General features: G+C 47.6%; 1 protein-coding gene across 5 annotated transcripts; it reads left to right on the forward strand.

Annotated features, from left to right (window-relative positions):
• Positions 1 to 1,928: 1,928 nt before the first annotated feature.
• On the forward strand, positions 1,929 to 100,351 carry ADCK1 (aarF domain containing kinase 1). Of its 5 annotated transcripts, XM_081145136.1 has the most exons (12): positions 1,969 to 2,038; positions 2,390 to 2,581; positions 7,801 to 7,946; positions 10,171 to 10,254; positions 34,727 to 34,930; positions 60,469 to 60,627; positions 71,390 to 71,548; positions 78,635 to 78,751; positions 90,350 to 90,499; positions 91,608 to 91,805; positions 97,061 to 97,254; positions 98,540 to 100,351. In XM_081145136.1, the coding sequence occupies exons 3-12, from the start codon at positions 7,812 to 7,814 to the stop codon at positions 98,709 to 98,711; spliced, it is 1,572 nt and encodes a 523-aa protein (XP_081001262.1). In that variant the 5' UTR covers positions 1,969 to 2,038; positions 2,390 to 2,581; positions 7,801 to 7,811; the 3' UTR covers positions 98,712 to 100,351. The 5 variants fall into 5 exon arrangements, with proteins under 5 accessions (XP_081001261.1, XP_081001263.1, XP_081001264.1 ...); XM_081145135.1 differs by lacking the exon at positions 2,390 to 2,581 and having other exon boundaries at positions 1,929 to 2,038; XM_081145137.1 differs by lacking the exons at positions 2,390 to 2,581; positions 78,635 to 78,751 and having other exon boundaries at positions 1,939 to 2,038.
• Positions 100,352 to 141,106: the final 40,755 nt, after the last annotated feature.

Here is a 141,106-nt window from a genome sequence, read left to right on the forward strand (position 1 = left end):
AGTCTGGGCTTGACTGCCTTTGTCCTGCTGGGACCTGCTCTGTTCTGGGCAGGCGCACACATAAGCTTCCTGGTTTCTAGCTCATGCTTCCTTCTGCTGCTGCTTCCGTGGATGCAACCCCTGCAGGGTGTTGCTCACCTTTGAAATGCTGCTGGAACCAAATGCGGCTTTCTGGCTTCCCCTATCAGAAGTCTCAGGCTTCTCCCTCCCGCAAATAACACAGTTCCTTTGTTGCTTCTGCTGCAGTGGCCTTTTCTCCTTGCCTTAAGGAAGAATCCTGCTCTTTGGTTTCTCTTGCTTTTCCTCTGGTTGGCTGCTATGTGATACTTTCTCCCTGATGGTCCAATTCCAGGACAAGATATGTATACAGCATCCTGCATGAAACCTCTCTTGGACAGCATTCCAAATACTCAGTACCAACCCCAGGCCTTGCTGCCCCAGAAACACAACTGGGACTCTGGCAGGTTCTGAAATAAGTTGCTTCCCTTTATAGCTTTGCTTGCTCAGTGCATTTTCTACTTAGCTTCTCTGGTCATATCCCATCTCAATTTAAAGCATGTTTCTTAAACATGCCAAGCTCTTTCCTACTGCTGGGTCTTTGCACTTGCTGTTCCCTTTGCTTGGAACACACTTCCTCATCTTCCCCATGGCTGACTTCCTCATCCATCAGGTTAAGCAGCCTCAGAGGGGCCTTGTCTGACTCCTCTGTCCCGTTACTCTTTACCACACCCCCTGCTTCTTTCCTTCACACAGTTTATTACATCATGCAACTATCCTATTATTTCTTTGCTTGTCTATTGTCTGTCTCCTCCTACGCCACCCCGGCCAAATGACACTCTGCAAGGGCCAGGACCTTGCCTGTTTTGTTCACCATATATCCTGAGGAGTTCTTGAGTTTAATGCAGTCCAAATTTATCAGTTTTCTATACAGTTTGGTGTTATGTTGTTTAATAAACACTACCTTGAGATTACAGGATGTTTTCCTTTATTTTTTTCCCCAAAAGTTCTGATTTTGCTTTTTCCCTTTAAAGTCTTTAATCTACCTGGGATTAGGTTTTGTGTTTGGGTGAGTTAGGGACCTAACAGATAACTAGTTGTTTCAGCTCATATACTGAATAGGTTATCTTCCTCCATTGCTCTATAATGCTGGCTCTGTCCTGTCAAGATTCCACACATGGGTGGACCTGTTTCCAGGCTCTCTAGGTTGCTTCATTTCCCTGTCTCTGTCTATCCCTATACTAATACCACATGTCTGAATTTTTATAGTTTTAGAATAAATGGCTATATATGGAAGGGTGAGTCCTTGAAACATGTTTCTCTTCCTCAAGAATATTTTGGCTATGCTTTGCCTTTGTTTTTGCATATAAATTTTAGGTTAGCTTGTGAAGGTCCAGAAAAAGTCCTGTTGGCAATTTAATTGGAATTGCATTGACTCAAAGGTTGGTCACCCCCCCATCTCTGTTTCCCCAGGAAGTAGCTCAAGAGATGTTTGTGGAATGAATGGACGTCTGATGAATGTCTCCGAAGTACAGCTTACGAACAAATATTCGTTAGCTGTCAGTGAATGAATACATGGGGGCCAAAGACAATTAAGATTAATTAACACATTCTTACTATTTAGCAACTGCCAGTCAATTTCTTGCTCACCTACTCGTTCTAATAACACCCTATTTAAAACACACAACCCACAACGCCATCCTCGACGGAATACTTTCCTATTTGGAGACCCTCTTGAAAAACAAGTTTTCAAGAAGACTCCGTGTCCAAGGCCCAGGCAAAGAAACAAAGCCACCTGACAGGTAAAGAGTCTGCGGCTCCCTTGCCTCCCCCAGTTCAGCGGTCCAGCGGGACCCGGGGGGTTCTTAGCCTGGGCTTCCTGCGGCTTAGGGAACCAAGAAGAACTACAAGTCCCGGCAGGCCGCGCGGCGCCCCGGCTCAACCAAACGCAATCCGAGGGTGGAGGAGAGCGACGTTCCCGAGCGCTCCCGTTACCCGGCTGCGGCGGGAGGCCGGGCGCCGCGGCTCGGCCGCCCTCAGGGTGAGTAGGGCGGCCCCTCGGGGGCTGGCGCAGAGCCGGGGCCGCCAGGGTCTCGCGGCTCGTGGAGCGCGGGCGAGCCATGTGGACGCGCCGGGCGCCCACCCCTGTTCAGGCCACTGCAGCCACCTAGCGAGCCCGGAGGAAACCCCAGCCGGTGACCTTGTCACCCGGGGCGCGCGCACGTGGCTCGTGCGATTGGCAGGGCCCCGCCCCCTCCGCGGGGACGCGCCTGCCGGGCTTCCCCGTGGGCTGAAGCGTGCGGGGCCGCTTGGGTGGCGCAGCCTTGCGCGTGGGTGGAGCTGGCGCGGGAGGAGGGCAGCGGGTGGCTCACCCAGACGTCCCCGCCCCCAGGTGATCTGTGAGCTCCGAGGCGCCGGCTGCTGGGGCTGGAGCGTGGCCTGCACCCGAGCGGGGCGACGCAGGAACCCCGGCGCTCCCGCCTGCACCGCGGCGGGCCCCAGAGCGCGCCTCTTTTCAAGCGCGTTGCAGGGCCCTGCGCTTTTGTTTGGGTCGCGCAATAAACGAGTGCCGACGACAGCCCAGGTATGGAGACCAGCCTTTGGAAGACACCTGGTCCAGCTTTCTCCCCAGTTTAAGTGGCATTTACTTTCGACTGACTACAAAGTCGTTCAGTTCAACAAGTATTGATTGGTTCCCTCCATGGTGCTTTGCACTTCTTCGGTGCTCAAGAAGCATTTGCCCAGTTGAAAGTGAATTAGAGTGTATCTGCCGTCACACGTTTTCTTCAAGCATTTTCTGACTGCAGTGGCTCTCAGACTGTAGCGTGCATCACAAGTACCTGGAGGGCTGCTACAACACAATGCAGGACCCCATCCCCAAAGTTGCTGATTCAGTAGTTTTGAGTGGGGAGCAGGAAGTTGCATTCCCTAGAAGATGGGGATGTTGCTGGTTTGGGGACTTATTTTTCAGTTCAATTGTATAGGAAAAAATCCTATGAACTTAAAGCTCCAACCCTTTACAGCTGGTTATGGGCCGTCTGTCCTTTGCCAGTTTAATTTTGTAGTTATAGTAAAAGTGTGCATATTACTTCGTACGCTGTTAATTCCCCCCACATTACCTTATAGACAGATTTTCATGTAGTCTGTGCTTCCTGGATTACATCATATTCTATCTTATTGTGTCATTACTGGCGTGGCTGTTTCGCAACAGCCCTCACAGATGCCTGGTTTGACCTCAGCTGGGAGAGTTTGCATTTCATTTCTTTTTTTAAAAAAAAAAAAATATTAATTTCAGAGAGAGGAAAGGAGAGGGAGAGAGAGAGAGAGAGAACCATCGATGAGAGAGTCATTGATCTGCTGCCGCCTGCACACCCTCGACTGGGGATTGAACCTGCAACCCAGGCATGTGCACTGACCGGAAATCGAACCCGATCTCTTGGATCCTAGGTCACGCTCAACTGCTGAGCCACGCCCAGCCAGGCTCATTTCTTTCTGATATACACATTTTCTTGTCAGACGAAGGACCTGTAAGATAAGAATAGTGCTTGATTCAGGCATCTATTCTCTCCCTCTCCCTTCCTCCCAAATCACTGAATATATCTCCTGGGTTTAGATTTTCATGTCAGAGGGATTCCAGTGACCCACCTCAGGGTCCAGCAAGCCACTTGTTTGCCTTTACCCTGTGCTCTCTTGGTTGGAAAGACATACCTGTATTCAAGTTTAGGCTCCATCACTTACTAGCTTCCCTGCTGAGTTTCTTACTTTTTCTAAAACTCAACTTCCTTATCTGTAGAATAGTGTGCACCTTGGAACATATTGTGCAAGTAGCAAGATGTTAAAGCACTTTACCTTTCCTGTTGGAAGCACATTCACTTAGCTTGCTGCTGGCTCTCGGCACTTGGTTTTCCACTGTCCTCCCTGAGCCCCTCTTTCCCATGAGAATGGAGAATTTCTATTCCTTGCTTGGGTGAAATTTATTTTCCCTGTCTACTCTGGGACCTTGGCATCAGTCAGGGATTCCTTTATTTAATATTGATTCAGCCACCTTCTGGGCATCCAACACTAGGAATGGGAGTGTGGTTACACTGGGACTGCATCACTCTCTGCAGGATAGGGTAGATTGTAAACCTGCTCAGCCCAACTGGATGGTCCCTGGGCATTGATTCAACATCTTTCCAGACTCGAGACTTGAGACACGATGGTACCATCCACCTTGTTTGCTTTTTTTTTTAAAAAAAACATATCTTTATTGATTTCAGAGAGGAAGGGAGAGAGAGATAGAAACATCAGTGATGAGAGAGTCATTGATCGGCTGCCTCCTGCATGCCCCCTGCTGGGGATCGAGCCTGCAACCTGGTGCCCTGACCTTAATCGAACCTTGATCTCTTGGATTCTAGGTCGATGCTCAACCGCTGAGCCACGCCTGGCCAGGCCACCTTGTTTGCTTTTTATCCATGACAGTAACCAGGTTTCCCTGAAAACCTGATTACTTAAAGGGTATTACTGGGTCTTTTCCAGCCTTGGGAGCAGACCAGAAAAAATAATGCTCATTTGTCTAATAGTCTGTCTAGGAAATGGCAGGAGGCTTTGGTCATTTTTATAGGATTAATGGAATTCGAGCCCTAAGTGCCTTTCATCTGTGGCCATCCTCACCTGTGCACCAAGCAGGGTGAGGTGATTCCAGGCTTAGTGTCTCAGAACGTGGCATGGGGAGGGGGCTGGGGATGCATGATAACTGAAAAGGTCTAGCCACGTATTGGCCCATGAACAGTAAGTGCTTGGTTCTCCATTTAGTTCTGTTCAGGGAGTGGATATTTCATTTGACTATCAACTTCCCATTTCTAGAACTTTCCAGCCTTTCCTGTTGCCTCTTATCATCACCCACCGAGGTGTTCCCTATGGTCCAACGAGATGGATTCCATTCATATCATAGATTTGACAGTAACACAGCTTTCCTAACAGTTTCATAGGCTGGAATTGGCTGTTCCTAGTAAGGTGCTTTGGTTGCTCTTGTGACAAGTTGTTGATTTCCAAGGGCTCCAAGCAGCATCTTCTACGTGCCTGGCATTGTTTGGGTACAGTAGAGGGTTAGAAATCATAGTCTTTACCCACAGTGGCTGATGCAGTTAATCTGTGGATGGTGGTAAGAATGTTGGTGAATAGAGGTCCGGGAGAGCCTGCCAAGGAGATCACATGCCACAGAGAGTAGTGCCCAAGCTCTTACTCTACCGTTTACTAGCCAAGCCACCTGGGCCAAATCACTCACCCTCTATGCTTCTCGGTTTCCTCACTTATACCTGGGCTGATAATAGTATTTGTCTCACCTCACTGGGTTGTGTGGAATATCTAATGAGATAATGAGTGAAAAGGACTTTGTAAAGGTTAGTTATAGCTAGTACGATTATCTAATGATTAGGTTTAGGTCTTGGTGGCCTCAGGACCCCTCCCCTTCAAGTGTGTGCTAGTATTAGGGGTAACTCAGGTGAAAGTCAAAAAGGCAAGTAACCGAGAGGGCAGGTGATTCATTAGCAAAGGGTTTAATAATGAAAGGTGTTTTTCATGGACAGAAGTATTTCACAGCTGACAGGGTCTTTTAAAATACCCTGAGGGAAGCAACTCATTTGCATGTTAAAGACTCACTGACGCCTTATGGAAAACTCCAACTCCAGTCTGTTTAGGGCACAGTTTTGCTCCTATATCATCTATTTTATGTTTTTCAATTTCTACCTCTTTTATTACTGAGGACATTTGCATGAAAACCGGGTCTTGGGAGTTGTGTCTACTTCGATACCGCTTCCCCACCCAGAGGTTGACTCAAGGCTAGGGGTGGCCTCATTGCCTATAGGGACAGACATGGGGGTTGGCACACTAGGAGATGGGGTTTAGAGGAGACAAGGGCTGGGAGCTGGTGCTTGGGGTGACTAGAGGAGGATGGCTGGCTGTCCAACTGTCAGCCCTTGGTATGTGATTCTCCCCTGGGGATCTATGTTGTTACTGGCTCTGCACAGGCTCATGGGTATAGTTTGTTCATTCACTGATTCATTCATTCAGTAAATACTTTTGGAGTACCTACTATGAACTGAGCCAAGGTTGGCAAACTATAGCTTGAGTGCCAAATCTGGTCATACCCATTACTTTACATGTCAGCTAGGCTGCTTTTTGCCTTGAGCAGAGTTGAAGAGTTGTGACATTATAGCCTGCAGAGCCAAAAACATTTACTGTATGGCCCTTTACAGAAATAGTTTGTTGACTTCTACTCTAGGCAGGAGAATAGCAAGTATAAAGGCTCTGAGGCCAGAATGTGCCTGGCATGTTTGAGGAATAGCAAGGAGGTCAGTGCCATTGGAGTGAAGTGAGCAAGGGGGAAGGTGGAAAGGGCTGAGACCCTGGAGGGAATTGGGCAGTCAGGTCAGGTAGGACCTTGTAAGTCATGTGAAGGCCTTGGCTTTTCATCTGAGTGAGGTGAGACCCATTGGAGATTTGAGAGCAGAGGAATGCACAGTTGGACTTAAGTTTCCATGCTTTGAGTAGACTGGGAAAAAATTTCACTCACTTATTCAGCCATTCTTATTAGCAGACTTATTTATTAGCAAATTATTCTCTTTGTATCTAGTGGAAGAGGCAGATATAGGACCAGATCGTTAGAGATAAAAACAGTGCATGATAAGACCAGAGAGGAAGGAACAATGAATTCTGAGTGATTGGTTCCCAAAGGCTTCATAGAGGGATTGTGGGGGACTGAGGGTGGATGGATATTTTGGGAGATGAAGCTTGAAAGGTGGATTGGGCTGAGAATGTGGTGGGGGCCTTGAATGGCTTGCTAGAGAATTTGGACTTTTTGGTAGGTGGACGGGAGGTAGGAGTGATAGGAATGTACTTGTGGGCTAGGATGGTGATAACTCCAGTGGCAGAGTGAGGTTAAATGGGATGTGGGAAAGTGTTTGGAATGGGAACGGGTGAGTGGCTTTCCTCTCCTTTATTAATTGTATGAGGTTGTGCCAAAATCTGGCCTCCGAGGTGCTAGTTCTTCTATGTAAGCTCTTCAGCTTCTCAGAGAAGAAATGAAGTTTCATTTACTGAGCACGTTAGGCATTATGTTAAAGCAGCATCTCATTTAATTCTCACAATGACCCTATGAGGTAGGCATTACCAAGAGCTCCCTTTTGTAGATGATTACATGGAGGCTCCAAGATGTTGTGACCTGCTCAAGGTCCCGCAGCTGGTGAGCAGTAGAGCCAGGGCTCTTTCTGGCTCATACTATGTTCTTAACATGGGATTCTCTGCAGGTCCCACAGAGAAGGTCCCTGGATCACCCCTCATGGACGTTCTTATATGGATGATCTTGAAGAAGGAAGATGTGAGAGGTGTCATCTTTCCTCTTACCCTCTTTGATTTTCTTCTCAGGACTTAATACCAGCTGACATTCTAATGTATTATGTCTTTTTGCTTATGATCTGTCATCCCATCTAGAGAGTAAGTGCCACAAGGGCTAGAACTTTGTCTGTTTTGTTTACTTTGTCCCCAGTACCCAGAACAGTGGTTGGCACTGCTGAAGCTAGAATGGCGTTGAGAGTTGACTTGTGTTAGGTACTATGCTAAGCATTTTATATACATGATCTTATTTTATCTCAACAACTTTTAGGTTGGGTATGATTCTGTTTTACAAATGAGGAAACTGAGGTGCAATGGGGTTAAGAAAATGACCCAAGCTCATTGCAATCTATTAAGTGGCAGAGCCTGGATTTGAATCCTGGTCTGTCTGTGAAACTCAACTATTCCTTTTTCTTTACTTTCCTTTTGCAGGGTCTGGGAACATGGCCAGAAGGGCTCTCAAGCTTGCTTCTTGGACCAGCATGGCTCTTGCTGCCTCTGGCTTCTACCTCTATAGTAACAAGTACCTGGACCCTAATGACTTTGGTGCTGTCAGGGTGGGCAGAGCAGTTGCTACGGTAGGTTTTTTCATTTGGGGATGGAGAGGAACTGCAGTATTTCATGCAGGTATTTATGCATGTAGCAGATGGACATGCTGGTCACACATGTGTAGAGATAAATATGTGCCCTTACATGTGCAAAGCTCCCTTTACACAGTTCCCAGGCATGGATATATATCCTCACATACCAGTCGATATTTCTGTATGCACAGCCTTTGCCATCCTGAAGTTAAACAGAGTGCGCTTGCACAGGACCTCTATGTTAAAGGCTTTACATTTTAAGTTCTACATCTTATTTTAGTGACAGACTCAGAGGGCTGCACTCCTCAGCGAATGCCTAGAAAGAAGGCTTTGCAGCTTTGATTAAATTCTATTAGAAAACTTGGTCTCTTTCTCCAGTAAGCTAGTGTGAATGGTACCTGATGCAGGGCTCATACTAAGAGTATCTAGGCCTTGGAGAAGTTTGGGGGATCCCCTTCAATCTCTGGACTGACAGAGAATCTGAGTTGACTACGTGACCATTGATGGTTTTGTCCAGTGGCTGAGGAGCATCATTCTGGTGTGATCGTGTCCTCTGTGGAAAACAGCTACATAATTGTCCCATTTGCTTGTGGGTAGATTGCCGTGTACTATGGGATGAGCTTATTCTTTCTTCCCCCTGGCATAGGTTTATTCTGATGTAGGTATATTCCGATGCACAGTCTGTTTGGATTGTTGTCCAACCATGTTTTTATTGATTTCAGAGAGAGGAAGAGAGAAAGAGATAGAAACATCAGTGATGAGAGAGAGTCATTGATTGGCTGCCTCTTGCACACAAACCCACAACCTGGGCATGTGCCCTGACTGGGAATAGAACCATGACCTCCTGGTTCATAGGTCGATACTCAACCACTGAGCCATGCTGGCTGGGCCCAACTATTTCTTTAATACTTGGTGTCAAATCTTCTTGCTGGCCTGGCTCAGAGGGGAGGCTACTCTGGTGCCTGCCCTCTAGGGAAAGGGGGTCAGAGAATCAAGTCAGAGAATCAGTAGCTAAGCAGGCCGTGGACTATGAAACAATTTCCCTGTTTTCTGATTGCCCTTTTTTGGGGTCTAGCATTGTCTTATATGTTTTGAGGAGTAGAAACAAACTGTCCCACCTAGACACAGCTTTGAAGGAGCTTCTGGCTGAGAAGTGCTCATGTGAATGGCCATGTACTGCTCAAGATGAATCTAAAGCCATGTACTGCTCAAGATGAATGAGTGACTCAGGTGACCACTGCTGTGGGACCTCAGACATAGGAGTGAGCCCTTGGACTGGGAGTCAGGATGAGTGCCAGAGGGGAAGTGGAGTGTGTTGGAACTTTAGGGATTTGAATAGTTGGGCAGAAGGGAGGAAGGTTTTTACCAGTGCTTTATAAATCAGCCACTATAGTGTGCATTCTTTAAAGGATAGGGCCCTGGTCGTCACCATCCTCCTGCATTGATTAGTGACCAGGCCTTGCTGCTGGCTGGCATTCAACAAGTATATGTCAATGGAATAAAGCTTTGGAGTGCAGACAAAGGAACAAAGTCCTTTCACTGTCAGCTTTGTAAGCCCCTTCACTTCTAGGAGCCTCAGTTGCTCAATTCTAAAAGGGAAGGTTTGGGCTAAATAATCCCCACAGTTCCTCAATGCCTGCGATATCTGGGAGCCTGTAATCTGATTTACCGCGATAAGTGGACTTCTGGAGTTTTGGCCAAGGGACTGAGAATTAAAACTTATGCTGTTAGAGCAAACATACATATAAAATCATGTTTATTTGTGATGTAGAGAGATGGAATAAGCTTATCCAACAGCACTCATTCAACTAGTATTTACTGAGCATTTACCTATATGCCCGGAATGGAATGATGTTGAACAGGAAGGACAAGCCCCTGCACCTATAGAGCTGAAATTCTAGCAGAGGGGAGACAGTCCATATACAAGAAAACAAATGAGCAAGGTAGTTTTCTACAGTGGTTTGTTATGATAGACAATTGAGAGTTTCTGGTCGGTGGGGCAACTTTAGATTGGAACTCTGCTTAAATGGCATTTATGCAGAGCTCTGACTGAGAGGAAGAAGCCTGCCAGGCTGAGATTTGGGCCAAAGCATCTTAGGGGTCGGACTGTCTATTCCTCCAGATGTACCTACCTGTGTCAGGGGCCTGCAGCTTCAGTTCTTTGTCAGAGGAATACTATTTGATGTCTGGGCACTAAGCTTTTCCTGTCCTTGGTTCGCAGACAGCTGTCATCAGTTATGACTATCTCACTTCCTTGAGGAGCGTCCCCTATGGCTCAGAGGAGTACGTACAGCTTCGATCCGAGGTAAGGGACCTAAGAGACCCGTCTGAGCCAGGCCAGGACTGCGTAAGTCCTAAAGTGGCTTCAAAGCCAGCAGACTTTCTGTGTGCAGTTGGAGGTGGGTGGGGACAGTGGGGGGATGGAGGATGGGGGTTGGGGAGGAAGGAGGGAAGGACCACCTCCTCATTGGAGGTGCTTCAGTGCCCATAGAGTGGGCTGCTGGCTTCCATCAAGCTGGATCCTGTGGTACCAAGGCTGTGGATCTACAAGGCACTGTCAGGGAGGCTGGGGTGTGTTTCTGGGGAGCGCAAGTGTTTGGGATGACTCAGGAGGGATGAAGATTCTGTCCCTGAGATAACTTAGCTGGCTTCCAAACTGCTTTGTCAGGCAAAACCCTATTGAGAGAGGTTAATTGCTTTTCTGTCCTCTGAAGGCGATGCTGGGGCCTCTTGTAGGCCTCTGAGTGGAGTTGTTGACCCCATGTTCTCCGTCCGCACTTGAAATAGGGTAGTTGGTTTTGATGCTGTGACTAGATATTCCAGAGAGTTGGGGCATCAAGCAAGAGGGCATTTTTGTTGAATGTAAGTTGAGTTTGGGGTCAGATGTACTTTTGGTTCCTCCAGAGAGAGGTCTATGATAGATCTATGTGTCTTTGCTTAGCCCTTCGCCCCATAGAAAATTGCAAGTCATTCTTCCAGACTCAGCTCAACTACCTCCCCTTCTCAGTCATCCTCAGTGGATGGAATAACTCATTTTTAAAATTTTATTTAAACTTTTCATTATGGAAATTTTAGCCATCCATAGGGGTGGAGAGAATAATATAATGAATCCCTGTGGAACTGTCATCCAGCTTCAGAAATTAGCAATATTTTGCCAGCCTTGTCTCATCTACCCCTCCCTTTATTTATTCATTCCTTTGTTTATTTTTTAATTCACTTACTTGTTGTTATTATTTGCTGCAATATTTAAAAATAAATCTCAGGCTTCATATTATTTCATGGGTAAGTACTTCAGTATGTATTTCTAATAGATAAGGACCTTTAAAAAAACTTAACTCTAATACCATGACCATACCTAACAAAATTAACAATAATTCCTTAACAACTTCTAATAGCCCTCATTTAAATCTTCCTTGTTGTCCCAAAAATGTAATTATTTTTGTTTTGTTAATCCTTACCCAAGGATATTTTTCCATTGATTTTTAGAGAGAGTGGAAGGGAGGGAGGGATGGGGAGAGAGAGAGAGAAACACCGATGTGAGAGAGACACATTGATTTGGGGCCCTTGACTGGGAATCAAACCCTCGACCCTTCAATTTGAGGGCCAGTGCTCTAACTGCTGAGCAACACTGGCCAGGGCCCACAAATGTATTTTTAAAGTTAGTTTGTTCAAATATGGATGCAAACATGGCACATATATTGTGTTTGGTTGATGTTTTCTAAATCTTTTCAAATCTATATTTCCCCTCCTTCTTTTCTTTCTTTCTCTCTTTCTTTGAGCTATTTGCTTGTTGAAGAAACCAGATCATTTATCCTGTAGAATTTTCCACATTCAGGATTTGGCTGATTGCATCTTTAAAGTATCATTTAATGGGAAATAGTTTCACATGGTATACACAATTCAAAATATATAATATTTGAACATACAAAATGATTCTCCTATCCCTGTTCCTTAGGAACCCAATTTTCCTGCCTGGAGATGGTCATTATTTTCTGCGTATTATTTCAGAGATAGGTTCCTATTTGAATTTAATCACTCTATCTTCTTTATTCCTGCCACAAATGATAGTTGGTTACATGTCTCTCTCTTTAGACTATAGACTTTGTTCAATCAGGGATTGAGTCTTTCTTTTTGATATCTTCTACCTTTAGCGATGATGCCTAGGACTGAGTTGATTGAATGTATTTCAATGCCAGGCTGCACCCTGCTAGCTCCTTGCCTTGGGAGAGGCCCCAGAAAGACGGTAAGGTTTGGACCCTAGCCGGTTTGGCTCAGTGGCTAGAGCATCGCCTGTGGACTGAGGGGTCCCAGGTTTGATTCTGGCCAAGGGCACGTACCTCGGTTGCAGGCTTGATCCCCAGCCCTGGTCGGGGCATGTGTAGGAGGCAACCAATCGATGTGTCTCTCTCACATTGATGTTTCTCTCTCTTTTTCTCTCTCCCTTACACTCTCTCTGAAATGCAATGGAAAAAATATTCTCAGGTGAGAGTTAAGAAAAAAAAAAGACAGTAAAGTTTGGAATCAGAAGACCTGAGTTTGTGCCTCAGCTTTGGGAAGGTCATTTAACTGTTTCGAGCTGCCATTTTCTTTGTGTGTAGGCTAGAGATAGTTATACCACTTAATACAGATTATTTTGTGAAATATAACTGTAAAGCTGGTATCAAAAATAAGTCAGATGTCTACTAGAAGGTACGCTCTATGAGCACAGGGACTTGGTCTGTATTGTGTTTCTCCATGTCTGAAGCACCTACAACCGTACCCAGGACACAGAATGTCCTGAATAAAGGTATGTTGAATGAATGAATGAATGAATGAATGAATGAATGTTTGTATTGGAAGATCTCAAAGTCCGTGACAGTGCTCCCTTGCTTTTCTCTGTTCTCCTTTGTCCATCTAACTAGTGCAATGGGCCTTGGAACCCACCAGAGTGACATTATGCAGAGAGGTCCAGAGGCAGAACAGGCAGGGGGATGGGTGCCAGGGAGACAGTTACCCTCCATGTGTAAGTCATCTGAAAGGCAGTGGTGCCACAGCTCCTGGAGAAGTTGACAGCTCTGGGGGATGAGTAAGGAAAGTGCAACCTGGCATTTGACAGGAGGACAGCACGTGGTGGTTGTCACCAGGTAACAGGGGTGTAGGCTGGTCCCTGAGTTGTGCTGTGGAAGGAGGAGCTAGCTGGCACTAAAGAGAACCAGTAAATACTGTAAGAGTGTGTTCTTCCATCGGATCACTTATCTGTTCTCGTCCGCGTGACTGATAAAGGAGTGAGCGAAGGGTGAAACATAATTATCTCACCTGTCAAGCCAGCATCCCCAGGTCCCTGAGTATGCCAGAGCCAGGAGACGAGCTTGGCAGGCAGCAACTTGGAGAGGCACTTTCAAGGTTGGTGCTCAGCCCGTTTGGATCTCAGTGACTCAGCTCAGCTTCAGGAGGGGTGGGAGCCAACGTGAAGGAGTGTTTCCTATGGCCGCAGTGGCACTTTGCTAGGTAGCTGAGGGTGTGGGGTGGAGCCCAGGTGCTTTGGAGAATGAGATCCCTGGTGCTCAGGATGCTTATAAACAGAGAAAACGTGTGTGAACTGGCCTGTGCACAGGGCAGAAAGAAGTCATGGTTGATGTGGACATTCAGACAATGGGCTGGAGAATGTAGGACTGCGTTTATTCTGACCCAGAAGTTGGGGTATAGAACTAACATGTTAATTCTACAGCTCAGGAAGCATCCTCATTGAGAAGCAGCATCCAAATTTTCCTTGGAGGGAACCAGTCATGTCTCAGGTACTTGCCATGAGTCTTAAGTGGGGCTCACTGCACCCTGAGCGCCGAGGGTGGGCATGTGACTTAGGCAGGCTCATTCCTCTGTTGTGCTCATGGGACACGAAGAAACAGATGCAGAGGGTTGAGGCTCTGGAGGAGCTGCAACAACCCTCCTTACCATCCAGCGATTTTTATTGTGAGCTACAGAAAAGCAGGTGTGAGAGATAGTGATCAGCAGAAACCATAAAATGCACAAGAACAAGTGGCTTTGTTCTGAGCTATATGCTTAGCATTTTTCCTTAAGGCCATAACTCTCCTGGGGGCAAGCTTCCCAGATGTTAAGGATCTGTTTTCAGTTTCTGGCAGAAATGTTTCCCTCCTTTTCAAGGGGATTTCTGCAATTCTGGAAAGCTTGCTACCCAACTCCTTCAGAGTTTGTTTGTTGTTTGCTCGCCTTTTCCTACACTCTGTGCCAGGCTGGTCAGTGAACATCAGCTCCAGGACTTTTGGGGATGTCTCCTATAGGACACTGTCTTTTCTGCTAGATTAGCTGAGCATGTAGGATGTTGGCTTTGGGCTGCTGGCAGCCATTTTGGCACCATGAGGGGAAAGCCCATCTGTGCATGGAGCCAGTATTGTGGAGAGATGTGTAATTTGAGTCTCTATATCTAGCTAGGCCTGAAGCTAGACTACCACTAGGCTTTTCAGTTATGTATGCCAGGAAACTATCTTTTGATGGTTTGAGTTCAGTTTTCTGCTACTTGCAAACAAATGAATCCTGATACACTGTGGAATCTTGGAGAAACAAGCTGGATCTTGAAGTAGAATCAGGGTTTTGATAGGTCACAGAAGGACCTACCTCTAAGAAAGAAATGAAATTCAGAAACTCCAAGGCCTAAACAGAGTGAGGAGAGGTTTGGAGGGTGCCGGGTAGAATTCGAGCCATGAAGCACCTCTCTCTGTAAAGTGGTGGCAGTGGCCTTTGCTGAGTTTGTAAGGACAGAGATGAGAGGCTTTACTTAATTCAACACTGTGGATTATTTAATCCAGGCAGAGAGGTAACTCAGAAACACAGGAGCCTTGTTGGCTCCTTATCATTTTAATGAACAAGTTAATGATTTCTACTTTCCTTATTTCTACATTTATTAATTGGAATTCTTCTATAACAAAGAGTTGTCCCTTCTCCTTCAGTTTTTTTTTTTTTTTTTTTTAATATATCTTTATTGATTTTAGAGAGAGGAAAGGAGAGGGAGAGAGAGAGATAGAAACATCAATGATGAGATAGTCACTGATCAGCTGCCTCCTGCACGACCCCCGCTGGGGATGGAGCCCGCAACCCGGGCATGTGCCCTGACCAGGAATTGAACCCCGATTGCCTGAATCCTAGGTTGACGCTCAACCGCTGAGCCATGCCCAGCCAGTCTCCTTCAGTTTTTTTATTGAATTATTTTTATCACTATGAACTCGTGGATATTTATGTTATTTTATGAATTACAATCCAAAACTATTATTATTAATTTTATTGCTCAAATTGTTTAAACTGTGGCCGTTGAGAGCTCCTTCAGGCAGTCTCCTGTGTCTTTTTTGGTATGCCCCATCATTTTTTGAACACTATCTTAACTTTTTGGTACCACAAGATGCTCCAGGCTCTCCTTATATTTTCCTTGCCTCAGCCTTGTGATTGATTAATCACATCTCCTTTTATTGGAGAGTGATATTTAGAAATGAAGATGTGGATGCATATTGCTTTGGGGTGTTACTGTTTCTAGGCTCTCCCAAGAGACAGAGCCAGGAAATGCATGTATACTTATTTATGCATACATACATCTATCTACCTATCCATCCATCCACCCACCTATCCATTAAAAACCATGAGTTCATACTGATATCTTTTTAAAACAAGATTTTTTAACTGATTTTTTAGAGAAAGTGGAAGGGAGAGGGACAGAGAGAGAGATATCTGTGTGAGAGCAGAACATCGATTGGCTGCCTCCTGCACGCTCCCTTCTGGGGATCGAGCCCACAACCTGGGCATGTGCCCTGACGGGAAATGAATTGGCAACCTTTTGGTGCATGAGACGATGCCCAACCAACTGAGCCACACCGGCCAGGGCCATACTGATATCTTCAATTTCTATCTAACATCACAGAGTTCATTTAGTCTTCTCCCTTTCCTTACATGTAACTTATTTCTCTGACAGTGAGAAACCTGCCTCTAATTATTTAAAATATATTAACTTATTTGTTCAACCCTAGTATATCCCAGTGTAGTTAAGGTCCCCAAGGCATACAGAAGCAGGGACAGTGGCCTAAGATGGGTGAGCTTGAATTAATTAAGGGGTACTTGAGCTGGGTTTGGAAAGGTGGGTAAGACAAACCTGTAGCACTGGGGACAAGATGATTTTGGTTGATGGGCACAATTTTGGAGATCGTCTGTAAGAAACAGAGTTTAGTTCAGTGTCTGGAGACGAGGGTATGGGTGAGTGAAGGCACATGCTAGCAAATACAGTTAGAGCTAGGTCACAGAGGGACCAGATGCCAAGTTTTATACCATGGGAAGTTCTAGAGCGGAGTTTTATTAAGTCTTAAATGAATGAGAATGCTTAAAGTTACCAGTTACTGAATATTTTTTGAGCTTTTTCTCTGTGTCAGACAGTGAGCAAAAGAGTGTGTGTGTGTTTGTGTGTGTGTGTGAGACAGAGAGAGAGGGAGAGAGAGGTTGAGAGAGAGAGAGAGAGAGAGAAAGAGATTGCATGTGTCTTTTCCTTTCTTAATCAGGGTCCTAATATGGGAGGAGTTTTTGGTTGCTGCTGTGACTGGGAAGCTTTTTAGCAGAATTCAATTTCGTGTTACTGACTAGGTCACTAGGCTCCTGTGGTATTAGATACTTTAGTCAGCTGTATGTGCATGTAATATTCGTTACTATAATACTTAATATTTGAGCTTGAAGAGGGAGTGATTAATGCTCTTTTCTTCTTTGCCCAAGAAGCAGAACTCAGGAGTTGCAGGAGCCTGCCAGGTAGAGATCAAACTGTCAGCCTTATTACTGATAAATGCTGGGCTGGAGCATGTGGCCTGGGTCTATGAGCAAGTGGGCTTGTTGAACTTCTCCCCTGAATTTGATAGACTTACCTATCAGGCATAGACTTGGCAGGACAAGACTCTCAGATGGGGGCCTGCATCCTAGGTCAGGGAGGAGCTGAATGCCAGTGCTCTGCAGGTATGCAGATCTCAAAGGGGGAGGAGAGAGGAAGGAGTGAGCCCACCATGTGGGGCTTTTTCTCCTAAGTCACCAGCTGCAGTTCCTCCTGCCACAAGGAGTGAGGGTGAGGTCAGAAGCATTACACCCCTGATGGGGCTCCCTCCATGTGCTTGCGTGAAACTTAGGGATAGGAGGTTCACCTGCAATATTTACCCTAAGAACGGGAGGTAGTTTTAAATTTGCTGCAAGAACCTTTTGCGCCTACTAAATTCAGCTAGTCTTTACACTTGACCTTGTTTAAGGACACAGGTGCTCAGGCCTTGAGTAGGGGATAGCAATTTCGGCACTACTGAAATCTGCATTTAGAGGGAGGGTCATATGCTGTCAATCTTTAGAGCCATGGCATATGGTAGGGTGTTTGGGGGGAAAATTTATGACCAGTGGATATTGACCAGAGAAGTAGAGTAAGGGGCTAAGGTGGGGTGATGGCTATTTATAATTATTCCATTGAACTTGAGAAAGACATCTTCAGCATCAGCTAGCTCAAGCCTCTAATGCATGGATGTGGAACTGGAGGGCCAGAGGCATGATGTGATTTCTTTAGGCCCCCACAGGTTTGTGGCTGATCACGGACTTGGTCTTGGACTCCCAGGTCTTGCCCAATCTCATGTTCTTTGCATTTTATGCTCAGTTGCCTCTGTTTGCCCTCTTCCAACCTGGGGGAAAGCATCAGGTTGGATCGAAGGGGGAACCAAAGAAGCTTGGGCAGCAGCTCTTGCCAACTGCAGCATCTGGAGTTGTTTCTCCCTCTGGTCTGTACTCCTTGGTGGGAGCTCCAGACTGTGGTGCTACCTGGGGTAGGGGAAGAAGAAGAAGGGCAATAGAGCCTTCTCCCCTGGGATGCCTTTATTCATCTACTCAGTCAACCAAACAGTTAATTCAACAAATATATGGAATTTGCACTCCCCAGTGGCAGGGGGCAAGGGGACGTAGACCCTCTAAGGCATTGGTAGATGCTAGCTCTGTGCTTTGGGAAAGCGTTTCAATTCTTCTGCTATTGAACAACCACCAGTTTGGAGAATAACCGTACTCCCAGCTTAGTGAAGGTCTGGCAATTCAGTCGGCAGTTTAAAGAGCTTTTTGCTCTGGGAGGGGAACTGTAGCAGTATCTGGCTCTTCAGGACTATTCTCTGAAACCTGCGAACTGTCCTAGCCAAGCCAGGACATGTCTCCACCGTTCTTTCATCCATCGTGACCCACATTAATGGAGCCTGCTGTGTGCCAGGCCCTGTGTGAGGCTCAGGCTCAGAGGATAGAAAGGAAAAGAAGATGTGCTCTCTGCCCTCCAGTTGCTCACAGTGTAGCAGGGAGGCGGATGTGAAATCACCAGTTGCGGAAGGGTCGACTTACCTTTATTTCAGCTCTGGCTCCTGACAGCAACGAACTCCCAGCCATGAGGAGCGGGGGCAGGAGCCCTGCACGAGAGGGGCTCCTGTCCCAGCCTGGGGGTGGGGTGCATGCCCAGGGAGGCCTCCTCCGGAGCAGCGGTGTCTGATTGTGTCACGGCTCCTTTGCATGCACAGTGTCATCCCGGGTGGAAGCTTTTCAGTGAGCTTCCGTGCCCTCTGCCCCTCTTTTGCTGCTTTTTGCTGGCGATCATGGAACATTTGCCTGAGCGTTCTGCTCAGAGGAGGAGGGAAATTGAATCCTTGCTCTCTTGGTGACTGGCTTTTTCAGAGTTTGTGATAATTTCTGTGGGAGCATGAGCTGCATTTAATTTGCTCTGGTTGGGTCGTCTCAGGACCAGGCCTCTGGAATAGGGAGAGAGTCTGCAGTGGAATCCAGCACCTCCTTTTTAGTTTTCTCTGCACCCAAACCTCTCTGAGTACTGCATTGCAAACCTGCACAACCTTCTGCAGTGGCCCTGGCCCCAAAGCCTTCTAATTCGGGGAGCGTTCCATGGGAATGGGCTCTCAGACCTTGGTGTGGTCTGGGGAGAGCTCAGGGGGTTCACTCCCATCAGTGGGGACCCTGGAGGAAAATTTGGCTTGACTCCAGCTTCCCTTGGAGGTGGGGCTCACTGTGCAGTGGCTTCTCTGTAGTTCCCAGCAGACCACCCAAAGCCCTTGATTGCTCTAGACTTGCCAGTGACATATGGACCATGGCCAGTGACAGTGTCCCATCTGCCATGTCTGCACACCTCTTGTTTTTTTAAAAACATGTGGAATATATAAGACCTAAGAAAAGGTATAAAAATTAATTTAGTGATTACCCTTGTACTCACTGACCTATTTCAGAAATAACACCTTACCCTTGTAATTGTGCCCCTGGGTACTTCTTCCCCGATTTCAGCCTTCCTCCCACACCAGACACGAGCACAGTCTTGCTCTCATTGTTTATCATTCCCATGCACGTCCTTATAACCAGCCATTCATGTGTTTGTGTGATATTTTTCATTCTGTTGACTCTTTCCCCATTACTTGGTTTTGTTGTAGGAAAAAATATCTGTGAAGTTGCAGATTTGATAAGCTAGCTCTCTCTCTTTTGGGGGTCTAATGCATATGCAAATAGGCATTCTGGGTACCACCCAAAATTACCTTTTGTACCACATTTTTGCACAACGTCACTGGTGCCAGTCACACTGCAAGAAGCACAAGCTGCACCGTCTGTAGTAGACGCCTGGCCGAACTCTGGCCTGCACCCACCATTGCCTCGGCCTCTCTCCTGCTGGTTTTGGCCACTCTCTTTCCAGCTCTTCTCTTCTCTGAGCTTGCCCTACTTATCTCCTGGGGCTGCTTCAGGCTTGAAGCTGCCTGATGGGATGGTGTGTGCTGCTGCTGCTCAGAGGCAATGATGTCTTTCCAAAGGCTACCGCTGAAATGAAACAAGATAAGCCCCTGGGTTTCGGGTGACGGGAAGCCGTTGCTGTGTGCGGGGCGTCTCTCCATCCTGATCAGCGCGAGTATCACATTAGCCAATTCCTCATTTGCTTGCGTCTGCAGTTCCCTTGCCCACACAGGCTGCCTGGACACACAGGGTTGCCTTTCTCCTGCCACAGAGCTGTTCTCCAACTGCCTTGCCACCTGGTTCTTGTACAGTGGGTGGAGGAGGGTAGAGCGCCCTGCGCCCCGGAGGCAGTAGTGCTGAGGTACTGCATTGGCCTGCACCTAATAGGGCAAGAGCTGGAGAAATCCCACACCCTGGCCCAGGCTAACCACAGCTGGGCTTCTCCTTGCTGATTACTTTTCCCACTGGACAGCTCTCAGGCGGTTTCTACCTTTGCTGAGGGTGGAGAGGGAAGTGGGATGGAGCCACATGATGATGGATTCTGGGTGGGCATAACCTGGGACTTCCTTACTACTATGGTGGGTTATAGTACTGGAGTGGCTTACCAAGGACAGTTGTGACATCTGTATCTAGAGGGGAGCATGACAGCTTGCTGGTGGTTTCCAACCTTCAGGCAATTAGAGTCACCTGGGCAGCTTTATAATGTGCAGATTCCTAGACTGTACATTCTAAAGATTTCTTTTCCATGATCCTGGGGTGAGGCTATAGATATCTATATATCTCTATGTATAGATATCTCTCTATCTCTATCTCTCTGTATCTGTATCTGTATCTATCTGTATCTGTATCTAATCTACCTTTCTATAATGTTTTTATTGATTTCAGAGAGAGGAGAGATAGAAACAACAATGATGAGAGAGAATCATGGATCGCTGCCTCCTACACACACCCCCTGCTGGGGATCAAGCCTGCAACCTGGGCATGTGCCCAGACTGGGAATCAAACCACGATCGTCTGGTTTATGGATTGACATTCAACCCCTTAGCCACACTGGCTAGGCAGGAAAACCATATTTTTAATGGCTTTGAATGCTAAGAACAAGTGTTTATGTTGACTGAACACTAAGGGACAGGCTCTATGCTAAGAGCTCTCTATTATCTTCTCTAACTTCATAACCCTATGAGGTAGATACTATTGTTACATATGAAGAAACTGAGGCAGATTGACTGACTTGTCCGAGGGCCCACAGCTAGTAATTAGTGTATCAGTTTCCTGTGATTGGCGTAACAAATTACCACAAATCGGGTGGCCACTGACAACAGAAATTTATTCTCTCACAGTTCTGGAGGGCAGGAGTCCAAAATCAAGGAGCCAACAGGGTCATGCTCCTTCTGGAGGCTGGAGGGAAGGATCCTGCGTTGCCGTGTCTGGCTTCTGGTGGCTCCAGGCACACCTCGTGGCTGCATCACTCCATTCTCTGCCTCCATCTTCTCTTCTCTTTCTTATAAGGACCCTTGTCATTGGATTTAGGGCCCACTCAGCCAGTCCAGGATGAGCTTTTCTCAAGATTCTAAACAAGGTCACAATAATAGGTGCTGCTGAGGTTAGGATATGGACATACGTTTTGGGGTGCCAGCATTCAAGGCACTGCCGGATCTTAGATTCATCCCAAGTGTGGCTCCTGAGCTTGTGCCTTTGACTGCTTGACTTCCTGGCTGTCTCTTCTAGGATGGCTGACCCCCAGGGGGCCAGCAGTTGAGGTGTGGATTTCCTTGCTATATCAGGGAGTTTGAGCCATTTGTCAAGCTTGAGAAATCAGTTTTTTCTGTCACCTCTCTCCCATCCCCTCAGCCCTCTGTCATTTCTCCTGAAGCCCTTTGGACTCCAGAGTTCTCACAGCTCTCTGTGCTCAGGAGGGCAGGCCACAGGGGCTGGGAGGCCAGACTCATGCTGGCTTGGCCGAGCTGCATTTCTCTTGCCTCAGTGGCCACATCTTCAAAATGGGAATTGCTGGAGTAGCAGGTATGAAGGGCAGAGCAAAATATAACTGATAAAGTTGATGGAAGGCTCTCTGCAGCCGTAAGGGTGAGCGAGGCACTTGTTAATAACAGTAATAATCGAATAGCCTGTTCTTGATTACCTTCTTCTTACTATCTTGGCCCCAAGCAGCTATTTCCTAACAAATTAAAATCTACTCAGCTTTCTTTCTGTCCCTGAATGAAACGACCCTCAAAGCTCCTGCCTTTTACAGCAAGCCTTTTTCATAGACTTTTCCTTGTAGAACCGTGAGACATATGTCCAATTAGCAGAATAACTTCACTTAAATGTACAAATAAACTGTTGACTGATAAGGGCGGGACATATGTGAGGCTAATTTAAGGCAATATCGCTTAGGAACTGGGGTACCGCCCCTGCCCCCTTCCTCCCCCCCTCCCCCAGTCTGTCTCCAGGCCTCTCCTTCCCTGCAGCTTCTTGCTGATGGAACAGATTTTCATGCCCCACACACCAGAAGATGAAGAGGGACATCTCTATGCCATGCCCGGTCACAGTGCAGAGTGCCCAAGCCACTCATTCATGTGGTCAGTTGTGTAGCTAATATTTATTGAGCACCTACTATGCGCCAGGCACTGTGTGAGATGCTGAATACACAATGGTCTATTCCTGAGGGGACCAGAGATAACTACCAATCGATGGAACTCAGAACATCCACTCTAGGGGGCAAGGGCGCAGTCTGATTGCTTGCTGCTTTATCCACAACACTTAGAACCGTGCTTGGCACACACCAGGTTCGCTGAGTAATTTTTAGAGGATCAATGAGGTAAGTAAACAAGATATTGTGAGCTCTTGCCGAGTGCCCTAAAAGAGAGGAAACGTGGTCATGGGATAAAAAGTGACTGAAGCTGAGCTGGGGAAGGGCTCTCTGATGGGGGCTTTTCAATTGAAACGGAAAAGTGGTGAAAGAACCAGCAAATGAAGAGCTGGGGGAGACTCCCGTTCCACACCCAGGCCCATGGCCTGAGCAGAGATGATGGGGAAGGGAAGGGAAGCAGGTTGGCTGGATATGTTATCCTGCTTGCGGACTAACATTGGCTTTCTTGTCTGTAACTGCTATTCTAGAAATGCCCTCCCTCTTCCAGCCACAGAGTAACTGTTGAGAATAAATTAATTATGTATCTTCTCAGTGTGTGTGATTAAGGGGCACATGGAGGGAAGGGTTCTCTTTAGTTTTTCTGGCAACTAGGTTCCCAACTGGATGCTTTCCAGACTAAAGATTGTGTGTCCCAGGCTCCTGTGGGCATCTAGATTTGTCTGTGCGGTGGCAGGCTTGCTCACTGGCAAGCAGAGCCACAAGTTGCCAGTAATATTATTAATCTCTTAAAATTTGCTGCATGTGCGCTGTTTGCTGAGGGCTTGCACACTTACATCAGCTCATTTGTTGGGATTTCGGGGATGCTGGAACCACTTTCTTTCCTTAATGCCTCCCTAAATCATTGCTGATGCTTGTAATTCCACCATTAGAGATTAATTCCTTTGGCCTAAAACTTGTTTCCTATTAAAATATAAGTATACTTGGCAGCTGTGTAGCATGTTTTATTCATAAGATTTCTCAGCCATTAGCAGCTGCCCTCCCCAGATGCCCCCTCCTGCACCTTTCTTTTTGGATAGCCTTCTCTGAAACAGAACCTGTATTTGGAACCTATCCCATTCCATAAAATTCTGCTCTCAGTTGCTGTGGCTGGAAAACCAGACAGGTTAAAGAAACTACTGCCAAGGTGACAATGACAGGAAATAATTTCCTATGTTACTACCTCTAGGGAGTATTTGCATTTTAACTGGAATTTTCTGAAAACACAGTGCTTAATGCAAAGGAACTTGCACCTCTTCATTCTGTGGCCTTACCCTTAGATATCTCCTTTATTGGGCCCCCTTATTGAGGCAGAGGTGAGAGAGGGCCCTGGCAGTATCACCTTGAGAATAGATCCAGTTTGTGTAACTCAGGTTGGGCATTGGTTTGGAGTGGTGTTCATTGTGGGTAGCAAAGAAAGTGGAGCTGACCACATGTAACATAATGTCCCTTCTGCAGAAGGAAGATTGGGATGTAAGGACAACTCTAGTTGGAGTGGGTCTGGAATGAAAATGTTGTCTTTAGAACCCCAGTGAACACAGTTGTAGATTGTTAGAGTCAGAAGACACCTTAGAAACAGTCTAACTCTGGGAAAGCAACCATGTTTTGTTTGCCAACTTCAGTCGATAAAGAGTGGTGGTTTTCCTGAAGAGCGGAGAAAAAGCGAGTCCTCACCTGGGCTCGGTGATTGCATGTTGTGGTAAGTTTGTGATGCCTGATGTGTGGTAATATAGGGGAGACATGTATGCCACTTGCTATTCTTGACTCTGCTCAATCTCTCATTCATAAATGAGCCAGCTGAGGTCCAGAAAGCTGGGATAATTTGTTCAGGACTACATAAGTATGGGCAGAATTGGCCCACAATCCAGATCTCTTGTGTCCTGGTTCAGAAACTTTTCTTCTGAAGTATCCAGGTATTCTAAGAAATATTTCACTGTGGTTAAAGAGCACTGTGGTCTTTGAGCCAGTTTCTGGTTTGTGTCCTAGCTTTGCCACCAGTTAGATATGTGCCCTTGGCCAAGTTATTTGATCTTTCTAAGCCATAGTTTCTTCATCTGTAAAATTGGGGATAATAATTGCACCTACCTTATTGGTGGTTATGGAATTAAATGAGATAATACACATATAAAGTGTTCAGATTAGGCTTAATACATAGTAAGTACTTAATAAATGTTAGTAATTTAATTAAAGTATTATATTAAAAAAATTTCTCATCTGAGGACATGGTTTCCTTGATTTTTGAGAGAAAGGAAAAGAGGGGGGCAGGGAGAGAGAGAGAAACATTGATGTGAGAGTGAAACATTGGTTGGTTGCCTCCCAGACTGGGGATTGGACCCGCAACCTGGGTGTGTGCCCTGACAGGGAATTGAACCTGTGACCTTTCAGTGTACAGGATGATGCTCCAACCAACTGAGTCACACCAGCTAGGGCTAACATGTTACATTTTTATGGCATTGTCCTTCTAGATTCTTGCTGGATACGGACATACAACCTTCCCACGGTCACCCCTCTCAGTATCCTTCAGAGTTACCACTCAACACCGGCTTCTCTTTGTTACCTATCGAATGCTCTGGGAACTTCTGGTCTTGAAGTGCTCCTTGCATTTGTAGTTTGGTGATGAAGCCTCACAGTATAATAGCCGCGTGTGAAATGGTGCTGGATCTGTAAATGCCTGCAGTTCTGGGGCAGCTTTGTTGTTACAGTTCACGCTCCACAGAAATTTGTTTTGGTTTGGAGCATGCGATGCAGCCCTGGAGGCCTGGTGTGGCTCCCCAAGGACCAGCGGCCAAAAGGACCTTGCTGGCCATTTTGCCTGGTCTCCCCTCTGATGGGAACATCATTATAGCATCTTCCCCGGTACTGTCACCGATCCCCTAAGCCAGTGCGCACCCCCCGATCTAGTTTAGACACTGGGCATCAATGCCTAGCTGGTGCCAGCCCCATCCCCTTCCTCCCACTTCTCCTGTGGGCTTATGAAGCGGGGCCCAGTCAGAGCCCAGACCCAAAAGCTGTGCTGTGGTCCTCTCCGTGTCTTATTCCAGCTGTGCAGGCCCTTGGTGGTGGTTCCTTTTGGATGACATTGAGGGGGACCCAGGGAAGCCTTGAGAGTCAGGAGGAGTCTGTGACATCCCAGAAGCCTGGCCAAGGGTGAAGGGACTTTGAGTTGACTCCTGCAGGGTGCGTTGTCACCCCTTGCATCATTTGACCTGCTTTCACTTTGAGTCACAGTTTGGTTGCACCCTGGCCATGTCTGGGGTGTGCTTTCCTGCTTTCCATTGTCTGGGCTCAGAGCAGAGCAGATGACCATAGCCCCAGAGCTGCAGCATGGGCAGAGGCCGGTTATTTCCAAGGGAGGCTCAGGTAAAGCAAGGACTGAGGGCCACGCTGGGGTGGAACTCCTGGCTCTGCTGTGCGTTCTGGGATGGTGGGAGGCAGTAGCATCATCTGCGAGAGGCAGAGGTTCAGAGGAGAGGAGAATGGGCCAGCTGGGATTAGAAGAGGGGAGGGGCAGAGGCCTGGGGCCAGGCTGAAGAGGGTTTTGACAGGTAAGGTAAAGGAGTGGTGAGATTGTAGAGCCACCGGTGCAAAGGCTGGGGGGGGGGCAGAGGATGGCACAGGGGGCAACTGATCACTGTGGGGGTTGGGGGGCATAGTGGTGAGTGGGGAGGTAAGAGATGAGGCTGGAGGCGGCCTGCGTTGCATCATGGGGGCCTGCTAGGCCTTGGAAGGAGTTGAATTTCATACCGAAGGCAGTGGGGACTTTTGAAGGGTTATCATTGAAAGCTGTTTCCTTTTCTCACTGTGGCCAGTGTCCTGTCCCTTCCTGACCTGCCTCCTTGGGCTCCACAGGCTTTGGCTTTGTCCAGTGTTTGCAGTGAGAGGCCTCATGCGTCCTGGGCCTCCCTTGCTTCCTTCTTCCAGCAGCTCCCTGATCTCAGTTTGTTTGTGCAACTGGTGCTTTCCAGGCTCCCGTATGTTTATGAATTTGTTCCCGACGTCCGTGCTGTTAGCTGGCTTATTGGAGCAGCTCCTGGGAGGCCAGACATGGCCAGGTGCCATGGCTGCTGTACGGCCCAGCCGTTGGCTATAGCGGAGGCTCAGCTGGGAGTGGGGGCTGTGCGCACGTGGGGGGCAGCCCGGGGGGCGCATAGAGGCACTGGCAGCTTGGATTTTTTCCTCTTAATTCGTGAGGAATGCTTAACAGTGTGTCTGGAGGGGCAGCAGATTTTAGTAGAAAGGGACAGGTTTTGGAATCAGAAGATAATGACTGAAACCCTGTATCTACTTACTGGCTGAGTAACCCTGGCAAGGCCACTAATGGGTTTTGAGCCTAAATTCCTGCATCTGTGCAGTAGGGAGATGATAGTACCCACCTCAGGGCTCTTCCCTGGATCAGGTGAGGTAATGTGTGTGCAAGGTTTCATGCACTGCGAGTAACTGCATTTACTACCAGGGACCATTATCACAGGGTGCGTGACAAACAAGATTTGTCTCCGGCAGCTTATATCGTATGCTGGTACAGTTCATGTAGAAACTAGTGATTATGGAGAAGAGTATGTGAAAATTACAAATCAGGGGCCTATTTATATTTGGATTGTGCTGACAAGTCATTTGGCAACTTAAGTTTGAGCCAAACTTAATATAAAATTATTAACTGAGCTGTTAGTAAAACATAAGATGATAGGAAACATACGTACTTGGGCATTCACAACCTTTATCGTCTATTAACGAAGACATATAAATTGAATGAAGACAGGAATCTTTTGTTTAGAAGACTCAAAGTGGATATTTATATAAAGTGTGTCTAAAATACTAGAATTGTTTTAAAAAATAAACAATTTATATATTCTGGAATTAGATAGTGGTGTCGTCACCCAACTAAGTGAACATAGTAAAACCTATTGAATTGTACACAGTAAGTGGTAAATTTTATGGTATGTGAATTATATCTCAATTTTAAAAATAAAAAATAGCAAAAGCAATAACTATATTATAAAATATTTACCAAAAAATTAGTGAAGAAAAAATTACCTCTCCTTTTACCAATTCAAACAGTATGATTTCAATATACTCTCCTAATCCTTTCCTGTTATATCCATAGTGTTCTATTAATATAATGAACTGGTTTTCTCATTTAACATGTTATCCTTAGTGTTTTTCCATTTTGTTACATAGTGTTCATTTAAAATGACTACTTAATATGCTATTGTGTAACTGTTACATAATTTGCTTAACTATTCTCTTTTTTTCATGTCTTGGATTATTTTCTTAGGAGAAATTTCTAAAGGATAGATTTTATTTATATATGTATGAAAAGAAAGACAAGCCACAGACTGGGAGATTATATTTTAAAATCATTTATCAGGTAAAATACTTCTATATGGAATATTTAAAGAATTCCTACAATGTAATAATAAGAAAACAAACAACTCATTAAAAAATGGACAAATGATTTGGACAGACATTTCACCAAAGAAGAGATAAAGGTGGCAAATAAGCACATGAAAGTCAACTCAACATCATCACTTTTAGGGAAACACAAAGTTAAGCCATAATGAAATAACATTACACATCCATTAGAATGACTAAAATGAAAAAGACTTACTATATAAGCATTGGGAGGCTGTGGAGGAACTCTCGTACTCTGTTGATGGGAATTTAAACTGGCACAGCCACTTCAGAAAACTGTTTAATTTCTTAAAAAGTTAAACATATACCTAGCAGACAATTCAGTCATTATATTCCTAAGTATTTACCCATGAGAAATGAAAGCATATGCACATGAATGCTTATAACAGCTTTATTTGTTCTCCCAAACTGGAAACAACCCAAATGTACATCAGCAGATAAGTGAATACACACTGATACAGTCACACAGTGGGATACTGCTCAGTAAGAAAAAAGAGTAGACTGTTGGTACATGCAACAAGGTAGACCTCCTCAGAAAAACTATATTGCCTGAAAAAGTCTGGTCAAAAAAATGTCTCCCCCATTATTCATAGAATATATATTAGCCTTAAGAAATTTGGAGAATACTGAAAAACCTATAAAGAAGAAAAAATACTCATGTAATCTCACAGCCCAGAGATGCTACTGTTGATATTTCACTGTATTTCCTTTGGGTCTTGAGTTTTTGACTAGAAGAATTAATCAAAGATCCTTCTCTGTTTTGGGATCTGTCACCTTCTCTTTCACTGACTCTTCCTGTGTGTGTGGGGTGTGTATGCATGTGTGCCTGACTCTCTCTTTCCTCTCTGTTCACACTCACCCCTAAACCCCATTGGGAATATTGCCCATTTCTGATGGGGAGCCCCGCTGGTTCAGCCTGACTTAGGTAACTTTTTGTCAAGTTTATGGGCCGAGACCCTTGCTCTTGGGGATTTAGACACAAGTCAAGAATTGCCCTCCTTAGGCCTTTGCTCTATCCCTCCCAATCAATAACTAATCAGCAGTGAGTTGATCTTATTAGCTATTCACTGCCCCCTCCCAAACCCCAAACCAAGCTGGCTAATGAGAATGCTTTTAATTAATGTAAGGCAGATTAAAACTCATTACAGCAAGGTTACTGGTAATGAGATAATCATAAGGCAAGTTATTGAGCTGGGAGTAAAAACAAAGTTGGAGGAGGGGCAGGGAGACCGTGCCAGCTGTTCCTGCCATCTTTTGGCAGGGACGGAAGGGGGAGTGTGGGGGTCTGCAGCGAGGACACCCAGATCAGCCAGTGAAACCAGGTGCTGGGTAAGGGCAGGACTCAGGTGCAGTGAGCAAATGGGTGGTCAGTGTTAGGGTAGTAACAGAAGTAGGGGGATCTTTGGGGGAGAGAACCTGAAATCGGTGTATTTAGGATAGGGCTCTATAGCTATTCTTATGCACGGATGCTTTGCAATTCAGATGACACAGCTTGAAATTAGCTGTTATTTCTGTCTGTTAGATTGTGGTCCAGACTTGTTGGACTGAACAAAGTATAGGGAGTAGATGGGCCTGAAGTTTTTTTTTAAATTTCATTTTTCAAGGAAGATTGATTCCCCCCTCTCTGTCTCTTTCCATTCATGTATTGGGCCCTGATTATATGCTAGGCCCTGTGCTAAGCTCCTTTTTAGGCATTGCTTCATTTGATCAACACAGTTACAATTTTTCTCTGCCTTTTACTGATGAGAAAACTGAGGCTCCCACGTTTAGTAACTTGGCCATGGTTATATGACAAGTAAGTAGCAAAGTAGGATTTGAACCCAGGTCTTGTTGATTCCATAGCCCAGTGCTGTTAATCATTATATTTTGTGATCCCTTCTCATTGTATTCAAGACCAACCCCAGTTTGCATTGGACTTTTATACAGCTGGCGCTTGATTCAATTTCCATGGCCACCCTGGTGCCCACCCTGGTGACCTCTCCAGCACCTGTCAGACCTGGGATTGCTGGGCAGCTACCTTTGCTGCCTGCCATTGGTGATTCTTGTTTCATGGGTGCATGTGCACCTCTAGGTCTACACTGTAAGCTCCTGGCCCATGAGGACCATGGTTATACTTTCTTGCATCCTCACAGTGCTTGCACAGAGAGAAATTCAGTTGGTGCCTGTTCCTGGCACATGGTTGAACAAAGCAGCGATTCACCATTCACTGGCTCTGGGACCTTGGGAATGTCACTGAACCTCTCTGAGATTATTTCTTCATCCTTAAAGACAAACATTAAGATCATTTTACAGAGATATTGTGCAGATTTAAAAACCACCACCACCACCACCACCACCATCTATATATATTTGAGTGTTTACTGTAGGCCAGAAATATACTTAAACAGGAACTAAATCAATTCAAGTGTTGGTGAGCATGTGGAGAGAAGGGAAATCTTGTGCCCTGTTGGTGGGAATGTAAATTGGTGCAACCAGTATGGGAAACAGTGTGGAGTTTCCTCAAAAAATTTAAAATAGAGCTAATGTATGATCCAGCAATTTTACTTCTGAGTATTTATCTAAAGAAAATTAAAACTCTAATTTGAAAAGATGTATATACTCCCATGTTTATTGTAGGATTATTTATAATATCCAAGGTATGGAAACAACCTAAGTATTCATTGATGGATAAATGGTTAAAGAAATTGTGGTACATATACACAATGGAATATTACTCAGCTATAAAAAAGAATGAAATCTTGTCATTTGTACCAACATGGATGGTGAGGGTATTTTGCTAAGTGAAATAAGTCAAATATTGAGAGACAAATACTGTATGATCTCTCTTATGTATAGAATCTAAAAAAACAAAACAAAACCAAGTTTATAGATACAGCTTGGTGATTGCAAGAGGTGGGGGTGGGAGAGGTGGATTGGGAGAAATGGGTGAACTTTTTTTTTAGTTTAAATGAATAATTATTTTAAAAATTTATTTATTTATTATAGTTGTTATTAATTTATAAACCTGAGTTGTCCAATACAGTAGCCACTAGCCACATGTGGTGATTTTAATTTAAATTATTTAAAATTAAATAAAATGAAAAATTCTGTTCCTCAGTCACACTAGCCACATTTCAGGTGCTCAGTGGCCACTATGGCCATGTAGCTGGTAGCCACATATTCGGCAGTGCGGATACAGAACACCTGCGTCATTGCAGAAAGTTTTATTGAACGGAACTGTTATAAACTGACTGTCATTTACCTGTGTGTCCCTCCTGGTGCTTATGCTTGTGTAGTATGAAGGACCAGATTCAAGGGGATGCAGAGGTTGGGAGGTCCTGGAAGCTCTACCTTTCACTGAGCACACTCATGGTCAGGGGAAAGGGTCCTGAGTAGGAGAGAATGCCTGTTTATATTCCCTGCTCCCAGCAGGCTTAGGCTTGTAAGGCACCAAATTAAGTGATGCTGAAAAGGGGGTTTGCACTAGCCAGTATTTTCTTGAAATTCTCAGTGGGACCTGCCCTCTGATCTCAAAGGACAGTGAAGCTGTAGGGGCCACAGCTGGAAGGGACCCTAGAAACCAAGGGCCTGTACTGTGATTCAGCATTGTCTTTTGGCCTTAAAAGAACATTTTAATTTTTTGGTGAGTGGCAGTGTCCCTCACCTCCATGTGACTGTGTGTGTTTAGAAGCTGGTTGAAGGTGACTTTGGGGTCTCTTTAGTTGAAATATGAGTACCAAGTAGATGCTGACTCATTTCCATGGATGATGGTTTTGTGAGTATATGGCCTATCGTCATCATCAATCTACATTATGACACATGCAGGGCTTGCCCTGAGCTACACAGAGCATACAGGGGACACACATGGTTTGTCCTAATGGCTGATGTGCCAAGTATCTGGTGAGTCAGGAGTAGGCTGGCCTTCCTGGGCTTGTGTCACCAGAGAGGCCCACACAGAGCATTACCCAGACACTGTCCTGAAGGTGACCATCACCTTGTGCCAGAGGCACCGTACCGAGGACTGTCTTATGCCATAGGTGAGGGGCAGCAGAGCCCTGGCTCTGTTCCCTGGTGGGAGGGCTTGGCAGGGTGATGCTGATGCTTTCTGAGGGCTGCCAGTGGCAGACAAATGCAGATATGCACTCAGTATAAAGAAAGCGGTGGATCATGTCTTCAACACACACACACATGCACACATACACGCACATGCAAACACATGCACGCACACATACACATGCACACACACAGACACACAAACATGCACACACACAGATGCATGTTATGTTGTTCTCTTGTCCTGAAATGCCCTCCTTTTTTACTCTAATCTATTCAAATGCAGTTTCAGGGCTAACCTTATGTGTAAGTCAGAGTCTAGTCGTGGGAATAGTTTGAATGCGGAAAATTTAATATAAAGGATCATTAACTAGTAAGAGGTAGTTTACTCCTAAAAGGAGTACAGAAATAGCAAACGCACAAAGCAGCTGCTCCCTCCAGGGCCGAGGGGTAGTGGACAAGAACAGAACTGAGGACTCAGCTGAGGGCTTCCCACCCGCAGGCTGAGATACAGGCCGCCGAGTGCCAAGGAGGTGTGGTGGAAGGTGTGGCCCAGGGCAGCCTGCCTGGTGGTGGAGAAATTGGTCAGGTGTGGGCTGTAGCCGGTGTGCAGGGGTGGCCTACGAGATAGAACACTCACTGGAAGGTGAGGGTCTGAGTCAGTCCATAGGAGGAGTGCATCATGTGGTGGAGAAATCTAGTGAGGGTGGCTGTTCTGTGAGGGCCACTGAAGTGAGCACTGCCAAGCCGCTGACCTGCCAGCTGCTGTGCTGCAGACGGCACGTCAGGACCAGCAAGGGAGACTCCTTGCTCTGTTGTGGCTTCCCACTGTCCTTCCAGAACCTGTTGACAAAGCCTAATAGCCACCATCTGACAGAGAAGGCACAGTGTCCAGCTCCAGGATCACAGCACAGGGCACAGAAGGGCGGATTTGGAGCCAAGAGGCCATATGTTCATGATTGGCCCATATCCCGCTCCTCTTGGGAGCTGAGCCTTTCCTCTAATTCCAGTCCTCTTGGGTCTTCCATCCATCAACTCCCACAGTACTCAGTGGATCCCACCACCAGGAATCATTCTCTGTGTGTGAGTGGCTCTGTCAGGTCTCCCCATGTGGTGGAGGGCACAGGACTCAGCCTGCTTTAAGTCCCAGTGAATGCACTGTGGTTGATGTCTTTACTGGGAGAGGATTGTTTTCCAACCCTCTGCCTCCATTTGGCATTGACCCTGGAACAGCTTTGAGCGAGGGCTGAGCATACCTCCTTGAGGGGTGGGGCTGCTGGGTGCCAGGGTGGCCTCATTGGAGTGTCTGGCCGGACCCGGGCTCTGGTCACACTGTGCCTTAGGACTAATGGACTGTGGATACCTTTCTGGCCACCTCATATTTTGCTGATTGTGATCTCTCCTTGGCTGGATTGGAATTGGGAGACAATTGTTTGAGCTGCAAAAAGTCATTTGTTCATAACAGCCTGGACCCTTGTATTGTGAGGATATGCACAGTTCCCTATTTGACCGTATTAACCTTCTTCCTTACTTCCTTAGAACTAGGGCTGGAGCATGGTCTTGGCCAGCCTGCTGACCTTCTGTCATCTGATACTGGCCAGCAAGGTCCCCAGTTCCAAATGCCTAAGAGAATCTGTCCCATCTCCCACAATCCTTTGGTTCCTCTAGGGTGTGCTCTTCCTAGAATTAATTCTCCTCTCCCTACAACCTCCTGTCTGGGAGAAAAGACTCCATGGCTCAGCTTGGGTCAGGTATCCACGTCAAGGCTGGAGGACTATGCCCGGGGGAACAGAGTCATGAACACAGGGTTCCCTGAGAGTGCACAGCGGTGGGGGGCAGAGGTGTCTGCGGAGCCAGCAGTGGGCCGGCCCTCAGGGCCCAAGGACATCCTGCTCTGCCGTGGTGGGAGGGGCAGGTAGACGTCCTGGCTGCTGGGATGGGGAAGTTCAGGGCTGTAGTGTTCTCTTCTTAACTTCTAAAGTAACAGTTTTCTGTATGGTTCACTTGGCAACGAATTATATGGGATTTTTTAACATTTCTTCCAGGTTTGTTGCCTCCAATAAGCACTTACTTATGTCAGCATCTTTCACAGCACTTAAGAGAGGGTGAGTCCATCATAGATGTCCACCCTCTCTGGGTTGACTTCATGGGTGGAAGAGGTACTGGGTTCCCAAGGGGCACTGGACTCCCTTGTCTTCTGTGTGTGCTCATAGCCCCATCCCATCCTACCTCATAGGTTGTAGCTCCAGGACGGCAGGATGCTCAGAACTCCAAGACCCTCAGTTGAGCTGGGGTGATGACTGGGGATGCAGAGCTTGGAAGCAGATGGGGACCAGATGCCCTGTCCTAGACAGCCTTCACAGCTGCTTGCTCCATGTGCCAGGAAGCTTTTTGCTCCAATTAATATGAGACCATTTCAAAAGTTTGCTGAATTGAAAGTGCCATAGGTTTGGAGTGTTTTCTAGACCCTTTAAAAAATATTTATTTGTTGTTTCCTTAAACCATCTGAGTTTCTTATCTCTAAAGATAACAATACCTGCCTTCCTGAGCTGCTGTAAGAATTAAAAAAATTAACGTATATGACCATGTTTTAGAAATTGTAGGCCTCCAAACAGATAGTATTATTAGTATTTCTGAGGGTTGGTTGGCAAATGCATTAACTTGATGTACCCTTGAATGAATCATTAATAGATTGGATTAAAAGCCTTGAACAAACACTCATTTCTGAGGGAGTGGGACGCAGAGCAGGTAAATTTGATGGAAAGAAGGAGATCAGAAGCATCCAGACTGCTCTGGGTACTGAGACTGAAGAACATTGACAGAAAAGGTGAATGAAGGGGTGTGTGTGTGTCTGTCTGTGCGTGCGTACTGGGGTAAATCAGGGTTTTCAAGCAGAGGGGGCAGGGGATCAATGTCCACTGGACAGGGTGCACTCATACCTCTCTGATCCTGGCCTGTTTCCCTGCAGGTGCACCTCCGTTCTGCCAGGCGTCTCTGTGAGCTCTGCTGTGCCAACCGGGGCACCTTCATCAAGGTGGGCCAGCACCTGGCAGCCCTGGACTACCTGTTGCCTCGGGAGTACACGACCACGCTGAAGGTGCTGCACAGCCAGGCCCCGCAGAGCAGCATGCAAGAAGTCCGCCAGGTCATCCGTGAGGACCTGGGCAAAGAGGTACTGCCTCTGCCAGGAGGGCTGGGCCCCGGGACAGTATGCTTCTGAAAAGGCCCTGGCAGAGTTCTTGCTGCCAGGGGCTGGGGACCCACCACTAGTGTGGAACACACTTCGTGCAGCTTTCAGTGCTCAGATCAAAGAGGGCAGAAGGAACCTCAGAGTCCCTCAGTATAACATATTAGTTGAACCATATGAAAGAGTTGATATTCTACTGTTTTTGACCTGCAACCTAATATGATTCATATGGTTCAACCTAATAATATCTATCAACTATTGAGGATTTCCCATGGGACAACTGTGCTGTATTCCATGCATTATCTCACTTAATCCTCACACAAACATATAACCCTATTTTGCAAATGAGGGATGGAGGCTTATGTGCTTAGGTAAAATGTCCAAGGGCACTGTAGTAGGTGATTCCAGTATACTGCTCTATGATCCTGTCAGTAAGATGTCCAAATCATTCATTGCATTGACTTCCGGGACATCTCTAGCAGGAAGTCATTAGCTTCTGCTTGATTACCTCCAGTGAAAAGAAGCTCATTCTCTCATCTGCTGCCCAAGGTGGTCTCTTCTTTTGTTAGTTGTCTTTAATTATAAAAGTGCTTCTTCCTAAGGGCTAAAACCTGCCTCCTCAAACCTCACTTTTCTGGTCTTTATTCTGACACTTAGAGCAACAGAGAAAGGGGCAAAGGGCCCTTCTGTTCATAGTCCTGGTCACACTCTTTTGGATTAATGCTAGTACCTGTAGTATGTGTGGAGCCTGAAGTGGGCACAGTGACCTGGACCCTTTCTGACCTATTCTGGAGATAGAGAGGGGCTTGAACAGCTGTCTGCAGGTTGCTGAGCTGTGGGTCAGGCCCAGCCCTACAAATTGTGCTATAATTTGTGGGTACTTTAGAGGTCTCTACTAAAAAAAACTTCCTCTTCCCCCCTCACCTATTACTCTCTTTGAAATTCTCCTCTTTCATAGAGAATCCTTTGGGTCTTCTAGAATTTTTCCTGAGCAAAATAATCTGAAAGTCAAGCCTTGACCAGCTAATACCTTTCTTAAGATTAATTTACAGCCTTTGATGCCTCCCATTTGCCCAAGAATAAAATCCTTAGCAGGCCTTTTCAGGTCCAACCCATCCACTTACAAGTTGCCTATCTCTTTCACGACTATATCTGGATGGGGGATAGTGGTTTTAGAGTTTGGGCTGTGGAGCCAGGGACATGGACCATGTACAAATTATTTATCCTGCTCCTCACTTTCCTAATCTGCAAAATGGGGCATAGTATCCACCTCATAGGGTTGTTGTGAGGATTAGAAGTGATAATGAATATAAAGTACTTTAGTGCAGTCCCTACCTGGAGCAAAAGCTCAAAAAATACTAGCTACTACTCTGATCCACTGTGTACCCTTAGCCCTCAGTGCCTGTGCATGATATTCTTTCTGCCTGCAGTGTCTTACCCCATTCTCTCCCTGTCAAGGGAGTCCTTGTGTTTCTAGACCATTCATCCACCTATCCATCCATCTACCAAATGCCAGGCATAGTGCTGGGTATCCAGGCCCAACCCCAGCTCTCCTGTGAAGTCTTCTGTGACCCTCTGCACAACTTTGCTTCCTCTACTTGTGCATCTTGTGGCTTGGTTAGTTATGTCTAGGTGGTTCCACTGCAAGTACTAAAGTCTTTGGGAATGAAGATCATGATGGTCAGTCTACCCTGTATCTACAGCACAGAACAGTATCAGGTGTATAGTAGGTGCCAGTGTTTGTTTAATGAACCAATGGATGAACGAGTGACAGCTTCCTCAGGCTATTCAGGGTAGAGTGGAGAGGAGGGGCAGAGGCTTCATGAAGACCAGTTGATCCCTTTCTTGATCTGCATGGAGTTGGCCCTGGCTATTTGTCCCTTAATGTAGAGCTGGTATTAGGTGCCCAGCATCCAGCCAAAGATCCTTTTGGCCTGGAGGGGGCCTGGATCACACAGGATGGGGAGCATAGAAACCTTTGTGGATTTCTTTTCTACTGAGGAACATCTCCTCCAAAATGAGGGAGATTGAGCAAAGGTGAATCCCAATTTAGGGCTGGTGTCAGGAGCAGGCTGCAGGCTGGGAGGAGCAGGGTTAGGATGGAGGGACCCCAGGCAGAGGGGACAGGATTGGCATAGCAGAGGCCTGTGCATAGCCTTGCTTCTTGCCAAGACTATTGACTTCCTGCTTCCTATAGCACGAATGTCACCCCCAAATTAAAACTAAATAAATCACTGTAATAACAGTGTGAAGTGCATCATTGCTGGCATGTGGCAGCTCAGTGGGGGCGGCTGCAAGGGAGCAAAGCCAGCAGATTAACCCTTGGAGGCCGACTTGTCTGTGGAGAGCTGGAGGAGGGAGACTAGAGCAGGTCAGTGGCTCTCTCCAAGTGCAGCGAGATGAGAAGTTCGGGGTGTCTGCAGTCATGGTGGGCCTACCCAGCTGGCCAAAGGATGTTTGGGATTGGAAGATTTCACCTGCATCTTCAGGGCCTCTTCTGTAGGCCGCCCTGGCCAAGTAGTCCTGAGCATGGTGGTCTGTGGCTCCTGCCCCACAGGTTGTCTTGAGCCCTCTGAGAAAGAGAGGCTGATGTCAAGGTCATGGTTCTGTGGGGGCGTCCCTCATAGCTGGGACACTCAGAAACCTATGGTTTCTTACCCCGGCCCCCACAGGCACACAATCAAAGTCTTCCCTCCCTGTTCCTCCTCTTCCCTCCTGGGAAGATGGCATTTGTTCCCCGGTGACACACTTTCTGTCTGTGGGTGGAGGGAGGGGAAAGGGGCTGTGCGGGGAGCAGGGTAGGTGGGTGTGGGGGTGGAGGGCGGGGGAAAGTCATTCACTTTGCACTTCCCTCCTCCTCTGGTCCTTCCCTTGACACTTCTGGGGGAGCAGCTCTCCCCCGCAGGAAAATGTTTGTGCGGCCCCACTGATCCTGGGCTCCATGCCTGCCCTGGGACCCTCAGCGGGAAGCTGTTTTGCCCCTGGTTTCAGGAGGGCTGTTAAAGGAAGCTGCTCTCGCATGTTACCACCATCTTCTTTCTAGATCTGAGTCCTTGGATGAGTTCAGATTACCTGGAACTCAAAGACTGCATAGCTGACCCTAAATCTCAGACTGAAAAGAGAAAGGGTGGCTAGAGAGGAGCTCAAGGCTGGTGTGTTCCAGCCTGTGCTGGCTGGTTATATCTATGTCTTTTAGGGACCCTTCCCATTAGCAAAGGCCTTAGAGCAGGGATGGGGAAACTTTTTCCTGCCGAGGGCCATTTGGATATTTACAACATCATTTGCAGGCCATACAAAATTATCAGCTTAAGAATTAGCTATGGGAAAAGCTCCTAGACTTATTGAATTTCGAGTCACTCCTGCGGTTGCCTTGGCAGGGCCAGACCAAATGATTTTGCAGGCCGTATATGGTCCACGGGCCAGATATTCCTCACCCCTGCCTTAGAGGGTCACTAGAGTTCTCAGACCAATCCTTGTCCCAGGTGGATAGGGCTGGCCCTGAGAGTTGTCCCCAGCATGGGAATAGGGGATGAGAGTGAGGTTACAGCTCTTCTGGACCCCGTGATTTACATTCAGTTCTGGATCAGCCCAAATCCCTGGACTGCAGCCAGTGCCATTGGTGTAGAGGTGAGGACAAGTGAAGGGATACCACCCTGGCATAGGGATTGGCCTAGGCAGGAAGTGTGTAACCGGCGGACTGGGAACACATGGCTAAGGGAGGGGCATATGGGCTATAGCAAGACCTCAGATTTTCTGATTCCCGGGCTAGTGCTTTGTGTTCTATGTAACAAAGCTTCTGTTTGGTGGAAATCAGTTTTCTATGTGTTTGCGTGTCTGTGTCTTAGAAGTTTCTCAGCTAGTGTTACCAGAAAGAATCTTACTTATTTCCTTTTATTTGGAATGTTAGGCTTAAGTTCTGAAGGACAGGTTCCGGGAAGCAACCAGGAGCCTGAACTCTAGGAGGTGGGGTCATTTCTGCTGCCTCAATAGTGACCTGGGTCTGAAGTGGGTTGGGGATGGTCTCAGGCTTGGTACCCTGACTGCCCTTGGGGCTGTGGGCCCAGGTGTGGTGCTGACCTTGGCCAGCAGATGGCGCCTGAGCCTGAGAATCAGGGAGGGGTGTTTAAGACAGGGCCCTTTCCTGATGAGGGGAGCCCTGACAGGTGGGTGAGACTCAGGTTCTTTCTACTCCTGGGCATGGTCCATGTTGTGGAAGGAGCCCAGGCTGACACCTCTGCACCCTCTATGGGACAGACAACAGGCCTAAGCCATGTGGGATTAATGGTTAATGAGATGGGCTAAGCAAGGGTGCAGGCACTGGAAAGGACAGTGCATGGTGAATGGTCTTGCTGACTAGAATTTGGGGTTTGGGTTGATGAATAGTAGAGCTGAGGTTGCACAATTGGAGCTGACGTCACAATATGAAGGGTCTTTGAATGTTCTTTTCATAACAGGAGCCCAAGGGAGAGGAGGACTTGGAGAAGGATCTGAACAAAGTAGGATGGAATGGGGACAGATTTAGTAATATGAGAGATGAGGTCATCGTTTACTGGTGGGGAAGGTGGAGGTGGGAGGTTTGTGGTTTGGTAGAGAGCTTGGGGATAGGAGTTACAGTGGGATTTAGGAAGAAATGATAGAATTGTCAGCAGCACTGGTACAAGTATCTTTGGTCATGGACACACACATACAGCTGTGTTTCCTTCCTCCCTCCCCAACACATACAGAAAGTCCAGTCTCATACAATGTATTTTAGTAAATGATTCAGTTTTGTTTGTTGTTCTGGAATATAGTTATATCAGATAAGGTTCTGTCCAGCTCTGAAATTCTATGAAAAACCTAAGGAAATGAGGTCAGCTATTGATGTGGAACACAGAAATATCTTTGTTAGGGGCACTGCTTGTACTGGTGGTGGGATATCAGGATTTGACTTGTGTGCTCTGAAACATGTTTAATTCGTCTTTTCCCCTTGAGCTCCCATGGGGTGGGGATCTAGACTTGACCTTGTTTTGTACCTTCCCATAGTACCCAAGGACAGTGCTGGGTGTTGCAGGTGCTCAGTGTTCTTGATGCACCATTTGACCGAGTGGCTATGAAAATGCAGAAAAGAACTATTATGCTTCAGATTGGAGAATACACACCCCATTGTTTTATATGATCCTACAGGTCAGGTGGAGGCTGACATTTTCATCTTGTTTCAGTCAAGGTATAAGCAAAAGTTTATAAAAGAAAAAAAGAAGCTCTTCTCCCAAGAACACCTATTATTTATCAAGCTTGGGGGGGTGGCAGAGAAAAGGCAGTCTCAGTGTCAGGACCAGCAGGAGCAAAGGTGGAAGGTGGAGGTGTGGCAGGAGACCACCTGGTCTGTGCAAGGGGTTCCTGGTGGTGGGAGCACTGGGTGGGGGAAGTGCAGAGACAGGAGCAGGGGCTTTTGTGGAGGGGGCGGGGGACAGGGTGGTGGGTATAGATAGTGAATGGTGAACTCTGGGATGACCCTTATTATCTCTGTGGGTCTGCATTATAGGACCTCTGCTGGGGAACGCGGTGAGAGCTAGGAAAAGGCGTCCCCTCTGGGCATCCTTTCCTTTGGGCTGTGGCAGCTCTACCAGGGAAACAGAACCAACAGGATATGTGCATGTGTGTGTGTGTGTGTGTGTGTGTGTGTGTGTGTGATAAATAAGCAAAGAGAGAGATTGACTGATTTTAAGGAATTGGCTTATGCACTTATGAAGGCTGGCAAGTCAAAAATCTTCAGAGTGGGCCATCAGACTGGAGATCCAAGAAGAGCTAATGTTGCAGTTCAAGTCCAAAGGCTGTCTGCTGGCAGAATTTCCTCTTGCTCTGGGAGGTCAGTCTTGTTCTATTTGGATATTCAACTGATTGGATGAAGCCCACCCACATTATGGAGGGCAATCTGCTTTTCTCAAAGCCCACGGATTTAAATGTAAATCTTATCCAAAAACACTTAAAAAAAAAAAACAAAAACCTTTATTGATTTCAGAGAGAGGAAAGGAGAGGGATAGAGAGATAGAAACATCAATGATGAGAGAGTCACTGATCGGCTGTCTCCTGCATGCCCCCGAGTGGGGATCGAGCCCGCAACCCCGGCATGTGCCCTGACCAGGAATCGAACCCCGATCGCCTGAGTCCTGGGTCGACGCTCAACCGCTGAGCCACGCTTGGCCTGACCAAAAACACTCTTTTTTTTTTTTTTTAATTTAATTTTTTCTATTTTTTTAAATATATCTTTATTGATTTCAGAGAGAGGAAAGGAGAGGGAGAGAGAGAGATAGAAACATCAATGATGAGAGAGCCATTGATCGGCTGCAGCCCACAACCCAGGCATGTGCCCTGATCGCCTGGATCCTAGGTCGACGCTCAACTGCTGAGCCACGCCCGGCTGGGCCAAAAACACTCTTATAGAAACATCAGAATAATGTTTGATTAAATATCTGGGCACCATCACCCAGCCAAATTCATACATAAAATTAACCCCCATGGTTTCCCGCATGGCCTGCAGTCAGGACTACACATTCGTATCCTTGGTCCTGCTTCCACATGACATTCAAGTTTCATACTGAGCTTCTGAAGTGGGCAGGAGCCAGACTGCCTGTTGGTTTGTTAGCTTTGTGGCCTTGGGAATGTTTCTTATCTTCTGCCTCTCGGCTTCCTCATCTGTAAGATTGGGATAACCACCTGCCACATAGGCCTGCTGTAGGGATGAAATGAATTAGTGAATGTGGAGCACATAGAACAGGCACGGAGCAAATGGCCAGCAAACAGTAGCCCATTATTTCTGTTATGCTGGATGCTTTTTCTGTGTGAGGAGCTAAGGTTCTGAGAGACTATACACAGTAGAGTTGAGTCTTTGACCAGGTTTTCTGATACCTAGTTTGGTTCTCTGTCCCAGATACTACTGTTCTGCCAGGAGAATCTTCCTTTCTCTTTCCCCTCCCTGATTGGTACCCAGCGTTCCATCCAGTGGCCAGCCCCTTTCCTTCCACTGTTAGAAATCTCCCACAGGCTGCCTTGGGAACCTGCCCCTAGGCTTCTGGACTGCCCCCCCCCCACTCCCCATGATCCTCACCAAAAACACTCTTATAGAAACATCGGGGGCTGCTGGCAGCTCATCCAAGCAGTTTTGACATCTGTTGTTTCCAGAGGCCCATCAGCAGCACCTGCTTTGTGTTCTTGGTCTCCAAGGCTGACTCCATGGAGGAGAGGGGTGGAGGTGGAGCCCTGTGTTTTGTTCAGGACCCACCCAGCCTTTCTTACTTGCAGGATGGCAGCTGCTCTCAGGTTCCCTTGTCCTGAGTGTGGGGCGTAGGCAGGGACGAACATGCCCTGGATTAGACTAGGACTAGGGAAGTGCTTAGGGCAGAGGGGGTAGAGGGCCCCTTCTGCTCCCAGGGCCAGTTCCACCTGTGGGGCTGTGGCTGGAAGAAAACTTTCCCTCCCCTAGTGACACGTGCCTCCATGTTCTCAGTCCTTGCTGCCTTCTTTCCAGTGCTGATCCCACTGCTTCCGTCCTTCTCTTATTTACTCACAATTTATTGAGCTCTCTTCTGGGCCAGGTACTCTGCCAGCCCCGGGGGGTCCCCATTCTCACACACTGGCAGGGGTCTGATTGAGACTGGCTCACTTTTCTCACCCCTGGGCTGCCCCACTGGCCCGGGGCTGAGGACCACTTCGAGGGCTTTAGCCGTCTATGGGTTTGCTTCCTTTGGTTCTTAGCACAACCTTTGTTTGTTCTGATGCCTGGTTTCTTTGTCTCCCAAGACTGTCCCCGACAAGGCTCCATGTGAGTGTTCTGGGAACAGGAGGAGCTGGTGGCCACAAAGCTGTGTGTGGGGAGGATTGGGGACGGGGAGAGAGATAACCCTCCCTCCTGACAGCCTCATTCGACCTTCCCAGCAGCTCTTAATAAAAAATACATTTATATTAAAAACATAATGAAGAATAAAAAAACATTTTCTCCCCAATAATGCCAAACATCAAAAGGAGATTTTTATCAATTATGAGAGAGCGATTTTCGCCATAAATGGTAATTTAACGAGTGGGAGATGGGTGGTGGGAAGCATTAATGTCAGCCGGACGGATGGTGTAGCCATTAGTTGCTGAGGAGGCTGAGGAGGCGTGGTGGCACTTGTTCCTCCCCAGGCCCGCCTGGCTCCTACCCCGCCCCCCAGCACTGCCCTCCCTCAGGCCCTGCACCCTCTCTCTGCCTTGTGGGACTCCTGCTCCAGTCTCTGAGTCACCTTCAGTCTGATATTCTGTAGCTTCTAGACAAATCCTACACAGCTCAGGGAGTGTCCACATTGTGCCTATGGACTAGAGACCCAGAGGGCAACTCTGGAGCTGCTCCCGCTTTCTTTGCAGCCTCATGCCTTCTCTACGTGTCGCTCAGCTCCACCCTGGCTGAGCAGGGCTTCAATCCATTAACCTGCATTTGCACCCAGGCCTGGCCTCTCATGTCCCTACTCTGCTCATCAGACTCTCACTTATTAAGCTCCAGGACTAACAATAAAAACAACAACAACACACACACACTCTGCCAGGTGTCGGGCCCTGTTTAAAGTTTCACATAAAGTTTCAACTCCCTAAAATCCTCTGCAATAGGCACTATTACTTATCTTACAAATGGGAAACTGAGGGACAGTTTCTGGTGACATTGTCCCCCCTGGTCCCTCATGTACCCCAGGCAGGAATAACGGCTCTTTTGTGTCCCCGGGTACTTCTGTCCCCTGCTGCAGCTCTCATGCAGTTATTTATGGCACTGAGGTTGGGTGCTTCCCTATCTTGAATCCCCCATGGTCCTAGTGTGGGCTGTGCATGTGGTAGATGTTAGTAGATGTGGCAGAGTTCAATTGATGAGCTGCTTTGAATGCCCCTGTCCCCTCACAGCCTTCCCTGACCTCCAGGCCAGATGGGACTGAGAATCCAGAGCGCTTGGCTTGACCCAGGGGAGATCCTATTGCTGCAGCCTGGTTTCCTGGTCATCTCAATGCTTGATTTATGTTCTCAGGATGGCAGATCTCTCCCACTCATCCTGGGGTTCCCTCAGAGCACTGCACAGGGCCCAACACACAGAAGGTGCTCAGTAATGGATTGTTACATGTACTGACGCAGGACATCACGGCTTTATGGGGCCTGGAGTCCTCAGTCTGCCTCTGCCTTGGTTCCATCGTTCTCTGGGGCATTCTGTAGGAGCCTGTGGAGGGCAGTATGGGGACATGTCCGGGGCTGTCTAAATTATGGGCTCAGGGCAAGGGCAGGGTCTGGCTTCCAGAAGGAGCAAAGGCTAATTTCTGAGGCGGTATTGCATAAAGGTTAATAAAATACACTTTGGAGTCAGGGAGCCTTGCACCAACCCCAAATGCTACCATATTCTAGCTGTGTTATCAGTTCTTTCTGAGCCTTAGTTCCCTCAGCTCTAAACAAGCATGATTATAGAACCCTCACATCAATAGGGGTGTGATGAGGAGGGAAAGATAGAACTCATCGAAAGTACAGTGCCTGGCGGACAGCAAATCTCAGTAACTGTAAGAATGGGAACCTCAGATTATATCCTGGTGCCTGGAGCTTCCCAGGGTTTGACAGACACTAGGTCTTTCTGTTCAGTCTTTGTTGTTCAGTGGCAAGTGCTTTAGACTGGCCAGTGTGAAGTCAAATCAGCTAATATTGTGTGTGTGTGTCTGTGCACATGTGTGTTGCTCAAGAGAACCAGTAATCATGGGTTGGAAGGGTTTAGAAATCATCTTGTCCCACCTCTGTGTTTCACAGGCGAGGAAACTGAGGCTCAGAGAGAGGAAGTAACTTGCCCAGTGTGGCACAGCTGGGTGGTGGTAGAAGCAGGACTAGAACCCCGGTCTCCTGACTCCCAATCCAGTGCTCGTCCTCCTGGACCATTCTGTCCAGGGCTGGAAGCTTAGGGCCTGGGGTGAGAGGGCCAGCACCCAGGAATGAGGCTGGTTTTGCTGTCGGAGAAACCCAAAGGGCCTCTAGCAGCTCTCACCCTATGTGAGACTTCATGGTGTCCTGTGGATTATGAGGAAGCCGTAATTTCCGGAAGATAGGATTCTAGGGTGTTTTTTGTACCTTCCTGCCAGCCCTCCCACTTGCCTGTGTTGAGGTGACTATATCCTCGTGCTTACCACCTCACCTTCAATCCACAGACTGTGCTTGGGGTGCTCCCCCTCTTTGGGATCTGACCTGCAGGGTGGTGCCCAAACCCTCTGCTCAGTTGCTGTGCCTGGCTGTTCTGTGGCAAAAGGGCCTTGACTCCTGGTGGCCCCACTCACTGACTGGGGTGGTTGGCCCACCACTTGCTTTGCTCACTCAGAAAGTGAGCAGCTGATATGTTCTGACCTCTGCACCAGCGCTGTGGGGGACATAGAGGATGTTAAAGCCACGTCCCCCCCACCCTCCCTCCCAAGCCAGGCAGACAGAACAATACAGAGGGAGTGATCAGAGGACAATTGAGCCCTCGGCTGTGGGGCCAGTGCTGGGAAGTTCAGGCGAAGTTAGAAGAGAGTTCTTGGAGGAGGTGGGTCTTGAGCTGGCCCTTGAAGTCTGAGTAAGATTTAAGGAGTGGAAGTATGAGGGCTGAGCAGTGTGGTGGCAAGTGCCTGAGAGCAGGCCAGTGGGGCTGGTATGGCAGGGGACTTGGGTTGAGGGTGTATGAGTTTCCTAGGGTTATTGCAACAAAATACCATAAACTGAGAAGCTTAAACAACAGAAATCTATGGCCACCAGAAATTAGGAAGAGGTGAGGAAGGTTCTTCCCCAGGCCTTCAGAGGAAATGCAGGCTTCCGACACCTTGATTCCAGACTTCTAACCCCCAGAACCATGAGACAATAATTTCTGACGTTTGAAGCCACCCAGTGTGTGGTATTTTGTTATGGCAGCCCTGGGAAACACATACAGATGTCCATTCTCAGACCAATGTAAGGAGATGGGACCCCTCTCATTTGGACCCCGAGGTTAGAGTTGGGAGGGGGTGGGAAGCCACAAGGCAGAAAAAGATACAGAGATGGGTAAGGCGGAAAAACCATCCATGTTCATGTCAGTGGATAATGCTATGGTTTCTGTTTATTTGGTACTTGCTTGTAGTACACATTGCTGGATGTTTTACAGATATTGTTTCTAACTCTTACAATAATTCTGCAGGGTTGGGAGATTTTGCCATCCCAGTTTTCCACGTGAGGAAGCAGAGGCCCTGAGAGGTTAAGTAACAGCCAAAGTCACGCAGCTAAAAGAAGCAGAACCAGTTCTGAGCTCTGTTGCCTAAGTCCCTGCCCCTTCTGCTAGGCAGCTGCTAACCCTGAGCTGGGGCTGGTCTCTGGAGGACAAATGCATGACTATAGGCAGTGGGCCTTGATGTGTAGGCTTTAGGGAGTCACCAGGCTCCAGGTCTAACGAGTAGTGTTAAGTCAAATTGGCTATTCGTGTGTGTGTGTGTTCCTGTGTGTGTGTCCGTGTACAGGCCCCCGTGACTGAGGAAGAGACATTTTGTGCAGAGTCAGCTAACAGTGTGGGATGGTTAGAGGTGCCCAGGGCAGGAGCCATGGGAGGAGCCTCTCCATCCTCACATCTGGCAAATGGAGCCCTTTATAGCTGTCTCCCAGAGCTGGGGCAGGGCCAATTCTTTTCCCTTCTCCATCCCTCTGGAGCTCAGAGCAAGTGTTCCAGGTTGGGCAGTGAGCCAAGAGGCCACAAACCAAAGGACAAATGGCACAGCCACTGCTCTTGAAGGAGCTGCCCCGACAGCTGACCCCACACCCTCTGGGACTGCCAGAGGGCCGCAGGTCCTCATCTTCTCTTGGCCTTCCTTCCCCTCCCCAGGGAGAGGGGAGTGGGTCTCCTGCCGGCTGCTCTGGGCTGGGATTGGCAGTGTGGGCAGGTGGATGTGACTGCAGTGGTTTCTGATGCCTTCTTCCTGTCTCCGTGTGAGCCAGAGGACTGTCTCCTGGGAGGGCTGGAGTAGAAGGAGTCCCAGGTCCTGCCCCGTCTTACAGTGGACATGGTTACCAACCTGGAGTGTTCATGGCGGGAGAAGTGCTCATCCTAGCTGGGCTGTCCCAGAAGACGGCTCCAAGATAAGGGTTCCAGGGAAAGTGGTTCTGTGGGAAGTTCAGGTGCTGCCAGTGGGGAACTGGGAACGTGGTCCAGGGGAGGGAAGGCAGCCAGTGACCGCACTCAAACCAGCTGCCACACTGGGCGGGTGACGGGAAGATGGTGCCTAGTCCACTCCCTCCCCTTCAGCCCTGGGCACGCCCTGGACCTGTGTTGCCTGAGAGCCAGTCAGATGATGGCAGAGGAGGTGCTCTTAGAAGTGTGGATTGCTGGGCTCTTCTCCATCTCACCTCCGGAAAAGGTGCTGCCCCTTGGGTGGTGGGCGCAGGCTGAGGCTGGTGATGAGGGCGAAGGTGGTCTGCTCTCCTGTGTAGCTTAGAGCTGCACCCTTCTCCAGGGACGATCCCCCTCTCCTTCCAAAGCTCATGCTTGCCATTTACCTGATGCAGCAGAGGGAGGCAGGCCCTCCACGTCGGCCTGATTTATGTTCATCGTTGAAACAATAATGTTTAATCTGGAAAGGGCTAATCAATTTTTTATGCTGATTATGAATAGGCCAGCTGTGCCTGCTTCTTTATTCATGGAGCTTCGGGAACAAGCTGACATCCCAGGCCAGGCTCCCTTGGTGGTTTCTGCCTTGGGAGCTCCTGCGTCAAGGAGAGCCCCTCACTGGCCTTGCCTGTGCCGCTTTGGAGGCGACTCCTGGTGTGTGTACATGTGTGTGAGCATGCGTTTATCACCAAGGAGGGTAAGCTGACACCAAGTGGAGAACCAGATCTGAGTGTGCGTGTATGCGTGTGCACACATGTGTACGGAGGATGGTTGGGATGGGCTGGGGCACAGTTAGGGGACTGTAGGGCAGAAGGTGAGAGTTATAGGATTGTAGAGTTAGGAAGGCTGTCAGGGGTCAGGTGCTCCAACACCCTCCTGTTACAAGTGAGGAATTAAGACTCTGAAGAGGCTGGTTGGTGGCAGAGGTGGGACTAGCACTCCTGTCCCCTCACTCAGAGGGCAGGGCTTTTTCCACAATAGTGTGAATAGGGCGAGAGAGGCAGAGGAAGGTACTGTGTGGGCTGCTGTACTCATGGCACACTCTGACACCTCTGAGGAGCCTGTATCTTAGGCATAGAATGCGCTATAGATGTAACAAAAGAGGTCAAGACCAGATGAGAAAGTCATGTGAGGTTTGGGCTACAGCTTTTGGGAATCACAAGTAGGGCTGCACAGAGGGAATTAGGGTTTCCTGGAGGAGAAACCTGAGCAGGGCCGGAGGGCTGTGAACAGGAGAAGCAGCAGAAAGGACGGAGAGGGCAGATGGAGTGCCCGAGCTGACAAGGGGAGGCAGGACCGAGGATGCCATCGCTGGTAAGCGTCACCTCAGGGAGGTGCCTGAACCTGGATGGAGACCAGAGGGGCCTGTCCTCCTGGGCCTGAGGCTGGAAGCATGGAGACAGGTTGTCCCATGGCTTGGCTGCCCCACAGGCAGGGGCTCCTGGGTGTTTGGATCCTCTGCAGCCTTTCCCCCTTCTGGGACTTTGCCAGTCACTTGTTTATTCATGTGTTGGCTCAGCAGATGTTTACTGAGCTTCTGTTGTGCGGGGCCTCAGGGGTTACGTGGGTGAGCAAGCTGCCATCATGGTGCTTATGATCTAGTTGGAGGGGAATGGCAGATGCTGCACAAGTGATCAGAACAATAAAAATTTAATGACACTTGTGATAAATGCGATGAGGGAAAAGTATAGGGTGCTTTGAGTTTGGGGTGGCCCGAGTGGCCTTTCTGAGGAAGTGGTGGCTAAGCTGAGACCAGGGGATAGTTGAGGGAGGGGAGGGTAGAAGAGAGAATAGAGAATTCAGAGGCCTCAGGGTGGGAAGGAGCCTGGATCTGTCCAGGGACAGAAAGGGGGTAGTGGTGGCAGGACAGAGAGACACTGAAAGATGAGGCTGGAGAGGGGTATCGGTCATGTTCAGGAGATGCAGGTTGGCAGCCACTGATGGCTCCACTCGGAGAACAGCATGTGCAGCCTGCAGTGGCTTATACGGGGAACAGGTGGAACCAGGAGGCAAATGATGAGGCTTTGTGGTCGTCCAGGCAAGAGGTGATGGTGGCTCAGATGAGGAGTGGATGGATGTATTTTGGAGAGGGTTGAGGGAGAGGGAGGTGCCACAACTGACTTTCAGGATTCTGGCATGAATGGTGGGGGACAACTTCAGAAATGACCACAGCACTAAAGAGACAGTAGGGGTGAGTGTGTTAGCAGGTCATCCCGCTAGCAGTTTGGGGAAGGATTTCCCCCTCCCAGATATTAAAAAAAGTCATCAAGCATTCTGATCTAATGAGAGCACCGTGAGTGTGAGTGTGTGTGTGTGTGTGTGTGTGTCTGTGTGTCCGTGTCCCTGTAACCAGGTTTGGAGAAGGAGAGGCTGTTGCTTTAACAGCTGGAGCAGCTCCTGTGAATCACCAGTGTCATCATCACTGTGGTGAGAGGTCTCTCGTGGGGCCCCCTGCTCTTCTGTCTTTGGTGTGTGAACTGAGGACTGTTGGTTCTGTGTGAGGGTTACGAGGAAACTGGGCTCCCTGGGGAACAGACACTGGGGAAGAGGTCATTACAGCCAAGCAGGTTTTAGGATTTGACCTGGGGGCTGGGAAAGAATAATATGTAAGAGGCAGCCCTCTTGCCCTGGGAGGAAAAACAGGGACTGGTGCTAGGTCATCACCTAGCACAGGAGAACCGGAAGCCGTGATGTGCCCTCCTGGTGCCACATCTTGGGGCTCACACTTGTCCTCTGTTCCCCACATGGCATCCCCTTGTCTTGTTCCTGAGCATTCTAGTCTCACCACTGCCCTGGGAAATACAGCAAAAACATAAAAACGGATGTATACTAAGAGTGTTACTGTAATGATCTACATCAGCGGTCAGCAAACATTTTCTGTAAAGGGCCCTCATTAGGTTCCTGTTGCTGCTGTTACAAATTACCACAAATTTAGTGGCTTGAAATGATACACATTTGTTATCTTCCTATTCTGTGGGTCAGAAGTTCAAAAATTCAGGTGTTGGCTGGGCTGGGTTCCTTCTAGATGCTCTAGGGGAGAATCTCTTTCCTTGCCTTTTCTAGCTTCTAGAGGCCTCCTGCATTTCTTAGCTTGTGGCCCCTCCTTCATCTGCAAAGCCAGTAGTGTAATCTTTAAATCTCTCCCTCCCTCTCTTCTTCCCCCCTCTGTCCCTCCTTCCCCCCCCCTCTCTCATCCTTTGACCTCTGCTTCCTTTGTCACATCTCTGCTCTGACCTTCCTGCCTCCCTGTGATAAGGACTCTGTGATTACGTGAGGCCCACATGCTAATTCAGGATACTCCATTTCAGGAGCCTTACCTCAGTCATACCTTTGGGCTTAAGGATGTGGATGTTTTTGTGGGGCGGGGGGGCGGGGGTGGTGGTGGCCATTTTTCTGCCTACCACAGGGCAAGACAGTAAATATTTTAGGTTTTGCAGACCACACATTCTGTCACAACTGCTGAACAATGCCATTGCAGGGTGAGAGCAGGTACAGATGTGTGATGAGTGAGCATGCTGTGCCCCAATAAAACTTCCTTCATGGACATGGAAACTGAATTTCATATAATTTTCACATGTCACAAAATACTATTCTTTTTATATTTTTCAAACACTGAAAAATGCGAAAAAGCATTCTTAGCTCATGGACTGTACAAAAAAAGGCGGTAGCCTGGATTTGGCCCCTGGGCTATAGATGCATGATGTCTTTTAACATTTGCAACGCCCCTACCAAGTGGGTGTTGCTATTAGAGAAATAGTTTGACACATGGCTGGACGTTGGCAGGCAGGGCCGCTGGCACTGGAGCTGGTGTTCTTGACCGCTGCTCCTCTGTGCTGGCTCGAGCCAGTAGGGTGTGTGCTTTCCCCCAAATGTGGGTATTGTCTTCCCAGTAGACCCAGGAAGTCTGGGTTTACCAACCTTGAAAATCCCTGCGCCCTGCTGTTATCACATGCAAAGCGAACCTGGAAGACTTCTTACCGAGAGAAACCTGTATAGTTTGGTACCTGAACTCTCTCATTTGGGGCTCCGAGACATGGAGACGTAGCCTAGGCTCATTTGCTGTGTCGCATCTTGTCACCTCCTGGGAGCAAAGGAAGTCTGTCCTGATGGCAGATGCTGCCGCCACAAGCAAAGGATGCTTATGCCTTATTTTCTATGTTTTTAGGTGTGGGAACATCTGGGGGTTGTTGGAAAAAGGTCTTTGGGGTTTTGTGAGGGTGAGCTCATCAGGTTTGAGAATTCTTGGGCCTCACAAGAAATGGATGTGAGCCCCTGTGGCCAGGCTTTCTCCCCGTGGGCAGAGCTATGGGCGAGGAACTCTCCCCTGGGGAGAGACCTGGGGAGCCCGAGTTGTCCTGGGATCTGGGTTGGGAGTTGCTGGCCATCTTCCTTCTGACACTCTCCTGTCACTGTATCTTACTCCTTTAATTTACGGTTCACACAAGCTGTTCCCTCTGCCTGGATGGCCTGTCCTTCATTCCTTCAGCTAGGTACCTGGCTCCTCATCCTGTCGATCTCAGTCTTTGACGCCTCCTCAGAGAAGCCCTCCCTGCCCAGGTTTAACCCTCTGAACACAGGTTCTTAACGGTACCAGCTACCTCTCCCTTCATAGTTCTCATCAGCGTTGGCCATTTTATGTTTATTTCTGGTCACTGGATTAATTCCTGTCTCCCCACCAGACTTCAGGTTCCAGTAGTGACTTCAGAGGGGGGTGGCTGCATCCAATTTGGACTCGCTCCCCATCGAGTCCGCAGTAGACCAGCACAGTGCCCTGCACGTATTATGCACTCAGTAAACATTTGGCAGAGGAATAAACAAATGACCTTTAGAAAAGATGTTCCTCTCTCTGAAATGGGGGCAATTCTAGCTCCTCTACCTAACCTTAAGAGGAAGTTGAGGGTCACATAAGAGCACTTTGAGGGCATCGAACACGCATATATAAAGAATCATCCGTGGGTGAACATTCAGTTCCTGCAGAGCAAAGATACGCTGACATCCCTCGTACCAACCCAAGCTCAAGTGTGAGGTGGCAGGTCCTTGCATGAGCAGGCTGGCGTGGAGGGCATGGAGCTCAGCCTGCCCGATCCTGAGGTCTGAGTCCTGGCACCACCTATCCCTCGGCCCTGGGATGGGGTGTGAGCACTCGGCCCCTAGTCACTTCATGGCTCCAAGGACGGCTCCTGACCTCTGAACTCTGATCACTCAGGGGATATCTGCCTGGGCTGCCCTGGCTGTGGGGGTCCCTAGCCTCACACTGCACTGTGGGGGATCTCTGGTGGCTTCTACCCCAGAGATCTCTGTCACAGGCAGAGACATAGACAACGTCACCCTTTGAGGCTGTATAAGTTATTAAGATGAGGAATGTTGAAAGATTAGATTTATGACAGCCAACGGTGGATTATGAAGAATAATTTATCAAATGTCAGTGCCCGCAGCCTACAATTTACAGAAGGTTTGCTTAAGCTGAGGACTGCCCCCTCCCCCACCTCTAATGAATGACAGATCTAATGGATGGCTTCCCAGGCTGGCCGGCCACACGGGGTGTTTATCTGCTTTTTATTAATCATTATTATCACAACATTTCCATAGAGTCCCTCCCCACAGCTCTCAATGTGCCCGGCTCCAGGGAGGCTCCTTTGGCACCTCGAAGGAACTGTAGCCACTTCTGGGAGGTGTATTAACTACCCTGGATCAGCTGAAAGGCCAAGTTCCCTCACCAAGAATAGGTTAGGGAAAATAGAACCTCACCTCCGTTTGTTCTTTAGAAATAGCACTAATTATGTGTCAGGATGCAATGCTGAGCAAAAGAGAAGTCGGTAGTCTAGAAGGGAAGAGGGAGATTGAGCAAATATAAACCGAGGCAAAGTGCAGGTGTGTACTTGTTCTTGAGGGTACGTGAACTCTGGGGATGTACGCAGGGAGGCCTCCTTGAGGAGGTGACAGTTGAGTAGTGATTTGAAGGATGAGTAGGAGTTACCTGAATGAGGAGGAGGGAGGGGAAACTTCTGGGCAGAGGGGACAGCATGTGCAAAGGTCCTGCGGTGGTCAGGAAGGGAGCATGCTGGCGGTAGGAAGAGGCAGAGAGAGCTGGGGTCAGAGGGAGGAGATGGGGCAGGAGAGGAAGGCAGGGTCAGACCCTGTGTGTTGAGTTAAGGATTTTGGCCCCTGGGAAGTTGGTGAAGTGGTTTAAGCAGAGAGAAGTGACATGATAAGGTTATGTTTGGAAAACTCACCTTAGCTATATGTGGATTAGAGGAGAAAGCAGTACAAGCGGGCAGGTCATTTAGGAGGCTAGTACAGTCTCTGGGTAAATGAGGATGGTGGCTTCTACTCACTGACAGGACAGAGCCGAGAGCCTAGAATAGCTGACTCTGTCCAATGCTCTTTTCCTGGTACCTCTCTGCTTTCTTCATGAGGCATTAGATGGGGCACCACTACTGCTAGTTATTGGGTTGTTCTATAGGCTGTACTCAAGACACTCTATGAGGCTGGTACTAAAACTCCCATTGTACAGAAGAGAAAGCTGAGGTAGAGAGGGTTATATAACTGCCTGCACTGGTACTCCTTGGAGCCAGAATTTCAGCCTGGGCGTTTGACCCAGAGCTTGCATCCGAGTCACTGTGCCGTAATGCCTCTCAGGTCCTATGTCCTGGTTAGTGGTGGCCTGCAGCCATCTGAGGGTGTGGCTGCTCCTGGCTTCTTGTTTTGCCTTTTGTCAGCTGCTTGTCATCATCCTGTGGGAGGATAGAAGCTTGGTCTGACCTGTGATGCCCTTGCAGAGCCAGGTGGACAGCTAGGTCCTGTACCTGGAAGATCTTTAGCAAATTGGTAAGAACTGAGCATTATGCTGGCGTCCTTGCAGGAATTCAGATAGGAACACTGTTCGGTGATTTCTGGGGTTGACCCTTGTCAAAAAGGCCTCAGATTCTGCCACTGGCCCTTCATTCTTTCTTCCCAGCTTGGCATTAGCAATGCCTCATAACTCTGCAGAATTGACAGCTTGATCTTTCTGAACCTCAGAATGAACACAATTCTGTGGAAGACGGTCTGTGTGCCCTCCAAGTGTTACTGTTATTACTTTTATTGTGGGATGCTGGGGGTGGGGGTATTCCCACCCTGAGGCAGGGCAGCTATTGAGTAGGGAGAGGGAGAGACACTTGGATGCCTGTTCTCTCCCTGGATCCCCCAGGTCTACATGGTGATATTGGAGGTATCCTCTTCTTACCTGGCCAGAAATCCCCTCCAGGGTTGGGCGAAATAGCCCTGGTCAGGGGGCACTGTCTCCAGCAGGCCCTAATACAATGCAGGTGTGTTTTTCAGAGGCTGTTGACTTCTGTTGGATTGAGGTCTCCTCATGGTCAGAGACTGTGTCTGTTTTGTTGGTTCATGTACCAGCATGGTTTCTGTCATGTGATATTTTCTAGTCTGTAGTAAATACACAGTGGGGCACAGTAGGTCTACAGTTGTTTGTATGGAAAAGAATACAATAATTAATAAATAACAATACAAGAATAAACTGTTTTGAGTACTCAACTGTAAACCTACTTTTGCCCCACCCTGTATTTGTTGACTGGCTGAAGCTAAGGATTGGCACATTGGTTTCATTTCATATATTCACTCTGGTCACTTGGTAGTGGCTGCCTGGAGCATTGTGTTGAGTGAGGTTCTGAGGCATCGTCTGGGCCCAGCAGAAAGGAATGCTGTTATTGTGAGGTCTGGCATGGGTGTGTTTGGAGTGTATTAATTAGCTATTGCTGCATAACAAATGACCCCCAAACAGCCTCTTAAAACAACAGACATTTGGTCTCTTAGTTTGTGTGGGTCAGGAGTTTGGGAGTGGCTCCCTGGATGGTTTGGTTCTGCCTCAGAATCTCTCCTGAGGTTGCAGTGAGGGCGTTGGCTGAGGTGGTGTCATCTGAAGGCCTGAGTGGGGAAGGAGGAGCTGTTTCCAAGGTGGCTCACAGTTGGCAGGCGGCCTTGGTTCCTGACCACCTGGAACTCTCCACAGCTGCCTGAGTGTCCTCCTGCCATGGCAGTTGGCTTCCCCTGGAGCAAGCAATCTGAGAGAGAGCAAGGAGGACAGTCTCGGAAGTCAGACACTATCACTTCCTCCATATGCTGTTGGTTAGGAGTGGGTCATTAAGTGCAGCTCACACTCAAAGGGAGGGAAATAGGCTCCACCTCTCAAAGGTAGGAGTATTTAAAAATGTGTGAACATATTTTAAAACCACCAGAGGGGGAATGAAAGCTCACATGCCACCCATTTGCTGTCACTGTCAGGTATTACCTTGGAAAGTACAAGAATGACCCTGAACAGGTGGGATATAAGCTAGGCATGTTTAAGAGGGAGAAGAAGGAATTGCAGCAAAATGGGGTATCAGTTGCTAGGGTGGCTGAGATATAGGGGCGCCTGAGAAATGGTCCTGAGAGGAGGTGATGAGTTTTAAGCAGAGGCACATGAAAGGTGATGGTGGGTTTTCCTCCAAAGCAGATGGCAGTGCTTTGCAGAGCCCTAGTTAGCTGGAGCTATCTCGTCTGCCTCAGTTGGAGTTGGGGTATGGGGTAGGGTCGAGCCATTCTATTAGCACAGGGACTCACCTCCCTCCCCATCAATCTGCAGTAGATTGCCGCAGCCAAGCGTGAGATGGGCCATTTCAAGACCTGGAAAGCCAGATGTTCTTTGCTGATGCTGCCATGCCCCTGCCTCAGGTGCCCTGGGCAGTCTCCCCAGCTCCTACGTGGGAGTGGCCTGGCCTTGGCATCTAGGCCTGGACTTGCCTGCTTTGAGCAGGCTACTGTTTTCTTCTGGAGTCAGCCAGTCCAGGGTTTGTTAGAGTCATTAGCATTACCTTACAGTGATGCAGTTTCTGAACCCAGAATAGGTGTGATATCTATGAGGACGAGGACAACAGGATGGAATATGTGAAATTAGGCCATCTTGGAAAACCCAGGACATCTCCCATTTTGTAAGTGGTGAGTCAGGCCCCACAGGGACTTGAGGCTGGCTGGGCTCGAGTGAAACTCCCAGGAGTCACACTGTGGCTTCTCCGGAAGGTCCTGACTTTCTGTCACCTTATTTTGGGCAGAATGTGGACCCTGGCCAGTGTTTGGCTGCTCAGTATGGCATTTTGGAAATGTCGCCCAGTAACCTGGCTTCGTGGGAATCTGCATGGCTGGTTTTTCTGGATTCTCTCACTCTGCCCTGTACTGGGGTCTAATGTCAGGTAGTCTCCGGATTCCCGGACCCCAGCCGAAACTAGCCTGCTGAAGTCTTAACCTGAGCCCCTGTCTTCTAAGCCCCCGGAGGATGACACATTTCTTCCTGCCCCTCTGATGTGTTCTGCTCTTAAAAAAACCCCCTACCCCCATCCTTAAAAAATCAGACCATACAAAGCTAGAGAAACTTTTTTCCTGATTATTTTTCCTTTTTTTAGACAAGGACATTGATATATTTGAATCATGGGCCGACAGTAATTAAAAAGCACATAACTAGTCATTTTAAAATGCAGTTGTTTTACTTAATTGATTTTGCCGCCAGACCCAGAGGGGGGGAAGAAAAAAGGAACAGGGGTGTGGGGGGAGAAAGCCTTAGAAGGGGAGACAGGTTTCTGTAAGTGACTGGAGGCAACCCAGTGCCTGCTTGAATGTAATTGCTGCCCATGCTGCAGTTTGTTTCTGCTAATGGTTTTCCACTGAAAGGGCTGGGGGATCAGGCCTGACTGGAGGGGGGTTGTGTTTATTTCAGCTGCGTGAGGGGTGGAATTCTGCTTTCAGGACAGGGTCTGCTTTTCCTTACTATCTATCAGCTTAAAGTACTTCCATTGAACACTCTGAATCAAGGTTCCATTTAGAGATACTTTATTCATATTTAATTACAGGCTGTAGCACCAATCTTTAATTACCTTTTTTATAAGCCATCTCGGAACATCCACTAGCAATCATTTATTGTGTGTGTGTGTGTGTGTGTGTGTGTGTGTGTGTGTAAGCACAGGAGCATATGGGCATGTGACTTGCTCTCTGAGGGGGAAGGGATGGCTGCTGGGGCACTGGGAGGTGGTGGGCAGGCCCAGTGGGGTGGGATATCTGCCTGACAGGCATCCTCACTTCCCTTGCCTCTCTTCTGCTTCTATTGGTCAGACTGGGAATTTGGACAAGTCCTCAGAGCTGGGCCTTGTTCAGGGTGCTGAGTTGGCAGCTGGACCCCCTCCATCCCCTGGTGGGAGCAGGGAATTATGGGAGGCCCCTCTCATCCCCTGGGGATATGGCAGACCAGGCTTCCTCTTACCCTGGAGATTGGGATGCTTGCCTCGGCCCTTTTCTTTCTTCACCTCCCCTTGGAGTGCTTTTGGCAGCCGTTTTTGCCACATAGCCTTAGCAATGCCATGTCACTCTTTGGTTGCAATGACTCTGCAGTGTCCCTTCAATGACACTGATTTGAAGACTGGTTGTCCTTTTCAGAGAATGAGCCAGTGTTCCCAGGGAGTGAGGTCAGATCACTCCCAAGTCCCTTTGCAGTGGGGAGTTTGGGCCATTCTAACTGTCTGGGAGGTGAGGGTCCTAGTTCGCAGCTCTGCTCCAGAAAGTGTTCTTGGTGCTCCTTCAGGCACTACAGAGGATTTCCAAAGGAACTAATGTTTTTTAAAAAAATATATCTTTATTGATTTCAGAGAGAGGAAAGGAGAGGGAGAGAGAGAGACAGAACGTCAATGATGAGAGAGTCATCGATCAGCTGTCTCCTGAACGCCCCAGACTGGGGATCGAGGCCGCAACCTGGGCATGTGCCCTAGCCGGGAATTGAACCCTGATCGCCTGGATTTTAGGTCGACGCTCAACCACTGAGCCACGCCCGGCTGGGCAAAGGAACTAATGTTGATCTCATTATGTAACTGCTGGGAATGTTGCTGAAGTTCTACCTCTTCTATTCCTGGATCCCTGTCCCAGCAAGAGGGTGGAGAGAGGATGGAACTCACACTTACTGAGCTCCTTGGGGATGCCGGGCACCATGCCTGTGTTTCTTTAATTTATACCAGCTGGGGCTGAGAACACACCGTATCAATTAGAGCCCCTTCAGTTGTTTGTGACAGAAAAACCCCTCAAACTGACTTAAGCAATTAAAGAAATTATAGGGTGGGCATTCAGGCATGGCCAGATCAAGGGGCTCAACCATTGTGATTAGGATTCACTCTCCTTGTCTCTTGGCTTTGCTTTTCTCTCTGTTGCTACTGTGTGACCCCTGGCATCTCTAGGCTTCAAGTTCAATTTTAGCAGAAAGAAAGAATCCCTTCTCCTACAATTCAAGCAAAAGTAAAATAATTGAATCTGATTAGACCAGTTGGGTCATGTGTCTATCTCAGAACCAATCAGTGTGGCCCAAGGTATTAAAGGAGTCTGGCCAGGTCTGGGTCTTATACCCACCCTGGACTAACAGACGGAGTTCATCTAGGTAAACCCCACACATGATATGTGCTTTTATTTAAATTAAAAAAAAAATTGATTTGGGGGGGGGGAGAGAAAGCGATTTGTTATTCCACTTATTTATGCATTCATTGGTTGATTCTTACATGTGCTCTGACTAGGGCTCAAACCCATAACCTCGGTGTAACAGGACAACTCTCTAACCAACTGAGCTGCCCGGCCAGGGCTGATATGTACTTTTACATTTGATGCTTTTGGATTAGTAGGAGTGTGGGAGCAGGAAGCCCCAGCCATTTCAAAGGAAAGAAAGAGTTCATCCAATTCTTCTCCAAATCTTTGTTTGTCACCAACTAGTTGCAGCCCTGTTCTTGGTTCAAGGAATTCAGCAGCGAACAAGATGGACACAAGTTCCTACCCACTGGGAGCTGATATTCTAATGAGGCGATATGGGTGGTGGTCCTTGCATTCTCTTACTCCAAGGTCTGGGATAGAGTCTCCTGCAGGGAAATGCTGGGTGATTCGGGGTGGGTGATGTGGGATATGGCCCTCAGGGAGCCTAGGACTCGCACAGGACGGAGAAAGATGGGTTCATGGTTGGGAAGAAGGGGGAGGGGGGGCACTGGGAGGGGTACAGATAAGGACCCAATGAGGAAGAGGGGGGCAGGGAAGCCAGTCTGTACCCATCTCTCATGACAGTGAGCATAGGCCCCTCCCATGTTGCCTGGACCTTTGGCCTCCGAAGGATGTTGATAAATGGGATGGAGTTTAGTGAAAGCTAAAGGAATGGTGACAGGGCTGGAGGGAGTGATTTATGAGACAAGATTAGCAAAGTGATGGTGCAGCCTAGCAAGTGGGGATGGGATGGTGGCTGTGGGTCATGCAACTGCTGAAGTCCAGGGAGAGGAGAGGGGCTGAGGGCCTGGGTGTTTGCTGCAGAAGGGGGAAAAGGGAGGTAGGGGCACGGACTGAATAGGCCTTGGCCTGCAATGTGTGAAAAGGAGGGGAGGCGTGTGGTGATCCACATACACATTTGTGAGGTGTGTGTGTGTGTGTGTGTATGTGTGTGTGTGAATGTGATGTCTGGACTTTCCAGAATTGTGAGGCTATCCGGGGACTTCAAGAAACAGAGGGGATGAGAATTTTAGCCTTGGCCGATCTTGCAAAAGGCTTTTGGGGGCCTCCTTCCCATCTGGTAGGATATTTATATCTGGACCATGTAGGTGTGACCACTCAAGCCAGAAAGACTTTTTCCCAGGAAAATCGTTATGGCATTTCTAAGCGGGAAGGAGGGAAGGCGAGAGGGAAGAGATGGAAGAATAAGGGTATACATTCCATTTCATAGAGAAAGCGAGGCACAGGAAGGGCAAGAGCCTTTGGTGGCATTGCAGGTGAGGACCAAGTGCAAGGCTTGGGCCTGCAGCCTGGGATCTCTGCCAGGAGGCTGGGCTGAGAGTGAGCTCAGGAACCATGTTGAGGTTGCTGCTCAGGCAGGAACAGGAGGTGGTGGTTGGGTTGGCAGCCTTCAGCCAGGGCTCCTTGAGCTCTCCAGGTTGGTGGGGTTGGAGATCTTCCATCTGACCCGTCTTGGGCTGCCCTGGTCCCAGGTTCTGTTAACTTGTGATTATATCCATATGTGAGAGCCTTGGAGGCACAACGGTGGATAATTTAATGGGTGGATTATGCATAGTTCTGAACATTCTAGGTAGCACTTCTTTGGCCTTAAATGGAGGTGCTCAGGGCACCTTTGCACACCTATGAGAACACACCCTCCACATGTGTTTTCTGTCTCCCTCCTTCCATATGCCTGGTGTTAATCTCTGTGGCAGCAAAGGGCCCAGGCCAGGAGCTGGGCTGGTGTACAACTGATAGAGCAGAAAATCTGTCGTGGGGGCATCGATGGCACGGGCTCTGGCCCATCCTCCTGGCCCCTCTCACTGAATTGAGTCATCTTCATTGCTCTGTCCTCTCTCTCTACTCTTGACAGATCCATGAGTTGTTTGTGAGCTTTGATGACACCCCTATGGGAGCTGCTTCCCTGGCCCAGGTCCATAAGGCTGTGCTGCGTGATGGGCGGACGGTGGCTGTGAAGGTCCAGCACCCAAAGGTGCAGACACAGAGCTCGAAGGACATTCTCCTGATGGAGGTGAGAACCTTCCCCTTTCACCCACCTTCCTCCTAAGTCTGTGTTTCCCCACGATCCAGGCAGTGCCAGGGAAACTGGTTCAAAGCTGGTGGGTAGATGTGTCCCTTTGAGCAGCAGGATGGCAGAGAGGAGCTTGAGACCACAACGAAGAAGGTGTCATGACAGTGCTGTGACCATAGGACCCCATGGCTGGGGTGGTCAGTTCTTCTTGATAGGTTCCTGGGAACTGCATGTGGAGGTCTCAGAACACACTAGACAGCTACGGGGGCCAAGGGGACCTCTGGAGGATGCTGTAGAAATGAGAACAACCAAAGGTGATTTCCTTGGGGGTACAAAAGTTACATCTTAATTTGTTAAATTATAACAAAAGAGAGCATGTGGTCAACCAAGGGATATAAAAATGACAGGCAGGTCACAAAGAAACACTGATGCAGATTGCATATGTGCTTGTCTGATGTGTTTTGAATGAACTGACTTGCATGCCTCAAAATGGCCCTGGGAAAAAGCTCTAGTGGAGACTGTATCTCTGAACTTTTCTAGCTCCGTGCCTGGAGCAAGGGAGGGAGGGTGAGCCAGCCACTGCTTGGGCAGTAGCCAGCACCCTCCACGAGAGGTCAGCAGTTCGTTTAACCTGCCAGTGTGCCCCTCTCCTTCCTTTTCTCTTTCCCTTTCCTTTGCTCCCTTTCCCCATTTTGGACTCTTAGTTTATTCTTTCAACTCACTCTGACTAAATTTAACACACTCATTGAGGGTCTCTTCTGCATCAGGTGAATGAGCAGCATCTTCATCCCCGGGGAGCTTCTTGTGTAGTGGAGGAACAGGTCTCTACATAGACAGGCACACGTGGAGACATGAGTTCTGTCCGAGGGGTGCTTGTGAGGCACCGGGGGCACTGTGCCTGGACTGATGAGGGTGTCGAGGGGGCTTCACGGAGGAGTCCATGAGGTGGCCAGACAGGGGAAGGACAGCCCTGCCTGTGGGAAGGCCCCAGGTCTTAGAGGAACAGGTTGGAGAACTTTGCTGAGTCTGATGGTGTGAGTTGGGAGTGGTAGCAGGTGAGGTGCTGGGAAGGTAGGCCTTGTGGCAGGCCTTGTATTCCAGGCTTAGGCATCAAGTGGTATATGTAATATATATGTGTTCACTGTGGAACTGATCTGATCTGATTGCATTAGAATAAAAATCTGTTGGCAGTCCAGAGGATGTATCTGAAAGAAGAAAGACTAGCTAGGGAGACTAATTGAGGGGCTGCTATAACAGTCTGAGAGAGAGATAATGACGTGAACCAAATCAGTGTAGGGGGGGGTGGAGAAGAGGGGTGGGTTCAAGGGGTGGAATCACTGGACTCTGAGACCAGCTTTACAGGGAGTATGAATGAGAAGGAGGAGACTAAAGTAAATCATGGGTTTCTGGCTTAAATGATTAAGTTTGGATGTCTAACCATGTGTGTCAGTCTGAGTCTAGCTGGGGAAAAAAGAAATTGCTCTAGGTATTTCAGAGGGAATTTGAAACAGAAAATGGGGCTCACAGGAGATGGAATTGCCGAGAAACCAAATGGGTTGGTGAGACAATTGCCAACAATAGGAAGCTACTCTCAAGATGGAGAGGCAAAGAGAACAGGTGGTTCTCTGGAGCCCAGGAGCTGGGGCTCCCTGGTGGAAGCTGGGACCATGGAGAGCTGGCCTGATGGGAGGTGGATCTCAGGTAGGGCCTGTCACCTGGAAGCTGGAGCCACAGATGCTGTTTGAGGTAACAGGTTCTTACCTCCTCCTATCCCCCAGTGTAACACCTATGTGGCCCATTGGCCAAATTTAGCTGGAAGCCAGTTGGCAAGGGAGCCAGGGAAATGTAGTTTTTTATGAGAGTAAGAGGGTTGGATTGGATTTCACTTTCAGAGCAAAGTGAAATGGTGATGGAGCAACCATGTTGGGTAAGAGACTGCTGTCAGGAGTTTTGGATCGGGAAAGTTCTGTCCATCTGCAGTTCAGGCTGCAAATACAGATTCAGGATTTATCAGCAAGGCGACTTGCGGGAGCTGAATCCGGGGGAGTAGTTGAGATCACTTAGAAAAGTTATGTAGCGTGAAAAAAAGGCAGGGAAACTCTGAGGAGCATCATCATTCAAGGGGAATGCCGAGGACAAGTTTCCAAGGGAACTAAGAAGATGTGTTCCAAGTTGGCTGGCAAGTGGGTGCTGGCTGTTGGCGGGGAGCTCAGCCAGGGCTGTGGGCCACAGTCTCAGGTCCCCTCCATGTCAGCTGCTCCATGGCTGTGTGGGCTTCCTCACAGCATGGCTGCCGAGTTCTTGGAGCGAGTGTCCTGAGAGAATAAGGCTGAAAGTATGTCACAGTTTCATGACCTTGCCTTGGCCGTCATGAAGGTTACTCCCTCCTCACTCTGTTAAGAGCAGGAGCCATGAAGGCCCCCTTCGGTAAAGGGGTGGGGAAATGGACTCTACTTCTGGATGGGGGCGTGGCGAGGCTCTAGAAGAGCAATAGAATGGGAGGTATCGTTGCAGCCGTTTTGGAAAATACAGTCTGCCGGAAGTACTCAGTGTCATCAGAGGGGGTATAAAGTGAGTAAAGCTCTAAGAAGGGTGTTTTGGATTTGGTGATTTAGAGCCCTTGGGTGGAGCAAGGAGAGCAGGTGAAGAAGCATTGCGGCCGCAGGGAACGGAGACAGCTAATGCAGAACACTCCTCTCACGTTTAGCCATCCATGTTGGGGGGCGTGAGGGTAGAGGTTAGTGCAGAGCGCAGGATTAGAGGTTGGTCAGGAAGACATGGGGATGGCAGCAGCAGAGCAGGGGAATTGGAGGTTCAGGAGAGGAAGTAACTGATAGATCTGGTCCAGGAGGAGACTCAAGGCATTGGCTGCAGGGAATCAGGTGGAAACACTAGCCTTTGTTTTGAGCCTGGCGGAAAGTGGTCAGGCTGGGTCAAGATGAATGTGTGGGGCAGACGGGGAAGGTGGGCAGCTGGGCTGTACCAGCCTGATAGCCTCTATTTTTTCTCTGGAGTAGGAGGCAAGACCATCTGCTGAGAAAGAGGGGGTAGGAGGTGGCTTTGGAGGCTCGAGTGGGGGCGAAGGTTTGGAATAGCTGCTGTGTGCATTGGAAAAGAGAGCAGTGTTGCTGAGTGGCCCTGGAAATCCACCTGGAAACCTGAGTTTTCTGGAGCACCTGTAAGTGGCTAGGGAATGGCCATTGCTGGGAGGGAACCGGGAGTCTTCGAGGATCCCTCAGTGTCCTGAGACCCAGCAGCCACTCCTGCATCAGGTGGGAACTGCCTCTGGCCAGCAGTGTTGTCAGGACCCACTTGGGCTGGAGGGCAGCTGACACTGTTTTCTCTTCTCAGAGCCTTGCTGGCTCCCTAAATAATGGTGGCTGTAGGGTCAATAGCAATAATAGCAGTAATAAAGACTTGGCACCTTCTGGAGATGAGCATCAGATGCTTTTCTTGGGAAGTGCAGCCTAGTGGCCATGTACAGAATACAAAGTGGCTCCTTCACAGTCACTGAGGCAGTGCTGGGACTGGGATCACAAGGCAGATCAGAGACCTGTACGCAGAGCCTTCACTAGAGATCTAAGCTGCAAACGAGGCCCGAGGTCATCACCTCCATGGACCTTCAGTATTAACAACAGCACCAGATGGCACTGCCTTCTCACTGGGCTCGTCTCTGGTGGAAAATATTCTACCTGGGTCACCCTTCTCTGCTCTGAAGCTAAGAAGAGCCTGACTGGGAAGCTCATTTTATTTTCTATTTGAAATTAGTGTGTGTTTTTCTTCCTGAGTCCAGACCTAAAATGGCACCTCGGTTTTAGGGATGACAACCCCAGAATGGTGCTCAGGGATGCTTGGCAGGAGAAGAACCATTTCTAGAGGGTATTAATGGCCTCCCTTAGCCATCAGAAACTTGGAGACCAAGGGAGGCCGACCACTGTTCTGCAGAGCAGGCATCGTGCACGCTCATCTTTTCCCACTGCCTACTGTTGTTCATCTCTCCAACCCTGGGGTTGATCACAGCATGATCTTGAGAGGAGGACTATCTGATCGAAGTAATTCATTCTAAGGAGAGAGTGACTAATAGGCTTAACCTCTGGATATTTGCAGTTTAAGAAGTGAGCTTATAAATCCAAACACATATCTGCCAGAGAGTCTGTAGGAGCAAGACTTTTGAGAGTGAGGAGGTAGGGACTACTGCTGGTGTCAGGATGTCGTTGGCTGCAGGTATCAGGAAATCCAACTAAAAGTGGGGTAAATAATAGTAACCTATATTATCTCACATTTCAAGACTTCTGGTGGTAGTGTCAACTTTTCCAGCGTTGACGAATCCAGCACTTTTTGTGATTTTTAAGGACCTAGGTTCCTTTTGTCATCCACTCTGCCATCCCGGATTGTCCTTCCAAGGTAATGCTCTTCATGGTCCCAAAACAGCTGCAGCAGTCCTGCTATTACTAGTAGATGACATCTAGATTCCAAAGAGGTCCTATGTCTTTTCTCATACTTCTTATCAAAAAGGAGCCCTTCAGTAGAATCCCCTTCATTTCTCACGGACCAGAAGTAGGCACATGCCCCGGCCTAAATCAGTCCTGGCGAGAGAAATGAGACCACTCTGACTGGCTCACTGACCAGTCATGACTCACCCTCTCAGGCTGAGGCCTACCTTCCTTGAAGGACACGAAAGATGCACATATATATTTTTTCTTTATTGTCGAAAGTATTACCGATGTCCCCTTCCCCCCCATTGATCCACCTCCACCCAGCATCCACCCCTGTCCCCCCATGGTCTTCGCCACACTATTGTCTGTCTCCATATGTCATGTATATGCACATATTTGAGGCTCTGTTAGCCAGGATAGTGGGGGAATGGCTTTTGTGTTGGCATTCAATAGCATGTGCCACTCTCGTGTTTTGTGTCTCTTGTGAACCTGGCAAGGGGAAGGGGGACAGACTCTGGGATAGACCGTTGAATGGTGGCAGAGAAATGAAGGCAGACTCTCAGTAAATGGTGTTTGATGAACCGGATGGTATTGGTGACTTTGTACAAAAGAGAAAGGCACAGCCAAGGGTGTTTTTCAGCTTTGTCATTGTCACCTGATATTGTCCCTTTAATAGCTGGGGCAACTCTACTTCTAGATGCACGGCCAGTGACTCTTATTGATTTGAGTGGCTGTCCAGAGCCAGACTAATTGGGCCCAGAGATTGGAGCAATGATTCAGCAGGAAGGGGTGAACTGACAAGGCAGAGTCCATCCGTCTGCTGACAGACTGGCTTTGTAGCGGTTCCTGCCTGCTCACAATAGCAGGAGCTCAGCTGACTGGATGCACTGCTGTTCTCACTGTTTGAGAGCAGGTAGGACTCAGATGACCTGGGAGCCGGGGTAAGATCACAATCCCCAGGTCCCAATAGTGACACCACCCTGTTATCTCTCAAGATTCTGAGTTTAGCCCTAGCTGGTTTGGCTCAGTGGCTAGAGCGTCAGCCCAAGGACTGAAGGGTCCTGGGTTCGATTCTGGCCAAGGGCACGTACCTCGGTTGCAGGCTCGATCCCCAGCCCCAGTTGGCGCACATGAAAGAGGTAACCAATCAATGTGTTTCTCTCACATCAATGTCTCTCTCTCCCTTCCACTTACTCTGAAAAGCAACGGAAAAAAATATCCTTGGGTGTGGGTTAAAAAACAAGAATTCTGAGTTTGATGCTGTTCTATCACCTCCCAAAGGCTCTGTAACTCATAGCCAGGTACCCTGCCCTTGGTGTCCCGCCTGTCCCCAGGGTGCTCTGCAATGTTGGGATGGGACTCTGGTCTGAGCACCAGAATCTGACCCACCATTTGATGTCACCCAGCCCGTCCCAAAGGTCTCTAAAAATAAAGACCCGTGACAGTCATGTTTCTGACTTTTTTGGAACAACATTTTCAGTGTGTGCTGTCTGTCATTTTGTTTCTTTTCTGAATGTGTTGATTGAACAGTGGGTGGCTAGGTAATGTTTATGTTTGGCACGGAATCCAACAGTTGATTTTATTTTTAAAGATATGTATATATATATTTAAAAACCCAGAGGTGTAGACAACCCCATGGAAACTTCTCTTCACCCTGTAATTCTGTTTTCTAAAAAGTGTGCTCTTTAACAGCGTATCAGAACAAAGATAAGCCCGTGAACAGCAAGTTATTTACATCGTTCCGAATTGATTTTTGATCGTAGTCAAACATCCGTTTCTACCTGTTTGGATCTGCGCAGGTGTTCTATGTCATGTGCTGTTTCCCTTAGAACATTATTTCTTTTATAATGTGTAATAACTTGATAACAGTAACTCGCATTTCAGCTGCATGTGACAGTTTACAAAGCTCTTTTTATGCCTTATCTCAGGCTTCCTATTGTATCGTCCTGTATTGTATTGCCTGAGACAGGGCTGCACAAAGAATGAAGCAAAAAACCCCCCAAAAGCCAACCAACCAAAAAATCCCCACCTGCATCCAAGTCCTGCATTTAAAATTACAAGTACATGACCTTGAGAAGTGCTTTAACATCCTGGAACCGGTTTTCTTTTTTGTGAAATTGGCAAGAGAAATGAAATGAGAACATGTATATAAAACGCTTTGTTAGCATAGTGCCTGGCATGTAGTAGGTACTAAATAAAGATAATTTCCCCCCACTTTTTTTTGCTGTTATAAATAGCAATCAAGTTTTCAAGCTTTTATGTGACTCTTAATTTTTCTGTTATATTTCTTTGTGGCCCACAATTGAATTTTCCTCCTGTGAGGCAGTGACCCTGTAGGAAAAGAATTTCATTATTTTACCTTGAAGGAAGTATTAATTGTTGAGTATACCTTGATTGATTTGTAAGGTTCCAAATCAAGTAGAAAATTCTCAGGCATTCCAAAACTGTGGTTCCCCCAAATTCAGAGATAATCCCTTTTCCCATCAAAACCTCAGAAATAGAAAAACTTAATCCATTTGGATAACATACCTGTGAACATATAATTATCTCTTGGGAGAGGACAAACCCTTTGAAAAGCTCATTTGTTCATTCATTTATTCATTCAGTCACTTATTCATGTGACCACTCAATAAACATCTGCCAAGTATTGAGTATGTGCTAGACACTGGTGAAAATATTGGCTGTTGGAGGAATTTTATGGAGAAGATACATTTCAGAAGAAAAATCAAAAAGTCAAATTGATAACAGCACCTGTTTTATTTCAGTTGATTGCATCTGTTGTCAAAAAAGAAAAACGTAAGTGAATCTACTTAGGGCAGACTCTTAAGAAGGGAAATGAATGAAAATAGAAGGTGAAACTTGAGTTTTATTTTATTTTACTCAGCCAAGAAAAGTCTAAGATGGCAGCAGCCCAAACCATTTTAGACTTGGACCAGACAATGCTTAATCTGACCCTTCTCCCCAACCCCTGAATTATGTGCAAAATTATGTGAGCATGTACACTTTCTGGACTTCATTGCTGACACCAAATTTTCAAATTGGTGACTTCCTATAACAGGGGTGGTGTCCTCCTAGGAAGCTAAGAACCACTGATTTCCATTCAAACGAACCTTCATTTTATTTTATTATTTATTTATTTTTTAATCTTTTATTGATTTCAGAGAGAGGAAGGGGGAGGGAGAGAGATAGAAACACCAATGATGAGAGTTGTCATTGATCAGCTGCCTCCTGCATGCCCCCTACTGGGGACCAAGCCTGTAGCCTGGGCATGTGCCCTGATTGGGAATCAAATTGATCTCCTGGATCCTAGGTCGATGCTCAACTGCTGAGCCTGCCCCACCAGGTGAAACAGACCTTCATTTTAAAGTAACCAAGGGAGCCTTGGCCAGTGTGGATCAGTTGGTTGAGCGTCACCCCATGCCCGGGTTGTGGGCTCAGTCCCCAGTAGGGGGTGGGCAGGAGGCCCCCGATTGATGTTTCTCTCACATTGATGTCTTACTCTCTCTCTTTCCCTCTCTCTTCCTCTCTCTCTCAAATCAACAAAACATATTAAAATAAAATAAAAAAGTAACCAAGGGAGTACTTCACTCACCATCCAGAGAATGTTTTAGAAACTGTTGAATGAGTACTGTGCAGTTTTTGGGTTATTAATTATTTTACTAATTAGTTATTAGCAATATCAGTCAATAAAATCTTTCACTGCTTTTATGATTAATGACATTAGGTATTAATAATAACCAATAGTACTAGTAATAACTAATTATGTAATTGATTAGTAACAGGAAAATCTTTAAAGTGCCTATCAGTGCTGTTTGGATATTAATGATAATTAAAAATTTTACAAATAACAGTGATCATACAGTAAATGATAGGATTTATTGTTTGCCCGGAAGCCTCATTCCCAGGTGTAGACCCCACTAGGTTGCCTGTAACTCCCTCCGTAGACCCATGTCTGACCCAGAGTCATTACCTAGGAGGCGATCAGTAAACATTGAATGAACAAATGACTGAGCCTCATTGTGGCTCCTTCCCTTGTTCCTGCTGGGTGAGAACCTCTGGAATTTACATTGGAGCCAAAGTCCAAAGAGGTTTCTTGCCTGAACTCAGAGCCCAGAGAAGAATCCAGGTGCCTCAGGTGATGTGTGTGGCCCTGCCCAGGCCTGCGCGGGTGCCTCTGCTTCCTGTGTGCCAGCTCTGCTTCCCCTTTGGCGGCAGCTCAGGGCCTTCTGAGGGCATGGTGACGAGATGCGATGCCTGGAGGCTGCTGTGCCCAGGTGTCTCCGTCTGGGCCTGGCTGTTGCCACCACTGCCTTCTAGGTTCATGTGACACAAACAGAAACAAAACATAAACGAAATCGATTATCATAAGGTCACAGGTCCAGCCTGTGAAAGACTAGACAAGACTTAAAAGAAATTAGACTGCAGCTGAATGTAATTAAAAAGAGTTGTGAGAGAAATTGAATATAATAACCCTGTGTGATGATTCTTTTAGACCGGTGTTAGGTACATAGCCTAGGACTTATGTTTAAAAACAAAACCATAAATGCTTTGTAGTTAATGGCTCTGCCTTAGCTTTATTTCTTTTGTACCGCTTGTGACTTACACAGTGTTGGGCGTAATATTTTTTATATAGACCAGGACAAAAGGGAGCATGAGCCAAGGCTCATAGGTGGAGCTCAATAAATCCTTCTGGATAGACTGGATGGTGTGTTGGTCTGCTGGGGCTGCCATAGCAAAATACCATTGACTAGGTGGCTTAAACTGGGACATTTATTTCTCACAGTTCTTGAGGCTGGAAGTCCATGATCAAGGTGCCGGATGATTCAGTTCCTGGTGTGGACTTGCTTCCTGGCTTGTAGATAGCTGCCCTCTTTCTGTGTCCTTACATGGCAGAGAGAGAGTGAGCTTTGGTCTCTCTCTACGTACAAGAACACTAGTCCATCTTAGAGCCCCCACCTTCATGACCTCACCTAAACCTAATTAGCCCCCAACGGCCTCCTGTCCAAACACCATCACACTGGGGTTAGGGCTTCAACACATGAATTTGGAGGGGTAGGGGGACACAAGCATTTAGTCCGTAACAGTCAGGGATGGTAACCCCGGGCCCACGGCTCCTTAGTTGTTGTTCATTGTCTGTCTGTTCCAGCCAGGGGTGAAGATGGGTATTCTCAGAGAACTTGGGCTAGAACCTATACCAAGAATTACTGGGAGGATTGGTCAGCACTCTCCCCAGGCCCGACCTTGAACCCTAACAGGAGGGCTTATTGGAGGGCCAGAGAGTTGCCTGTTGTGTTTCCCTCCTGGAATGCTGGAATATCTCCCACGTCCCAGGTGTCAACCTTGCTTACCCACTGCAGAGATATTGTCTGTGAACTTGTGAGACTGTCTCAGATCCAGAGCTCCAGTGGTGAGGTAGCCTCAGAACTGAGTCCCTGTCCATGGAGGGGCCCGGGTGTGCTCTGCAGATGCCACTGGACTCCTGTTCCCTGCCAGTGACATTTAATTTCACTTCATTAAACTGACAACTGAAATTCCAGACAAGTCTTCTAAAACTCCCTTCTTCATCCTATCCTCACTCAAAAATCCATAGTGGGGCCAAATTGTCAAAATCCAAGCTTTTCATCCAAGTGGTCAAATCCCTTATCTCTTACTCCTCTTGTCTTATCCAACCTTGTTTCCTTATTCCAGTTAAAACTTTATCACAAAATAGTTTAGATGTACAAAAAGCATAGACAGTAACATTATAAATGCTCAGGTACCAACCACTCTGTTTAAGACATAAATAAAAACGCAGTGACAGGGTGGCAGCGCACTCCAGCCCTTTGTAAGCGGGACCATGAAGTCTGGGGCAGCAAAGGCAGCAATTCAGCCACATGCTTCAGAGCAAGGGTGTGGGGGCTGGGTGGACCCAAGGGGAATTCTGTTTCTGCCCTTCCTTGCTGGGCAAATTCAGAAAAATCATATAACCTCTCAGAGCCTCAAATTCCTCATCTGTGAAATGGAGAGATGATAAGAGTGTATACCGTGTACCTCCCAGAGTTGTGAAGAGGAAGTGGAGAAGCTTAGTAAAGTGCTGAGCCAGTGCTGGGCATGAGGGGAGCGCTCAGCAAATGATGGTTTTTGTTACTGCGGGCGGCTGTTGGCTTTTTATCATCTTGGATTTGGACTATAGCAATGGGCCCCAGGGGAGCAGTTTTCCCACCCACCCTTACGCTATTACTCTAGGGGAGACCTGGTGAACTGTCAACATTTAGACCCAGGCAGGAGGGCAGGGTGCCTAGGTGGGGTGCCATGAGCTGACTGATGGCATGTCTGGCGGATTTCAGGTGCTCGTCCTGGCTGTCAAGCAGCTGTTTCCAGAGTTTGAGTTCATGTGGTTGGTGGATGAAGCTAAGAAGAACCTGCCTTTGGAGCTGGATTTCCTTAATGAAGGGAGGAACGCGGAGAAAGTGGCCCAAATGCTCAAGCACTTTGACTTCTTAAAGGTAGGAGGGGCAGAGCAATGAGGACATCATGGTCTGGTGGGAGAGTACAGGAGAGGACTGGCCCTGGCCCCTAGCATCCCCCCTGGCAGGACATGAGTGGAGACATCGTTCTGTGTGATGCACAGTAAAGTCCTTGAAGGCAACATTACAAAGAAATACCAAATGTTATTGTTGACCTGTCAGTCACTCAAACAGATGTTTATTGAATTATCTACAGTTTCAAGACACTGAATGCTACCCTAGGGCCTGTGAGCTGTGGTCTCTGCCTCTATGAAACATGGGTTGATAGTGATGATGATGATGATGATGAAAAATGGGGTTATGGTGCTGCTGATGGTGGTGGTGGTGGTGGTAGTGGGGATGGTGATGGTGATGATGATGATAGTTAATGCTCCTGCACTCTGGCACTGTTCCTAACACTTTATGTATATTAAATTAGCTCATTTACTGTACAGTCAGTTCCGCTATAACACAATGTATGTGTTCTTAGAAATACCCACAGTATGTAAAATCACACAACATAAACCACAGGCTTATGGGGAAAAGAGATTATGCTTAAAACACTAAAAAACATGACCAGGGACACGGAGAATAAAAGAATATAGGAACCTAATAAAACCGGTAGCATAGCCCGGCCGGGCGTGGCTCAGCGGTTAGAGCATTGACCTAGGATCCAGGAGATCGAGGTTCAATTCCTGGTCAGGGCACATGCCCAGGTTGCAGGCTCGATCCCCAATGACTCTCTCATCATTGATGTTTCTGTCTGTCTCTCCCTCTCCTTTCCTCTCTCTGAAGTCAATAAAGATATATTTTAAAAAAACACACACAAAAAAACCCAAACAAAAACGGTAGCATAGTTTCACACATGTTAAATAGCTATGAAATACCTAAGACCACAGTTCAGCCACATGCATCAGAGCAAGAGCCTTCCTGCTTCACCTTGACACCTGCTTGGGAAGTGCACATCAGAAGAGTTGCCACTTGTGAGCCATTGCCAGGTGGTGGAAGGAGGGCCATCTGAAACCGGAAGGAAAGTTGTGGCACTAGGTGTGGGTGGGTGTGACACAGATCATATGTGGTGTCATTTGAGGTATGCGTGTCTTGTATATTCCTATGTGGTGCTGCCCCGCCAGGTGCAGCTTTTTGTGTTCACGTGGTATCTCTCGTGGATGATAGTGCCCATAAACAAATGCAAAATTCGTACTATGATCAGACTGTTCCCTGATATGTCACTAGCATTGGAACAGATTTGTGTTTTCAAGCATTAGAGTAGAACTGCCTGTATAATAGAAGACACTTACTGTGGGAAACATAGCAGACAGTTCAAAGTTGCGGCTTTGTGAGAGGCCCTGCTGGTAAGTGCTCCAGAGATTCAGAAGAAGGGACTCCTGCGGTTGGTCAGGGCCGGAAGGTGCTGCTGAGGAGTTGGCACTGGAGCTGGTCCTTGAGGACTGTCCTGATGTTCTTCACAGGGCACATAGGGGTTGGATTGAGATGTGCATCAACATTGCTATTCTAAAGCATTTTATCCTTAGCAGAGTTTGGATCCATTTACCCAGGGCCACCTCTTCATGGGGCAGGGGGTGGGACCCTGTGGTAGTCTATATAGAGAGGTTGACTTTTAACTCTCAGAAGAGATCAACCCTTCTCTCTTAACCCAGGAGGCCTGGAGAATGTGAGAGGGGATGTCACAAAGCCCTTAGGAGCTTTTCCAGAGCTGTCAGGCAACACCCCTCTTGGAGAGGGTATCTCAGGACATTGAATGGGTCTCTTGCTCGGGACTATGGTGCTCATGTGGCTTGGGAGACATCATGAGAAATGGAGGTAGTGTTTATACTTCTGCTTTCTGGATTGATTAACAGAGGTGGGAGACTAGGGGTGTGTCTACACTGGCTACCTAAGAATCAAAAAGTCTGGCTCATGGGAGGAAAAGCCACAGCTGTGGTATAGCATCTTGACACATTGGTTTAGGTGGAAGGCATAGCCACTGGCAAAGTTGAGCCCTTTGAGTTGGGAGTCAGGTCTGTCTGGATATCCCAAGTGTGCTTGACTGGCTTCTTCTCAGCTGCCACCATGGACATGGACACACAGACCCTCTTGTGTCTGTAAATCCAGACGTGCAGACTAGCTCTGGTAACGCTGCCCCAGTCTTGACGTTGAAATCACCAGTTCAGTGAAAACTTGGCTCTCTCAGACAGGTAATAATATTAACTAACTAGCATGATGCTGTGGAGTCTAAAATAGGCTTTCACTTACATATTCCATTTCTTTCACTCCTTTATTCCACATTGATTGAGCATATCCGGATTCCGTTGCTAGGAGCTGAGGCATGTATAGGTGAGTAAGAGATGGTTGGCTCCTGCCTGGGTAAACTTCCCATCTAGTGGGGGACAGACACACAAATGTGTTGTTATAGTACAGGTTGGTCATGCGATGACAGAGACTGACTTATCCATGTTTCTGTGGATGGCCAGGAGGACGTACTTAATTCCACCCTGGATATGGAGCTCAGAGGGGCCTCCCAAGAAGTGTTGGTTTTACAAGGGGGTAGGCAGTATTTACTGAATGTTTCTTTTGACTGCACTGAGCACTATGCAGGCACGATGGCATTGAATCCTCCGTCAACCGTCATTCCATGCTGCAGACAGCAGTCAGAGTGGGGGTGCTCGGGCTGCAACCCAGCTTTTCTGACTTCAACTCTGGTACTCGGCTGAGGACATTCTGTTGCCTCTTACCCGGCAGGGGTGCTCTTCAGAGCTAGAACTATGAGGCAGACAAACAGAACCATCTCCTCCTCTGTTCCCATGGAAACAGCAAAATTGTCCCCTGGCTGGGGCCAACTAGCATCTGCCAGACCAAGACATGTAATAATAATAATAACACACATTTTTGAAACGAGGATGCCAAATGGATAAATAATTAACGTATAGATTTGACCCGCTGCTTCTAAAACCTGCACACCCATTCCTAAGACAACGGTAGCATCAAGGCTTTTGAGTAATTAATTTTGCCTAAACAAATAACAAGTGGGAAGCGAATTTTGAGCGCTGCAAACCCAGTTCAGCTCTTAAAACTGGAGATAGATTGCTTTTGCACACTGGCACCCCATCACAACATCTGTGCGTAATTAAGCCTCAGCCAAGAATTTACCTCTCCGTGCGCGAGGCATCTTCCAGTGGGGTGTAATAACCTCAGCCCCATGCTATAAATCTCTGAGCCTTAGACAAGGACCGAATGCAAATGTGATGTTGGGGAGACAGGGGGTGTGAGGAGGCAGCCAGGCTGAACGGTCAAGACCAGGGCGTTTGTGGATTTGCATCGGAGTGTGTGCTGGGGGAAGGACAGGACAAACAGGGAGGTCTGTGACTGACCTGGGGGACACTTAGCACAAGTAGGAGGGAGAAGCCTTATAACCACAGGATTTGGGACTGGAAGAGATGGGAGTGTGTAGCTTTACACATGGGGGTGGGGATGGGAGGTGGTGTCATCCCCTTGAGTAGGGCCACTCCACGGTTTCTTTTCTTTTTTAAAAAATTTTTATTGAATTTATTGGGGGTGACATTGGTTCATAAAATTATATAGGTTTCAGGGGTACAATTCTGTAATACATCCTCTGTATACTGCATTGTGTGTTCACCATCCCAAGTCCATGGTTTCCCAGCACGAGGTCAGGAGCCTGGGCCTCTCCAGGCTGTGGAAAAACCTTGTGCATGCTTTTGGAGAAGTGCCATCGCTTCCTAAGAATCTCAAAGACTAAGAACCAGTGATGTACAATAATTAATATTAGTTATGATTTTTACATGCTTATGCTGTGTTAGACAATTTTTAAAGTGCATTAGATGTGTTTAAACTTTACTCCTTTAACAGCCCCACAAGGGAGATGCCAGTATTAGCCCCATGTCACCAATGGGAAAACTGGGCCTCAGAGAGAAGGAACCATTTGTCCAAGGTCACACAGCTTCCTGGGAAAGGGCAGAGGCAGGCTCTGAATGGAGGCAGCCAGCTCCAGAGCCTTCGTGTTAAACCACTGTGCTCTTCTGCCAGTGTAGTAGTTTGTGGGGAAGATCTGAATTATGCTGAACTGTCTGTACCATGAACTCTGAGTTCTGGTTGTGTATCAGAACCACATGTGAAACTGTGTGGCTGTCACATGGCAGCTGAGGCCTGTCTGGCAGCTACTAGGCGAGTGCTTCCCTGTTAAGCACCAGGACTCCACAGGTGCTACTAGGAAGGATGGAGTGTTGCTTCCATAGTAATTGTCATCACCCTCTTACAGGTAGGGAAACTGGCTTTCAGAAAGGTGATAAAACATAACCATGGTCACACAGCTTGGAGGAGACACAGCAGGGCTCTGGCTGGATAGTCTGCTCTGAGTCTGTGCTCTGATCTGCTGGGTGTGGGTGGTGTGGGCTGTGGCCCTGCCCCAAACAAGCCAGGCCTTGCTTCACAGTGTTCTGACCAAAACACAGGAAAAGAGCAGAAGCCAGGCTGTGAGACAGGCCCAGGGTCTTTAGCTGGAACTTTCCATAGTTTGGGCTCTCTTTCTTGGGGTCAGGACTGGCCCCAGTGTGGGAGCAGATAGAGGCCACAGGAGCGGGACCTCTGCTTTGTGACAAGGAGACCCTGGACTCAGAGGTCCCAGTCGCCAGGGCTTGACCCTGCCTGTGGGGTCAGCAGGTACCCTGGTCATGAGCCTCCCAGGGTTTAGTTTTATTGGGGCTGGGACAGTAGTTCTTCTTGTTACCACTTTAAAATTTGTGTCTTTCATCTTTCCTGTCCTTGATAGAAGAAGCAGGGGAAGGATTGGTGGTGCTACATGGGTGTTTGGGTGAAGTGAATTTCACCTCACACCCTAAACCTCCTGCCCACATGGTGATTTAGGGGCAAGTCCCCAGGTCAAGCCAAGCTTCTCCTAAGTGAGCAGGGAACAGTTTTGCATTTTGCAGTCATTTCCATGGTACATCCCTCCAGGGGCAATGTCCTCGCTGAGCTCCCATTACAAATGCCTCAATCTCCCAGGTTTGATATCTCTGTCACCCCAGATCTAAGCAGCTGAAGCAAGGGGCACATTCTGCTGTGAGACTGGGATGGTTGCATTTGGGAGGAGGTGTGGGAAAGGTGGTGGAGGGGGAGTCCCAGCACACCCATGACCCTGGTTGACAAGCCTGGAAAGTCTCCAGCCTTTGGATTTCTCTTTCCATCAGTAATTCTTTCATGGCTGTTTCCACGTTGCCCCAGGTAGTCAGATGGGGGTCTGACTATCTGTCTGCAGAGCTCCAGGTGCCTACTGCCAAGCTTCCATTCCAGATGCACCAAGGGAAGAACTGAACCCCAAAACATGTCTCTTGCACTTGGAAGCCATGAACAACAACAGCAGACTTTCACTTATATTTTTAAAGATACCTTTTGAAAAATGCCAAGCAAAACTGAATTTTAAGTTCAAAGTAACAGAGAGTCACGGATTTCTCTCTTGGCCCAGATTTTCAAATGGCAAAAGCTGCAGGAAAGTAGCAAACCAGAATGACACTTTGATTGCCATTGAAACCTTTGTTCCAGGGAGCCCAGAGCATTATACTTGTATATGGCCCCAGTTATGCTCAAAGCTCCTTATTGAGATGGGCAGGAACAGTCTCCTTTCTAATGAGAACTGAGGCATAGAGGAGGTCAGGGGCCAGACTAAGTCACAACAGTTATTAGAAGAACTAGGACCAGGGAGCAGGTTTTTTGACGTCAGGGCTGTTATCTTACTGCTAGATGAGTTTGGGGGTCAGGATGAGGGAAAGTCCTTATTCCCCCAAACACTTGAATTAGCTGCCCTTGTTTCTTTATTTGTAAGTAGAAATAAACCATCAAGTAGTTGGGGAGACATGGCGTGTTGCTCTCTGGTAATTCCTCCTTCCTAGCTGTGGTGGGACTGCTGGGTGTCACTCACTCACATGGCAGCCCAGCAGTCCTTGGTGCAGTCCAATCTTTCACCTATTCTTGGGGAAATCTTTTCTCCTTTTGGCTATTGGGTATTCTCAGAGTCAGAGGGGGTTGGAGAGCGTATCATTTGGGAATGCATTTGTCTACAGGTAACTGACAGCCCTACTTAGAGGGTCTTAAACAAAAAGGATTTATTTTCCTTGCATAGCAGGAAGGCTCACAGAAGTTGACTGCTGATCGTCTTAGTGGTTTAACTATATCAGGGCTGGCATCGCTGATTTTCTTGACCTTTTCCTCATGTTGCAAGATGGCTGCTGCAGCTCCATGTATCACATTCACTTTAAGGTAGGAAGAGAAATGTAGGAAGAGAAATGTAAGAAGAGTTGCATCATCTACAAACACCCCTTTTCTTATCTAGAAAATAAAAACCTTTCCACACCCCCTAGCAGACCTCCACTATGTCTCATAAGCCAGAACTGTGCCACATGGTCAAACTATTGCAAGGCAGGCCGGGAAAGTATTTAGTTTCTCCTGTTTCTGGGAAAGAGGAGGTTTGGGAATAGGTGTTGGGTTAGGACCCAGCATTGTTTGCCACAGGGTCTTATAGGAAATGGGCATGAGAAAACTCATGACTTCCTGATCGAAATATTTATCATCCAGTAAACATCCATTCATTCATCCATTTATACATTCACACATAGGTACAATACACCAATTACTCAGGTGTAGAAACTGAGGCAGAGGGTTGAGATTCTTGTCAGGAGCCTGAAATGGGCCTGGTGGGAGAGGGAAATAGCTTTTAACACCAACTCTTGCTCAGGTATGAGAGGTTCCACACATTTTCCCCTAAGTCCCAATTTTAGTTTTGGCTTTTAGTTGTGGCTGGAAGGCACCAAGGAGAGCAGGGAAGCCATTCTCTGTTCCCCAGCATGAGTTGTCTCTAGAGGAGGTGGCCGGGGGCATGGCTGGTGGGCAGCCTGCCCTTCTCTCTTGTCCTGCCTCCCTCTTTCCCACTTGTCACTGTTGAGGTCCCTCTCAGGCCTTCTCTCCTGTTCCTGGGAGGAGTGTCTGCTGTTGTCTGGCTCGCTGTGCCTCTTGGTGGCCTTTGTCACCCAGCTCCCAGTCCCCCAGACTGTTCTCACTTGCCCTTTCCTGTTCCAGGTCCCCCAAATCTACTGGGATTTGTCCACCAAGCGGGTCCTTCTGATGGAGTTTTTGGATGGTGGGCAGGTCAACGACAGAGACTACATGGAGAGGAACAAGATTGATGTCAACGAGGTGAGGTTGAGAGCTCATGGCTGCTGTGTTAGGGACACGTGTTTGGTTGGGGCTGCCCAGGAAGGGCAGGTGTGTGAAGGTGAGGTCTCACTGCCCTGAAATGGGGCTTGTTGTCTGAAGCATTGTAAAATCTGAGTACAGAGCATCCTTCCAAGTCATTTGTTACAGCCCTCTCCCCTGTCCCCTAAAGCTAGGGTTGCAGCACGCAGAGGGATGCAGGCACTGAGCCCCTCCTTACAGCTCCTTCTGGACAGGTGACTGCCACCTGTCTTCTTGTACCATCCAAGCTCCACAGGCTGAGTGGCCACAGACAACAACAGTGAGAAATTCATGTGACTTAGTCCTTCTGCCTCTTGGGGCCTGGACACAACCCTCTCCCCCTCCCCGCCCTCCGTTCTCCCTGAGCCTCTCCAGATCTCAAGGTATCAGGCCAAAAGGGGACGGCAGTGGCCAGCTGTTTCCACTTCAGGAAGAAAGGGGCTTCTGTTCCCACACGTTGGTCTCAGGGAAAGCTGGCTAGTGTGGTGGGACCTGTACTACATTTTCTTCTTATCACCATAGGGTCCCACAGTTAGGGGTGGATTTATACTTTTCAACAACACTCATCATTTTTACAGTCCCTGCGGTGTCCTAGGTGTGGAGGTTTGGAGGGGAACCAGACACAATTCCCTTCCTTAAGGAGTTTGATACACAACCATTGGGCTTTCCTGGAAGAGTCTGCTTGGAGACAAAGGATGAGAAAACCACTGTTCCAATTCAGCCCTCCCCTTTACAGATAGGGAGAAAAGTTCAGAGAGAGCGAGCAAATATCTTTCCTGAGGCCACAGGCCAGTAGCATACCGCGGGGCCTCTGCCCCTGCTGCCCCTGCTGTCGGCTTCTAGGGCTAGTCAGGGAGGGTGGGCAGAGCGGCCTGCTTGCCCATCTTGCCCCCTGTTGGTTGGGGTAGGGGTACATCCTGCATCTAGTTAGGAGTCCTTTGCCCACTAGGACTCTTGAGGACAAAGTCTTTGGATCCAGTGGAAAAAGGGAAGGGGTCACCTTTGGCTTTTTCTGAACAGCCGTAAAGGGAAGCAGGGGCTCTGCTTGCTGATTGGGAAGGATCCCAGAGGCCTCACTCGGTCCCCCCCGTCACCTCACTCCCAGGTTACTGGCATTTAGTTACTGCCAGCTGCAGTGGGATTTTCATTCAGGCAGCACCCCCAAATCTATTAATCTCTTTAGATCCAGTGAGCTTAGGGCTGTAACGGCATTTAACCAGAGGCAGTTTGGATTTCAAAGACAAGTACAAACAGAGATGTGCTCTGGTGTAGATGCTTGCTTGTGGCTGAGCGAGGTGCCTGGGAAGAGGGGACAGCTGGGCTGGAGGTGGCCGGTGGGAGCTGAGGCAGGGTGGTGCCCTGGGGGTCTAATCTCATCCGCTCCTGTCTCTGCCATGCAGACCAGGCCAGTGTTCTGTGCAGAGCGGAACCTCTGTTGACATACTGTAAATCTGTGGGTTGGTAAATAAGCCAGCCTCATGCCCTCGGTTGGCTTCTGTGAGGCAGGGCTGGCGTAGAGTGTTGGTTTTCTGTTTTCTGTGGACATGCCTAGTTGGGCAAGCTGATATCGGAGTGATTAGGGAAAAACAATAACAAACAATAATTATTATATGCTACTAATATGTGCCAAGCATGTGACACATATAATCTTTGCTCCTTACCTCTGTCATGCTAAGGATATATTGTTAACCCCATTTACAAATGAGAAAGCTAAAGCTCAGAGAGCTTAAACCATTTGCCCACCCTCACACAGCTAGCAGAAGCAGAGCCGGGATTAGAACCCAGGTCTATATGACTTCGGAGTCCTTACTTGTCTCCCTTCTCCATCTCCCTCCCAAGGGCTTGCCTTGGACTGCAGTGGAATCTGGGCCACTGGGTTGACGGCCACATCAGAGTACTGACCGAGAAACCACGGGCTACGCAGGCGCTATCTGACTGCAACCCTTCTCTCTCTAGCTTACACCAAGGGTTGTTTTGTCCATTTCATACGGACGTTGTTCCAAGTGACAGAGATGCGAGGACTGAGTTAGTGCACAAGCTGTGTTAGCACAGCGCCTGGCGTGTGGTTAGGGCTCCAGATTGGCAGCTGGTTCATTATTGTTGTTTCCATGATCATTGCCATTGTTGGGCTCTGTTCATTCCTCCTTTAGTTCCTTGTACAGTGAGTGTTGATTGACTCCTTGGCTCCCTGGGCCAGGCCCTTTCTGCCCTGGAACCTTAGGAGGGAGGTCTTATTGTCTCCATTGTGCAGAGGAAGAATCAGAGATCAGACCTAACTTATGTAAGGCCCCAGATCGTAATGGTACACCTCAGTGAGTTTTCATGTGGATATAGCACGTAATCACTAGCCAGGGAGAAATTCAGTTTCCAGCCCCTGGCAGGCTCCCTCATACCCTCTCCCAGACCATACCCTCACCCTGACGTCTGTCACCATAGACCACTTTTGTTCACTACTGAACATCATGTAAATGGAATCATACAGGCTAGTCTTTTGGGTCTGTCATCTTTGTTGTCAGTCTGCTGTGGGTCTTTTTTGGAAGCTCTGTTCTCTTCCTTTGGCCTATGGGTCTACCCTTATGATACTGTCTTAATTCCTTAGGGATTCCTAGGGAGTCAATTCCCTAATTCCTTATCCCCTGCCCCTGGCTTCTAGTGTACGTATGACCCAGGAAGCTCTTTGTAATCCGAGATGATATCATTAAATACTTTCACAGAAGCCCCCAGCTGGACAGGAGGCTGTGGGCCATGGGCTTCTACTGTGTTGTGGTGGACCACTGGTGATGTTGGGAGTAGACCAGCAATACGCCCTACTTTGTAGAAATCAGTCTGTTATGTCTCTTACCAATCAATATCAAAGCCACAGGCTTCATGGAAGACTGGTGGTGGTGGTGGTGTGTGTGTATGTGTGTGTGTGCACACACGCAGTATGAAAGACTCCATATTACTGAAAGTTTCTTTCAGGTTTCTGAGATTCTAAAGTCCTCCTAGGACTGTGGGACTCAGAGAATGATCCCTGGAATGACTTTTCCTCCTGAAGACAGCCTGCCTATATGTGTACCTTGAGGAGGGAAATATAAGGGACAGATAGGAGTGACAAGGGCCAAATCCTGGGGGGTAGGGTGGTTAATGGCATCTTGACTGTTATAAGCTGGTGACTCAGCAGGAAGGTGGGGCTCAGCAGGGAGAGGCTCTAGAAGGAATCTTGAGGTGGGTGAGGGGGCTCCAGACCCTTCCAACTACTTGTTGAGTCACTCCCAGTGCATTTTGAAGAGGCCCTCCCACCCTGCAGCATCCCAGCCCCACTGGGCCTAGCATGTGAGGACCTCAAGACCAGTTTAAGTAACCCGTTCCCAATAGGCGTGGGTAGGGAAATGCCAGGCTAGGCAGCAGGAGACCTGAGTTCAAACTCCAGCTCTGCCAGTGGCTCACTGTGTGACCTTGGACAAATCACTCTCTCTCTCTGGGCTTCAATTTTCTTATTGAGGGTTTTGTATTAGCTGGACTCTAAGGGTACCTCCTGCTTGGGTATTTGAGAGAGCAGTGATTGTCAGCTTGCTGGGAGCTAGGACTTGAGCCATCCATTTCAGAATCACTGGGAGGCTTATTTAACAATGCAGATCCCTGGGCCCACCCCAAATTTACTAATTAGAATCTTGGGTGGGAAGGTTTGAAGAATCTGCATTTTAACAAACTCCCCAGGTGGGTTCAGATACTCAATGAAGTTCAGGAACCACCTACCACAAGGCCAGAGGGCCTGGGCACCTGGGATGTTTTGCACTTCCAGGCACAAGGCAACTCTGCCTAGGTGCCTTCACCTGCCAGAGAACGCAGAGCTGTGGGGAGCCAGCAGCCTGCAGGGGCCCTTGTTTGCTTGTATCTCTGAGCCCAGCAGCAGATATTACTGAGGGCCTCACTCGATGATCATATTTGCCAGTGACTTTAAGAGCTGGTGACAGTGACTGCCATTGATTTCATTAAAAGTAAAGGTCGGGCAGGAGTGCGTTCCCAGGCTGGATGGAGCCTCCTCAAGCCACAGGACCACTATTGATTGTAAGCCCTTTATCGAAGGTTAATTGGATTTCAGTGAGTATGTATTTAAGACCCAGCCGGGGCTGAGGCCCAATTGAATTTGCGTGAAATTAGCCAAGAGAAAGGTGACAGAGTCTCAAGTTTTGGGTTGGCAGGATGAGGCCTGGAGGCCTGGTGGGTGGACATCTGCAGTCTGTGCAGGATGGGGGTGGGCACAGGAATGGGGGTTTCCAGAGACTCCAGCCTGTCTGTTTTGGAGGCCTGGGAGCCAGCTGGGGAAGAGGGCAGGGGCTCCCACTGGTCACTGTGTGGATTTGGATTCAGTTCTCTGTCCTCGGATGGCCCTCCTGGTATGTGGTGTGGCCTCCAGAGCCTGTCGTCTTCTCCCTCCTTTCAGGGTCAGAAGGGGAGCTAGGGGTTTAGCTCTTACTTTGAAAGTCTTTCCACTAATCCTCCTTCTTTAGGCTCCTGACTCCCGTTTTCGGAGGTGCCAGGGCCCTCAATTGCGGCCTCTGTGGTCTGAGTCCCTTATCTGTACAGGGCTGTTGTGCAGACTTCACAAGCTCTGTAAAAAATAAAAAGTCATTTATAATTCATGGGGTTATTATTCACAGGGGTGTGTCTCCCTCCATAGAAGCTTTGAGACTCTTCTTTGCTCCCCTCCTGTTCACCTACCTCTGTTGTCTGAGTGACGGTTTTCAGTTGAGTAAATGGTGACTTCCCTTCCCCATCTCCTTAGAGTTTCCCCTTGTCCCCTCAGACCACCATTGCCTACTGACTGGGCCTCTCTGGCTCTGTAGAGGGAGTTGCTCAGGGACCAGGGAAGAGAAGCTGCAGAGGCACCCAGACCCTAGTTACTGAGATCACTAGAAAGAAGACACCGCACGTCATCCTCCCCTCCGTAACTTCTTGGACCAAATCTTGAGAGGCTCAGGGATACTGGAGGGGTCCAGGGCATCAGACGAGTTCCTGGAAATTCATTTCCCCAGTAGCAGAGGTGTCAGCAGTGGGGACCAGCATCCCTCTGGACTCGACCTTCCTGGATTTGGTGCTGCCTCTGCTACTTGCCAGCCGTGCCGCCTTGTTGGAGCTACTCACCCTCTGGAAGCTCCAGCCTCTTGTCGAGTGGGTACAACAGTAACCTGGGGGTCTGTTTGGCGATTGAAACACCGCGTAGTTGGCACAGTGTCCACAGTATCCACTCAACACGCAATTACACTGGAATTCCGGCCCTCGGCCCACTCTGTGGTGCTACAGAAAATACCTGCCAGAAGAAGGGGAAACAGGTTGGGAAGAACCCCTTTCCCGCGTATCACATTGGCCCAGGTCAGGTGGAAGATGTGGAAGTATTTCTTTGGAGTGAGCTGTTGCCGGAGGCTGGGAATGTCACATGTGAACAGCTGTTGGTCTCTTCCAATAGTCATGGCCCTTTGGACCTGTTCCCAGTCCCTCCGGTAGCCATAGCGCTTTGAGTCTCTCAGGTGACATCCCTGTTCAAGGCTAATCTAGAGGGACTTTCACTAAGTACCCAGAAGCTCCAAGATTAGAGTAATCCTCCGTTTCCTGTAGTTAACCCGGCACCTCTCCTTCCTTCCAACACTGCGTGAGGTTGAAGAGGTTCCCAGTGCCTCCGCATTCAGGATGTCCCAGATCGACCACTCCATGAATAGATGTGGCCTTGTGCTGGGCGGCAGCAAGTAAGTGGAGGCTTATATGTCCCAGGGGTGGTTCCCGGGGGAAACGTGGGGGTGGAGAGAGGAAAATACTTTAGGCCATGGTCTCTCCTTTCATGTTGTTCTGCCGGAAGAAGCCTGGGAAGAAACCGGGCGGATAGGCGGAGAGTTTGAATTATTAACTTCCTTATACTTAATACCAGGCTACTTGTGTGATTATTAATATCCTGCAACACCACCCTCTTGTTTCTTTCAGAGATGTTGGCCTTGCTTCCATGACACTCCCCGAGAACATAAGTAGACTTACCCTTGGGGGTGGGAATAAATTAATCCATGCAATTATAGAATAATTGAAGTACTTTCAGCCAATTCAAGTTTTAAGAAAAATCTAAAAATAACTCCTTGATTTACATATTATTTACTAAATTAATTCTTTACTCACACTTCTTATAGATTCCTGGCTCCCCCCCCCCCCCCCCCACACTTACTGTTAGAGAATAAAGGCCTTGTGTAATTACTGAAATCACTTAACATGAGTGGCACATCCTTTTCACGTGGAACAATTAAAAGACTTGTTGCTAACTTTTTCTCTAAAAATTGCTGTACTATGGCTTTAATTAGCAGTGTGTTTTTGGTAAGACAAACAGCCCTGGATTTCTCTGAGACTCTTCTCCAAATGGAATGACTTCTTGGATGCTGTGGGGACCTTCGGAGGTTTTTGGTGCTGCCCCGGCCTCCAGGCAGGAGCTTCCCTGTGAGTGGAAGGCAGGATGGCCTGGTGATTGAGAGCTTGTTTTCTGGAGTCAGGCCACCTGGGTTTGAATCCTGGTTTTACTAACTGCTGGCCAGGGGACCAAGCTTTTCCCCCTTTGGAATTTTGCTTCTGTTACCTGTCTACTGCAGAAGGTGGCTGGGAGTCCATGTCAAGTGCCTGGCACAGAATGTTAGTGTTACTACCCTAGAGAGGTGTCACGTCCTGTCTTTATGCAGATACCGTCATTAACAGGGCAAGGGGAAGCCTTAGAGGAATAGAGTAGACATTTTCTCAAAGAAGGCATACTCATGGCCAACAGGTACATGAAAAGGTACTCAACATCACTAATCAAGGAAATGAAAATCAAAACCACAATGCAAGATCACCACATACCTGTTAGAGTGGCTGTTATAAAAAAGACAGGAGATAACAAGTGTTGGTGAGGATCTGGAGAAAAGGGAACCCTTGTACACTGTTCGGTGGGAATGTCAATTGGTATAGCCACTATGGAAAACAGTATGGAGGTTCCTCAAAAAACTAAAACTAGAACTACCATGTGATCCTGTGATTCTACTGTATATGTATGTAAAGGAAATGAAATCAATATCTTGAAGAGACATCTGGACCCTTAGGTGCATTACAGCATTATTTTCAATGGTTCTTAATCACGAGACATAGCTAAAGTATTATGGAAGGGGCAGGAGAGAGGGCTGTGTGCCCAGTGATGGCCTTAGTTGTCTCCTGGGACCCTTGATGTCTTTGTGAGTTGGAGGGGGCTGGCTGCCCTTTTCTGGGCAAATTTGTTCCCAGAGGCTGTTTAGTACAACTGTGACAGATGTAAAGAAAAATTACCCACAATTTAGAAATAAGGTCAAGAATGTCCGTGTGTTTTTAAAAGTAATTTTGAGTGTCGTGGTCCACTGAAGGATTCTTTAATATTTAGGGGAATGTACTTTTGTTAGACTTTGCCATTGAAGAATTAATTACTGGCTCAGGCTGAAGTTATATGTCAACTGGTAGATCTTATCCTGTAGAGATGCAAATAATTTCTGCCCAGTAGAAAAGATAACCCCAGCGGTTCTGATTGCCCTGTAGGACAGTAACCAGTTTTGTATCTAACTCACGAGGCTCAGGCTCTTATTCCTTTTTAAATACCCGTGAACACCTGGTCCCTCAAAATTCTCTTTGAACCACTCTGCCTTCATATTTGGTTCTTTGTTGACGAGTTAAATAATCTTCAACATGGGTTCATTCTATAGTTGTACGAGGGTCATGTTTTTAATGTTCTGAAAATTCACTTTGATGGTGATAATGGGTATATCTTTTTCCAAGTTTAAAATAATAAGTTACCCCATTACAAACTAACATGTTGGTGTGTCTTACAGTGTAGTGCAGTGATTTTCAGCTGCTGAGCCACAATAATTTTTAAAATGTGCAATACCTGACTACTTAGTTAGGGACACTGACCTCTTTTCCCTGAGATTGTCAAAAAAATGACAACAGCCAACACAACAATAGCAGTTCTGTGTGAATGCCCTGACTTGAGCCATAAATATATAGATCATATAATAGAGTTGTATCTTATTGGTCCTGTCACATAATAAGGTTGCATCTGATTGGTAAGTTTCTGGTACCAGAAATCCTTATATGCAAGTATAGGCACCTCAATTTTTGAAAAAGTAACTTTGGAGCAAAAAAGGTAGGTAATTACTAAAATTAGTTTTTTTGTAAATCAACCAAACTTATACCTAATTTTTTGTCAGATCAACCACAGAATTTTAGTATTTAGTTCATGAGTGCCATGAGATGAAAAAAGTTGAAAATCGCTGGTGTATAAAATGCTTTCCCACACACGATCACATTTTGACCTCGACTCTTGTGGTTTCCCTGTGAGGAAGAGGAACAGATAGGGTTAGTCCCACTTGACAGCTTACTTAGACCCAGATTGAGGAGGGAGGCGACTTGTCCCCCTGGTCACCCTCACCCTAAGTGGCAATACCAGGATGGCTCCAGAGTGAAGCTGGGTGCACAGTCTGGTTCTCCCTCCTGTCTCTGCCAAGCATGCCTGCCTATCTTGGTGAAATCTGGTTAAATGAACATCAAGAGCAGCCCCTAAATGGAGGCACCCAGGTAGGGGTAGACAGATGGGGTGTTGGAATGGGGAGGGCCGCTCCAGGGCTTTGCTTGTGTGTGTATGAGCTACAATGGGCAGCACCCTTGCTTCCTCTGGCAGCAGCAGCTCACTCTCATGGGCAAGGACTCCCCCATCTTGAGCCCCCAGACCCTCGGGGGCTGTCTTTCAGTGTAGTAATAGGGGGCTCAGAGCGATTAGCAATATTTCAGAAAGCTTAAGGGAGATCGTACATCTCCCCATGACAGGCCTGCCCAGACTAAATGAAATGTCATTTTTCTGCTTTTGGCTGGAATTCCGTCAGCTCAGTCTGGCTACACTGCTTATCTTGGGCTGATCAAGATCCCTGATTGGACCTTATATACGTCCTTGGCAAATAAAAATGAATTATTACTTAATAAATGCAATTGGTTTGGCAAATGCAGCCTTTCAGAGATGGCTCCATGGAGTTCCAAAGCACCTAATGAAAGGGGTCCTCAGGGGCACAGAGGTGGGAACTTGCTGGCTCTCCCAGGACCAGCTCTGGCTGGGGCCCCTTTTCCCAGGTAACCGAAAGTGGTATATCAGCCTGAGCCTGAGAACTTGACACGGGGCCAAGTCCTGATCCAGATGCCAACAGATACTGAGTACTAGGCACTCATTTCACCCAAGGAAAACGTCAGGAGCTGGAGAGCTGGCGTGGTGGCAGGACACAGTGTGACACAGGATAAGTGTCAGGACTTTAGACAACCTCTTTAATTCTGGTTTCTTCATTTCTTAAAAAGATGCAATGGCACCTAGTCTGCCGCCCTCCCAGAAGTGTTACGAGGAATCAGTAACAACAGGGGCACCAGTGGGAGGTCCCTAGGTTCCAAGCACTGTAATATTCTTGTTTACCCCTACGGTAGCCCCTTACAGTGGCACTGCTTTTATTTCCATTTTACTGAAGCTGAGAGTATAAGCAGCTTGTTTAAAGTCAGAGTCCAGTTGAGGAGTGCAGAGGTTAGTGGGAGTCAGTATAGAGTAATGGTTAGAGAAGGCCGTGGGGTCGCACCTGGTTTCAATCCCAGCTCTACCCCTTTCTAGCCAAGTAGCTCTGGGGAAGTTAAACCTCCATGCTTCTCAGTTCTTGATCTGTAAAATGGAGATCACAGTTGTACCTACTTTTAGGGTGTTTAATAAGGATAACAGCTATTGTTACTAAAGTAGGGTTATTCTTGATTTATTTTGGGCCCAATTACAATTGATTCAGAGGAGATCAGTGAGGTTAGGATGAGCATTAGAGGCAGGAAACACGGCATCTCAAAAAAACAACAGAGACAAAGGTCTCATTTATGTTGAAGGTAGAGTCCTACATTTACGTTTGGCCTGTTACAGGCAAGTGGGTACATAATAGAGCCAGTCTTTGTATGTAAATCACACCTCAATAAAGCTCGTGCCATGAAAGTAAAGTACAACATTCTATGAGTGTTTAGCAGGAGGACCTCATCTAGTCTGGGAGGTCAGGGAAGGTTTCCTTAGGGAGGTGATACTGAGCTGGGATAGGAAGAAAGAGAGGAGTGAGCCAGGTGAAGGGGAGATGGAAGGATGTTCCTGGTAGAGGGGAATATCATGTGCAAAGGCCCTGAGGTAGGAAGGCACTGGGATCATTGGAGAAGAGAAAGAAAGCAAATATGGTTAGAGTGTCAGTGTGCAGGATGAGACCAGGGAGGTAGTCTGGACTTGTTCATGCAAGACTTTGCAGGCCAAGGAAAGCAGTTGAGTACTTTTTTTTTTTTTAAAGAATACTTTATTGATTTTTTAGAGAGAAAATGAAACATCAATGTGAGAGCAGAACATTGATTGGCTGCTTTCTGCACACCCCCTACCAGGGATTAAGCCCACAACCTGGGCATATGCCCTGACCAGGAATTGAACCAGCAACCTTTTGGTGCATGAGACGATGCCCAACCGAGCCACACTGGCCAGGGCAAAGCAGTTGAGTTTTTTATCTTAAGATCCTGATTCTATGTTCCCCACCTGATGAGCCCAGCTCCTCTCCTCTGGCTGGGATATGTTTGTTAGTGACCATGAGGTCCAGCTGAGACTGAGAGGAATGCCAAGAGCAGAGTGTCCTGGGGTGTCAGCTTTCTGGGTTGAGCATCTCTTTGTCCATGGAAATCCTTAGGCAGACCATCTGTGGGCCCAGGTCTGGCTCTATTCAGCAGCTGTTTCCTAGCTGGGAAGAGGCTTTTAGCTTTAATAAAAAGGGAGTAGAGATAAGAAGACCGCCTCGGCAGAGAAAGCAGCAGTGACAGGATGATTTAAACGGCCTCTCCAGTGTCATTTCTTCTGTGCAGACATCATAAATCAGATTAGCACTGGGCTCTGACGGGGAGGGGTGTAGGGAAAGGGGCCTGCAGGGAGAGGGGAGAAGCGCTCGTGACTCTGGATCCTCTTGGGACTGGCCTGGAGCTGGTGGTGTCCCCTATTCCTGGTCCTCAGTCCCGTAGCCTTACTCTTTGCAGGAGGGGCAGGTGGACTGACTCCTTCAACCCAGCCTTCCAGTCCATATTCAACTTTGGGGAAAAATGAAGAGGGACTGATAAGAGAAATAGGGAAGAGGAAAATCGGGAGGAGTGAGGGGCGGTGTGGGAGGTGGGTGTTACAGCCATCAGAAAAACTAGGAGCAGTGGTTCTACTCTGCTATGTATTAAAATCACCATGGGAACGTAAAATAAAATACTGATGTCTGGGTACCACCCCCAGCATTTCTGGGTTCCAGGTGATTCGGATGTGCGGCTAAAGTCAGAAAGAACTGGATGAGGACCCAGCTTCTAGCGTAAACTCAAGAGCTTTGCAACGTCAAGCCATCACTTTTACCAGGACCGCTCAGACCCACTTCGTCCCTCTGGCCTTCCTCTTGAAAGTGACCAGACTGAGGGACTAGAGTAGACACCTCTGAGACAGGTGTTAATGTGGATCAACTCCCACCCGATGCCCTTCTCTTCCAGATCTCGCGCCACCTGGGCAAGATGTACAGTGAGATGATCTTTGTCAATGGCTTCGTGCACTGCGACCCCCACCCAGGCAATGTGCTGGTGCGGAAGAGCCCGGACACAGGAAGGGTAGAGATTGTCCTGTTGGACCACGGGCTCTACCAGGTAGGAGAGGCCTCTCCCACCTGACCAGCCCCCAGGTCTAGTCCCGCCTGGGCTTAGAGCCCACTGAACTCCCCGATGGGCCACAGATGCAAATCAGTCATACACTCTCCGAGCCTTAGCTTCCTCCTCGGTGAGGGGAAGTTGGGAAGCCTCCTTTATGGGCTGCTGTAAGGAGTACATGGGAATGTGTCCCCATATGTGAAAGTGCTTTGTCAGCTATAAAACAGCCTGGCTTCCCAGGGAAGTCCAGGCCAGCCCAGACCAGACCCTGGGTTGTGAGCTGGTACTTGACAGGGAGGGGTAATTCAGCCCCAGCAACAAGGTGTTGTATAGTAGGAAGGGGGGCTGGGAACTGATGGGGGCTCTGTCCTCTAGACTTGGGATGCAGAGCTGGTTCAGATGAGCCACAAGTTCCACCTAGAAATTGGGAAGTTCACTGCCCATTCTGGGATCCAGGGCCTGGTTTGATTCTAGGAGATAGACAGATCGCCCTTGGGGAGGTTTTTCCCTATGGTCTCCTATTCCTTCCCTCAGGGTCCTAATTCCACATCCCAAAACTTTGGCCCCCTTTGAAAGGCACAGTGATGCTGGGTATGTTAGTAAGGTAGGTCAGCTGCTGTCACATGTAACCCCTGAACGAATTATGCCCAGGCACAGCAGAGGTCTAATGCTCACTCGTGTGCCAGTCCTGGATGGGTGATAGAGGCCAAAGGCAGGGCTGACTGAGGCTCTGCCTCCCAGGCCTCCCTCGGGGTGGTCTCGCCATCTGCAGCCAGAGGCGTAAGGGCTCAGAGGAGCATGCATGGGCCAAGCCTGGGAGTGGAGCTCCTGCCACATTCTGTTGGTCCGAGCTCAGGCAGAGGGCCACAGCTAACGAGGAGGGGGCGGGGAATATGATTTTGGTGGGCACTTGGTAATTTCTGCCACTTGTGACTGAGGCTGGCCAATTAGTAGCTTTGAACTTGGACTGAACTTCAAGGGGGAAGCAGACGTTGTGCAGGAGCCACGGTCTTCATCCATCCCCCTTCACAGTGGTCACTCAGCCAGGGACTAGGTCTGTGATAGGGAGAGGAGGCTCAGGTCCGGCCGTGGTCGCCCCCTGCTGCAGGTACTCACGGAGGAGTTCCGCCTGGATTACTGCCACCTCTGGCAGTCGCTGATCTGGACTGATATGAAGAGGGTGAAGAAGTATTGCCAGCGCCTGGGAGCTGGCGATTTCTACCCCCTGCTTGCCTGCATGCTGACGGCCCGCTCGTGGAACTCAGTCAACAGGGGCATCAGCCAAGCTCCAGTCACTGCCACTGAGGTAGGTGCCCCGTCCTGGCTCTGCTCTCTCCTGAATTCAAGGGGCAGGACCAGGGATGGCCTTTGGTCCCCTTCCTATCCAGGGTCTGAGGCTCTGTCTGGTGGGCTGTGGGAGTGGGCGTGGGCGATGGGCAGAATTGGATATACACTGGATGAGAAGGAGGGAGGGAGGGGAAGCAGGGTCCCTGGATGGGAGAAGGGAAAGGGAGCGATATCCCGCTCCTGGCCTTATCCACCTGCAGCACAAACAGGTCGCGTTAACCATGTGATCAGACTTCTGTGGCTTTCACTCCAACCTGCTCGCACAAGATTTCAGGATTCCATAAAGTTCTCCCCCATGACTCTGGGAATCCCCAGGGACTGTCTCATAAATAAATAAGTCCGCCGTCTCTTCATCGGTGCCGTCTCCCATTGTGTAGTTCCTCTGGGGCACCCTACAGGGGAGAGTGCTTCAGTTCTCATGCGGTGTTGCTTGTCCCATTGCCTTATGGAGTTTTTAGTGAAGCAGCTTTTTGGTCTTTCTTTGTAGTTCATTTCTTCATCGGATCTAGACAACAGTCCCATGGTGTCTGGGCTGAGACCAGTCCTAGTAGCATCTCCTCCCGGTACTCATTCCCACCTCTGCCCCACCACAGGGACTTACGCGGCGGCTCGTACTTCCTCGCTCAGAGCTCCCTCCCTCCCTGGCTTCTCGATCCATCCGGTAGTGGACTTCTGTCTTCCCAGTCTGTCACGTTGCCAGACTCATGCAGGCTTGCCTGTATCTATGTGGGGATAGGTTTGGGCTCACCACAAGGGACAGGGTCCTGCTTGTGCAGTTAGAAAGACCTGGGTTCTAGTTCCAGCATCTGCTCTTCCTGGTGGCATGACCTTGGATGGTTCTTGTCACTTCTTTGAGCCTCAGTGGGAGGGAGGGTCCCCTGTAAGAATGGCTGGATCCAGAGCATCAGACGATGTCACCAAAGAGGCCACCTATTGCTGTCTCTTGGTTCTGCTTTCCTTCAAGTTGACATCATCCCCTAGCATGCTTGGTGGCAAAGATGGCCACCAGCTGCCCCAGGCCTACACAGCTTTAAGCTTGTCACCTCAGAGGAAGAGAGACAGTCTCCCTCCTTGGTTGACTAGGGATGGTAATTTCTGCTTTACTAATAATGCAGGGAAAGTGCCTCTCTGTAGCTCCTGAAGTTCATTCATTGAACAAACATTTGTTTTTGAGGGACCCTGGACTAGGTGCTGAGCATCCAGTGATGAGCAAACAGTCCTTCTTTGTAATTTGCACTGTGGTTGAGGGAGACAAACAGCCAACAAGTGAACAAACAGGTAAATGGGATAATTGCAGATTGGAGGTATCAGGGAGGAAACAAGCTTGTGATGGAGGTGCTGTAAATTGGGTGCTCAGAGAAGAGATCTCTGCGGAGATGACATTTAAGCTGAGGCCTGAAGGACAAGAGAGGAACCAGCCACAGGAAGAGCTTGGAGAAGGAATTCCCGGCAGAGGGCACACACTGTGCTTGGGCTGGGGAAGGGAGAGTTTGGTGTGGTCTGGGGTATGGTGAGTGGATGGTGGAATGAGAAGAATTTGGAGCACCGGGCAGAGAGAGCATCACTCAGGGCCCATGAGCCACGGGAAAAAAGTTCGGATTAATTCTCAGGGCAAAGCAAAGTCTTTGGCAGGTTTTAAGCAGAAGGACATGCTCAGACTTGCTATTTTAAGTATCTCTGTGGAGTGGGGCAAGATGAGCAGTGGGCTGATTAGTTAGGAGGCTGGGGCAGAACACCACTTGGAGAGGTGCCACGGGCTCAGACTAGACTAATGGCAGTGGAGGTGGAGAGAAGCAGATGGAGCCAAGATGCATTTTGGACTAAGACTGAGAGGCGTTTCTGTCAGCTTGGATGGAAAAAGGATGAAAAGTGGCTTCACAGCTCTTTGGGGTGAATTATAGGGTGGGGAGGGTGGTGCTACCTCCTGACACAGGGAAGATTTTGGGAAGGATGTATTTGGGGTGGGGGTGTTAATTCTCTTGAGCTTTCAGATAGAGGTATTATGGGCAGTTAAGAAGAGGCCCAAGCTCGAGATGCAAATTTAGGTGGGAATCCTCTGCCTATAGATGGTATTTAAAGCCACAGGAATGGACAAGATTACATGGCACAAGTAGGTATTCAATAAACGATATATTTTTATTGACTAAGTTTGAATTTTATTTTTGCATTTTCATTCATAAGGACCCAGCATAAATGGTACAGTAATGGTCTGCTTGGGTTGCCATGATAGAATACCGCCAACTGGCTGTCTTAACAACAGAAATTTATTTTGTCACAGTTCTGGAGCTCAAAGTCCAATATCAGGGTATCATCAGGGTTGATTTCTGGTGAGGGATCTCTTCCTGCTTGTAGATGGCTGCCTTCTCACTGTGTCCCCACATGGCCTTTCTGTTGTGTGTACACACTCCTGGTATCTCTTCCTCTTCTTGAAAGGACATCAGACCTATCGAATTAGGGCCCCTCTTATGCATTCACTTAACTTGAATTACCTCCTTAAAGGCCCTGTCTCTAAGCAGTCACATTGGAGTTAGAGCTTCAGCTTAGGGATTTGGTGGTGGTGGTGGTGGGGGGGGCATAATTCAGTCCATAGCACCGGCCTAGGAAGCTCTCCTCACACCTTTGCCAAAAGTGATCCCTTAATACTTGGGTCACTCATGTGAACTCTTTGAGTAGATGGCGAGTACCTGGAGGGCAGGCATCCTGTCTGGTACGTCTTTTTATAAGGTCTCTGCAGTTCTGGGACCAGGTCTAGTAGAGAGGCGTTTGTGTAGGTTCTGGAGACGTGTCTCCATTTGCTCACTTTGGACAAAAACCCAGGTGGGGAATAAACGTAGCCACTCCAGGCCAGCCCAGTCTCTGAGGTGTAGGGACTCAGTTTTCTGAGTCCTAGTCTTACTTAGAATTAGGGGAACCTCCAACATTGTATCAAGGAGGATGTTTTCCCAACTATAAGTGGCTTAAACAAATAGGAATTTGCTCTCTCTGTGACAAGCAGCCTGGAGGCAGGTGGGTCCAGGTTGGTTGATTGAGCAGGTCAACAATCTCAGGGCTCTGGGCGGACTCCTCTGCGATTCTCTTGGTTTCCTCTCATGATTCCAGGATGACTGCAGCAGGTCCAAGCTTTACGTCTTTATCCCAAGGTGTTCAGAGGTGGGAATGAGGGCTATTCTGACATACTGCTTCTTATGAGAAGGAAAACTTTCCCAGAAGTCCCCCCAAAGACTGCTCCTCCTGTCTCATTAGCCAGAATCATGTCATATGTCCATGCCTAAACCAGTCACTTGGCAGGGGCATTGAGCTCAAGGCCAATATTGGCTGAGATCAGTCAATGATCTGGGGCTAGGGAGGGGCTCTGTCTCCCTGAAGAGCAGGGCCCCAAGGGGTGAAATGAACAAAAATGGGGTTCTTTTCACAACGGAGAATTGGGAGATGGCTGTGGGACAGGCACCCAGTGGGGCCCACTGCAGACACTCACCATCAGGGTGTGTCCAAACTTGAAGGCCATGATGCCCCCTGCAAGGTAGTCTGGGTGGGCCAGGTGCTGTTCCTTTGGCCTGAGAAGGGCTGTCATCTGGCCAGTCCCTGCCTTGCTGAGAGGAGGGAGATCCCTCTGGTGAGTGGGGCTTTGATGAGGCCTTAGCCCTCAAGGGGTGCCCTGCAGCTGTGGTGGGAGGCGGCAGGCAGGCAGACAGACAGCCTCTTGGTGTCTGGCTTCCCGTTGCGATGTTCCAGTCTGATAGCTCCTGCCTGAGGGACATTGCGAGTTTCACAGCTACTCGGTTATCAGCAGTGCACACGTGTTCCTGAAAGGGCAGTGAGTTCTGCTTCTGCTGCAGAAAGCAGCCAGGCGGTGAGGCTTTTGGCAGCACTGCTGGGCCCTTGTGACTTTGGTTGGCACAGAGCCCCTCCCCGTGCCTTATCTCTGATGGCCCTCTTGGTACTTCTGGGATGTGGGCACATAGTATATTAGCAGTTCCAACTTTTAGGTGAGGGCACTGGCTTGGAAAAGATGAAAGGACTTGCCCAGGCTCAAACAGTCCGCTGTGAGGGGAGAGGCAGTATAGCCTGGTGGTGAGGGCGTGGGCTCGCGAGCTGGACTGCCCGAGTTTGAATCCACACTCACTACTTACTTGCTGTGGACCTTGGGCCAGTTACTTCATTTCTCAGTGTCTCAGTTTCCCCCTCTCAAAGGGGGTAGTGGACTCGCCTGATCAGGTTGTTGTGAGGATTGAGGGAGTTAATACATTCGAACATTTTCAAAGTGCCCAGCTTACTTGGTGAATGCACAGTACGTGTTGGCTGTTGTTGGCTATTGTCATTGTCATCATTATTGTTTCTCTGGAGGTCAAGGAGAGATCAGCACCTCACTATCATACTCAGGACTTTGGTAGGGGGCACTTATCTGCCCAGGGCCATGCAGAGCTCAGGGAGGGGGAAGAGAACAGGGAAGGGTGGGAAGCCAGACTCCACTCTTACTCACCAGAATGGGGCAAGGGCTTGGGAGCCCGGCATCAGGACCTTGGGCCCTGGAAGAGCTGAGACTGGCTCCAGAGTGGAGGACAGTGATCGGCATGGCTGTGTGGGTGGCAGGGGCTCTGGCTGGGGTGCAGAGTCAGGCAAGGCATGGGCACGACGTTGGAGCTGGATTGGAGTCAGGAACTCAGACCTGTGAACTGCACCAGCCTGAGCTTGGCTGAGGGATGGGGGACATGACTAAGTGGGTACAAGCTTCCAGGGCTGCTTCTGGGCCTGGCCTGAAGTTGGTGGCCAGTGAAGAAGCGTTGTAGAGTCACTCACGGGTGGAACCCTGGGCTCCGAGGCTGGTGAACTCCATTCTCATCAAGTCGTTGGTGAGGAGGTAGATTTCCTGCCCCAGTCGGTACTGGTTTGGAGGCTTGGGGAATGGGTATTGGTGACCTTGGCTGTGGGGAGTTGGGACAGCAAGGCAGCAGAAATGCATCTGGCCCCTTTGATGTGCTCCTGCACTGGGTCCAGTGCTTGGCCAAAATTGGGGTGAGAAGTCCAATCCAGGTTTGTCAAGGCTCCTGTGCTAAGCTTCCCTTTGTGGAGGGTTTCTAGTGGTACCAAGGCAGCTGTGCTCGAAGCTTCCTCTTGGAGCTTCCTTGCAGCCCCTCAGGTCACAGGCTTGGATACCCACCATTTTGGGCTCCACTTCCCACACCAACCATTGCTGTGTCTCTGTTGCTGCTTTAGGACTCAGAGATCCGCAACAATGCAGCCACCTACCTCCCCCAGATCAGCCAGCTCCTCAACCAAGTCCCACGCCAGATGTTGCTCATCTTCAAGACCAACGACCTGCTGCGAGGCATTGAGGCTACCCTGGGCACCCGTGCCAGCGCCAGCTCCTTCCTCAACATGTCGCGTTGCTGCATCAGGGCGCTGGCTGCGTGAGTGTGGGCTCTACTCCCCTCCAGCTCCTTCGCCTGCCCCAGCGTCCCAATCTCCAGATCTTCCTGCAGGAAGTTAGGGGCTGGGAACAATTCCAGCTACCTGGCTGATGCCTCGGGAGTGTTTTGGGCGGTCTTTCCAGAGAGCCACCTGCACTTGGTAAATGGTGGATTCTGGGACCTCACCCTCTTGGTCAAGCTTTTCACATGATTCTTACCCTTGGTAAAATTTGAAATGTCTTCTGAAAGTCTCAGTCCCACCCAGGTGTCCCCTGGGCTTGGGATCAGGATGTCCTGATGCACATCCCATCTTGGTCTGGTTCTGGGATCTGTCTCCCGGGATTGGCCAGGCAGCAAGGCCAGTGTTTTTCCCCCTACAGGTGTGGCTTTGACTCAGGAAAGTGTCACCAGCAGGCTCTAGGTCCTCTCCAGGATCTCATATCTTTTTAGGTGCCTCATCACCCTTGTGGTATTGATGAGGAAGGGAAAGATACTTCCTCGTGGAGGTAGCGGCAGGGGAGCTAGAGTTCTAGGCCCTTCTACCTGAGGGTGGAAGTATGTGGGAAGGCCTGTGCTATGGCTGAGTGTTCTCACCTGAGATAGGAAGCCTAAACTGTGGTCAGCTCCCAGCCCATCCATCCTAGGCAGGGAATGGGTCACTTTAGCCAACTCTTTGGTGAAGGGAGAGTTGACCACATATATCATATACCTACTATCGAATATCAAATTAGATTATAGCAAAATAGACTGATACAGAAAGGGCTGAACATGGTTCATTTTTCCTTCAAGGGTTCAGGAAACAAAGTTGTGCATGGTCATCATCAGAAATACCAAGTTTCATCATGTCCTTCTGTTGGTGCAGAGGGATTGAGCTGGGCTGCATCCATAATGGCCTCAGCCTCCTGGGACCACCCAACCAGGTTTCCAAGTGACTCTTACCTTCAGAAAGTTTGGGAAAGCTTCTGTATTTGAGTTTGGGGGATTCTGGTTTGATAAATATTAACTATACTTTTGGAAAAATGGAAGCAGTGAAACATTGTACCCAGTGGGTCCACTAGGCCTTTGGTGTCCTTGCTTACCCCACTTACCTGGAAAACTCCTTGGAATAGTTGAGCTCCTCTGGTCCCTGATTGGGCCATGGTGTGAGCACACACCCAGGCTTTGTCGACGGGGGCAGGGAGCTGGGGAGTGGGCAGTGCCACTGTGTCCCGTTTTTCTAAGTGATCCTGCATGTTTCTTGCTTCTTTATCTCTTGTTTCCTCCTCTCTTCTTGCCCCTCCTGCAGGCACAAGAAGAAGAACACCCGCTCATTCTTCCGGAGGACCCAGATCTCCTTCAGCGAGGCCTTCAGCTTGGGGCAGATCAGCCTTCACGCACTCATTCTGCGTGTGAAGTCGCTGCGGCTGGCTGGCTGGGTCCTGGCCCTGCTTTGCTGGCTGTCGCCTGCCCCACACTGAGTGGGCTTTGTATCCCCTTCCCTCTTTTGGTGCGACTCTGTGGTGGACAAGGGGTCTTTTCACTCATGCTTTAGTCATGTCTCCACCAGTTGCCCTATTTCTGCCACATGCTGGCCTGGAGACCCATGGTCACTGTCCGTGGCACCATTGGACCCAGCCTCTGGAATTCCTGCCTCACACTGTAGCCCCTGTCTCTGGGCCACAAGCTGACCCATGCAGTAGGTTTCTCTCCTTATCCAGGGAGATGGCATACAGTCTGCCCTCCGACTTCTGGCATGTGCCATCGGGTTGGATGTCCCTCCACTTCCGCTAGCCCTCCCTTTGTCAGCATGGACCATGGATTCCACTGAGGGCACATTTAACTTGTAGGAAGTTTGATTTTGTTGGCGGGGAGCATGGCCTCTGAGCTTGCTGGAGACAAGTTCCCTGTCCTTGCCCTGTCACTCCTCACAGGGGAGTGGCTTGGCCTCCGAGGCAGGCTGTGCAGCAGCCATGGGTTCAGGTGTCGTGGGGACCCCTGTGGTATTTTACGTACTGTGTTTCAATAAAACCCCTCAGAATTGCAGGGCAGGTCTTGCTCGGTGGGAATTTTATTCTAGGTTGGGAGTGAGTCAGGAGGCAGGAGCGGACCTGGACACCGCACGCTGCTGTGTTCTGCTTGGCTTCTTGCCTCTGCATTCCTCCAGCCTGCCCCTGTGGGGCCACTTCCTGCTTCTTGTAGGTTTCTCTCATCTTCTAAGACTTAGACCTTGGTTGCAGTTGCCCAAAGACCAAGGCCAGGAACTCAGAGGCTCAGCTGGAACCTCAGACTTTGGTTCCCCTAGGTTCTCACTTTCTTCCCTGTGACCTGGCACCTGCCTTGTTCTACTAACTGCTTCCTGACCTAGCCCTTTGGTTCATCATTCCATGCCCTCTGTCCTGGAGACTGTAGTCTGAACCTCACTTACCATGGGTAGAGTTCCACTCTGAAACTCCTTGTCACCTGTCTAGACACTCTGCTTCACCTATTGCCTGCAGCCAGCTGCCCCTCTCCCAGCATGACCATCTGCTCCTGTTTCTGGGACATCCCAGACTCCTGCTTTGATGGCTGTGCCTGTGTGGTCTCCAGGTGCTATTGGGTTGGATGTCCTCCTACTTCCGTTATAATTCTTCCTGTGTCAGGATGGACCATGAACCCCAGAGAGGGCACATTCAACTTGTAGGAAGTTTGATTTTGTTGGAGGGGAGCATGCTGGAGCTTGCTGGAGACAGGTTCCCTCTCCTTGCCCTGTCACTCCCGAGGTGTCACACCCAGATTTGGTAGCTCCTAGCTCTCACTGAGCACCCTTGCTCACAGTCAATAGTTGTATGAGTCTCTCTGATCTTACTTCACCCCATTCATGGGGCAGAAAACCCCCAGATTTGAGACTTATTTTCTGTTCTCATGATTCATAATACAAGCAGATTTTCCACTGACCAGAGATGATTCACAATCCCTTTCTTTCCTGAAAGAATTAATTGTTCTTAGTGACCAGTTGGATGTACTTAGGGGCCTGAGAGAATAATTTGTAAGATCTGTTACTAATCACGAGGATGCTTACTGGATATTATATTTTATGGTGTCTTTTATAGCCACTGAAGTAAATATAAATGTCCTTTTGGTTCAAGGTAATGGTTATTTGCTTTTCATTTTTGGTTTAATGTTGGTTTCCTGCTGGCCTGGGATGTAAAACATCAGCATGTTGCCAGTGGGCCCAGCACCCAGAACAGATATCCAGGGAGAGTAGAGAGGCTGGCAGAGTTTGGGGTACAGGGCAGTTGAAAATAGAGAGGAGTAGGCTGATGATTGTTGAGTACTTTCCACGTATGAGAGAACACGCTAGGCTCTTTGTAAATAAGTTCTATCATTGAATTGTCCCATCAGCTCTTTAAGGAAGAGGGATCATTAGCCTCATCCCCAGAGATGGGAACTGAGGCTCAGAGAGGTTCAATTTGCCTGAAGTCACACAGCTGCTAAGTGGTGGTTCATGCTTTGTTTTGAATATGTTTTTATTGATTTCAGAGAGAGGAAGGGAGAAGGAGAGATAGAAACATCAATGATGAAAGTCATTGATCAGCTGCCTCCTGCACGCCCACTACTGGGGATCAAGCCTGCATCCCAGGCGTGTACCCTGACTGGGAATCGAACCCTGATCTTCTGGTTCATGGGTTGATGCTCAACCACTGAGCCATGCTGACCAGGCTATGCTTTGTTTTTTATCCCACAGTGCTGTAGATGTAGATTGCACTTGCTTCTTGGGCTGTCACATGTGCCTGTATTGGGTCTCAAACACCCTGATTTTGGAGGAAATTGGATTTTCAGTGGAGGTGGGGGAGTGGATGGGTAAGCGAGGCATAAAGTCCTGGAAAATGAGGACTGAGACCAGCATGTTCCCCAGAGCCTAAGACAGGATGGATCTGGGCTACTGCCCTCCATAATGCAAATCTGACACTGACCCTCAGAGTTAGTGCAGACCTCATAGCTTAAGGACATGGTTCCTCATGAGACTCAAGCTGCAGGTTTGGGGGTCCCCAGGCCACCTGCAGTTCTGACCAACTGACTACAAATTTGGAGGCTCCCCAACCCCTTCAGATTTAATAATTTGTTAAAATGACTCACAGAACTCACGAAGTCACTATATATGTGATAACAGTTTTATTATAAAGCATACACATCAGCATCAGCCAAATGAAAAGACACATAGCTGGGGTCTGGGAGGGTCCTGAGTGCAGAGCTTCCCTGCCCTCTCCTGTGGACTCAGGACACAGCACCCTTTCAGCACAGCAGCATGTGCACTGAGCCTCAGTGTTTAGGGTTTTTGTCAGGGGTTCATTACACAGGCAGGGTTGATTGAATCATTGACCACATGGCTGAACTCAACCTCCAGCCCCCTTCTCTCCCCAGACAGATGGGGCTGATATCAGCCAGTTCTGAGTCATCTAGTACAAACTCCGGGGTGATCGAAGGGGCATAGCGTGAATATCAAAGATACTCCCATTGCTGGGAAATTCCAAGGAGTGAGAGGTTCTCTCCCAGCCACCAGGGACAAAGACCAGATTCTTTATTAGATGCAATCACTCTGGTGTCTTTTCGTCCTGTGCACTTCGCCTGAGCCTTCTGCTTGGCCTGGTGGAGCCACCTCTGGAGCCAGAGCCCAAGGAGCTCTCCCCTGCTGTGTACTCTTCTGTTCAGGGAGAGCTCGGTGAGCTTCTACATGGGGCCTTTGCCCTGCTCCCTCCTCTGTCCTGTGGGACTCGCCATGAATTGATTTGGGTTTGGTGCTCTGCAGTCAAGTCCGGCTACTTTTTTCTCCCATCAGTGACAATGTGTCAGGAAGGCACTGCCAGCTTACTTTGAAGTGTTTCTCTTTCAACACTCAGTCAGTTTAGGCGTTGGCTTCTTTCATTTGGGCAGCGTGGCTCCTTGTCTTCCTTGTCTCAGATGGAGGAGAGAGGGATTCTCATGCCATGGCCCATTTGGTGGAGAGCCCCTCAGATGTGTGCCCAGCTCATAGTAAGTGCAGATGTCCTGGCTTGTAGCAAGTGCTCAGTAAACAGGCAAGTATTTGGAAGCTTGGATTACTTTATTTTCAGGGATGTTGAAATCTCTGTATTAAAGAAACTGCATGTGTCGCTCACCCTCCATGAGGAATGCTGTCTTGTTTGATTGTCAGGTTAATTTCCTCAGTGCTGGAGCCCACTCCCAGGATCAGAGGTGGTCATTTGCAGCATCACAGGCTGCCTAGGGCCTCCTGCCACAGCTGCAGGGCTCTGAGAATGTGGGCATCTGATGACATCTCAAAAAACCAAAGTGGCTCCGAGAGGCACCTGAGCAGTTCCTCAGGGGCAGGACTGGTTGAGAGGTATAGCATCACCCTCAGTGTCAGCAAATGTGAGGAGTTAAATGGAGCCATGTGGAGTGACTTGGGGCTTAAGTGGTCTTAAGGTTATAGGCATGAGGAGCTAGGGACCAAGTTGGGAACTTGGTGATTGGGCAATTCTTAATAGAATGAACAAAGCCACAGACAGTGGTGTGTTCCTCGCAGCCTGGGCTGCTGGAGTGGTGGTGTTTGTTGGGCTGGATTGGGAGCGCCTATATTTAACAAAAGGCCTTGAATGCCAGGTGAATGGGTGCCACTGCTACAGGTAACCGGCCAAAGGAGAACCGTGGAAGGCTCAGCCCCTTAAGCCTTACTTACATCTGCAAACATTTTGATAAAAGCCCATTTGTTCAAAAGGCAATGCCTTCACCCCCTTTCCTTCCTCTCTCCCACCTGCTTCCTTCCTGAAGTAAAGCCTGGCTTGGCTTTCTCTCTGTAGGAAGGACGGGGTCAGCCCTCAGCAGAGCAAATATTAAGCCTTAGGCCGTAGCTGTGATGCCCGTCCTCCTGTGGCAAGTGCCTCCCGGCCTGGTTTCCCTGGAGGCCGCCTCGGCTCCCGCCAGCAGCTAGCTTCCGTCCTGGCCAGGTCACTGTGCCCTTGGACAGCACTGCCCAGGGCACAGAACACTGCTCGGTTCTGCCTTGGGCTTAATAGTTGCAGAGTTCCTCTGATGTTCCTTCGTTCCTATTTTCTTCCTTCCCAGGTATGGAGGGAAGACCAGGCTACTGCAGTGGTGCAGTGATGGGATCCAGCCCCCCACTGCTGTCCTTTCAGCTTCCATCTCTTCATCTCTCCCTGCACTTTCCTTCCAGAGCCGTGCTTCTCAGACTCTCACGTGTAAACGAATAACCTGTGCTCTTGTTAAAACACAGATTCTGATTTAGTGGGTTTGGGTGGGGCTGAGAGTCTGTGTTTCTAACAAGCTCTCAGGGGATGTGGATGCTGCTGGTCCGAGGACCACACTTTGAGTTGCAAGGATCTATATCAGCGGTTGTAAAGGTGTGGTTCCAGGACTGGCAGCATCAGCATAACCTGGGAGCTTGTTGGAGATGCAAATTCTTAGACCCCCCACTCCAGACCTGCTGAATAGAAACTCTGGGCTCCACCCCAGAGTTTTCAACACCCAATTGGTGCTCAGCCCTACCTGCACACTGGGATCACCAGGAAAGCTTCAAATGCCCAAGAGTCTGATTTATAGTACTTCTCAGCGGTTTCACTTTCCACAGGTTCAGCTACCCGTGGTCAATCTTGGTTGACTATCTTAAATGGAAAATTCCAAAAATAAACAATTCATAAGTTTTAAGATGTGCATCATTCTGCGCAGTATGATGAAATCTTGAGTCTTCCTCTGTCGCGTGAGGGATGTGAATCATCCCTTTTCCAGCATATCCATGCTGTAGCTGCCATCTGCCCTTAGTCACTTAGTAGCATTCTCGGTTATCAGACTGGTTATTAGAGAGACGGAGAGGGAGAGATAGAAGAGAGCAAGCCACATTCACATAATTTTTATTGAAGCATATTGTTATAATCGTTCTATTTTATTATTGTTGTTCAGCTCTTACTGTGCCTAATTTATAAATCAGTTTTATCGTAGCTATGTAGGTATAGGAAAAAACATCATGTATTCCGGGATTGGTACTATTTGCTGTTTCAGGCTTCCACTGGGGGTCTTGGAATGTAAGGGGGAACTATGACTTGGTTGGAATATTGATCCCATCAAGGATACCATGTTGCATTCAGTTGTCATGTCTCCTTAGTCTCCTGCGCTCTGTGGTAATTCCTCAGACTTCCCTTGTTTTTCATGACCTTGGAAGACCATAACCCTGAAAGACCATGACCTCTGGAAGAGTACTGGTCAGGCATTCTGTTGAATGCCTCCCAGGTTTGGTTTGTCTTGATGTTTTCTTGTGGTTAGACTGGGGTTGGGGAGGATACCACAGAGGTGAAGCATCCCTCATATCATTTCATATTCAGGAAACATGATACTGACATGACTTCCTTTTTGTTCTTCAAAGCTCCCCAGCAGGGGCCGGGATCCCCGCGTTGGGCTCACACACTCCCAGCTGTCTTCTGGAGAAGGAAGACATGCAGTTCATGAACTCTGCCATGCCCTCTTTGTGATTAAGGAGGCCTGGCTACTTCCAAATGAAAAGGCTCCCAGGAAACTGCAAAATGCAGATATGCAAACACAAGTTAAAAAAAATGACAGGGTAATGTAGTTTCCATGTTTACATTCACCACAGATTAACTCTGTAAGCACACACACAGATGTACTGACAAATGGATGCAATATCAGGAGCCTGAGCATCCCCCAAAGGACAGGCCTGGACTAGGATTTCATTCTACAGGTGTATGTGTAGTTCTAGAAATGGAACTCACCAGTGGCGGGTTGCGTGGAGCCTTCTAGTCGGACACTGCTGAGTGGTGGGCATGGTGCCCTTTGCACCAGCCTGAGCTGGTAGCCCCCTCCCAGTACCCAGAGAGGCGAGTCAGAGTCCCATCGGAAGTGGTGATCCACCATTTCAAGCCATGATCCCAACCATGAAAGATGGGAATGGTCTCTGGCCTTTCTCTAGGTGGGTAATAATGGAGAGGGAAGGTCTGAGGGACGGAGTGCCAGGTGCATGGATTTCCTCTTTTCCGGGCTCACACTGGGTGGGACATGAAGTCCTTCCAGGCTCCCCAGGCTGGTGAATTAGAGACAGAGGGGCTCTGGCTGTTTCCTGCCTTCTTGGAACTGCCAGGACTGTGTGTAGTTGGTGGTGGTGGTGGGGTCTCCTTCCCTGGCCCCTGGGGGCTTGCTCCGTTTTGTGCCAAATGTAAGCATATGCACATCAGAGTATCTGCAAACATGGAGGCAGGCAGGACAGTGTAGTACTTAAGGGTCTGGGCTCTAGATTTGGCCTGAGTTCAAGTCTTGTTGTCCTCAGCATTTTGTATAATCTTGGGCAAGTAACCCAATGTCTCTGGGCCTCGGTTCCTCATTTGAAAAGTGGGGAAAATGGTACCTACTTCATAGGGTCATTTGGGGGGATTAAGTTAGATAATATATGCAATGTACCTATAGAAGAGCTTGGACAAGAGAAACCATGATAAGTGTTTGATAAATGTTTAATTTTTTTTTTTTTTAGCCCCATGGCAGACATATTTCTAACCCCCTTAACTCTTGCCTGTCCTCTACTTGACAGTCTGAAAAAGTGGTCTTGCTTTCTCAGCCTCCCTTGTAGCCAGGGGTGGCTTATGGTATGAGAGATGAAGGGGAATCTTATGGAGGACTTCTGGAAAGTTTTTCTTTAGAAATTGATATGGATATAGTTTGGAGGTGTGGCCCTTCTTCCTTCTAGCAGGGGAGGTTGATGAGTGGTTTTGGATGTGTGAAAGTATAGCAGCCACTTTATGATATTGAGGCAATAAGCACAACTTCATGTTTTATTTGGGTACCTAACATTCCTGGATGTTAGGGCAGTCCCCCTCCCAGGCATTTATGGGTGTGAAATAAAGTTTATTACTCATATAGTTACTAGCAAAAGGATTTTCCAAGGAGAGGGTCTCAGATTTGGTCCGGAGTGAAACATGAATGAGGTATGGGCTTGGGCATGGCTCTGGTTTTTATTATGGTTGAGGTTGGTACTGAGATGAGGGCTCCTGTGAGTGGGCCAGGGTTTTCATGGTTTGAACTTCTCCATTAGCACCAAGGGAGATAGCACTTGGACTTTCCTCCCTTGCCGAGGGATGGGGCAAAAGGAAAAGGGCAGGGACAGGGCTTGAAAGCTGTCAGCTTTCAACATCAAAAATGGAGTCAGACTCTCTCACCCATGAAAATCCACACGCTGGAAATAGAAAATGGAAGGAGCCTAGGAATGAGCCCCATGCTGAGTGGTGAGTATGGCCATAGGCTATTTGCGAGAGGTGACATGATAAAGATTTGTTAAAGAAATGAATGTGAACGGATGCTTTTAGGGCGTGGGGAGGCTTTCTTCTGAGTGTTCTTCAATCAAATGCTCCCTACACATGGCTGGGAGGTGGTGGTCAAGAACCCCATGTTCATCACAGTTATCCTTATTGAGTGGCTTAAAACAACACAAATTTGTTATTTTACAGTTCTGGAGGCCAGAAGTCCTAGAATCAAGGTGTCAGACTGCATCCCTTCTGCAAGCTCTAGAGGAGAATCCACTTCCTTACCTTTTCCAGTTTTGAAAGGCTGCCTGCATTCCTTGGCTCATGGCTGCATCACTCCTACCTCTGCCTCCTTTGTCACATCTCTTATTCCGGCAAGATATATTCAAGGTCCTAATTATAATCGTTATGTACTGTGTCATCTTGATCCCTTAACTAAGGGTGCATAGATTTCAGATGGAAAATGGTAGGTATTAATTGTTGAGTTTTGTATGATGTATTTTATAAATTAGGGACCTTGAGAAAGGATGATGGTTATATGCAATATGCTAGGTTTGCCAATGATTGGTATATAACACATGCTCAACTTGTGTACTGCATGATTGAGATTCTGAGATGAGGTTCTAGTACTACCATTTGTAGCAAAACAACTTCTCTCATGCTTGAACTGTGTCAACCATTAGGAAGGAGACATTTGCCTCAAATTTTAAACAAGGAAACCAATGCAATGAAATGGACTGTTATTGGTAAAACTAATGAGCTTTGACTTGGGAAAGTAGATTGGATTTGTCTGGGGTTCTAAAACAGGTATGGCAAATATCTCTCTGGCATGGGGCTGCCACCTTCTACTATGGCCAATGCAAGCTCCACAAAGTGATCACTGCATCCTTTTGGGTTGAGCTGGGATATGGCTCCAGAATCCTTAACACAGCATACTAGTCAACTGCTACTGAATGAGCAGAGTTGGCATGTAATGTCCAATTGCTAATACTGCTCTCAAAATAGGATCCTTTCTTTACTTTGGATAGTTTCAGAACTCTCATTAATGAACACAGAAGGACAAATTAGCTAACTTCTCCCACAATGACAGAACATTCCTAAATTTCTGGTGATGGGGAGGAGACATCTTGGGCTCACTTGGGCAGATTGATTTAAAGGCATTGTGATGTCATTCCCTAGCTTAGAGGACTTCATGGACACTGTATGGCCCACTTTCTTTTGTAGGGAGTTTGAACTTCTGGGGTGTGGGGTACCATCCTGAATCTGTGTATTGGAACAAAAGGCATTCTAGGTAAGAGCCTGATCTCTGACAGTGTTGACTGTGGGAAGCTGTAACAAGAGGTAGGAGGGATCCTGGCGTGGGGTGTCCAGAGACCTATGGGAGACTTAGGGCAAATCTCTTCCTTCCCACCCTATGATTTCTCACCTGCAAAGTAAGGAGTTTGGGTTAAATCAGTAGTTCTCAGTGGAGTGCTACTATCCACAGGCATTTCATAGAAATGTGTGGGGACATTTTTGATTCTCAGGATGACTGGGAGGTTGCCACTGGCACCCAGTGGGTGGCACCAGGGATGCTAGATGTCTTTCTATAGGCAGCACAGCTTCATTCAACAAAGTAATTTCTTGTGACCTGTGTGATTTCCAAATGCCCCACAGGATATTTGTGTGATAAAAATCCTGTTTATAATGAACTGAATTGACAATCCTGTTTGACATGTAAAGGCAAAGCATTTTTGCATGGGTTAAAAACCCATTGAATTTTCCAGGAAAGCAATTACCATGAGAGTTGAGGGATGATTTGTTTTCCCAGGAATTATTGTTTACCATTTTGGAAAAGCATGTAACCGATGGCAGTGAAGAACTTGCATTTGAATGGCCAGTGCAACCCACCTGTATAAGTGTGACTTTTAAAAATTAAACTATGTAGGTAGATTATGGTTTCTATGGATTTCATTTCAGGATGGTAAGGGGCAATATGAAATATTTGTTGTAAAAGGGTATGTTAGGTCTGATTGGGCTAAAAACCACTGGTCTAACTATTCTCCAGAGCCCTGGCTGGGTGGCTCAGTTGGTTCGAGCATTGTCCTATACATCAAAAGGTTGTGGGTTCCATTTCTGGTCAGGGCGCATATCTAGGTTGCAGGTTCCATCCCTGTTGGGGTGTGTACGGGAGGCAACCAATTGGTGTTTCTCTCTCACGTTGATATTCCCCCCGCCTTCCTTTCTCCCTCCCTAAAAATCAATGAAAACATATCCTCTGTTGAGGATTAAAAAAAAAAAAGATTCTCCACAGGTCCTTCTTTTGCTCTAACACCATCTGAGTCTGTGAGAGTAGAAAGGAGATTCATGTGGCATGAAGAGCAGCAGTTGAAATGGATCGAGGCAAATCAATGTCCCCAAATTGAGCAGAGCCGCTGCTGAGAGTATCCACTGCTGCACAGCCCTAGTCCTGTGGTGAAGTCTTTGATTTTGGACTCTGTGTCCAAATGGGAGTCAGGATCAGAACCCCCTAGTTAGGCAGCCGTGTGAATCTTCTACTGTTGGCGAGGGATCCAACTCAATGTGCACCTACTGTATATGGAAGCTTTACTCATAGCTCCTTTCCTTCTACCTCTAACCCTTCCTCCTGCCCCGTTTTCATGGTGTAATTTTAGTAGAATTAAAGTTGAACAGACCCCAATTATATAATTAATTACTTTCAGCTTCAATTACAGTCACTAATTGATCTAAGCCTGCTAGCACAACACTTTCATTATTGGGCACACAATTATTGAGCGCCTACTTTGTGCTGGGAATTTAGTAGGAAATGGTCAATTTCTCCCAAGGAGGGAGGGTGGGCATGGTTAGTGTTTGTAGTTGTTAGGGATTTGGTGGGGGAAGTGGCAGGCGAGTAAGCCCCGTTGGCCTTCTAGTTCACCTATGAATGTACGCTCAAAATCTCACCTGACCACACTCTGGGATCGGGCAGGCTGGTTTTGGCACCAGATGTCCCACGTTATACTCTAGGTCTCGCTGGTTTTCTCTTTCTTTGGCTGTCGAATAATAATTAGTTTAGAAATTAATAGATACAAGGAACACCTGCCATGTAAGGTGCTCTCAATCACCTCACTGGTCTTGCTACTCCTAACCCTCTCTCAAGGCTCTTTCCTTTCTCTCTGTAATCAAAGGCCTTGCCACGCAAACCTGAATATGCACTCTTGTTAAATGAAGAGTCCGATTCTGCAGGTCTGGTGGGGCCTGGGATTCTGCATTTTCAACAAGCCCCCTGGCGTCACTGCTGCTGCGTGGTCTACAGACCACACTTTGAGGAGCAAGGTGCCAGGGCCACTAGATTACCTTTCAGGCACTGTCATTCCTGTTATTCAAGAGCTAGCTTTCGGAACTGCCCAGCCAGCGTTCCCCTAGAGCGGGACAATTACTGCTCAATTGCATTGCGGTTGCCTCCTCCCTGTCCTCCCCTGTTCTTTTATAGGGCAAGGTGTGCGTTTTCTTACTTCTCCTGGTAGTGGTTGTATTAAGTAGCTCACCAAGTGAGTTTAGATAGAGTAGTGAAGGTGACATGTCCCTGAGGTTGGTTAAGCATTTGTGATTTATTCACGTAGTACTTCCTGTCCACCTAGGATAAGCTGGGTCCTAACAAAGAAAGAAAAATGAATGAGACAAAGGTAAACAAAGATACATTCCCTGTGGTGGGAAGGGCAGGCATGCACATCGGGGCGTGGGCTACAGTGTGACCAGCACCCTGTGTGGAGTAACCTTCCCCTCTCTGTTCCAGGGAGGCTAAGGACCAGCAGAGCCCTCGAGTCAGGGTGATCATATGTCCACTTTCCCAGGGATGCGGGCAGGATGCGGGTCCCCTGGGGAGCTTGAACCAGGGAGCCCCGTGGGAGCCGGCAGCTGAAATGAAAGGACCCGACTCCCAGAGCTGCTGCACCTCAGCCCCCGGCCCGTCTGCCTCTGCCTTTGCCTTGTCCCCCGCAGCTCCTCAGCTTCCAGTAACCTGGAGTAGCTGCTGGGCAATCAAAGGAAGGAGGTGTTGGCAATTGGGCTGTTTCTCAGGGGAAGAGCTGTAATCACATCTATTGTCATCGCAGTGGGTCTGATGACAGCTCATCAGGCTGAGAATCACGGAGGTGGGACCCCCTTCTCCTCCAGCCTGCTCCTTCCCGCTCATACCCTGCGGCACAGAGCTTTCCCGGGCGTGCACCTCGGCCGCCGCCTCCCCTCTGTTCTGACTCTCACAGTGGAGGCCTCGTCAGGAAGGCCAGGCACCAACCCGAGTCAGACTCAGCCCACTCAGCCAGGAGGGAGGGGTTTCCTCACAGTCATGTCTCCCCCCTCCCCTGAGTTCTGGAGTTTCTGTGGGGCCAGGGCATCCAGAGGGGCCATCGTGCCCTTGATGCGGTCCAGCCATGCGGGCGTCCACTGGGCTGGACTGGTCCTCGGTCAGTTTGAGCTGCTGCTTACCTTTCCTGGAGAGGGTCACCCAGTCTGCCTGGGTGATGACCCTCCTTTCCTCTCCACTTCCACCCTGTCAGGGAGGGCAGCTTTGTCGTGACTTCTGTGAGCAGCAATCACAGGAAAGCAGTTCCTGAACCGTGCTGGGACACGGGGAAGCTCCGAGGCTGTAAACCTAGAGACCATTCTTTTCTGGGACCTTGGCATCAGCCCAGAGGCGGCTCTATCTAGGAAATGGTCACAGGTGTCCTCTGACGTCACAGCCCTCTGGACTCCTGAGAGGGTTCAGGGCTCCTTCTCTGGGACCCAGTGATGCCTCAGCTTTCATAGTTTCTGCCTGACTCTCTCCCCTCCCACCAGCCTGGAATTTTTTTTTTCAGTTGGGGTTGGGCTGGGGAAGTGGTGGAAAGTGTAGGGGGAAGAGGGAGTCTTGCACTTATTGCTAATGTTTTCTCCCAAACCTTTAAGTTTTGAGTCTACTCCTTTCCCTGAAGGAAGATCCAAATAGTTGGCTTTTTGAAATCAAAAGTCAGTAAGTGCTCAGTAAATACTTGATGAATGGATGATAGTCCATATTTTCAATTACAATCCAAAAATAATGGGGTCATATTTTAAGTTCCTCTCTCTCTCTCTATCTCTTCCCCCCCTCCCGCATGCACACTCACACACATACACACACACACCGAGGCGCACCTCATTTTTAAACAGAATTCAACAGGCTTTAAGCAGACATAGAGTGTATACTAGTTTCCTATTTCTGTCTAACAAATCACCACAAACATAGTGACTTAGAGTGGCACACATTCCTCTCCCACTGGGTGAGCCAGGAGCCCCACACCTTACTGGGCCCTCTGCGCAGGGTCTTACAGGCTGCGAGCGAGCTGAGCAGTGCCAGCCTGGCTGTGTTCCTGGGGTCCTCTTCAGAGCGCACTCAGGTTGTTGGCAGAACTTAGCTCCTTGCTGTCACAGGATCAAGGCCCTCAGCTTTTGAAGGCTGTCCCTCGCCACAGGTCATTAATGAAACAGCTGTTTTGCTTCTTCAAGGCCAGCAGGAGAGTGTCTCTATTCTCAAGAAGGACCCAGTCCCTCTTTTAAGGGCTTACCTGATTAAGCCGGGCCCACCTAGAATAATCTTCATTTTAGTTAACTCCAAATCAGTGATTGCTACAAAATCCTTCCACCTCTGTCTGGTGACATAACCAAGTCACAAGGTGACATCTCATCGTATTCGGTCTCACCCACATTTAAAGGGAGGGAATTATAGAAGATTGTGTGTATGTGTATGTGTGTGTTTAGGAGGGTGGTGGAAATCTTGGGGGCCATCTTAGAATTCATCCTATCACAGAATGTGTTTTCTATGTGTCTATTTTAGCCTGGTAGGTATTTTTTACAAACAGAAACTACAAAGTATGTTTCTATATTAGAGTTGATACAAACTCAGAGAAGGCAGGGGCCTGGTTGAGGGCAGTCCCTGACTACAGCGCCATCAAGCCAACGACAATGGTAGTTCCTATATGCCAGTCCGTTGCAGTACTTCACATCCATTATTTTGTCTAATTATCACAACTGCTGTGTTTTACAGAGGAGAGCTGGAATACGAACCTGCACATTTCAATTCTGGCTGCTCTCTTAACTTGTGTCCTAAATAGAATTTAGAAAAATATGCAGGGTCGAACAGTTGCATGATAAATGATTTAAAATGCTGGTCGCAATGGTAGTGGGCTCTCTCTTTTTTTCTCTCTCCCCTGCTCTCCCCCATTCCCGCCCTCCCACTCTCTGACATTAAATGCTTGGTTACTCAATGCCACAGTTACAGGATGTTAAGTAACCCTCCCTTTTTTCCAAGACAGACAAAATGGAAGAGAACATCAGGAAGAAGGCTTCTCGAAGTCTCAGGTGTGTAGCTGTTATACCGGATGAGTTCAGTACTATTACTGTTCCTCATTTACAGACAACTAAGTGAGTAGAGAAGCTTTAAGAATTTGCACAGGGCTATTTGGCAAAGCTGGGCTGAGAAGCTGGCTTTAGGCTTCGAGTTTTCACTACTGCACTATAACTGCCTTGATAAGCGCTGATTAAAACTGTCCCAAAGCAGTAGAGGATCCCATCTCTGGTGCCGTCCCCGTCTCACTAAGAAGTATAGGAAGAGCAGACTCAGAGTGCAGCCAGGTGGCCTTCTGAGGGGCTGAAACGCCTTAGCGGAAATAGCTGCAGAGGGAGGCCCAGAAGGCGTGGGTTCTCATCCTGCCTTTGCCACTAGCTTCAGGAGCCTTGGACTAGTTGCTGCCCACTCTGACCATCCCCTTCCTTGTTGTGCAGAGAGGAAGCTGGCCCCCACAACCTCACAAGTCCCTTCCGCCTTGGAAATTCAAGTCTGCAACCCTGCACCACCTCTATCAGCACGGGAGATTAGCACGTACCGTAGATCGCATTTCCGTTACACCAGGTTCAAGGCGCTGGGGAAAAATCAACAAATACCTGGTGCCCACTAGACAGACTTTTTCTGATGCTTACTAGGAGCTAGAGACTTGGAAAAGGAGAGTTATGGAGAGCACTGGTCACCGACGTCCCTATAGGTTGGCGCATTTCTTCCTCCTGCCGTCTCTCCCTTGTTCCTTCTGCCCTGAGCCAGCATTCAGCTGTTCGGGTCTCTGTCTGGTGGAGTGACCCAAGTCTTCCTTCCCAAATGGTGTGACCTCTTGGTGGTCCTGCCTATATTAGATTACTGTGGTTTTCTACCAACGTTTAAAATGGTACCAGTAGGCATTCTCTGGGTCGTAGACATATGCTTGTCAGGGCCCCACTGTGTAGCATCAGTCTTATTTTCCTTTAACAATCAGAACTTCTTTGGGAGGTTCTAGAAGGAACGTAGACTGCCGACACTGCGATTTTAGCCTGGTGATATCCTGAGCTGAGAACCTTGCAAGCCATGCCTGACTTTTGACCTACAGAACTGTGAGCTAATAAGTAGGTGTTGCTTTAAGCTGCCCAGGTCGTAGTAATTTGTTGCACAGCAATAGAAAACTAATACACATTCAGCGATCAGAAAGCTACAGAAACCCAGCGTTCTAAATTAGTATCATTAATAGTGGGACAACTACATATTATGGGCATGCAGATGTGATATGAAATTCAAGAGGAAGTTTACAGCATCGCTTTAAAGTATTTTGACCAGTCATGTTAATCTGAATGAGACCAAGCTGTTAGGTTACGTGACTGTTTGCATTTGTCAAAACACATAAAACTGGAAAGTAAGAAGGATGGCATTTACTATACATAAATTATACTTCAATAAATCTGGCTTAAAAGAAACACGCTTGTAGATCTATCTCATTTTGCAGGAAATACTAGGGATAATTAAATGACAGCATAAGGAAATAGACATATTTAGAATGTGGGACAGTCTACATGATAGCTGACCTGATCTCTTCAAAGAGTCAATGTCATGAGGGTGGACTGTCCTAAATAAGACAAGACTCACGAGACATTATAAACAAATTAATTGCATGAAACTCACTAGATCCTGATTTCAAAGAAATGGCTCTAAAATACATTTTTAGGACAATTGTAGAAATTTAAATAGGAAGCAAGTTTTAGGTGATATTAAGGAATTACTGCTATTATTGTTAGGTATATGATATTGGTACTATTGTTAACTGGAGAACTATCCCTACTCGGTGGAGATACATGTTGAAGTATTTATGGGTGAAGTGTCAGGATGTTTAAAATTTACTATGGAATGGTTCAGTTCTGAGGCAAAAAATGGCACAATTTTTAATGATGGCTGAAACTAGGTGGATGGTATTTGGGTGTTCATTGCACTCTTTTCTTTCATGCATGTTTGAAATTAGGATTGAAATGACATGGAAGCAATCAAACAAAAAACAGGAGAAAGCAGCTGCTGACTCACATAGCTGCCCTGCACTGCCCATAGCCCCAAAGTGGGTGAGGGACTGGAGAATATGGAGCCCAGGGGCCTCTGCAACTGCCACGGGCAAAGAAGCAGGGCTGCCGCCTCTCTTCTACCTTCCCAGTCTTGTTTGTTTGCTTGACCAGGCCGTATCCAGAACCCTGCTGGCCAGGGGCACTATACCACGCAGGTACTGGAGTTAAGCCTCAGAGCCACTCCCTTGCACAGGCATCTCCCAAGGCCCTGGGAGGGTCCTAGCAGTGTGTTCACATGGTCATGTGCTCTCGTAACCATCTTTGCAGAAGTAAGATGTTTCAATTGCAGATTGTTAAGGCTGCTGTCTAAATCTACTCTGATTTTCTGTGTGTCACACTTTCCCTGTGTTGGATGGTATTGGGATGGCCATGGAAATTTTGGGGATCCAGCTAAAAGAGAAAGTTGGACTGGGGATGCATTTAGTTGGTGTTTAGCAGGATGTGCTTCTGTGGTTTGCAGTCATTCGCTAGTTGTCCTGTTGCAGGAATGGCTCCCATAAATACTCTCCACTGCTCACTGTGTCAGCTCCGCTGGCTTTGTTGTACCGAGGTGCAGGGCCAGAGGTCATAGCACAATGCGATCGTGTCCTGTGCCCAGCATGAGAAATATTTAGTAGTGGAGGAGAAAAAAGATTAAAATGTACAGAGCCAGAAGCTGGTCTAAATAATGTTCTTCCACTTACCAGATGTATAAAATTATAAGTGGAAAATTTGGTACTCACTGATGCCTGGTAAAATGGGAGCTTTCTCCCATCAGAAAAATGCTTAATAACTTAGTTTATACCTTTATAAACACACCAAATACTTTTCTGATGGGCATTATGAATTCATGGAGTTGACCAGAATCCCTTTATTTATAGGGCAAAACCTGTAGTAGTACTACAAATAGTATGTCTCACATGTTTTATGCATATCCACTATCAACAATAAAAATAAATTTTAATGAGCCATCTGAAGGAAAAATTCAATAATCTTTTTATTCTTCAAAAAATATATAAATCTTGTTCTATGAAAAATGATCAAAGATCATATAGCCCCCAAAAGTAGGGGAAAAAATCTATTATAAATACGTTGGGCAATTGAATAATTATATTATTTTTCTCAGATTTTGTGATGTTTGTATTTCAGCATTTAAAAATTTATACTGTATTATGATTTTTTTCTCATTCTAAATAGGTATTTGTAATTTTGTGTTATCTTAAAGAAGGCCTCCACAATTGTATCAGCTTTGGACAGAGGATGGCAGAGCCAAAGATAGAATTCTCTTCCCTCCTGATACTTGGAAGCCCATGGCGCTCTGGATGGCCTGCCTTTAGTCTCCTTTTATTTGAGGGAGAAATAAATCTCTATCTTTTTTACATGACTTATTTTGGCTTTTCTGTTATGAGCAACCAAACAGAATTTTAACAGATATGGCTTTTCACTCAACAGTTCCACTTCCAGGAATTTGTCCTACAGGTATTCTGGCACATATGCAGAATGACTATGGGCAGAGTCATTAATTGCAGCAAAGGATGGCAAACAATCTATATGTCCATCAGTGGGAGGCTGGTTGAATAAATTATGCATATCCGTACAGTGAAATAGTAAGCATCGGATATTAGGAGGAAGCTCGTCGTAGCAGTATAGAATTATCTCTGAGCTATATTGTTAATAGAGAAAAGGAAGCTCAGAACAGTGTGATACTGCGCTCTTCTTTGTGTAAATATATTTATATAACTATATATAAATATATATATTTATTTAATTCCTCGACTAAGTGGCTGAGAACAGGAAAGAGGAATGTGTTCCTTATGTATAATCATGTGAACTTTAATCTACAGGGTGGGACAAAAGTAGATTTACAGTTGTGAGTACATAAAACACAGAGTTTATTCTTGTATTATTATTTATTATTTTGCATACGAACAACTGTAAACCTACTTTTGCCCCACCCTGTATTTAAAAAAAAAAATTAAAATAAAAACTAGAAAACATTCTTATATTTAATACCTGTGTAACAAAATATTATTATTTTAAAAAAACCTCTTTTCAGATAAATACATAAATTTTAAGAAATCCCTTGTCACCCATAAGTAGAGATGCCATATACCTGGCTTGCCCAGGATGGTCCCAGTTTATGTCTCTTGTTCTGGTGTAATTATCACTATTCCCTCATTTCACTCTCAATGGTGTCCTGGTTTGGGCGATAAACTCTCTGGTCAACCCACCCACAAAGTGCATCCTAGCCCATAAGAAGTTCAGCCCAGCCTGTGATGAAACTGAACCCACTTCTTTGGCTGATGACCAGATGAAGTAGGTGATTTGAGTTAGGGGCCTTGAGTGAAGAAACATGTTTGTTTTTAATAATAAGTGAATGTCAGTGAGGCGGGCAATGATTACACCACTTTAGGTAATGGAGAGTGGAACAGACTGGAGGTATGCTAGCCTCACTCTCCTATCTCATGCCAAGGCTGGGGCATTGCTCACTGGGAGGAATGGTGGATGAACCACTGTGATATTTATCTGATGATTTCTCTCATTTTGCTGTATAATTACATGCACATATATCATGACTCAACTCTGTAGAACTTACCACGTTGTCTTTGCCTCTACCTCCTGAATTGTGAGCTCTTTGGGGGCAAGGACCATGTCTGATTTCTCCCTGTGTGCCCGCACACAGTCAAACTCTCTAAATGTTTGTTGAATGAATGAATGAACTCTGTGGAGAAATACACTGATATCTAGTGCTCTCTTCTCCACAGATTCTGGTTGTCAGTCTTGAAGACTGTAATCTTTATGAAGGCAGGAACTAGATTTCCTTGAATCAACACTGGAACCCCAAAGGAGAGCACAGATATATAGTAGGTACTAATACATACCAGTTTGATGAATGGAGGAATGATTCAGTTTTTGCATCAGTGACCTGAGGATCAGTTTCTTATATTGATTATTACCATTAGTTATGGACTGTTATGGACTGAATGTGCTCATTCCCCCCCCCCTCCAGCCCTCCCCACCATGCCCTGCAAAAAAAATTTATATGTTGAATCCCCAATCCCCAATGTGTTGGTATTTAGAGAGAGGTAGGTAATTAGGATTAGATTAGGTCATGAGGATAGGGCCCTCATGACAGGATTGGTGGCCTTATAAGAAGAGGGAGCTTACACACACCAAGGAAAGGCCATGTGGGGAACATAGTGAGAAGGTGGCCAGCTACAAGGCAGGAAGAGAGCTCTCAACAGGAACCCAGTCTGCTGGCACCTTGATCTTGGATTTCCCAGACTCTAGAACTGTAAGAAATAAATTTCTGTTGTTTCAGCCACCCAGTCTATGGCATTTTGTATGGCAGAGTAAGACAAGTGGCCTACCTGGCCCTGGCATGGGGTGGGAGAGTTCTCCCATGCTGGTGAAGGAGGAGTTCATGGAGGAGGCAGGGTGTGGAGACCTTCTTGAATGAAGACAGGAAGCACCTTGCAGGCTGTCAGCACTTCCTATGTGTCTTGGCAAAGCGCCCTCCTGTGCCTGTAGTTTCTTCAGAGCATTTCTCCCAGCTGTTGCCTTCATGATGGATGATGTTCCCCTGCCAGGGAATATGTCCTCCGGGGATGCTCAGGTACCGATAAAATCTAAAAAAAAAATCAGGTGGGAGAAAGTAAAGTGAAATAATAATTGGTAAATGCCACAATTACTAAGAATACACCCGTGCTAATGATTAACTTGGGTTGTGCCGTGTTTGAAATGTGTTGTGAGTTATGCAGTTACCATTGAACCAGCTGTCACACCATCCTGTCTTCTCCTCGGGAACACATATCAAATTCAAGTGGCTGTGATGTTATTTTAGGGGAGATACGGAATCTACTCTAGTTTTCCAAAAAGTAGCTAATTCACAAATTTTAGTATTCTCACTATTAACAGGAACAAATTACACTTCTCACTATTAATAGGAACTATTAATTACCTTACAGCGGATTGAGACACTCTAAGGTAGAGAACCAACTATTCCTCTGTTTTACTGTTGTCTCCTCCATCCACTTAAAACGGTAAATGCCCTTGAAGGGTAACATGTCACTCTTGACCCACTTGTCTACATGATGGGGTGGTGTCAGGTGTGAGATGGAGTTGCGTGTGTGTGTGTGTGTGTAGAGAGAGTTGGGGGGGAATTGGGGTAGGGCTGCTAAACGGGGGTGGGTGGAGAAAGGGGGCTGAGTGCTTCAAAGCCTCACAATTTTTGCTTTGGGCCCCACAACAAGGCTCAGAGGCAGGCATGGGGTCATATGAGGGTGGCGATTCTGTGTCATAGGTGGCAGTAGTCACCACTTCTTACCTGCATATCATTAGGCCTTATAGTCCTTTGATAACTGATTGGCTCCAGGACACCATCTTCTGAAGGGACATCGTGCCTGGCCCACACTTGGCCTCCTTTTTGCTGTCTGGAACCCAGCTGATCTCTGGGAAAGAGTGGGTGTTTTGTTGTAGGAGCTTGGGGTTGGATGCATCAGGCTTGAATTCCAGGTCTAAACCATTAGCTGCAAGGGTTTGGGCAAGTCCTTGGACCTTGCTAAACCTCAGTTTCTTCATAAGTAAATGGGATTGGTAAATAAAAGTTCCCACCTCATAGAATTGTTGTATTAAAACCAACATCGTGTTTAACATGGGTCTGAGCACATAATAAATGTGAGCTCTTATTTTCTCCATATGTTGGCTCATTTTTCTGACGACCAGGTATAAAAAGACTTTGGTTGGGACACTTCCCAGTCGTCATTGACAGTCTGTCATTTGGCTTGGGATGAGTTGATCTCCAGGACAAAAAACAAAACGAGTGGGCGGATCCTAGTATGGTACAGTTTCAATCAGGGAGGCTTGTCTTTCTTGTCTGCGTGACATCTGGGATGCACAGAGCATCCTGTGGGCGCTGAGCTTCTCTGAGTCCTGGACATGCAGAAATAAGGCAGAAGAGGTTGTTGACATCCAAAGCCTGAGCTCTAGAAAATGGGTGTCTGGGTGGTCTCCACAGAGCAGTCGTTTGGTGAAAGAAAGGAACATGGGCGTGTCAGGCTACAAGGAGACAGGCGTAATCAGCCAACAAATCTGATTACTGATACACAGCCTGAAGTCCCCTCTTCTAGAACAATGAGCTGAGCCCAGGAAGCTGTGTCTCCCTCCTGGAACAGGCCAGCCTGAGGCTCTGATTTTACCAATGAGCAAGGAGCTTGGCATTTGGAGGCTTGTCACTAATCACAGGACCTTCTCTAGGCCAGGGTGCCTCTCTGGGTGTTGGTTTTCTCATCTGTAAAGTGAGAGGATAGATGGTCTCTGAGACTGTTTTAGATTCTTTCCTCATATGCATCTTTTCTGTAGACATCTTTGCCGGAAGCATTTTTTGCCACAATTTTGCTATATGACTAATTGGCTGTAAGACAATTTTGACATAAAAAAGATAAAATCTTGAAAAGTTAAAGAGCCACATTAAAAAGGACATAACAATATTAAAAAGACTTTATTATGAAATCCAAAATATTTAAATATGCTTAAAATGTGCAGAGATCCAAGGCAATATTGCGCAAATAGCTGACTTTGAATTGTGGATCGATCCTAAGCACCTGTCTTCGTTCCGTGGGTAATGTGGGCTCACACCTGCGCCCTCAGAGGGGGCCCTCGGCCTCTCCTTCTGCTCCCGTTGTGGTTTGTTTCAGAATAACCAACTCTGAGGGCAGATCACCATCGTCTGGAAGGAATGCTGACTACTTTAAGACCACCACCATGGTACAGATTGGTAGTTACAGAATAGGCCTGGGGGTGTAGAGTACAGCAAAGGGAGTGTAGTCAATAATGTAATAACTTTATATGGTGCCAGGTGGGTACTGGAAATATCAGGGGAACACTTTGTAAAGTATATGATTGTCTGAGCACTAGTACACATGAAACTAGTACAAAATAATATTGAATGTAAGAAAGAAAACACCACAACCATGTCTGTTGGTCATGGTATAGACCATTATGAGGGCTAGCTCTGATTTATGTATAATACAAAAACGGGACTATGAGAACTTCAATGGAGAAATGAAACGAAGCAAACACCGCCCCTCTCAAATGTCAACCAGTTATTTTATCTTTTTTTTTTTTTACAGCAAAATTGCCTTATGGCCAATTAGTTATGGGATGAAAATGTTTGTGGCAAAAATGCTTCCAGCAAAGATGCTGCTGTGAAAATACTGGACATGCCCTGGCCCTGAGATACCGTCCATCCCTGACCCTCTGGTTGGAAGATTGTGAAGGAGACTGAAATGGTTAGTTTTTGGTGGCTTGCCGCTTCTGCATCTCACTGTTTCTCCCCCTTGCCACTGCTCCGGGCTCCAGGCTCCAGGCTCCAGGACATTCTTGCTGCTACGGGATGGTTTAGGACTCCAAAACGGTCACCTCGGTCACCAGTACTGGCTATGGTGAAATTTTGCTCCTTATTTGCCTATCCCTGTCCATCCAGGAGGCCGAGTTTCTCCTTTCTCCTCTTAGATTTCACTCATGACAGTGGTGCCATTAATTAGACCATTCATTCATTTATTCACTCATTCACTAGGTACCAGGCACGGTACTTGGGGCAGAGGGTGCAGAGAGAGAAATGGACATTGTCTTGTGCTTGTGGAGTGAGCATGATGGTGGAGGAGACATCTGATGACGGGTGTAATGAGAAAGGAACTGGCCTGGTGAGGGCAGTTATTGGGGGGGAGGGGCTAAGAGAGAAGGAGGGTGGGGCAGGCAAGATCTCTTTGAGGACCAGACTTTTGAGCTGAGACTTAACTGGTAAGTAGGAGGGAGACCAAAGAAGCATTTGTGTGTGTGGTGGGAGGGGCTGTGGGATTGGGGTGTCGGCTCCATGAGGGCAAGGAATTTTGACTCTGGTTTGCAGCTGTATCCCAATGCCTCAGATGAGCAGTTGTTAAATGAAAGAATAAATTGAGTCACACAGGTAAAGTCCCCGTGGCATGAATGAAGCTGAAAGCAAGCCAGTGTCCCTGCTGTTTTCAGAAGCTCACAGCAGCAAGAGTTGAGGTCAGGGAATTGGTTAGGAGGCTCCCCTAGTTTGGATTCTCCCAAAAGCAGATGCTGAGACCACGATCTGGGTGCAGGTAGTTTTTATTTGGGAAGCACAGTGAGGGAACGGGGGAACTGAGAAGAAAACAGAGAAAAGCCAATAAATAAGGCAAGGGCTAATGAATGGGGGGAGATTGAATCCCACTGGGGACTTCTGAGTAATCTTGTGGAACATGCCTGAGCATTGTCCTCCCCAGGGGTGGGTACAGGGTATTGATCTATGACTCTTGCTCTCATGGTTGAGAGGTGACCCTGGGAGCATTAAATCCCTACCACTTCTGGACTGCCCTGCTCTGGGTCAAGAAAGCCCTTAGGCAGAGGACCACTTGGGTGGGAAGGGGCCATCTTCTCAGCAACCCCTCACCACAGCTGCAGGTGAACTCAGAGGAGGCTAGAGGGTCTGGGCTGGGCATCAGCAGGGTCTGCTGCAGAGGGCCTGCAGGGCTCCAAACGAGAGAACTGTGGGTTTGCTTACTGTGGTGGCATTGGCTGTGGAAGGTGATCAGCAGTAGTCAGAGCTCTTCCTCTCTCTCTCTCTCCCTCCTCTCTCCTCGTTCATTCCACAAGTATGTATTGCTGGGGTCTGGCCTCCTGAGAGGCGGACTCGGAGCTGAGCTCATGGAGCAGGCTGTTGAAGGAGTGTCCTGGCACCCACACCTGTGGAAAGGAGAAGACAGATGCAGAACTGGGCAAAGGGAGAACCACTGACAGATTCAGCCATCCCCACAGGGTGCTCCAGAGCTAGATCTGCTCTTCACAGTTGTCCTGGGTGGGGCCTGGTGCTGGACCTCCATCAGTCCAAGTATGTGCGCCGGCCTGGGAAGGGCTGTGAGGCTTCGGGCAGGCAGCTCTGTCCAGCTGAGGCAGTTGCTATCACAGACTCCACCACGGTTATTAAGTCTTTTGCATGTCAGGTACTCTTGTAGGTGCTGGGAGTGGAGCAGTGAATGGGGTGAGAAGGTGGGGGAGAGAGCAAACACCAGGCAGTGAGAAGTGCTGTGCAGGAGAACAAATGGGGTTAGCTGAATGGTGGCTAGGCCGGGAAGACGAGGGTCAGGTGGAAGTGAGGGGAACTTGGAAGAAAAAGCAACCTGACCATGACAATTTGGTGGTGGGCAGTCACTCCTTGCACTGGACGCCCGCCCCAGGAGCTGTGATCTGTCCCATCTCTTGGCCATAATTCCCCGCCTCTGTGCAAGAGGTAGGGGCAGCCCCCCTCTGAGGGCAGCCTTGGGACCCTCTGCTTTCTTGTTGGCAGGCAACCCAGGGTTTTAGGAGCTGGAGGTTGGCATGTCTTCCTGCTGGTGCTGTCACTTTCCACCCAGAACAGCTGGCACAGCCTCGGGCCTGATCATTAACTCAGGGAGGGGTGGTGGGTTGGCAGAGCCGGGCTGGGTCCAAGCCAGGGCCAACACTGTGTTTGTGTGTCTGCTCTCGCTGGCTCAGGCAGTCTGCTGGCCTGCCTCACCTGGGCTGGTGCCTTTAGGGGCCCGATCGTGACGCCCCCTATTGGGGGAGAGGGGTGGGAGGCATCCCCAGCCAGGCCCAGGCTCTGCCTGCTGCCTTCCCCTATTCCAGTTCCTTGTTTTTACAAAGGAAGGTTGAGTGTCCCAGCCGCTGGGGAGTGTGGCTGTGGCTGGGGAGTATGACCTCGAGGTCACAGATCATTACTGCGGGAAGGCAGCTTAGCCTTGGCCTGGGCAAGGGCATGGTGATGGCAGCCTGGTGGGTGAGGGGCCAGGAAAGAGCCCAGGCCACCTGTGGTCCTCGGGCACAAGTCTCCGAGATAGCCTTGGGGCTCCTGGTAGTTGAGGGTGCAAGTCTAGGGGATGTGCTGCTGGGGATCCCCTGGCCTGAGGGCGCCTGAGGCCCTGAGAGTGGAGCTCCGCCCTGGGCTGGGCAGTGGTGAATTTAGCATCAAAACAAAACACACCCAACATTGAATTAATTGGTGACTGGCCTCTCTGTTTCTGACACTCGTTGGCTTGCTGGTGGATGCAGAAATGAAGTGTTATGAGGGCTGGATGAAGACCTCTGGAAGCCCCAGCACTTGTCCGCAACATGAAATGAAAACCTTACTGACTCCTAACAGTGTACGGAAGGCAAAGACAGTTCTCACTTTTGGTGGTGGGCTGGGTGGGAGTGGGGCGCTGTTTTGCTGCTGCCTCTAGCCGAGCTCCTAAACAACCCTGGGGGGAGGGGTTCCTCCTCTTTCCCCTTCCCTGGCTTCCGTGGGGCTGGGCCGGCAGAGGCCCCTGGGACTTTTTAGGGTTGCAGCAATTACCAAATAAAAGTACAGGATGTCCAATTAAATTTGAATTTCAGATAAATGAACATTTTTTTTAAGGACAAGTATGTCTTATGCATTTTTGGAAACATAAATACATATATTAAAATAATTCATTATCTGAAGTTCAATAAATTTGAATAATACACAGAACATACTTATCCTACACAGTTATTTATCTGAAATTCACATTTACCTGGCATTCTGGATTTTATCTGCAACATGGCTTGAGAGCCATGTCTCCTTTGGCACATGTCTCCAGGGAGTGGAAAGGGTGGCAGAGCACTCAGGCCCTTTGCATCTCCCCACACCCCACTCTCAACATTGTGCCTCCTCCCAGAGCTGCTTCTGAGTCCAGGTTCCTGTTCAAAGGTGGGTGGTGGGTGTGGAATTAGGAACCAAAAGACCTGGGCTCTGAGTCCCTGTGTTGACATATTTTTTCTTTTTTGCAATGCAAGTGTCTGACTTAAACTTTGATTGCTGAGGCATCCACTTCAAATAGGCATCCACTTCAGAGATGGCTATTTGGAATAAACACATTGCCCGTCATTGGGCTAAACAGTCAGGCAGCCTTTCCCCACTGAGGCTCCTTATTAAAAATATCTTGGTTGATTATGATAACTGATCCTTTGGTCTACTTGTTTTCTCTTTCCCTATTTTAAATTCCTGCTCTTATGTTTGAAATTCACCAATAAAGAGTGAGCTCTGGGAAAACCTAGGCCCCCACCTTGATAAAGGCAGACCCTTAGGCCAATTACATGCAAGCTTGCTCTCCCCACCACTCCCCTCCCTGTCCCTCCCAGACCGTCCCTCTCCTCCCTCTCACTCCTGGCCCCTCGCCTGCCAGTTTGCCATCAGGTTGCTGTGTAGCAGGGAGAACCTTACCCCATTTGTGAGGAGCAAAGAGTAATGGTGAAGAGAGCTCATGGCAAGAGAAGGGAGGTGATAGAGGAGGTCTGAAGAGCTCCTGGCACCTAGTGGGTGTTCACGGGGGACGCCAGCTCCTTAGTGGTTTGCTCTGCGTCCTTTCCTTTGGGAAACTCTCATGCCCCCACACTTATGTTTTGGGTTAGACTGTTAACCTTGGAGCTCTGCCCACCTCTGCCCAGCCATGGGCATAAGACCCAAGCTGGGGCTTATGAGTCATTCTCATCGACCAAGAGTATGGATGGTGGGGAGAGAGTGGCAGGCTCCCTTCCCTGGCTTCAGCGGCTGTGTGAGTGAGGTAAGCCTGGAACTGCTTGGGCCCTCTTGGTTGCCACATGGAGAGAACCTTCCTGAAAATGGAGCAAACTCAAGGAAAAGCAAAAGAGAAACAGCAGAACTCAGTGACATAATTTGAGCTCCTAGATGCGGCCATACCTAAAGCCAGCCCTACCTTGGATTTCCCACTTATTTTTACCAATAAACTCCCCCTTTCAATTATTCCAATTTGATTGGATTTCTATTGATTGCAGTTGACAGAGTTGTGGCAAATATAGTATCTAATAAGTGTGGCAGCACTTCAGGATGATATGTTAGATCCTTTCTACTCTAAAGTGGTCCAAGGACCAGCAGCATGGGCATTCCCTGGGAACCTGTTAGAAATGCAGAATCTCAGCCCATCTTAGACCTATTAAATCAGAATCTGCTTTATCCCAGACTGATTAAATCAGAATCTCTGGGGTGGACCCTGGCATTGACATTTTTAAAAGATCCCCAGGTGATAACAACGTACAACCAAAACAGAGAACCACTGCTCTGGTGTGATTTGCTCAGTGGGAGCTAAAAAGTCTCATGTTTTGTGATTTAGCTTAGAGCGGAAGCCTTTTTCTGTGGAAGGCACAGCAAGGGGACTCCTTAGTAGTGCTGAGGATCCCTCAGGAATGAAGTGGGAGCTGCCCTGTTGGGCAAAGGTACAGACTGGTCTGTGTCCCACAGACAGAACCCACAGGCACCACAAGGGTTACCTGACCAAATCCTGGAATACTTTCTTTTCCATCACAATGTCTTCTTTCTCCTGAATTCATAACCCAGGACTCCATGAAAATCTCTCAAGCTTTCAAAAACTCAAGTCTCTCCGACACAGGGACTTGAACACAACTCAAATCCCAACTGAACCCAATTATTATTATTATTGTTATTATTATTTTATTGATTTTAGAGAGAGAGGAAGGGAGAGGGAGAGACACAAACATCAACATTGACTGGCCACCACCTGCATGCCCCCTACTGGGGACTGAGCCCACAACTGAGGCATATGCTCTGACTGGGAATTGAACTGGTCACCTCTTGGTACATGGGCCGATGCTCAGCCATTGAGCCACACACTCTGGGCATCCAAATATTATTTTATTGAACCATGAACTACCCCCAAAATATGTTGTGAGTTTTCATTTTCCTTCTAAAAATCATCATTGTGGTGAATCATTTCACTCTGGAACGAACCCAGATGCTTTGTAAAACCAGTTGACTGGAAGAAAATGGGGTTATCAAAGTATTCTTGAAATTGAACCTGAGCAAAATCGGAGACGTTGCTCTGACTGGTCGCTGTGGGAATTTGGCTTGTGGTCTCATGTTTCCAGTGGCTGGGCAGATGCTGTGTTCTCCCACCTTCCCATCTCTCACTGAGGAGGACCTCGCCAGGACCCATGGGGCACCTGTGGCCAGTTATGGATAGGTCGCGGTGGCCTCGGTAAGATGTTAGCAGGTGGCTGCAGTCCGTGTGTATAGAAAAATGAAGAAGATGGAGGTATCCTCTCAGGGAGAGGGATGGGCAGGGAGTTTCTGAGGCTGCTTTGTGTTTGTTCTTTATGGTTTTAACTGCCACAGGAACCCTTTCCTGCCTAGGGCTCTGCTTGGGAGCAGGGAGAAGTGGGGAGGGGTTGGGAGAGAGCTGGAAGCTAGCCTTTCCCTGCGCACCCGTAGTCAGCAGCTCATTAGGGATTCTAATCAGGCAGAAATATTTCCCGTCAGCTCATTACAGACTCTAACAAGGTCCCAGCTCCAGGTCGTGGCTGCTTTGCTCCTGCTGGGGATAGCGATGAGCAGTTGTTGGAGCCTTTGGTAACTCATTTGTTACAACATGCGGTTTACAGCAGCAGGAGAGCTTTGGGGTAGAGGAGGAGAGAGCAGGGGAAGAGATGGAGGGAGAGGCCCTATTGCAGAGGACAGGAGGCAGAAATGCCTGGTGCTTCAGGGAAGCCAGGCCCACGCCCTAATGGGCACCTAGAACCTTCTGGGAATCTAGAGTCGGCTCTGTGTGAGGTGTAGACCAACTCCAATTGTGTGTGGAAGCAGGTGGCTTCATGACCGTTTGCTGGCTGCGGACAAATTTTTTTATCCTATGGCGATAGACCTCAGGACCTCTGCTTTGCATGCTTGCATGGCCCCAGAGGCTAATCTTTGCACTTACTCAGTGATTTGAAAAATATTTGCCTGCTATCGTTTTCTAACTCAAAAACTATCAATGTTCCTACTTCCCATTGTCTTACCTCTGAGTGACTTTATTGTGTATTAAGGCCCTCCACAAAACAACCCAAAAACTAACTGTATTGCAAGTACTTCTCCCATCTGAAACCCTCTATTTGAAACTCTGAAGGTCCTGGTCTCTTTAATGTCTCATAGAAATAGTTGTTTCTACTCTTTTCCTGATTGTTCTGTGCATTCACTAACGCTTAACCAAAGCATTGCATCTTCTGCAAGTAAATCCTTTCATGGTCATGCTAACTTCCACTGGGTGCCTGCAGCGTGGCTTAAAACAGGATCAATACAACCTGTGGGCTAAATCTGACTCACCCCCTATTTTTGTAAATGAAGTTTCATTGGAACGCAGACATGTTCATATACTTACTATCTATGGCTGCTTTTGCCCCACAACAGAAGAGTTGTATGGTTGCAGCAGAGACCACATGACTCTTAAAATCTAAAATATTTACTAATTCTTCTAAAAAGCCTTTCCAGATTCTTTTTCTCTACCCCTCCCTGTCTACCCTGCACACTTCCCATCTTTTCCTGCTCTGAACTTCCATCACATTTTATCTGTTTGTTTCTTGTGATGTTTCCTCTTTGTCAACATTTAAATAGTCATCTGTGTGCCTGCCTGTTTTGTGTAGCCCTCTGGTCTGTAATCTCTTTGTGGATAGAATCTCTTCAGATCCATCTCTGCAGCCCCTCAACTCCTAGCACAAAAGTTGAGTAAGCGGGGAAAGAACCTTGTTAGTTGCAGAGTCTGCCATGGCTCCTGAATGACCTCCTGGGGTTTCTAGGAGAGAGAGTCACCAGCTTCTGGAAGTTCTGTGCAGGGTATGACATCATGAAGAGCTGTGTTGCCTGGGAACAAAAACTAAACAATCCTGCCCTTAAGTTGGGGGCCAGATCCTGCTTTCTTATTAGTGAGGTCACTGTGCCATAAAGGGAGGGGTGCCCTGCACCTCTGTGGGTGAGTTATGGGATGCCGTTGACCTGTTCATTTCCAACCCTCCCTTCTCTAACACCAGCCCTTTCTATAGATTCCAGGTGTAAGCCCATCAATTCTATGGCGATATCTGAGTAAAAGAAAAGCTTCCTGTCTTTTAGTCCCTGTTATACAACAAGGGACTGAAATTGTGGTAGGCAGAATAATGGCCCCCAAAGGTGTCCAGGTCCTAACCCCCCGGAATGGTGACTGTGTTTCTTTACAATGCAAATAGGAGTTTGAAGATATGATTAAGGTTAAGGACTTTGAGGTTATCTTGGCTGTCTGATTGGGTCCGCTGTAATCACCCGAGTCCTTAAAAGCAAAATGGGAGGTCAGAGAGCTGTGACTCGAGACGGACTCAATCCATTGTTGTTGGCTCCAGAGGTGGAGGAAGGGACCGTGAGCTAAGGAGTAAGGGCAGCCTCTAGAATCTTCAAAGGCAAGAAACAGCCGTTTCCCTAGAGCTGCCGGAAGGGAAGGCAGTCCTCACAGACCCGCGTCAGACTTCTTACCTCTAGAACAGTCAGATGATGAATTTGTGTTAAGACAATACATTTGTGGTCATTTGTTAAGATAGCAGCAGAAAACTAGCACATATTGCCCGCCCCCTCCCCCTCATTTTAGTCTGAAATGGCTGACCCTGCCACTCACTGACTAAATTGTTCAGTGACTCAGAGAGGCGTAGTGGGGAGGTGGAGGCCTGATGGGCATTTGCTCATCCATTTCAGAAGAAAAGTGGTGTTCTCCAGAGTCCTAGAGCTGGGCTGGCTGCCTTGGAAATCAGGTTGACCTTGGTCTTAAGAATAAGTTAAACTGGGCAAATGTGCATGGCTTTTTGCTGGCAGTCTATGTGGGGAAGGGATGGACTGGCCTTATGGGTTTTTATTGTTATTGTTGCATATGTATAGTGTACAAATCTCAGGTATTTGGCACCAGCTGGTAGAACTCTGGTCCTCAGAGAATCAGGAACCGTAAAGTTCAGGGCCTGGGGTGATTTCCCCTGGGCATTGCATTGTTTACTAAAACATAATACCATGTAAACAACCCGCCCTCCCCAAACCTCACTGACTTACAACAATAGCCACTTTCATTGCTCACAGGTTTATGGATCAGTTGGCCAGCTCTGCTGATCTGGGCTGGGCTCAGCTGGGCTTGCTTATGCATCTGTGGTCAGTTGGTAGGTTGGTTGGGGGCTGATTAGTCTCAGATGACCTCAGCTGGGGAGACTCAGCTCTTCTCTGAGTGCTATTTCATCTTCCAGAAGGCTAGGTGATCTTGTTTTCATGATGGGTGGATGGAAGGAGGGGAGCGGGGGTGGGGTGGGGTGGGGGGGAGGTAGGCACTCCTCTTGATGCCTAGGCTTGGAACTGATATGCCATCACTCCTGCTGCTGCATTCTATTGGTCAGAGTAAGTTACAAGGCAGCCTAGATGCAAAGAACAAACAGTAAGAGAGACCAAGAGACTCAACCCTTGATGGGAAGCACTACCAAGTCACATTGCACATGATATGGGAAGGATGGTGAATTAGGGCCATTTTTGCAGTCAATCTGCCACAGACTCTGGGAAGAAAAAATGTCTTTTATCCAAAATAGCTCCTGAAGGCTGACATGAATGAGGCCCCTTCCCACATCTGGCTTTTCTCCTGGCTGTGGGAGCCATCAGATCCTCCTGATGCTTTTCCCTCTCCACTACCTGCTCCCCTACCCCCCAACCACAGTTCTTCCTATGACTGGCCAGCCTACAGCCCCTCCTTCCTCTGTCTCTCTGCTTCAGGCCTGAGGGATGTCGTGAGCGACCGGCTGGCTTGATGAATGCTGCTCATGTAAACCCTCCCCTGGCCTCTGCAGCAGCAGCAGCGTGAAATGAACTTGCTAATACTCTGAGAGCCACAGACCTTTCCTCTTCCCCCAGCACGACGCGTCCAATCGATCTGGCTGGGTGAGCCACGACAAACCCCGCAGAAAAAAGCATCAGCAAATTTAAAGCTTCGTGCGAGGTCTTGATTCACCATAAACTAAGTTGCCGGCAGCAGGCATTGACACCTCTTCACTGCCGCTGATACTGGATTTATCGACTCGCCTTTACGATGCTGGTATTGACCAAGACTGAGTTCCAAATGAAAAGGCCCATGGCAGTATATCTTTATTGCTCAAGTAATCCGAGGACTTGCTAATCCTTCCCTGTCCCACTCAATAATGTTGCAGAAATTCTTTTGGAACTGAGGGACCATCACTCAGGCACAACAAGATGCTCTTTCCCCACCAGGCCTCCTGAAATGCGGATGGAGGTCCAGTCGTGTGTTGAGAACATGACCAAAGTGTTGAAAAATCTATTAATGCTCACACCCCAAACCATAATACCTCTAACTTTTTAGAGATTTCACTCTCTCCTCTTGCGAAACAGCCCAGAAATAAACATGATAGGATTCCTCATGGAACCTGCTTGTAAATAGCGTCTAATTCCTTTTCCCCGCTGGTCCTCAGCCTTGCCTACCTCCGACCCAGGCTAATGAACCCCAGTCTCTGGGAACACTGTGATGTCACCCTTAGTGCTGGCCCCTGACAGTGAGATTAAAGTGACATTTGGTTCTTGCTAATTTCAATGCCTGCTAGGAACATAGAGAAAGAAGGTAATATTTATTATCTGCTAATTTATCTTCTCATTGAAATAGTCTGCAGCCCCCACTTTAGGGAGGGTATACTTGCAGTAGAGTTGTATATGCTGACTCCTGAGTTATCTGAGGGGTCAGGGTCCCTGGGGACACCAGCAAAGAGCAGATGAGCAGACAGAACAGGGCCGAGGAAGGGGGCCCAGAGTGGCAGGGTTGAGGAGTGAGCCAGAGGGGCAAGTTTCCAGTCCGGCTTCCTTACCCAGCTCTGTTACGCTTGCTAGTCTCTAAACGGCCTGCTCAAGAAGGAAGACAGCGGCCAACTGGGAGAGGCTAAGGAAGGCAGAACCACGGGGAGATGGGGCTGCCACAGACATGCTCTCCTGCCGACGGGTATGCGGGTGTCCCAGATGCTAACCCACAGAGGGGACTCTTGCTCTGGTGTCTCTTCTTAGACTTGGGTTGTCTTTAGCAGTGTGATCTCCACTAGCCCTCCTGGTTTGCTCTCCAGGGAGGGAAGGAGTTGATGCAGCATGAGCTGCATCCCAAAGAGGCACTAACAGAGGTTCAGAGCGCTTGGCAGTCAGACACTTTGGGGTTTGAAATCTGGCTTCAGCACTTACCAGCTGGGTGGCCTTGGGCAAGTCTCTTTCCTAAACCACAGCTTTCTCATCTGCAAAAAGGAGAAAATAATAGCAGTGCCGTGGCAGACACTATTTATTGCCTCCCTTTCTTCCTTGCCAACAGAATATCAATTTTGCTCAAGTATCACTTCCCATGATCCCTGAGGAGGGATCATGGGAATATTTTGGCTGCAAGGGACAGAACAACCAAGGCACAGCAGCATTAACAAACAAGATTCTTTTCCCCGGATGGAACGAGGCAGTTAATGGGCCCCTGAGTGAACATCTGATCAGTTCTGGCCAGTGAGAAAGGGAACATTTCCGGGGTGGTTCTGGAAGATATTTTCCCTAAGAGAAGGCAGACAGGGAGTATTTCTCTGCTCTGACACCTGCTTCCTTCTTGCTACGAAGTCTGTGAATGAGAAAAGCCTCCCCGCTTGTGTGGTCCCCTGCTTCCCAAGGTGGAAGGCAGTTTGTTGGGTGATGCTATGGCTTTGGTGGCCATTTGAATGCCAGGAGATTGTGCAGACACCTTCTCCAGGGTCCCGTCATCGTGGGACAGCTAAAACAAAGCCAGTAACTGCCTCGTTTCATTTGGGGAAAAGAACCCTTGTTTGTTAATGCTGCTGTGCATTGGTTCTGTCCCTTGCAGCCAAAATATTCCTAAACGATACAAGTTCCTATTGCGTGGGTTTGATGAGAGAATTAAATGAGATAGTCAGGGGGTCTTCTGGACAGAGACTTGAAATTTCGTGTCTCCAGTCTCTGTAAAGTCTTGACAGTTTGTGAGATTTGCTCCCTGGGGAGAGGAACAGAGGGGTGGGAGCACTCTCTTTCTCTTTTTCTGTTTTGGGGAGAAGGCAAGTCAGATCTTAGCCGGATGGTTCTCTGTCTACCCACATGTGCTTTCTGCTGGGTCAGGCACCACCCACCTTGCAGGCAGGACTGAAACGTCATTATGTGGCACATGACTGTGTAGTTTGAAGATTTTACATCTATGTTCATGAGGGATATTGGTCTCTAGTCTTTCTTTTTTTGAGGGGGAGTACTGTCTTTGGTTTTGGTATCAGAGTAACACTAATTTCATAAATTGAGACAAAGTATACCCTCCTCTTCTATTTTCAGGAAAAAAATTCATCTAGAATTATATTATTTCTTCTTTAAATGTTTGGTAGAATTTGCCAGTAAAATTACCTAGTCCTGTGGATTACTTTTTTGGGGAAAATATTAAACTGTAAATTCTATTTCTTTAATAATTATAGTATTGTTTGGGTTATCTAATCTTGAGTGAGTTTGGGTGGTTTGTATTTTTTTAAAAATTTTATTTTTGTTTAAAATATTACAGACGTCCCTTTTTCTCCCCAATGACCTGTTCCACCCCATCCCATCCCCCTCCCCAGACCCTCTCCCCACCATTGTGTGTGTCCTTGGGTTGTGCATATATGCATATTAATTCTTTGGTTACTCTCTCCTCCTCCACCCACCCACCCTCCTCCATCCCTCTGACATTCGTCAGTCTCCTCGATGCTTCCATGTCATTGAATCTATTCTGTTCATCAGTTTATTAAGTTCTTTAGATTCCACATATATGCGAGATCATGTGATGTTTGTCTTTCTCTGCCTGGCTTATTTCACGTAGCATAATTTTCTTCAGGTCCATCCATACTGTCTCAAAGGGTACTAGATTCTTCTTCTTTACAGCTGCGTAGTATTCCATGGTGTGAATGTCCCACAGCTTTTTTATCCACTCATCTCCTGATGGGCACTTGGGCTGTTTCCAGATCTTAGCTATTGTAAACTGTGCTGCTATGAACATCGGGGTGCATATATTCTTTCTTATTAATGTTTCAGGATTCTTAGGATACATTCCTAGGAGTGGAATCACTGGGTCAAAAGGCAGCGCTCCATTTCTAATTTTTTGAGGAACCTCCATACTGTTTTCCATAGTGGCTGCCCCAGTCTGCATTCCCACCAGCAGTGCACTAGGGCTCCCCTTTCTCCACACCCTCGCCAACACGTTGTTTGTTGATTTGTTCATGGAGCCATTCTGACAGGTGTGAAGTGATATCTCATTGTAGTTTTAATTTGCATCTCTCTGATGATTAGTGATGGTGAGCATTTTCTTGTGTCTCTTGGCCATCCGTATGTCCTCTTGGGAGAAGTGTCTATTCAGGTCCTTTGCCCATTTCTTAATTGGGTTGTTTGTCTTCCTCTTGCTGAGTAATATGAGTTCTTTGTACACTTTGGAAATTAGCCCCTTATCAGATACATCCTTGGCAAATATGTTTTCCCAGACCGTGGGGTTCCTTTGTATTTTGAGGCTGGTTTCTTTTGCTGTGCAGAAGCTATTTAGTTTGATGTAGTCCCATATGTTTATTTTTTCTATTGTTTCTCTTGCCCTAGGAGATGTATCAGTGAAAAGTCCACTACGTGGGATGCCTGTGACTTTACTGCCTATGTTTTCTTCCAGGATTTTTATGGTTTCGTGACTTACATTTAAGTCTTTTATCCATTTTGAGTTTATTTTTGTGTATGGTGAAAGTTGGTGGTCTAGTTTCATTTTTTTGCATGTATCTGTCCAATTTTCCCAGCACCACTTATTGAAGAGACTGTCTTTACTCCATTGTATGTTCTTGTCTCCTTTGTCAAATATTAACTGACCATAATGGCGTGGGTCTATTTCTGGGGTCTCTGTTCTGTTCCATTGATCTATATGCCTGTTGTTGTACTAATACCAGGCTGTTTTGATTACAGTGGCTTTGTAATACAGTTTGAAGTCCAATAATGTGATCCCTCCCACTCTGTTCTTTTTTCTCAAGATGGCTGCAGCTATTTGGGGTCTTTTTTGGTTCCATATAAATTTTCGAAATGTTTGTTCTAGGTCTGTGAAATATGCTGTTGGTATTTTAATAGGAATTGCATTGAATTTATAAATTGCTTTGGGTAGTATGGACATTTTAATGATATTCTTCCAATCCATGAGCATGGTATATTCTTCCACTTGTTTAAATCTTCCTCGATTTCTTTTTTCAGTGTCACGTAGTTTTCCAAGTACAGGTCTTTTACTTCCTTGGTTAAATTTATTCCTAGGTATCTTATTTTTTTAGTTGCGATGGTAAATGGTATTGCTTTTTTAGTTTCTCTCTCTGAAAGTTCATTGTTGGTGTATAAGAATGCTATTGATTTCCGGATGTTGATTTTGTATCCAGCTACCTTGCCAAATTCGTTTATCAAATCTAGTAGTACTTTGATGGAGTCCTTAGGGTTTTTCTATGTACAATATCATGTCATCTGCAAATAATGACAGTTTTACTTTCTCCTTTCCAATTGGATACCTTTTACGTTTTCTTTCTGTCTGATGGCTATGGCGAGGACTTCCAGTACTATGTTGAATAAGAGTGGTGAAAGTGGACATCCTTGTCTTGTTCCTGTTTTTAATGGAAATGGTTTTAGTTTTTGCCCATTGAGTATGATGTTGGCTGTAGGTCTATCATATATGGCCTTTATTATGTTAAGGTATGACCCTCTATTCCCACTTTCCTGAGAGTTTTTATCAGAAATGGGTGCTGGATTTTGTTGAATCCTTTTTCTGCATCTATTGATATGAACATATGATTTTTGTCCTTCATTTTGTTTATGTGATGTATCACATTTATTGATTTGCGGATGTTGTACCAGCCTTGCATCCCTGGAATAAATCCCACTTGGTCATGATGTATGATCTTTTTAATGTATTGCTGGATCCAGTTTGCTAGTATTTTAGTGAGGATTTTAGCATCTATGTTCATCAGGGATATTGGCCTGTAATTTTCTTTCTTTGTAGTATCTTTATCTGGTTTTGGGATTAGGATGATGCTGGCCTCATAAAAAGAGTTTGGGAGTTTTCCCTCCTCTTGAATTTTCTGGAATAGTTTGAATAGAAGAATAGGTGTTAATTCTTCTTTGAATGCTTGGTAAAACTTGCCTGTAAATCCATCTGGTTTAGGACTTTTGTTTGCTGGGAGTTTTTTATTACTGCTTCAATTTCATTAGTTGTTATTGGCCTATTCAGGTTTTCTGCCTCTTCTTGATTCAGCTTTGGAAGGTTGTATGCTTCTAGGAATTTGTCCATTTCCCCCATGTTGTCCAATTTGTTGGCATATAGTTGCTCATTATATTTTCTTACAATCCTTTGTATTTCTGTTGGGTCAGTTGTTATATCACCTCTTTCATTTCTGATTTTATTTATTTGGGTCCTCTCTCTTTGTTTCTTAGTGAGTCTGGCTAAAAGTGCATCAATCTTATTTACCTTTTCAAAGAACCAGCTCTTTGTTTCATTGATTTTTTGGTTTTTTTTTTAGTCTCTATGTCATTAATTTCTGGTCTGATTTTTATTATTTCCTTCCTTCTACTTCCTTGGGGCTTTTCTTGCTGTTCTTGTTCTAGTTCTTTTAGTTGTTGTGTTAGATGGTTCATTAGATCTTTTTCTTGTTTCTTGAGATAGGCCTGTAATTCTATGAATTTTCCTCTCAGGACTGCTTTCGCTGTGTCCCATAGATTTTGGGTTGTTGTCTGTTAATTTTCGTTACTTTCCATGAAGTGTTTGATTTCTTCCTTGATCTCATTGGTAACCCATTCATTGTTTAATAACATGCTTTTGAGCCTCCATATGTTTGAATGTTTTTGAGTTTTTTTTATAATGGTTGATTTCTAGTTTCATGGCATTGTGATCCAAGAAGATGCTTGATATGACTTCAATCTTCTTATATTTGTAGAGACTTGCCTTGTGCCATAACATGTGGTCTATTTTTGAGAATGTTCCATGTGCACTTGAGAAGAATGTGTATTCTGCTGCTTTGGGGTGAAATCTTCTGTAAATGTCAATTAAATCCATTAGGTCTAGTGATTCAAGGTCTGCATTTCCCTGTTGATTTTTTGTCTTGATGATCTATCCAGTGCTGACAGTAGGGTGTTTAAGTCCCCCACTATGATTGTGTTGCTGTCAATCTCCCCTTTAAAGTCCCCCAAGAAATTTTTTATATATTTAGGTGCTCCTATATTGGGTGCATAAATGTTTATAAGGGTTATTTCCTCCTGTTGGATTGATCCCTTTAGTATTATGTAGTGACCATCTTTGTCTCTTGTTATGGTCTTTATTTTGAAGTCTGTTTTGTCAGAAATAAGAATTTCTACTCCAGCTTTACTTTACTTTCCATTTGCATGGAATATTTTAGTCCATCCCTTCACTTTTAGCCTGTGTGAGTCTTTTGCTCTCAGGTGGGTCTCTTGTAGACAGCATATATTTGGGTCCTGTTTTCTTATCCATTCAGCTACCGTATGTCTTTTGATTGGACCATTTATTCCATTTACATTTAAGGTTACTATTGATATCAACTTATTTAATTCCATTTTCCCCCTTTATGCTGATGTACCTTTCTCTCATTATTCTTTCTTTTTCTTACAGCAGTCCTTTTAGCATTTCTTGCAATGCTGGTTTGGTGGTACTGAACTCCTTTAGCCTTTTTTTTTGTCTGGGAAGCTCTTTATTTCACTTTCAATTTTAAATGATAGCCTTGCTGGATAAAGCAATCTTGGTTGCATGTTCTTGCTTTTCATTACTTGGAGAACTTCATGCCACTCCCTTCTGGCTTGAAGAGTTTCTGTTGAGAAATCAGCTGTCAGCCTTATGGGGGTTCCCTTGTAGGTCACTGCTTGTCTCTCTCTTGCAGCCCTTAATATTTTCTCTTTGTCCTTGACATTTGCCATTTTAATTATGTGTCGTGGAGTGGGTCTCTTTGGGTCCCTCTTGTTTGGAACCCTCTGCGCTTCCTGAGCTTATGTGGCATTCTCCTTCGCCAGCCTAGGGAAGTTTTCTATCATTATTTCCTCCACCAAGTTCTCTATCTCTTGCTCTCTTTCCTCCCCCTCTGGTTCACCTATAATGCGAATGTTGTTTTACTTCATGTTGTCCCAAAGCTCCCTTAGACTGTCCTCATGCTTTTTAAGTGTTTTTTCTTTTTGCTGCTCTGTGTGATTTTTTCTACCTTGTCTTCTAAGTCACTTATTCTGTCCTCTGCTTCATTGAGCCTGCTTTTAATTCCTTCCAGTGCATTCTCGATATCAGATATAGCATTCTTTATCTCTGTCTGAGTTTTGTTTATGGTATGTATCTCTTTTTTCATGTTTTCACTAAGGTCCTCGATCTTATCATCTAGTGCCTTCTTAAGTTCCTGAACATCTTCATAATCAATACTCTGAACTCCGTTTCTGATAACTTGCTTAACTCCATCTCATCAAAGTCTTTTTCTGGCGATTTTCCCTTTTCTTTAATTTGGGGGTTGTTTCTTTGTCTCCCTATTTTGGTAGGTCTTAGTGTTTGTATCTATATATTAGATATATTTGCTGTCTCCCAGTCTTGTGGGATGGGATTTTGTCTTGTGGGCCCAGTGGAGCCCAGAGGTGTGTTTTCCTTATACTTTTGAGCTCTTTGCTCTAGGCGTGTCCCTCTTGTGGGTGTCTCTTTTGTGGTTTCTTTATGTTCTCCTGTTGTGGTTGGGTCTAGATTGTTGATCAATCCTTGGGAGGACCCTCCTCTCAGGTTGGCTAACTGTGTCTCAGCCCCAACCTCGTTATGTAAGCTGTTGTACGGGTGCTGGCAAGGCAGGACAATACACAACTAAACTTCCAGGAAACAAGAGGTATCTTACAAAATATCTTGACAGTCACAATGAAAACAACCCACGTGAAAATAGAACTGGGAGAGTGAAGGGAGAACACACACACAAATGCTTAAAAAAAAGAAAGAGAGAAAAGTAACGCTTAGAGAGAGAGAGATGTATATTGTTGTTAATACTGGTGAAAATTTAGAAAATAATAATAAACTAAAATGTAAAAAATAGAGAAGCTATTGGGAGATAACAGAAGCAGAGAAAGGATTTTGAAAGAAGGGCCAGAAAAAAATTAAGGGAGAATAGGAATAGGATAATAGTTGAAAATGAGAAAACGAAAATACAATAAAGAGAATAAGAGAAACTAACAACTGAACAAAAAGACAGGGAGACAGAAGGGAGGATAACAAAAAAAAAAAAGAAAAGTAGAAAAAGAAAAAAAAGTTATGCCAGTGGATAGAGAGGAGAGACAGAGATATAGCCCAGGCAGGGAGGGAGGTCCGGTAAGAGATTTGGTGGAAACTGTAGAGGAAAGCAGTAAACTTGGTTATAATGATAAAGTCCCAGTCATTAAGCAGGGAATGTCAAGAAAGTCTTGATAGTAGAAGCAAGGATAAAACAAAACAAAGCAAATAACCAAAACAAAACTAAAAACAAGCTAAGCAAGACAAAATTCTTTTATAAAAAAGAGAAAAAAAATTTAGTTAAAAAATGTTTTTAAAAAAAATTAAAAAAAAATTATCATAAAACTTAAAAAAGAAGAAAAAACAAATTTTCTTCCCTTTCTCTTCTTCCTAAGGAAAAAAGAGAAAAAAACAAACACACAAACAAAAAACAAAAATAAAAAAACCAAAACCAAACCAAAACAAAAAAACAGAAGAAAAAAGGATAATCAGGTGAGTTTCTTCTGGGTAACTTATGTTGTCCGAGGGTCACTGTTTTGTGTGCTGATTTCAGTTCTCCTGGGAGGTGCTTGTGTATCACCCAATGTGAGGAGCTGTCTAGGTTTGGCTCTGGTGTCCTTAGGTAGATGGTTGACCTGAGGCTGTCCATGGACCACCTCTTGTCAGCTATTTTGCAACCTTGTAGTTGCCTGGTCTTACTCCAGAGTCTTCTGTAGAGTCTTTAGGGTGCAGGGTGGCTAGTGTAGCTCAGGGTATCACTCCCCCTAGAGGTGTCGCTGTCAGGCGCTCACTCTGCAGGAGTTAGTCTCTGCTCCACCACCAGCTCCTCAGTCCCTACCTTGTCCTCTGATTCTAGTGCCCCAGGCTCTGTCCTGTTGCAGCTTCAGATTGATTTTAGCCTGTTGCCTTTTCCGTATGGGCCGTTTCAGCAGCCTGGGCTCAGTGGGTTCGATTAAAAAAACATTTTGGTGAGCCCTTTGCTTGCCCAGCCCCCAGCAGGAGTTTTCAGCGTTTCCTCCAGCTCCCAAACAACAGTCCCTGAGAGTCTTATTCTTGTCATGTCCTCCTGTGAGCTGCTCTCCCTTCCCTCTCAGGACTGTGCCCTGCGGGTGTGTCTGGGGCTCAGTGAGCGGGACCCGCCCCTTTCCTGTTGGGGGCGGTAGAGGCCAGCGGGCTCCGCCCCTCCCTGCTCAGCTCTGGTTGGCTGGTTGCACGAGGCCCGCCCCTCAGACGGTCCACTGTGCAGACCCCAATCCCAGCCTCCACTGGTCTGTCCGGCGCAGTGCACCCCGGGAAGGTGGGAGCCAGTTCCGTGATCAGACTTGCAAACGCACAAAGCAACACACAGGCAGAGAGTCCACCCTGCAAGGTCCTGTCACCCGTGGGCCAGGCACCCAGTGGGAGGGGACCCAAAGTGAGCTCCACGCAGCTCCCCGCACCGCTGGTCTGAGCAAAGCTGGGGCGGCTTCACGCGCCACCATGGCGCCCCTCAGGGGTGGTCACAGATCCCAGCCTCTTGGCACCGGGAGCTCAGGGCGGGAGGGCTCCTCCCCTCCCCCGAGCCACCCAGACTCAGGGCTCTCCGGGGCCCAACACAACTCCCCACAGGGAGGCAGAGGGCCCCCTTGTGCAGCTGCTCAGCGCAGTCCTCTCGTCCCTCATCACTTGGGTGCCACAGACTTTGGGACAGCCTTCCCTATGGTCGGCACCCTGAGCATTAGACGCTGGTCGCAGCCGCCATTAGAGGCTTTGTTTCACCAGAAAGGCGCCGTCCGCCATTAGAGGCTTTGTTTCCTAGGAAGGCGCCAACCCATCCGGGACTCACCGCTCCCCTGGGCCCCTCTGCCCTCTGCGGGGCCCTCCTTCCCCTCTCGTGGCTCTGGGTGTGGGATACCCGCTTTTGGATGCCGTCCGCACTCCCGAGGGGAGGGAGCTTTGCAGCCTCCAAGCCTCAGGGCTCAGAGCCCAGCACAGGCTTCCAGGGGACTCCCCCTTTCTACGCCCCCCTCTCACCGGACTCCGTGATGTTTCCTCAGCGCTCCCCACTCGCGCTCCGTCCACTCAGGTATGTTTCTCTGGTTTTCCAAGCTGGCTATGTAGGATTTTAGGGGTAAA

This window comes from Miniopterus schreibersii (assembly GCF_964146895.1).
Source record: "Miniopterus schreibersii genome assembly, chromosome: 1".
Taxonomy (NCBI): domain Eukaryota; kingdom Metazoa; phylum Chordata; class Mammalia; order Chiroptera; family Miniopteridae; genus Miniopterus; species Miniopterus schreibersii.

Bases quoted from the DNA above. Each gene is read 5' to 3' on its own strand.
- ADCK1 (XM_081145135.1), top strand. From the start codon at position 7,812: ATGGCCAGAAGGGCTCTCAAGCTTGCTTCTTGGACCAGCATGGCTCTT. The intron at 10,255-34,726 runs GTAAGGGACCTA...GTTTCCCTGCAG, and splicing joins ACGTACAGCTTCGATCCGAG to GTGCACCTCCGTTCTGCCAG. The intron at 60,628-71,389 runs GTGAGAACCTTC...GGCGGATTTCAG, and splicing joins AGGACATTCTCCTGATGGAG to GTGCTCGTCCTGGCTGTCAA.